The 142,377-nt window shown below is 34.9% G+C and overlaps 11 protein-coding genes, 1 long non-coding RNA gene and 14 pseudogenes across 29 annotated transcripts in view; 19 read left to right on the top strand and 7 right to left on the bottom strand.

Annotated features, from left to right (window-relative positions):
• Positions 1 to 13,536: 13,536 nt before the first annotated feature.
• Positions 13,537 to 17,200, top strand: LOC107635436 (uncharacterized). Its single transcript, XR_015881169.1, has 8 exons — positions 13,537 to 13,865; positions 13,983 to 14,306; positions 15,434 to 15,494; positions 15,585 to 15,676; positions 15,946 to 16,024; positions 16,328 to 16,497; positions 16,667 to 16,771; positions 16,893 to 17,200. It is a non-coding gene; the product is annotated as an uncharacterized LOC107635436 (long non-coding RNA).
• An 8,808-nt stretch (positions 17,201 to 26,008) lies between these two features.
• On the top strand, positions 26,009 to 28,777 carry LOC107635434 (receptor-like protein kinase FERONIA pseudogene; annotated as a pseudogene).
• Positions 28,778 to 33,590: 4,813 nt separating this feature from the next.
• LOC107635439 (receptor-like protein kinase FERONIA) lies at positions 33,591 to 35,748 on the top strand. Its single transcript, XM_088483328.1, has 2 exons — positions 33,591 to 34,049; positions 34,146 to 35,748. The coding sequence occupies exons 1-2, from the start codon at positions 33,710 to 33,712 to the stop codon at positions 35,591 to 35,593; spliced, it is 1,788 nt and encodes a 595-aa protein (XP_088339454.1). The 5' UTR covers positions 33,591 to 33,709; the 3' UTR covers positions 35,594 to 35,748.
• Positions 35,749 to 35,760: 12 nt separating this feature from the next.
• Positions 35,761 to 38,541, bottom strand: LOC107635440 (PLC-like phosphodiesterases superfamily protein). The gene is made up of 8 exons (XM_016338913.3): positions 38,311 to 38,541; positions 38,080 to 38,202; positions 37,172 to 37,309; positions 36,982 to 37,080; positions 36,552 to 36,855; positions 36,243 to 36,466; positions 36,064 to 36,150; positions 35,761 to 35,978 (listed from the first exon to the last, which is right to left on the bottom strand). Exons 1-8 carry the CDS (start codon positions 38,395 to 38,397, stop codon positions 35,943 to 35,945), a joined length of 1,098 nt encoding a protein of 365 aa, XP_016194399.1. The 5' UTR covers positions 38,398 to 38,541; the 3' UTR covers positions 35,761 to 35,942.
• Positions 38,542 to 38,841: 300 nt separating this feature from the next.
• Positions 38,842 to 42,103, bottom strand: LOC107635441 (receptor-like protein kinase ANXUR2). Of its 2 annotated transcripts, none has more exons than XM_016338916.3 (4): positions 41,371 to 42,103; positions 40,895 to 40,955; positions 39,829 to 40,577; positions 38,842 to 39,744 (listed from the first exon to the last, which is right to left on the bottom strand). In XM_016338916.3, the coding sequence occupies exons 3-4, from the start codon at positions 40,469 to 40,471 to the stop codon at positions 39,320 to 39,322; spliced, it is 1,068 nt and encodes a 355-aa protein (XP_016194402.1). In that variant the 5' UTR covers positions 40,472 to 40,577; positions 40,895 to 40,955; positions 41,371 to 42,103; the 3' UTR covers positions 38,842 to 39,319. The 2 variants fall into 2 exon arrangements, with proteins under 2 accessions (XP_016194402.1, XP_016194400.1); XM_016338914.3 differs by having other exon boundaries at positions 41,327 to 41,526.
• Positions 42,104 to 42,711: 608 nt separating this feature from the next.
• Positions 42,712 to 44,280, top strand: LOC107635444 (receptor-like protein kinase ANXUR2 pseudogene; annotated as a pseudogene). The gene has a single exon (XR_015880704.1). The product of XR_015880704.1 is annotated as a receptor-like protein kinase ANXUR2 pseudogene (transcript).
• Positions 44,281 to 44,695: 415 nt separating this feature from the next.
• LOC107637341 (receptor-like protein kinase FERONIA pseudogene) lies at positions 44,696 to 45,724 on the top strand (annotated as a pseudogene).
• Positions 45,725 to 45,910: 186 nt separating this feature from the next.
• LOC107635443 (receptor-like protein kinase FERONIA pseudogene) lies at positions 45,911 to 47,113 on the top strand (annotated as a pseudogene). Its single transcript, XR_015880703.1, has one exon. The product of XR_015880703.1 is annotated as a receptor-like protein kinase FERONIA pseudogene (transcript).
• A 72-nt stretch (positions 47,114 to 47,185) lies between these two features.
• Positions 47,186 to 51,415, bottom strand: LOC107635438 (putative disease resistance protein At1g50180). Of its 4 annotated transcripts, none has more exons than XM_088483325.1 (4): positions 51,246 to 51,415; positions 49,803 to 50,862; positions 47,550 to 49,363; positions 47,186 to 47,410 (listed from the first exon to the last, which is right to left on the bottom strand). In XM_088483325.1, the coding sequence occupies exons 2-3, from the start codon at positions 50,800 to 50,802 to the stop codon at positions 47,586 to 47,588; spliced, it is 2,778 nt and encodes a 925-aa protein (XP_088339451.1). In that variant the 5' UTR covers positions 50,803 to 50,862; positions 51,246 to 51,415; the 3' UTR covers positions 47,186 to 47,410; positions 47,550 to 47,585. The 4 variants fall into 4 exon arrangements, with proteins under 4 accessions (XP_088339451.1, XP_088339452.1, XP_088339450.1 ...); XM_088483326.1 differs by having other exon boundaries at positions 49,803 to 50,812; positions 51,246 to 51,403; XM_088483324.1 differs by having other exon boundaries at positions 49,803 to 50,819; positions 51,246 to 51,400.
• A 6,061-nt stretch (positions 51,416 to 57,476) lies between these two features.
• Positions 57,477 to 60,341, top strand: LOC107635445 (uncharacterized). 7 transcript variants are annotated; one of them, XM_016338921.3, is made up of 4 exons: positions 57,477 to 57,674; positions 57,917 to 58,574; positions 58,715 to 59,809; positions 59,874 to 60,341. In XM_016338921.3, exons 2-4 carry the CDS (start codon positions 57,938 to 57,940, stop codon positions 60,233 to 60,235), a joined length of 2,094 nt encoding a protein of 697 aa, XP_016194407.1. In that variant the 5' UTR covers positions 57,477 to 57,674; positions 57,917 to 57,937; the 3' UTR covers positions 60,236 to 60,341. The 7 variants fall into 7 exon arrangements, with proteins under 7 accessions (XP_016194407.1, XP_016194405.1, XP_088341786.1 ...); XM_016338919.3 differs by having other exon boundaries at positions 57,485 to 57,709; XM_088485660.1 differs by having other exon boundaries at positions 57,491 to 57,709; positions 58,703 to 59,809.
• Positions 60,342 to 61,906: 1,565 nt separating this feature from the next.
• On the top strand, positions 61,907 to 63,653 carry LOC107635447 (receptor-like protein kinase ANXUR2 pseudogene; annotated as a pseudogene). Its single transcript, XR_015881268.1, has 2 exons — positions 61,907 to 62,041; positions 62,390 to 63,653. The product of XR_015881268.1 is annotated as a receptor-like protein kinase ANXUR2 pseudogene (transcript).
• A 507-nt stretch (positions 63,654 to 64,160) lies between these two features.
• Positions 64,161 to 65,388, top strand: LOC107637342 (putative receptor-like protein kinase At5g39000; annotated as a pseudogene).
• Positions 65,389 to 65,471: 83 nt separating this feature from the next.
• LOC107635446 (F-box/kelch-repeat protein At3g23880-like) lies at positions 65,472 to 67,312 on the bottom strand. Its single transcript, XM_016338922.3, has 2 exons — positions 66,004 to 67,312; positions 65,472 to 65,747 (listed from the first exon to the last, which is right to left on the bottom strand). The coding sequence occupies exons 1-2, from the start codon at positions 67,211 to 67,213 to the stop codon at positions 65,692 to 65,694; spliced, it is 1,266 nt and encodes a 421-aa protein (XP_016194408.1). The 5' UTR covers positions 67,214 to 67,312; the 3' UTR covers positions 65,472 to 65,691.
• A 2,375-nt stretch (positions 67,313 to 69,687) lies between these two features.
• Positions 69,688 to 70,791, top strand: LOC107637343 (receptor-like protein kinase ANXUR2 pseudogene; annotated as a pseudogene).
• Positions 70,792 to 71,334: 543 nt separating this feature from the next.
• Positions 71,335 to 72,830, top strand: LOC107637344 (putative receptor-like protein kinase At5g39000; annotated as a pseudogene). The gene is made up of 2 exons (XR_015880936.1): positions 71,335 to 72,301; positions 72,383 to 72,830. The product of XR_015880936.1 is annotated as a putative receptor-like protein kinase At5g39000 (transcript).
• LOC107635448 (F-box/kelch-repeat protein At3g23880-like) lies at positions 72,809 to 74,590 on the bottom strand (annotated as a pseudogene). The gene is made up of 2 exons (XR_015880935.1): positions 73,336 to 74,590; positions 72,809 to 73,079 (listed from the first exon to the last, which is right to left on the bottom strand). The product of XR_015880935.1 is annotated as an F-box/kelch-repeat protein At3g23880-like (transcript).
• A 5,857-nt stretch (positions 74,591 to 80,447) lies between these two features.
• Positions 80,448 to 81,452, top strand: LOC107637346 (receptor-like protein kinase ANXUR2 pseudogene; annotated as a pseudogene).
• A 486-nt stretch (positions 81,453 to 81,938) lies between these two features.
• LOC107635450 (receptor like protein kinase S.2-like) lies at positions 81,939 to 84,651 on the top strand. 3 transcript variants are annotated; one of them, XM_016338926.3, is made up of 4 exons: positions 81,939 to 82,142; positions 82,301 to 82,966; positions 83,032 to 84,060; positions 84,158 to 84,651. In XM_016338926.3, the coding sequence occupies exons 2-4, from the start codon at positions 82,327 to 82,329 to the stop codon at positions 84,514 to 84,516; spliced, it is 2,028 nt and encodes a 675-aa protein (XP_016194412.1). In that variant the 5' UTR covers positions 81,939 to 82,142; positions 82,301 to 82,326; the 3' UTR covers positions 84,517 to 84,651. The 3 variants fall into 3 exon arrangements, with proteins under 3 accessions (XP_016194412.1, XP_088340285.1, XP_020977731.1); XM_088484159.1 differs by lacking the exon at positions 81,939 to 82,142 and having other exon boundaries at positions 82,161 to 82,966; positions 83,083 to 84,060; XM_021122072.2 differs by lacking the exon at positions 81,939 to 82,142 and having other exon boundaries at positions 82,162 to 82,966.
• Positions 84,652 to 85,763: 1,112 nt separating this feature from the next.
• On the top strand, positions 85,764 to 87,053 carry LOC107635451 (putative receptor-like protein kinase At5g38990; annotated as a pseudogene).
• A 233-nt stretch (positions 87,054 to 87,286) lies between these two features.
• On the bottom strand, positions 87,287 to 89,228 carry LOC107637348 (F-box/kelch-repeat protein At3g23880-like). The gene has a single exon (XM_016340773.2). It carries the CDS (start codon positions 89,126 to 89,128, stop codon positions 87,701 to 87,703), a length of 1,428 nt encoding a protein of 475 aa, XP_016196259.1. The 5' UTR covers positions 89,129 to 89,228; the 3' UTR covers positions 87,287 to 87,700.
• Positions 89,229 to 107,460: 18,232 nt separating this feature from the next.
• Positions 107,461 to 108,705, top strand: LOC107638149 (receptor-like protein kinase ANXUR2 pseudogene; annotated as a pseudogene).
• A 1,078-nt stretch (positions 108,706 to 109,783) lies between these two features.
• LOC107638150 (F-box/kelch-repeat protein At3g23880-like) lies at positions 109,784 to 111,520 on the bottom strand. The gene is made up of 2 exons (XM_016341319.3): positions 110,279 to 111,520; positions 109,784 to 110,022 (listed from the first exon to the last, which is right to left on the bottom strand). The coding sequence occupies exons 1-2, from the start codon at positions 111,471 to 111,473 to the stop codon at positions 109,967 to 109,969; spliced, it is 1,251 nt and encodes a 416-aa protein (XP_016196805.1). The 5' UTR covers positions 111,474 to 111,520; the 3' UTR covers positions 109,784 to 109,966.
• A 16,577-nt stretch (positions 111,521 to 128,097) lies between these two features.
• Positions 128,098 to 129,132, top strand: LOC107637349 (receptor-like protein kinase ANXUR2 pseudogene; annotated as a pseudogene).
• An 832-nt stretch (positions 129,133 to 129,964) lies between these two features.
• LOC107637350 (putative serine/threonine-protein kinase PBL19) lies at positions 129,965 to 132,157 on the top strand (annotated as a pseudogene).
• A 7,487-nt stretch (positions 132,158 to 139,644) lies between these two features.
• On the top strand, positions 139,645 to 141,226 carry LOC107637351 (receptor-like protein kinase THESEUS 1). The gene is made up of 3 exons (XM_021122074.2): positions 139,645 to 139,673; positions 139,979 to 140,659; positions 140,746 to 141,226. The coding sequence occupies exons 2-3, from the start codon at positions 140,026 to 140,028 to the stop codon at positions 141,159 to 141,161; spliced, it is 1,050 nt and encodes a 349-aa protein (XP_020977733.1). The 5' UTR covers positions 139,645 to 139,673; positions 139,979 to 140,025; the 3' UTR covers positions 141,162 to 141,226.
• Positions 141,227 to 142,156: 930 nt separating this feature from the next.
• LOC107637352 (receptor-like protein kinase FERONIA) overlaps positions 142,157 to 142,377 on the top strand; it is a 999-nt gene continuing 778 nt past the window's right edge. Inside the window, exon 1 of the mRNA XM_021122645.1 lies at positions 142,157 to 142,377. This exon is cut by the window's right edge and continues 778 nt beyond it. Coding sequence (XP_020978304.1) covers positions 142,157 to 142,377 — 221 coding nt within the window.

Raw genomic sequence — 142,377 nt, forward strand, 5'->3', positions numbered from 1 at the left:
ATTAAAGTCGGCATATAAAAACAAATCAACAGTTATAAGTCAGAATCAATCCAACAAATTGGCAACCATAAGTTGCAATCAATGCAACAAACCAGCAACTATAAGTCAGAATCAATCCAAACAAACTGACACTTATAAGTTAGAATCACTTCAAACATTGGTAATTATAAGTTTGAATCAGTCAAAGTAAACCGACACCTATAAGTCGGCATCAGTCTAACAAACAATCACATATAAACTCATTCAAAAATATATTGAAATAAGCAACACATTTTCCAATGACAAGCTTGTCCAATTTTATTTTCAGGATTATCAAGTTGATCTTGGGGGGCTAATCCTCGTATCTTCAAATTATAACACAACCACATCTTTTTTATATCCTGCCAAGTTATAACTCAATTTTCATAAAAGCTCAAACCGTTTCTCTTAAAAATAAACAAGTCAAGCTTGGAGACTGTGATCTGGTCATTATAACTCGGTGGCTACAAGTTATAATTCGGATATTAGGTCAAGATGTTAGGATTTTCATGACTCATAAATTACCAACACATAACTCGATCGTTATACCTCAAACTCAGCCGTTGCAGTCTAGTCCATTCCGTATTACTCGATAACTACTACCTATTACTCAGAGAACAAGTCTTAATCTATTACCTATAACTCGACCAATGAAACCTATACCTCGGCCCAAATTTACCCATTGATTTATTAGCTATAACTCAACCTAAGTTTACCTCTTAATCCGTTAGCTATAGCTCGATCTAATTATACCTATAAATCAAAATTCTCATTGAAATAATAAAGGTGACTTATCTTCAGTTAGAGAGAATCTCGACTATAATAGAATCATCTGAGTATGTTCAGGAACAATTACCATAAAATCAGGCTGACATCCTTAACAACTCTATAATACTAGGCCTGTTGAGTAACCGCCTATAACACAACATCTCTATAAATACAAAACCCTAATTATATGAAAGGTACAATATTGATCACTCTGAATAACATATACCTCGTCTTATACTTTTTCTTACTTGAGTATTGGAGTCTCTTTGCAGGTCCCAACCTCCTCCAATAATGTTCCTCGACGACTGAAGTATAGCTCAGCATCTGTGCTCTTAGGACAGGAATCTCCATATAAATGGAAGAAGGAGTTATACCTCGACACTAGAAGGAGTTATACCTCGGCTCGATCAGATTATTGTGCAGGAACAACTATAAACATATTGGTTAATATTGATAAAAAATATTAGCTTCTAATATGTTTCTACTCCGAAATCATATACCTTAGGTAATGTGAAAACATACGTGATTCTACTTTAAATCTCTCTACTGCATCATCTTCTACTTCAGAACCTCATACTATATCTCCAAGAGCAACTGGTTCTACTTTTGATTCTTCAATTCACATTGATTCTACATCAGTTACAATTCCAATTGGTGATATCACAGTTCCATTAACACCAACAACTTCAACTCTTAATACTCATACCATGGTGACTAGATCACAGGCAGAAGTTTCAAAGCCAAAGCTATGTCATTTAGCCACTATACCTAAGGACTTGACTTAAGAAATCCCGAATACAGTAAAGGAAGCTCTCTCCTGGCCTCGCTAGTTGGCTGCAGTAATGAAAGAAGAATTTAAAGCCTTAATGAAGAATCATACATGGACATTGGTAGAACCTCCGTCCAATGTCATTGTCATTGTCATTGATTGTAAACGGGTCTATGTCATCAAGAAAGACCCAAATAACTCAATTATTAAGTACAACGCACCACTGACTGGCAAAGATTTCTGACAAACTGAAGAAATCGATTATGATCAAATCTTTAATCCTATAATTTGACTATTTACAATTCGATTAGTTCTCACAATTGCTTTATCCAAAGGCTGGTATTTTTGATAATTCGACTTCAATGATATATTTTTTTTAATGGCAAACTGAATGGGAAAGTGTACATGCTTCAAGCTCCAGGATTTAGTAGCTCCAATCCTCAAGCAGTGTGACAATTACACAAGATTATCTATGACCTCAAATAGACACCAAGGAATTTGTTTCTTACACTTAGTTCCACTCTTTATTGCTTTGGTTTTAATAACATAAAATCTGACACATACCTCTTTGTTCGTTTCTCTTCTTTATCTTGTGTTTATATCTTAGTTTACATTGATGATATATTCAATATTGTTGGTGGGTCCCCAATCTCAGGTGGGGCCCACACAACTAATAAAAAAAGAAATAAATAAAGAAAGAAAGTGGCAAAAGCCACGTGAGAGAAAGAGGCTTCATTCAGTTTTTGAATGAAAAAGAAAATGAAGCACGACGTCAAGGGAAGAAGAAAAATTGGGGGAAAAGGGCAAGTCAAATTTTGATCCGATTGAATCGGTAAACTTGCTCCATTTCTTATGAAATTTTAGTATGTTATTCCTGGTGAAGAGATGAACATTAGGATATAACTTGCTAGTTGTATTGCCTTCTCTTTTGTCTGATTTGAGATACCCACTTTGTGGAGGGTTTATGTTGATTCCATCAATTTTGATGATGTATTTTGTTGATTGTTGAGATGACCTAGTGCTACTAGGAAGACTGATTGTATACCCATTATTTTTATCTTGGAAGTTTTTACTTGACTAGGTCCTGTGGATTTTTTTCCCTCTTTTGGGGGTTTTCTCACATTAAAATTCTGGTGTCTGATTATTTAATTTCTGCCATTATATTTGCTGCTTGAAGTATCTTTGGTATTGCCTATTTAATCGCATAGGTTGTGAGAATTATTTTTGGTGCTTCTGATGTTAGACAAGTTCTTATTTGAACCTTTGTTGAGTTTTCCCAATACAGTGGTATCTAGAGCTTTGGTTGTTTATCTCTGTGCTGATTAAATGGAGGAAAATACTCATGGGCCAAATCTGGTCAAATTGAATTTCCAAAATTACTCGATTTGGAAGACCCTCATGGAAGATATATTGTATAGCAAGGACTTGTATGATCCTGTAGAGGGGGGATAAATCTAAAGGTACTAAATCCGATGCTGAATGGAAGAAGCTGAATCGGAAGGCAGTTGCTTTGATTAAGCAATGGCTTGATCTTAGCGTGTATCCACATGTTGACATTGAAACGAATGCCGAGAAGATGTGGAACAAATTGAAGGAGTTATATGAGAGGAAGAATGTGCAAAATAAAGTATTCTTGATTAAGAAGCTTGTCAATATGAAGTATATTGAAGGTAAATCAATGCTGGAGTACTTGAGCTTTTTTCAGGAGACGGTGAATCAACTGACAAATTATGAAATCACATTGATTGATGAGTTTTAAGTCTTGTTGTTGAGCTCTTTGCCTGATAGTTGGGAAGTTCTGGTTGTGACACTGACTAACTCAGCTCCAAAGGAAAAGTTAATGTTAGCAATGGTTAAAGAGAGCATGTTGAATGAAGAAGCCAGAAGAAGAGAGCGAGGTTTGATTAATGTCTCCTCCCAGTCAGAAGCACTTGTTTTAGAGTCACGGGGGAGAAGTCAAAGTAGAAAATCTCACAGTTTTGACAAATTAGAAAGTCAAAGCAAGTCAAGAGGAAAGTACAAGCCAAGAAAGGAGTTCATTTGTCACCATTGTGGCAAGCCGGGACATATCAAGAGGTATTGTAGGTTTTTGAAAAAAGAACAATCAAGGGGAAGAAACAAAGACAAATGTAAAGATAGTGATAAAGAAACTGCTGCTATTGTTTATGAAGATGTTCTTATCACATATGATGAAAATTATGTGGATCTTGTCTGTGATGATTCCACTTGGATTATGGACTCTGGTGCCTCATGTCATGTCACTCCGAGGTGTGAATTTTTCACTTCCTATACTGCTAAAAATTTTGGCAAGATCAAATTATGAGATAAAAGAGTGTGTGATATCATTGGTATGGGTGATATGTGGCTTGAAACCAACATGGGATGCAAGTTACAGTTGAAGAACATTAGGCATGCGCCAGATATGCGGTTCAATCTTATTTCAATGAAGGCATTGGATCAAGAGGGGTATTGCACTTCCTTTGGTAGTGGAAAATGCAAGATTACCAAAGGGGCTCTCATTGTTTCTAAAGAAGACAATAGTCTCACTACTCTCTACCAGTTGCAAGCAAAGTTGTGCAAAGAAGAGGTGAATGTAGTTGATGATTCCTCTTCTGATTTGTGGCATATACGTCTTGGTCACTTGATCGAGAAAGGACTAAGCGTCTTAGCCAAGAAGCACTCACTTCCTGTGAAAGGTACAACTTTAAATACTTGTACTCATTGTTTTGTTGGAGAGCATGTTAGAGTATCATTTCATAGTTTGGGACCTCATAGGAGATCACATGTTCTAGATTTATTTCACACTAATGTTTGCACTATGGATGCTAAGACACTAGGCGATGTATCATACTTTGTTACTTTTATTGATGATTATTCTCAAAAAGTGTGGGCTTTTGTTTTGAAATCTAAAGACCAGGTGCTCGGTATCTTCAAACACTTTCATGCAAGTGTTGAATGAGAAACAGGAAAGAAATTGAAATGTGTTCAAGTAAATAATGGTGGTGAATACAGGGATCCGTTTGAAGAGTATTGTAAAGGACATGGGATCAAGCTTGAAAAGACGGTTCCTAAGAATCCTAAACATAATGGAGTTGCTGAGAGAATGAATCGTACTTCCAATGATAGAGTCAAGTGTATGCTCTCTCATGCAAAGTTGCCTAAATCCTTTTGGGGTGAAGCGATGAGGACTATAGTAGATCTGATCAACCTTTTTCCTTTAGTTCCACTAAATAGTGATGTTCCAGAGAAAGTTTGGAGAGGGAAAGATGTCTCCTATAGTCACTTGCGAGTGTTTGGTTGCAGGGCTTTTGTTCACATTCCAAGGGATGAAAGGTCTAAACTTGATGGAAAGTCAAAGCAATGTATCTTCATGGGTTATGGTCATGAAGACTTTGGTTACAAATTATGGGATCCGGTGAGAAAGAAAATAATTAGAAGTTGAGATGTGATTTTTCTTGAAGACCCAACTATTGAAGACTTAGAGAAGACAGAGAAGCCAACAATAACTGTTAGATGTTTTGTTAATGATGAACCTGGTCCTTCCACTAGGCCTCCTGTTGATGGGGGAGATGTACAAGTTGATAATGATGGTGATGATTTGCATGATGAACCTACACCTCAACCTGAGGTGCCAGATGCAGAAATTCCACCAGATCTTGAAGTTCCACCTTAACTACCAGTTGAGCCTGAATTGAGAAGATCTACTAGAGAGCGTCATCCTTCTCAGAAATACTCTTCTCATGAGTATGTGTTGAACACTGAGACTGGGGAGCCAGAGAGCTACCAGGAAGCTATGTCTATCCAGCATAAGGAAGATTGGTTGAAGGTCATGCAAGAAGAAATGAAATCCTTGTATGAGAATCATACATATGAATTGGTGATGCTACCCAAGGGTAAGAGAGCATTCAAGAATAAATGGGTGTTCAAATTAAAAGCAGATAAAAATGTCTCACGGCCAAGGTACAAAGCTCGATTGGTTATGAAAGGCTTTGAGCAAAAGAAAGGTATTAATTTTGACTTTTGAGGAGATTTTTTCTCCAGTTGTGAAGATGTCCTCTATTCGAGTTGTGCTTTGATTGGCGGCTAGCTTGAATTCAAAGCTTGAGCAGCTTGATGTGAAGATTGCATTCCTTCATGGTGACATAGATAAAGGAAATTATATGGAGAAAGCAGAGGGTTTCAAGGTTAAAGGAAAGGAGCATCTTGTATGCAAGTTGAAGAAGAGCTTATATGGGTTGAAGCAAGCGTCAAGGCAGTGGTACACAAAATTTGATTCCTTCATGGAAGGTCATGGGTATAGTAAGACTTCTTCTGATCATTGTGTGTATGTTAAGAAATTCTCTGATGGTGACTTTATAATTCTCTTGCTTTATGTTGATGACATGTTGATTGTTGGTCATGACACTAAGAAGATTGAAAGTCTCAAGAAAGACTTGAACAAATCCTTTGCTATGAAGGATTTGGGTCCTACAAAAAAAATTCTTGGCATAAGTATCACTGATGCGTGAGCATCTACTCTGTCTTTTCCTAGTGAATTTGCACTTTAATTGCTAGGTTTAATCAAGATTTAATATATTTTAGCCACTTTGAATGCTACTTTGAGTCGTGTGCAATTCTGTTTATTTCAGGTAGCATTTTGGACAAATTTCGCAGAGTTTAAGCCATGGCTAGAGAATGGAGAAAACGAAGAATTGATGTTGTCCACTCCACGCTGAACTTGGAATTTTCCAAGTTCAACGTGGAGCACTAACCCTCCATCCAGTCAATTCGGCCTTGTCCACGCTAAACTTGGGATTTTCCAAGTTCAGCGTGGATTCAAAGAAAAAGCGTGGAATTGTCACTGCCTCCTCCACGCTGAACTTGGAAATTTCCAAGTTCAGCGTGGACTCAATGGAACTCAATAAGGACGCCTCTGCTTATCCCATGCTAAACTTGAGATTTTTCAAGTTCAGCGTGGATCCTAACAACCAAGTGGTCCCCAGGCATTCAAGAAAAGCTGCGAATGAAGCCAGATTTATTTTGATTGAAATTTTATTTTATTTATAAATAGGAAAAGATATTATTTTAGTTTTAGAAAATATAATTTTCATTAATTAGGATTAGATATAAAAGGGAAAAGAATCAGCCCTTCGGGCTCTTCTCTTCTCTTCTACCTCATTCCACAATTTACAGTTTTTCAGAATCCTTATTTTCTCTCTGAACCATGAGTAACTAAACCTCCACTGTTAAGGTTAGGAGCTCTGTCTATTGTATGGATTGATACTATTATTTTTTTATTTTAATTCATGTACTGATTTATATTTCAAGAATTGTTTTCATTCTTTATTTTATGAATTTGGGTGGAACGGAAGTATGACCTTTGTTCTAATTGAGTTCTTGTATAACTTGGAAAAGTTCTTTACTTGAACAATAACTTAAAAACATATTCTCCTAAATTCTAATTATCTGGACTTAACGGAATACGTGACATATAATCCTCTTATATTTGGGTAATTAGGATTTCTGTGGCATATAAACTAGAATTGAACTTCACCCTCTAATTGGAATTAAGTGACCAAGGAATTGGCGGTTGATGAATTTTAGAGGAGACTAAAAAGGTCTAAGGAATTAGGGTTTAGTCACATATAGTTTGCCATGAATTAAATCTTGCATGATTAAAATAGTTAGTAAGAAAAGTCAATCCGGAAAATAGATAACTCTGATGCCTTAACTATTTCTCCATATATTATTCACAACTTGTTTACTGTTTGCTATTATGATTCTCTGATTTACTGTTTAATGCATTTGAACACTCAACACTATTTTCTGTTTGTCTGACTAAGCCAATCACTCAATCATTGTTGCTTAATCCATCAATCCTCGTGGGATCGACCCTCACTCACCTGAGGTATTACTTGGTACGACCCGGTGCACTTGCCAGTTAGTTTGTGGATTTAAATTCCGCACCAATCACTCGTGATAGGAAGAATGGAAAACTGTGGTTGTTACAGCAGAAGTACATAGAGAAAGTTTTAGAGAGGTTTAGCATGAGTAATTCCAAACCTGTTAGTACTCTATTTGCTAGTCATTTCAAGCTGAGTTCGCAGCAATGTCCTACAAGTGAGAAAGAGATAGCAGAAATGAAGAAGATTTCATATGTATCTACAGTTGGCAGTTTGATGTATGCTACGGTTTACACCAGGCTGGATATTATTCATGCCGTTGGAGTTGTTAGTCAGTTTCTCTCTAATCTTGGCAAGGAACACTGGCATGCAGTGAAGTGGATTCTCAGATACCTTAATGGTACTTCCAGAGTTTGTTTATGCTTTGGGAGTGGCCAACCTATGTTGGATGGTTACACAGATGCAAATATGGCTGGAGATCTTGATACAAGAAAGTTTACTTATGGTTATATGATGACTTTTGCAGGGGGAGCTATGTCGTGGCAATCCTGACTTCAGAAATGTGTTGCTTTGTCTACTACAGAGGCTGAATACATTGCTGTTGTTGAAGCTTCTAAAGAACTCTTGTGGATGAAAAAATTCCTACAAGAGTTAAGCATCAATCAAGAGAAGTTTGTGTTATTTTGTGATAGTCAGAGTGCTATCCATCTCAGTAAGAATCTGACGTTTCATTCCAGATCGAAGCACATAGAGGTGAGGTATCATTGGATACGTCAAGCGCTTGAGATGAAGTCATATGCACTTGAGAAGATCCATACTGATGATAATGGTTCAGATATGATGACTAAGAGTTTACCTGCAGTGAAGTTTGATTCCTGCAAAGAGAAAGTGGACTTGGTAGAGCAACTTATCCCCACTTGAGTTAGTGACAGGAAGATTTGTTGGTGGGTCTCCAATCTCATGTGGGGCCCACACAACTTAAAAAAAAGAAATAAATAAATAAAAAAGTGGCAAAAGCCACGTGAGAGAAAGAGGCTTCATTCATTTTTTGAATGAGAAAGAAAACGAAGCACGGTGTCGAGGGAGAAGAAGAAAATTTGGGGGAAAAGGGCAAGCCAATTTTGATCCAATTGAACTGGTAAATTTGCTCCATTTCTTATCAAATTTTAGTATGTTATTCCTGGTGTAGAGATGAACATTAAAATATAACTTGCTAGTTGTATTGCCTTCTCTTTTGCCTGATTTGAGATACCCACTTTGTGGAGGGTTTATGTTGATTCCATCAGTTTTGATGATGTATTTTGTTGATTGTTGAGATGCCCTAGTGCTACTAGAAAGAATGATTGTATACCTATTATTTTGATAGTGGAAGTTTTTACTGGACTAGGTCCCGTGAGTTTTTTGTCCCTCTTTTGGGTGTTTTTTCACGTTAAAATTCTGGTGTCTGATTATTTATTTTCTACCATTATATTTGATGTTTGGAGTATCTTCGGTATTGCCTATTTAATTGCATAGGTTGTGAAAAAATTATTTTTGGTGCTTTTATTGTTAGACAGGTTCTTGTTTGAACCTTTGTTGAATTTTTCCAACAAATATATGAAGCAGTGATGCCGAAATTTCGAAATTGATTCTACAATTGAAGTCAAACTTTTTCTCTCAAGGACATAGGACATTTACATTATTTCCTAGGCCTCGAAATTTCGTATCCAACTAAAGATGAACTACATATTTCACAAAACAAGTATATAAAAGACTTGCTGCACAAGACTATTATGGAATATTCCAAGGGTGTTCCTATTCCATTTTTATCATCCTTAAATATGACTACAACAAGGATCTTTCTGATAAACCAAAATGTATAGGTCAGTTGTTGGGAGTCTTCAGTATGCATGCAACACTTACACATTCTAAGATTGCATACTCAGTGTCACTGAATTTGTAAGCCAGTTCATATAGAGACCATTCCAACAACACTGGACAACAGTGAAACGCATAGTGCATTACCTATCCAGTTGTGCCTCTTAAGTTGTGTTTGTTTTTGAGAACAGAATAAGACAAGACACTGAGAACAAAATATAAAAGACAGAAATACAGAATTTAGTGTTTTTGTATTCTATTTGGTGATAAAGTAGAACAAATTATAAGAATCTAATTTATTTTTTTATTAAAAAATTTTGAGAAGAAAAATATAATAATAAAAAATATATATGGGTAAAGTACATTTTTTGTCCCTGAAGTTTGGCAAAAGTTTCAAAAATACCCTTAAGTTTTATTTTGTTTCAATTTTGTCCCAGAAGTTTTCGATTTGCATCAAATATACCCCCCGACAGCTAAATTTTCAAAAAATTTAAGACCAATCTAACAATAATGCATGAAAATAATGCTAATTTGTTTGTGTTGAGGGTTGTTCTTATGAAATTGTTGTTGAATTGGTCTTAAATTTTTTGAAAAATTAGCCGCCAAGGGTATATTTGATACAAATCGAAAACTTTTGGGACAAAATTGAAACAAAATAAAACTTAGGGGTATTTTTGAAACTTTTGTCAAACTTCAGGGACAAAAAGTATACTTTACCCAATATATAATTATAATAAATTAACAAGAATAATGAAAGAGAAAATGAAAAATAAGTTGTGTTCCTTGTTAGTGTCTCTGTGTTCTTCCTGTCAGGATAGACACAAAATACACTAATTCAGTATCTCTTGACACAATATCTCTATTCATGTCTTATCTATCAAATACGATTTTGTGTCTCTGTGTTTCTGTCTCAATGTCATGTCCTTGTAAACAAATACATCCTTATAGATTTCTCTTTTCACGTAGTATTATTTTTTGTATTCTTGCTTTTTCAGATAGTGACTTAGCGAATGATTTGGACTATCGAAAATCAACAAGCGACTTCTACATATATGTAGGATCCAACCTCATCTCGTGGTTGAGCCGCAAGCAACACACAATAAGTAAATCATCATCTGAGGTGGAATATCGTTGTTTGGTCGACACAAACTCTAAATTATGTGAATTGAGAAGCTCTTGAGGGAATTGCACATTATATACTACTTATGTTCCACCAATCATTTTTTATGACAACCTAAGTGTTGCCTTTCTTTGTTGTTCATAGTAAGTCTGAACACTTTGAGGTTGACCTACATGATGTTAGAGATCAAGTGACTAGCAAGAACTTGTACATTGTCCACATTTCATTCTTTTCTCAGGTTTCTGTCATGACCCAAATCAAGTCGTGATTGGCGCTTAAGGAATAAGTTCTTTAGCAAGCCAATCAATTAAATTTACAGAAAAATAGACAGAATCTCTTCTATTCCTAGAACCTTGCTAATATGAGTATTATCTTTCTGTATTAATAATATGTATCCATCTCTAACAACAACAACTACTCCCAATTATATTCACAAACCAAACAATATCAAAAGTCACATTATATAAGTTAATAACTAAAGCATATAGTTGAATCCATAGTTTTACATAACCAACTCATAATTATTATTCAGAGAGTTTGAAATCCAAAATAACATAACTCACACGAGAATCTTGCCTGTGACATATAAAGTATTGACATAATCTAAATTTCAGCACAAAAGTTCCACCACATACAAACATAGCCCTTGGCTAGAAGAATGACTCATCAAAATGGCTAAGATCTACTGTGGGGCAGGTGGAATGGAACCTGAATTGACACTTGTCTCTGAAAAATATGAGAACATGATAGATCAGAGTGCGTTTTGCAACTCAGTGAGCAAATATTATATCTATAACTCACACAAGACAATACCAAATTTACATTGAAAGTTATATTTCTTTTTAGAGATGAGAAATTCATATTATGTAAATATGCAAATAAATAGATAAGTAATTAAACAAATGAACTGACATGGGAGTTTTCATTCCAGAAGTCAAATAAAATCAAATATTACACATTTGGACAACTCCATTTCTAAGGGTAGTCCTTTTCTCTAGTGTGTCCGTATGGTAATACATACAGACCCAATGTGTGGCCTACACGTTAAGCTAATAACGTCCCTGCTAACTAAGATTTTAGCCAGATGCATCTAGATTAACATCATAATCGCCGTTAACTATATTCTTTTAGTCAGAATCTTCCAAACTAATTCAAAATAAATTATGTATAACAAATCTATGATACCCGTAACATATTACCAAATTCCATGATAACTCAAATATATATATAAAAGTATGCATACTAAAAATCAAATTAAAGCAAAATAAAGTCAATTACAAAAAACATGTATGCTTTCCAAAATATACAAATATTGTCTCATGTGTATTTCTATAAAATTATGAGCTTTTTAAAAATTAATGTTCATTTCAATAATTCAAAAATTACAACAATCAAAATATTTTTCAAATGCTAAAAATAATGATTCATTTTAAATATTGATAGTAATATACGTAAAAATAATTATGAACATAATATCCACTCACAACTTAGTTTCAAGAAATCGAAAGCAACCACTACAAGAGAGGCGGAGGATACCGGCCAAAAATTGCCGGCCATTAATCTAACTGCCGCAAATAATAGAGATATCAGCCATTGTAATTCCACTGCCGCAACATTTGATTGATTAGCAGCTACTACATGAAGAACCGCCGGTAATCAAGACCTTTATATCAATTTTCATTTATTCAATCTATTTTTTATCTTATAACCAACACTCCCCCCATCTGCCGAAATCCCTAATTTCTGCTCCACCCTACACTTCTGCGTGGTTGTGGAGTCGCACAGCTGCCATCGATCCTTCTCTCCCCGGCAGCAACCTTTCACCTCTCCTCCATAATACGTGAAATCTCTGCTTCCTCCTCCACGGTGCGCAAAATCCGTAATCTCTGCTCCACCGTGCGATTTTGTGTCGTCGTGGAGTCGACCCGTGGCTGCCCATACATCCTCCCCTCATCGTTGTCGAAGTTTCCTAAATCCTCAACCGTGCATGAAACCCTTACACCCTCCTCCACCGTGCGCGAATCTCAGCTATCGCGGCCTCTTTCCTGTCACTTGTTTTCATTCTTGATTTTGATGTTGATGTTGTTTTGATTGGACTCATGGTGTTTAGTTTTTGGATTATGTTATTGCTTACTATTTGTTATTTTTAATGGATCTGGATGGAGAGAGAGAGAGAGAGAGAGAGAGAGAGAGAGAGAGAGAGAGGTGTTCTGAGTTGCTTTTTTCAGCTTTCAAAATTCAGAACGTTTAAGCTCTGGTTAAATAAAAAGCTTCTGCATTAGCAAGCATAGTTTCTGAAGATTGGAGCCATTCAAGCAGTGGTAGAAGTGTTAATTCCTCTAAGATTGATGCGTTAGTACTAGACATTTAACTACAGCTACAAAAGCACCTATGCTTCCTCCTTATGTATTTTTTTTTTTGATAGAATTTAGTTTAGAAATAAAACTTATTCTCAAATTTTGCATGTAAGACCTGTGTTAATTTTGCACTATGGTGGAAAACATAATTAGCCGTTTGTTTGTCAGTAAATACCTGAGCTAATTTGTGTATGTGTTATTACTTTTGATCACTTTAAATGTAGGTTCATGAGTTGAGGCAACAATTTTTTCATTCCATAAATCCTGGTGGGCTTATCGGGGATCGGCGTGGAGTTGTTCCTGCTTCGGGCTTTTCTTTTAGTGCTCAGCAAATCTAAAAAGTCATCAAGGAGAACAAAGATCTTGACCTTCCCCCACACAAGGTAATATCTTGATACCTGATGTGATTGCTTTTGATTGTTTTAATGGAAATACTACTTGTGTTTTTATTGTATATTGATTTCATTAATTATTTGTAGTTAAGCCACTTGTAGGTCATGGTTGCTATTGTAAGATGCAATGTTCTGAAAACCGGTTCGAATTGGCCGGTTGAACTGGTCAAACTGTGAACCAGACCAAAAAAACAGATCGGTCAATCATCAAAACCGTAAAAGTAAAAAATCGGAATTGAATCGACGAACCGGTCGATAACCGATCGGTCGAACCAAACCGTGACCCGGACAATTTTTAAGTTAGCAACAAAACGCTGCCGTTTTTGAGTTTTTTCCCCTCTGAAGTCTGAATCCCTAAATCACGAAAACTCCCAAGGCTGAGACTGAGATCCCTAATTGGCTTCGCTGCTCTCTCTGCTTCAGTGGTTCCCATTGTTGATGATTCTTCTTCGAGCTTCACTGAAGTCACTGGCGTCACTGCGTCACACGGGTCGAGGGCTCGCCGTCAAGACACCGCCGTCGTGCCATCTAGAGCCGTCGAGAACTTAGAAGTGAGAACGCCTCACTCTCACACGGGTCGAGCCACCGCCGTCGAGCCACCGCCGTCGAGCCACCGCAGCAGCCGTGGAGAACTGAGAAGGTGCCTTCGCTGTCTCTCACCGCCTCACTCTCACTCTCCCTGTTGCATGTTCTGCCTTGAAGGTGACTTCGCTGTCTCAGTGTCTCCCACTCTCTCTGTTTTATTTTTCTTTGAACTGTGTAGTGTGATTAGTTGATTATCAAACTGATTGGAGGTATTTTTCTTTGAATTGAATTGAGTAATCCCACTCTCCCTTCCCCCTGATGCTTGGAGGATGTTAGGTTGGTTTTTCTCCTGGTCTTCAAAGGTCAGGTAGAAAATTCAGGTGCCATCACCGCCTCTCGGTGCCTTCGATAAGATCTCTGCTGAAGATATTGTTGTCGCTGCTGGGCTGCCCCATCCATGCTTACCGTCGTTGCTCCGTCCAGTCTTTCTTCATCCTTCATCGTGTTTTCTAGGATCATCATGTGGCTGCGTCATGCTCTCTCTAGCCGTTGATTTCAGCACCTTTGTGGTTGCCCCGTGATACCTCTATGATGGTGCCCGCAACGGTGATGTTGTCGGTGATGATTTTTCCTAATTCCTTTCTCCTTCATCACAAACCCTAATTTCTGAACATAGATTGTTGTTGATTTTTTTTTATTTTGGTGAGAAATTGGAAGAAGAACAAGATGTTTGTTGTTCTTGTTAATGTTTTTTTTGACAATGATGTGATTATTTTCTTGTTCTTGTTAATGATGATGGTTTTGGTGATGAATTACTGTTTTGATTTTAATTTATTTGAGGTTGTTGTCGAAGGTTAGATTTTTTTGTTGGATTCATGAATAGATGGTGATGGGATAGTAGTGGGTGGCATCGTGGTGGTGGTGAGAAGAGAAAGAGGGGTATTCTTGTCATTTAAAAAGTTAACCTGTCCAAAATGACAAAGAGAAAGTATAGAGAGCCAATGACCTAAGCGTACAATGTGTACAATGAAGGTTTAGAAAGTATTAGAGATATGATTATTAGTGTTACATTATCCTGTCAGGTTATGCTTTTGGGATGAGTGATTTCAGGACATGGTATTAGAGTTCTAGATCCGGAAGGTTAAGAGTTCGAACCTTAGTGAACTCAAAATTAGTTTTTTATAACATGAGATGTTTATTATCCCTGGTATCCGGATAGTTATTCTGGATAGTATAGGTGTATAGGTGATGTTCATTTTATTCATAAACCAAAGATTTAGCCCATTGTACACATTGTACGCTTAGGCCATTGGCTCCCTAGCACTACTCATTTTAAAATTGTATTAAACCTTAGGGACGATTTTATATGCAAAAAAAGATGGGAGACGAAAAAAATTTTCGGCCTAAATTACAGGGACTAAAATCATACTTAACAAAAAAAAAACTAATTAGATTATCTCTAATTGTAAAGTAGAGTAGTACATATTTGAAACTAATTAATAAGTTGATAAATAAAAAGTGTTCTTAAAGTAGTTTTAGTGCTAGTTTGGGTACCATTAAGTTGATAGAAAAATGTCTTATTTCAATAAAAATTTTTTTTTTTATCTTTCTCATGTTTGGTAAATTTCTAGTAGTAAAATTTTTATTATAAAACGGTTTTTCGGTTCAACTACGGTCGAACCGGTTGAATTTATAAACCAGTAAACCAGTAATTAGAGCGGTTCGATAACCGGTTTGGTTTTCAGAACCTTGGTAAGACGTGAAGAAATTGCCAATGAGAAATATGCCCTTTTTGCTGCCAATGAGGTATTTGTTTTTCTTTAGCTATGATTATCCAATACATTTTGATAGTCTTATATACTATAATTACTGAAATTAGTTGAAATTACCACTCAGGACTAGCGTCAGCTAGATGAGGCTGTGCAATCACGTCCAGTTGCTGAATTTGGGAAAAAGCTCAATTCGCTTCTTGATACTTGTCTTTCAGAGTTAGTATAGTTAATTTTATCTGACATTTTATCCATATAGTATATTTTATTTTATATGAGATATGGTAAATATTGTTAATAAGCTTTGAGTTCACTCTCTAAGCTTTTCATATCATTTTATGGAAGTACTAAAATTAGCATGTTGATTAGTAGGTCATAACATATTTTCATATTTATAAACATCTGTATTTTTGTTTACCTATTTGTTAAAATAAGAAATTTATGAAGGTATATTTGAGTCTTTTTTGTCTTTTCTTCTTTCAACATAGGTATGATGTTGAAGCCACTTATTTTGATGAAGGTGTGAGAACTGCTAAACAAAAGCACCTTCAAGAAAAACTATTGCAAGTAACTATATCAACTTAGCTCTTGTGCAAACATGCTTCTTAGACCTTCCCCTTTTCCATTACATAAAGGAATTAGTCGTTATTGAAAGAGATAAATAAGTTGGCATTACAAATGAATATTTATCATTTATGATACTGGATTAGTCATGTCTATCTGTTCTATTCTACCTTCAAATGCTTTTCTATGTTTGTGATATTAATTATGTTACTTCATTTTCCCTATTGTCTTTTCAATAATGCTTTTCCATGTTTGTGATATTAATGATGCTACTTTATTTCTCCTATTGTCTTTTCAATGGGATAGCTTGTCCAACTAGCATTCCACTCTGCCCTTGGACATATAAGGATTGGAACTTTCGATAAGTTCAAGGAAGCATTTGATAAGGCTTTGAATAAAGGGGAAGGGTTTTCTGAAGCTGTTATTAATTGCACAGTAAACAAAACTTATTCTCAAATTTTTACAACTTAGCTCAGGTATTTACTGACAACACATACACCTTTTTTTGTTATGTAGTTTGCATTTTAATATCTATTTTTGCATTTGTAACTCTATTTAACTGTTGATTGTTGCTATTCCATAATAACATTAAGCACATTCAATTGGAATGCTCTACTATGACTAAGAGGTTATGTTTTATGACAGCGGCAAGACACAACGTGACATCTTGGAGGCCCTTCTCCGAGAATGGATATCTGAAGATCTGATGGAGGCACTCATGAATAGAGGAGTTCATCTTTCTCCTACAATGTGAGTGTAAGACATTCTTTCTAGCTAATTTTCTTTTTATTGGGTATTGGTATTTAACTATTTATTTTCTACCATGTGACTTCTATGCACTAAAAAGTTGTTTGTCATTGACTGTATTTAGATTTGAAGTGGGAGCATGGGTGACATTTAAAAAAATTGTCACAGCTCCTACCTATGGATAGCAAAGTGCTAGACCAAAGAGTGTTGGAGTTGTGCAAAGTATTCAAGATCGTGATAACCTCTGGAGAAGTTTATGTTTTGGCAAATGAAATTGTAAAACTCATTCCATTAGACCGAGGGCAACATGTACAGTTGAAAGAAGACGAGAAAGAGCCCAAATATGATTTTGTATGAGTGCTACACAGTAATCTTTTGTATAAATTTATGATTTCATTGTTATGTCTATATTTTGGGATTTTTGTTGGATCTGTATTAAATACCTACATATTTTGCAGTGCTCTGTTGTCTATATTTTAGGATGAAAACTGCTAAACTTTTTTTAAAAGCATCCATTAGAATTGTGGCAGTTCTAAACTGCTGCATTTTTTTTTTAAACTAGTAAAGGGATAGCGGTGGCTTTAAAACCGCCAGTAAACATGCTGAAAATCATGGCACTCGTATTTTGCGGTGGTTTTCTATGTGATTGCCGCGAATTACTGATTTAGCGGTGGTTATACCAGCGGTTGCTGGAAACTGCCGCCAAACCTAATCCCGGTGCTCATAACCAGGGCGGTCTGAGGAGCCGCCGGCCTTTGATTTTGCGTCATGAAAAAAACCGCCGCTATTCTCCATTTTTATTGTAGTGAATTCTGAGCGCACCACCGAACTACCAAATGATGTCCAATAACTCTACAATTCTATAATAATAATAATAATAATAATAATAATAATAATAATAATAATAATAATAATAATATTGTTAATTAACATAATTTTATTCAATTTGACAAAAATTCCAAATTTTTTAAATCTAATAACCTTAATTCGGACTTAAGCATATTCATAAGCATAAAGATGACAAAAATTAGAAATATAAGTAATTATTAAGCAAAAAAATTATTTTGAAATCTCAATAATGATCGGAATTTAAAATTTGAAGTTTTTTTTCACCTACTAAACTTCGCTGATTTTTTTGGTTATGGAAGATGTGAATGTATTATATCGGGTTATGGATTATAGAGGTACTATACCAATATGTGGGACAGCCTTTTTTCAGAGATGATGCTAAGAAGTCGGACCATCCGATTTCGTTGTTTTTATAATTTTGTTAGCAAATCGGAGGGTCCGTTTTTGTATGGAGGGATATCTAAAATTCAAATAAAGCTTATCGGACCATGCGATTTGTGCCTGTATAATTTTTTAAAAATTTATGTAAATGAAATCGAAGGGTCCGTTTTGGTTATTAGTTATTTTTTAAATTAAGTTCAACAACTCGTTGGGTCCGAGTTGTGCAAGGAAAAAATTGTTTTTAATTTTCGCAGAATGAAATCGGATGGTCCGTTTTCATTATTATATGTTTATTTTAAAATAACATCTTTCTGTCCTTTTTTTATTTTTAATATTAGATTAATAATAATTTTTTTAAATTGTAATCTACTGTGTTATTTTTCTAAAATGTGGGATGATTTAATGTACGAAGTACAAATCGGACCGTCCGATTTGTGTACTCCAAATTTTTTTAATACAAATCGAACCGTTCGATTTGTGTACCTTCCATAATTTTAAAAAACACCAAATTCCATTGTAAAACAAATTTCCATTATAAACAAATGGAAGAAGCAGCTGCAAGCTTTCATGGAGGAAGAAGATTGAGGTATTCAAGCTGGGTGGGGAAGGAAGCAAAGAAGGGAAAGTAAGGGTACGCATGCAAGGAGTCCGAGTTGTGGGGTTAAAGGGGCACCGTCGCTGGGAGCCACTAGCATGCAACACGTGGCTTGTGCTACTACAACTCGGAGGGTCCGTGTTCCTCCAGTAACTCGTATGGTCCAATTTGGTGAAGGCCAAGTCGCACGGTCTGATTTGTACGTTGCTGACACTACACTCAGGTAAAGCTTTCCTCTTCTCCATAACGCCGTCCTACTCCAAATCACTTTCCATAATAAAATTAATTTGCGTAAACTATTAAATAAAATTATGAAAAAATAATTTTTTTTAATATAAGTGATATATTAAAATAAAATAATAAAATAAAATTTAGTGTGTTGTAATTAGGGTTTGAGAAAGTTTCATGACAAATTCAGGGTTTGAGTTAATGGTAGTTAAATTCAGTTAGTTAGATAGTTTTAGTCTTAGCACTCTTCATAGCAAATTGTTGTATTTTGTTTTACCATATCTAACATTTTATTTATAAGCATTAACTTCATATATCAACTAATCAACATGCTCATAAAAAAAATAATTTTTTAAAAAATATAACTTTTTAATAAATCATAATCTTTTAATAAGTCATAATTATTCATACAATTTTATAAAAAAAATATATAACTTGTAATCAGGATTTTTTTATATTTTAAAAATATATCCCACATTACATCATCAATAAATGGCTCCTCATGTGGGATATATTTTTAAAATATAAAAAAATCCAAACTGGCCTGGTTTCGCCTCTATAAATGCATATGGGTTTAGTTAGCGTATACTTTTAAAATATATGATAAGATTATTATTAATAATTTTTTTAAAATATTTTTGTTTAATAAATAAAAAATAAACATATTAAAAATTTAAACTTTAATTTTGTATTTAAAAAAATAATATAACTTACTCCTTTTTTGTGGGTGCCAGTTTTATTTGCATCAAAATTATGCCTTTAACAATGACGAAGAAGAAAAAATCAAATTTTGCAGAAATTTGAAATGAACAATAAAACTTAAATGACTTGAATAAAAGGGAAATCAAATTACAGAAAAAAAAAGTGTTTGGAAAAATAAATAGCAAATTAAAAGGTAAAGACGGGAAAGGATAAAAGTTGCTGAATTTAAAGAAAAGGAAAGGACATTGCAAGGAAGATAAATTGCATGAAAAGAAAGTTGTAGGGAATTTAAATGAAAAGTAAAGACATGGAAGGAACCCTTCGAAGAAAAAGACTCTTGACTGATTCAGAAAGTCGTTGGGATGTGAGTGAGTGTGAGTGTTTTCTCCGAAAAGATTCACACCTTTGTTCCTTCGAGCTTTCACTCATTTATAGAAGTCATCGACCAATCAAATTCAAATATAACTTCCACGTGCATTGATCCTTGAATAACCGTTTCCGCTATTTGAGTCTGTAACTTCCGCCAACTATCTTCACTTAGTAACTTCCTTCGATTGCTTCACACTCTCTCGATGAGTCCTAATCGATCTGAATTCTCAATTCTCTTCTTCATCGATTGACCATCTTCAAGGAATCCAATACAGTTATTCTCCACCTCGAAGTTCACAACTTGTTTATCTTTTCCGACTAACAAATTGTACTGCTGACCTCTTTTTTGACAGACTATGTCGAGTCTGCCTCTTCGATTTTCACACTTAAGTCAATCGACTAATTGAGAGTACATAACGGAGTACCTAATTGGCTCCAATCCAAAGTTAATTGTAACATGTATTTGGAGGTTGATCGAAATATTATTTTGACACTTGGCAATGATCGAAGTCTAAACTTGTCGAACGTTGGCTTGTCAAAGAATTCGATAACATCTTGATCGATATTATTCTTGTCGAAAATATTATTTTTCGATACAACATATAGTAGCTAAAATATAGATTTAACTCTTAAAATCTTTCGATATTACAATTTTAAATAAGTCTAACGATTTTATAAAATTTTTACTAAGTCTAACGATTTTACGATTTAAATCTTATTAAAATTTTACGTTTTACATACTTAATTTATTTTTTTAATTTTCTATAAAATCTCAATTTTTTCTAGTTTGGTTGTTATGATCTTAACAGTTGACATCCATACCAAAATGAAGTATGACAATTCTAACCTTACAAGATAACGGTGGCAAACTCCAAAAATATGTGGTAATTATGGATTTATCTTCATGGAGTGAATTTATTGTAAGTAAATAGATAGAGAGATTCATGAAAACTCAAGTGACAAAGGTTATGAAAACGGTTATGAAAATTCTGGAAATGTTTACTCAAGCATCAAGGCTAAAGGTGAATATCCATAAATATAAGGTTCAATGTTCTAAAAATGTTTCAGTGAGAAGAAAAGAAATATTGTTAGAGGTCTCTAGTATCCGATTTTACCAAGACCCGAAAAGATATTTGGGAGTTAATATTAGTTATGAGAGGGCTTCTAGGCGAGAAGAAAAGAGGTGTTATTAGGAGTCTCGAATATTCGATTTTGCCAAGACCTAGAAAGATATTTGGGAGTTAATATTGGTCATAACAGGACTTCTAGAAAGATGGCGCAGGAAGTCATTGACAAGATTCGTTCAGAGAAAGCTTGCTAGTTGAAAATGGTGCTTGCTGAATAAGGCGAGTAGACTTTGTCTCGTGAATGCGGTTATGGCTTCTATTCCAGTAGTTTACAATATGCAAGTTTTCCTTCTTTCGAATTATGCGTGTGACAAGATTGATTCTTTGATGCGTCAGCTCTTATGGAAGAGTCAAGTGAATAGGAGAGAGTTGCCTTTGGTCAAGTGAATGTTGCTATAACTTCTAAAAAGGTAGGTGGCTTGGGTGTTAGACATACTTTCTATGCGAACATGACATTGCTTGGTAAGTTGGTTTGGGATTGTTTGAATAATAGGGACAAGTTGTGGGTGCAGGTTCTAACTCACAAATACCTCCGGAACTCCAAGGACATGGGCATCATTCGATGTCACAACGCCTCAACTACTTGGAGGAATATTCTAAAGGCTTACGATATCTTAAAAGAAGGATTTTGATGGAGTGTGGAAAATATGCAACAATCGATTTGGTATGATGAGTGGAGTCCTCTTAGCAAACTTTGTGAGCTTACGTCTTATGTCTACAAATCTAAATAAAATAAATTTTTCTCTTACTGGTTTGTGGAGCAATGGTACTTGGGAGGGAGATAAGCTTGCAAGCCAATTTCTTATGAAGTCAAACAGTTTTTGCACAACCTTGGGCCTCCGCTAATGTCAGAATCGGAGCCTGGATGGATCTGGTGGCCTGTATCGCTAAAAGCCTATAGTATCATTGACTCCTGAAGAAGAAAGTGAATTCGATTGAAAATAGAAAATGTGGGTGAATTTAGCGCTCTAATTTGTCAGAGAAGATAAAGATGATGATGTGGCTGAGTTTACAAAATTCCTTTTCAACAAATGTCTTCTGGTTCAAGTGTCATTTAACTTATTCGAGCAGATGTTCGAGATTCAATGCTGATTTGAAAACAATGGAGCATTGTCTTAGGGACTGTGTGAAATCAAGAGACATTTGACAAATGTTAGATCATTTGCTTATTGATTCATTTGAAGGTATCCCTTTGGAGTTTTGGATTCGGAATGAAGGTCATGTCGGGCAATGAGGCAATTGTAGGGGCAGGTCTTTGATGGGTATGGAGGCATCGTTGTAATGAAATTTTCAACAATAGCGATCAGTGATCAAACTACAAGGTTGTTGCTATGACTTGAATAACTGGTAATGATTTAAGAAAGTCTATCAGTGCCAGTTGTATAACTTTCAAGGATCAAATGAGGTGGGAATCTCCAACAGATAACACTTTTAAAGTTAATTGTGATGTGAGTCTGTTTTCTGATTGGAACCTTGCAGGAATTGGTTGTGTCATTAGAGATTCTAATAGACGTTGGATTTTGGGTTGTTTTAGTAACTGTCTTCCAGGGCTTATCGCCAGATGTGAATTTTTTGTTGTTTAGAGGGATTTAGTTTTAGTTTGGAATTGTGTTTTGAGAGATATTGTGTGCGAAACTGATTGTCTTGACATTTTGCACCTTTTAAACAATCTGGCAAATAGGCTTAATTGTGATGTTGATATTCTTCAAAAGATCCAGGAGCTTCTGTCAAGATTTTGGGTTGTAGATTTTGAATAGATGACCCGTAAAGCTAACGTTGTGGTGGATTGGCTGGCGAGATATGCAGTCAAGACCAATCCAATTTATGTTATTTGGTCGGACTCTTGTGATGAGCTTTAGCATCTTATGCTTGTGGATGTAGAATAAATGACTATTTTTTTTTTGTTTAGTCACCAAAAATAAATAAAAAGATAGATAATGTTTTCATTATATATATTAAGGGTTTAATTGTGGTAATGTATAGACAATATAAATTTTTAAACTACTAAAATATTATTTAAAAGTTCATGACAGGTATATACTAACAAAAATAATTTAAAAGATATAAAAAATAAATAAATTTTTAAAAGATTTGAAATTTGACAAAAGCAGCAAAAACAAGTATTTTTGTAAAAGGAAAATGATTTTTGTATTTTTGCGTATTTTATTCAAATTTTTTTAGAAATATTCAAATAACTATTTAAAAAGTATATGTAAAAGTTAGAGCAAAATTTCATTTTTATAAACTTTTTTATTTTTAAAAATAATTTTTTATCACTCACAAAAAAATACAAAAAATATACTTAATGTAAAGTCACAAAATTTTAAGAATGAAAATATTAGATTTTTTAATTATATTTAAAAAAATCATATCAAAATTTGAACTTTGAAACTATCTTAAAAATATATATTTAATATCTGATTATTTTTACTATGTCCATTAATTTTTTGAATAACATCTTTGTTATTTATTTTTTAAAGTTATTTTTATTTGTAATATAAAAATTTTGAATAATTTTTAATAATTTATCTTTTTTCATATATATTATCATCAAATCATGTTTTTTCATTTAATTTGCATGACTGTTTTAATAATAATTATTAAAGTCGATATTAAAATTAAAGACAAAGACAATAATAATAATAGCTAATATATAGGATAATTTATATAAATAAATTGAATAAGAATAAAATTACGCAAATATCTTAAATTGAATTTGGTTATATGCATATTTCGTTTGATTCTATGTAAATAGAATTAAATAAATTTTATTTATATTTTTTTTAATGTATATGTTGTACCAGTAGTTAATCGAATCAATTTGATTCAATTTACATAGAGAATCAATAAGACATGTATGTAACTGTTCCGAGAATTAACTGAAATTGGGTTGCTTTTGAGCCTAGACGTGAAGTCCAGACTCATTTTGAGGCAGCGTCTGACTTGTATTGATGTCGAGATGTCGCCGTCCGAATTCCTCGTGAGGAGGTGGGAGTTGTACCTGCAAGAGACTCCAATACTTAAGTTAGTAAGGGATTTAAGTAGGTTTTTAGTAGTTTGAGTTCTTCGTATACCTGAAGTTTGTCAGTATATTTATAGTAAAAAAGATAATCACCTTTTTAAAGTAGTTCTATTTTTGATGGTGGATGGCCTTTCTTTTTAGGAGAGATAATAAGAGTTAGTTACTTATTCAAATAAATATAGCTGAACTGTCGTTGTCCTGTTTACGTGCCAGACCTCTATAAGAACAGGTAGGTGTAGTAGTGGACCTCTATTCATCATTTGGATCTGGCTATATGTTTTGGGTGAGGATATGAATAGTAACCAAATTCAATTTAGAACATCTGTCTTAATTTTTCTCATTCAATTTATCTATGTAAATTACCTCTCTCTCTCTATATATATATATATATATATATATATATATATAAAAGGTTGACCTGTTTCGATAAATTCATAAGTAATTTTTTTTAACTTATGAAAATGTATATTCAAATACAATTTTTAAAATCAAATTGTAACTTTCTAAAAAATTATTTAAGTGCTTATAGAAAAATTAAAAAAAAAAAAATTTTTATAATAAAAAGTTTTTTTTATCACAACCCGTTTGAAAAGTTTCAAAAGTAATTTTTTTGAACTTTTAACTTATAAAAAGTAGTAATATTAATGACTGTTGCAATTTCCAAAACCAAATTGTAGCTTTCTTAGAAGCTATTTAGGAATTTATAGAGAAGTTAAAAAAATGACTTCTCTCATAATACTACTACTTTTTATCACATTTCTATAAAATAAACACTTTTAGAACTAAAAATTCAAATACAAAATAATTTATTTATAAGTTACTTTTAATTTAATTATTTATTGTTTAAACTATTTTTCATTTAATTAAGTTATTTATCCAAACTGGGTCATAAATATTTATTATTTAATTTATTTTTCAAAATGAGCTTAATTAAACTGTTTACCCAAATTAGACTTAAGTCTTGGATTAGATATAAATTTAAAAAAGTATTTTCAAAAGTAATTATTCTTAAACTCAGTAACAAAAGATAATCTAAATATATAAATTTGATTAGATGTTGTGTAATGTTAAATCTATTAAAATGAAATTATTAAATGGGTATATAATTTTTAAAAATATTATTTATACACTAAAATTAGTTACTAAAATTAGTCATTAATATATTTGTATATAAATATGTGTGTGGTTGAATTTTTTTTAATGTATATTTATATTTTAATATGTATTTTAGTGACTGATTTTAGTGTATAAATAGTATAATCATATAATATTTTTAGAATACAAAATAAATAAATCTCTATGAACTATGTTAGGGGCCAACAACTTTTGTGATTTGTAGCTATCAAATAACTATCAATAATGATTTTAATGGTGTGAGATTGGTGTAAGATTTCATCTAATAGCTCACTTTTTTTTACTGGTTATATCCTGGCCAGAATTTAATAAAGTTGATGGCGCTAGACTTTTCTAATCTCTATTCTGTGTCAAGTAATTCTTTAACTAAAATTAAATACTCATAGAATTTTCATTTTTGTCATTTTTCTTAATAGTTCAAAAGACTAAGAGCTAGTTTTGCTAAACTTCTTAAATAAGTTCTTTTGAAAAAGGAGCTTAAAATATAAGGACTTTTATTAATATTAACTTTTAAATAAGTTATTTTGTGTTTGGAAAGTTATTATGAAAGTCATTGTTTTAAAGTTGTGCATTAAATAAGAATGATAAAATAGCTTTTGAAAATAGGAGAAGTCACATTTTTTAACTTCTTCAAAAATTCTTAAATAACTTTTTGAAAAGTTTAAAATTTATCTAAAAATTTGTACCAAACACATTAATGTAACTTTCTATAAGTCAAAAATTGAAAAAAAAATAAGTTTTTGGTGTTTCCAAACGGGCCTTGCGAGGACACGGGGTTGTTTTCCCTGCCTTGCGAATTTCCTAGTACTTAAACCTGTAACAGAGGAGCAAGAATTACGCACAACACGTCACTTCCTTCAACATAACAGCGTTTCTGAACCTCTCGGGGAGGTATGGGGTACCCAAGAAACAAAGTAGTAATCAGTGATAAACCACCAATTATTAGCTTTTCCCTCCTACTACTCCTACTGTTTCTGCTTCATTCACTAGTGGTTCCTGCGCAGGGTGCATCATCATACCATCCTGACGATGATTTTGCTGTCAACTGTGGCTCATCAAAAGAAACCACAGTCTACGCTGGTCGGAAATGGGTAGGAGACGTTGACTCCAAACTATTTTCTACCATTGAGCAACCACAAACTAAGCAACCATCTCTCATAACTCATACTCCATATCCTCTTTCAGCTAACTCATTTGCGTTTAGCTCTGCACGCATTTTCCTTTCCAATTTCACATACTCCTTCCCTCTCAAAACTAATGGCCCCAAGTTTCTTCGGCTTCACTTTTATCCAACAAATTATCCCAACTCTGAACCCTACAACACCCTTTTTTCCGTTACAGCGGGCAATTTCACCCTTCTCAAGGATTTCAATGCTTCACGTTGGCTCGCCAATGACGAAATGACCTTTTTCATAGAATACTGTGTCAACGTAGAAACAGGAAAGAGGCTTGACCTCACCTTCATTCCCAGAAAATCTTATTATGCTTTCATCAACGGGATTGAGGTGGTCTCCATGCCTCCCTACCTCTATTACACGGACCCCAGCAAGTCCTCCGGGTTTGAGTTTGTAGGCCATGGCATCAGCATGAAAGTGAAAAAGCTCTGCAAACACTTTACAGAATCAACGTTGGTGAAACACAGATTGCACCAGAGCAAGATACTGGTATGTACAGGTCTTGGGAACCGGATGCCGATTACATAGAGAAGCAGTATCCGTCGAGTATTTCATTCGGCTATCCACCACTGAAATTCAACAGTAATATTACTCGAGATTACACTGCACCTAGCCTTGTTTACTTGAGTGCGCGAAGCTACGGGATGCGCGAGACCAAGAATTATAACGTGACTTGGCGGTTTGAAGTGGATTCACAGTTTACTTACATGGTCAGTTTACATTTTTGTGAGTATGCGCCACAAATCAAACGCTATACCGACAGATCTTTTCAGATATTTATATCAGAGCTTTTGGCTGAGGATTGCGCCGATGTGATTGGCTGGAGTGGTGGTAATCACGTTCCTGTTCGAAGGGATTATGTTTTTCAGCTTCTCTCTGATGACCCAGGGCAAAGTTCTAAGAAAGTCAACATTTCCATCAAGCTTCAACGACTGCCAAATGCCGAGTTAACCAACTACCATGATGTCATATTGAATGGCATCGAGATCTTCAAAATCAGTGATGCTACCAACAATCTCGCAGGACCCAATCCAGAACATGTTCGAACTTCCACACAAGAATCACAGAAGTTGCCACAATCATCCAAACACTCAAAGAAAAAGATAATCACTGTTATCGTTGCTGTTATTGCAGTTTCATGCCTCGTGCTGACATCTGTTATTGGAATCATCATTTTCAGTTGGAGGAGGAGGAGTTTTGATTATAGGGAGGGAACCACAAAAAAGGAAGGTTCATCATCGCTGCCATCACACTTATGCCGCTACTTTACAATCGCAGAGATCAGAGCTGCCACAAACAACTTCGACGATGTGTTCATCATCGGGGTTGGAGGGTTCGGTAACGTTTACAAGGGCTACATCGATGAGGGTGCAACCCCCGTGGCCATCAAGCGTCTCAAACCCGGTTCTCAACAAGGCATCAACGAGTTCCTTAACGAGATTGATATGCTTTCCCAGCTCCGGCACCTTCATTTGGTGTCCCTCATTGGTTACTGCAACGATGGCGTAGAGATGATCCTCGTCTATGACTTCATGCAACGTGGCACTCTCCTTGAGTATCTCTACGGTTCAGATAACAAACCTCTTCTTTGGAAGCAGAGGCTCGAAATCCTATTAGGCACAGCAAGAGGGCTGCATTATCTTCATGCAGGTGCGAAGCACAATATCATCCACCGTGACGTCAAGAGCACAAATATCTTATTGGACGAGAAATGGGTGGCCAAGGTTTCCGACTTTGGATTATCCAAAGTAGGACCCACCGGGACTTCCCAAACCCACGTCAGCACCATGGTTAAGGGTAGCCTTGGGTATTTAGACCCTGAGTACTACAAGCGTCAACGCTTGACTTTAAAATCTGACGTGTACTCTTTCGGTGTAGTCCTTCTTGAGGTATTGTGTGCGAGGCCGCCTTTGATCCGTCACGTGGACAAGCACAAGGCCAGCTTGGTTGACTGGGTAAGAAAACTGAATGATCAGGGTAAGCTCGATCAGACGGTGGATATTTTCTTGAAAGGCTCAATCACGCCAGAGTGTTTGAAATGGTACGGTCAATTGGCGATGAGTTGTTTGCATGATGATGGAAATCAACGGCCATCGATGAATGATGTGGTCGGGGCACTCGAGTTTGCAATGCAGTTGGCCGAAGGCGACAAAGATAATAGTTTTGGTGGGGCCCAACAAAAGGAAAAGGGTGAGGAGAGACCGTTGATACCGCAGTTTACGAGTGATGAAGGGAGTGACGTGCTTTTTACTAGTGATGAATAAGGGACCAAGGATAGTAGGGTCGCTAAGATTTCGGGTAGTAGTGAGGAACGTGCTATGATTTCTGGTTTCGTGTTCTCTGTAATTGGAGATCCAAGAGCAAGATAAAATCTACTACAACTTGTTTCAATAATAATGTGGATTTTTTTTAAATAAATAAAATAAATTTTTTATTTATGAAATTTATAGTATTTTTATCAAAATCAATCGCGCTACGTTACCAACAACATTTCTGCCAACTTCTGCCAACTCTTATTTATAACTGTGTTTAATGAAAGTATTTTTGTGGATGTGTCTAATAAAAATGTATTTTTTATGACTGTGTTTAATAAAAGTGTCTTTATAAATATATTTTCTGGATGTGTCTCTTTATATATGTGTTTAAAATATAATAATTAATTATTATTGACAATAAGTTGACAGATAATATGTTGGTACCCTATACTTTTCCTATTAAAATAGACTGTATCTCTTATTTCATTTACAGTGTAAATAAAATAACATTATGTATATATGGTTTACACTGTAAATAAAATAAGACACAATAGATAAAACGTGTATATCTCGTTTAGATATATACAATGTTATTTTATGAAAATAGATAAGAGCAGCAACTTTTGTATTTTATAACCATCAATTGGTCATCAATAATGTTTTTAATGGTGTGAGATTACATCTAATGGTGGGAGATCACTCACTTTTCTTTTGATGATTAAGTGCGGGCCACAAAACACAAAAGTTGCTACCCCTAGACTTTTTCAATAGATAATTTATAGTGTTTTTATCAAAATGGATTGTATCTCTTATTTCATTTACAGTGTAAATGAAATAACATTATGTATATATTGTTTAAACTGTAAATGAAATAAGACACAATAGATGAAATGTGTATATCTCGTTTAGATATATACAATATTATTTTATTTACACTGTAAATGAGATATAATACGACAAAATTTCAGCAGCTATAAAAGGATGTACAACCATTTGTATTCTCTACAAACATTTCACATCATTTTTTCTTCTGTTTTTCTTCGAAAAATTAAGAAAAATGTCTAATGGTAGTGGATATGCAGTTGTTAGTGTGTATCCTCAATTGTCATATGAGAAACGGTGACATTGGAGTGACATTTGAGTATGATAATTCCATTCTATTGCACACTCGACGTATAAGCTCTTTGTCCAAGCTAAAGAGTCTGATATTGACGAACGTTGGTGTTAGAGGGAGAAAAGAGATTGAAAGAGTTGGGTATAGGTTGCTAGCGCCGATGAAAAATGGAGTTTTTTCGGTTCTGTCTGTTTTGCCTCCATGGCGACGAGCATGTGAGGCTCATGTTTGACATCCATGGTAGAATCATGGCGTAACAAGTGATGGAGCCTTCTGCAGAAGTTGGTGATGTCGGTAGCGGTGGATCTGGCAACTCGAATTTTGTGCAGGATGACCCACCTCTTGCACCACTACCGCTACACGTTACTAATCCAGTGGGAGACATGGACGTAGACGGTGAGTAGTTCGATGAAGAGTATGTTGCCGATAGCAATGATAGTGGTTCTTCTGAAAATGATGATGAGAAGGAGTTTGTACTAGAGACGTCGGTCCACGCAGCCTGCCCCGCACCCAATTCCGGCCTTATCAGCTGTACCCAGGCACTATCATATGTTGTATCTGGACGCGATGAATGAAAAGACTTTATTTTTAACGCGGGAGCAGACGATTACAACTTAGACGGTGGTGTGAAATTTTGGGTTGGTCACAGAATCAAAAGCAGAGATGTGATAGTGCAAGGTTTGAAGAATTACAGCATTCATAGAAGTGCTGAGTACCGAGTTGTAGAGTTGGACCAGTTAGAGTACCAAATCTACTATCGGCAATCTGCAGCAGGATACTGATGATGAGGTCAAGTTTAATTATGGTGTATTTTCTTATTTATCGTTATTATATTTGTTAAAAATGTCAACCATGTATATTTTATTTCGTTAGGGAGGTGTGTAGAGTTGGAGGTACGCACACGTGTTTAGCACCCACCATGTCTTAGGACTATTGACAGTTGGACAACAATCTCATTTGTAATGTCATCCTGCCCCTGATATAGTCCAGTCCATCTATCAGTATCCTTGTTCTCCAATATGCAGTTAGGCAAAACTATCACTTTAAACCCTTGTATAGAAAGGTTTGGATGGCAAAGTAAAAGGCAACTGCTCAGATATATGGTGATTGGGAGGAGTCATACAATAAGGTGTCGAGATTGCTGCAAGCATTACAGAGTTGTTATCTCGGAACAATATGTGATTTTAGCGCCGTCCCGTATTATGATGGGCATCTTATGGTCCGCGATTGCAACCAATTTGATAAGGTATTCTGAGCGTTTTTGCTTGTGTGGAGGCTTTCAAGCATTGTAAGCACTTCATCTCTGTCGATAGCACACATCTGTATGTCAAATATGGTGGTGTGTTGCTTATGGGAGTGGCACATGACGGTAACAGTAATATCCTTCCGGTTGCTTTTGCAATTGTTGAGTCTGAGACTATGGAGTTCTGATTGTTTTTCCTTACTAAGCTGAGACGATATGTGACCCCACAAGATGGCCTGTTGATTATATCTGATAAATCACAGGCGATCAAAATTGCATTGAGAGCCGACGATAATGGTTGACACCCTCCTAGAGCGTTCCATGCTTATTGTGTCAGGCACATGGTTGCGAACTTTGTGTCTCATTTCAAATCTGCAGAAGGCAAGCGATATCTCATAAATGCTGCTTATAGTCCCAGCAAGGCTGGGTACGAGTTGTTCATGGATGCCTTGAGAGGTCTGTCGCGTGAAATGGCGGATTGGACAGGTAAATTCAACAAAAAAATATGGTTACAGCTCTACAGCAGCGATTGCCAGTTTGGGCACATGATAACGAACCTCTCCGAGTGCAGGAATGCAGTACTTAAGGGTATGCGTTATTTGCCGATTTCAGCTATCGTGCAATACATTTACGACAGGTTGAGGCAGTTGTTGGTAAGAAAGGGCAGAGAGGCACAGACACATCTGGCAGCAGGAAATCAATTTTTCTAATGGCTGGTAACTGCTATTGAGAAGAACATGGAGGGAATATCGAGGATGCGTGTTACTCACTGCGACAGAAGGACTTCAGCGTTTGTGGTCGAGGAGTTAGAGCCTTTCGAGGGTCACAAAATTCATTTTGTGTTCGATTGTCGATGGACACGTGTGATTGTGGACTTTTCCAATCACTTCATTTTCCATGTCGTCATGCACTTACCATTCGTGCCGCCGCAAGCATCGAATGGGATCAATATGTTCATCCAGTATACAGACAAGAGACTGTATTCAAAGTATATGAGACGAAGTTTCTGCCGATATTAGATGAAAAGCTATAGCCAGAATGGTACGAAACACGCTTGCATCCTAATCCAAGCATGTGCAGGAAAGTTGCTGACAGATCAATTTCCACTCAATTTTATAATGACATAGATGAGGAAGAACGACAAAAAAAAAACAATGTAGTCTATACAGACAAACCGAACATACTTGAAAAGACAGTCTCAATCAACCCACAAACAAAACTCAGCAATGTCGCTAATTTGTTGGGTGTGTATTTGCGGTTATACTTCTTTTTAGCCTTTCTGCTCTTATGCGTTATTTGAAGATCTGGAATATATATATATATATATATATATTAACTTTTTAATATATTAAGAATTTGTGTACAATTATTTTTATGTGAATGTTAGTTAAAAATTGTTAAATAATTTAATATATTAATAATTTAATAATTTTTAACTATCAATTTCATATAAATATCAATTTTATATAAAAATAACTGTACGTGAATTTTTATTTTTCAGTATTTATTCACAATTTTTTTAAAAATTAAAAAATATGAAATAGTGAAACAAATTAGATCAAACTATATTGATTAAATTATATTATTTTTGTCAAAATTAGATCAAACAAATTAATTTGGCCGAAAAATCGGTAAATCAAATCTTAAACTGATTTAAATTAATATTTTTTTTATAGAAAATGACTACAATAATCTTATTATATAAAATGACTAAAATATTCTTATTATATATATTTTTTAATTTTAAAAATTCTAAATTCTAATCCTATAATGATGAGAGAAGAAAAGAGTTAAAATTTAGGATTGTCAATTATATATATAATAAGAATATTTTAGTCTTTTTTATAATAGGGATATTGTAATTATTTTTTATAAAAAATATTAATTTAGATCCGTTCAAGATATAATTTATTGATTTTGTGGTCAAATCAATTTATCTGATCTAATTTTGATAAAATAACATAGTTTAATAAATTATACTTATTGAATTTTAATTACTTAAAAACATCTTTAAAAAAAATATTTTAAGTGTCTTTATCTAAGTGGCATGTTTAGTGAAAGTGATGTTTTGGAGCTTTACGCTTGTTTTTCTAATTTCTACGTTGAATCCTCCTGTGCTCTTATTACCCCCTCAGGTTATTCTAAGTTTTTGTCTCCCTGTAACGAAGTTGTCGTTGTTGTTTGTTAAGATAAACGACGAAACTCCTTCCTGAAACGTTAATTATTGGGCAAAATAATTTTTTTTCTCTAATTCTCATAAATTTAATTTGAAAAGAAAATTTCTAGTTTAACAAGGGAAACAACGATCACGTACTTTCATACATGACTTCATTTTAATAAGTAGGGCCTGTGATTAATAAGCATAACAGTTCATGATCTTCCACGCAGAACTCTGAAATTTATATAAATTTGGTGATATAATATTACTCAACTTCTGTCATGCATCACCTTGGGAGACATATGGTTGGTTATATGTTACACACACTTACACTGACATTTCTTAGAAGAAAAGGTCTGGTGTGAAGTGTGAACGGTGGAAAATGTTCCAAGCTTTGGAATATTGTACATTGAAATAGTCGCATTAAACATACACGGCAATAATAGTAGTACAAACCAGTAACCGTTGATCGTTGGTTGATGATGTCACCTTTACCTTTCTTACGTGTTGTGCTTGTTGTCGTCTTGCCATAAATACAATACGATGATTAAACTTTTCTGCATTTTTGTTGGTGTACTACTCAATAATCATGAACTATTTTTTCAGCCATTTCCATGTTTATAGATCATCAAACATGATATTATTGTTATTCTTATTAGTTCTTCACCAACAACACTATTTCATCAAACCTATATACGCCTATTCTCGTGTAGAAGATTTAGCAATCAACTGTGGCACTGAATCAAACTCTATTGTTCTAGCTAACAAGCGAATTTGGATTGGAGACGCTACCAATTCGAAACACTTTTCTGTCTTAGAATCATCACCACAGAAGAATCAATCTTCAATATCTGTTGCTACTCCTCATCGTGATGATCCTTATGGCACTTCAAGAATCTCTCACTATGAATTCACATATTCAATTCATGGTGTCACTCCTGGTCACAAGTTCATTAAGCTTCACTTCAACCCTGCTTCATACCCCAATTTCCATCCTTCTAAGTCCGTGTTTTCTGTGAAAGCAGGACCTTATACTCTTCTCAGGGACTTCAACGCTTCAGGTGCTGCTCAAGAACACCGAGATCATCATCATCATAGTGATCCAAACAAGATTCTACTTATTGAGTATCAGCACTGCATAAAAGTTGAACCAGGTCAGAATCTAACCTTGACCTTCATCCCAAACACCACTCATAAAGATTCTTATGCCTTTGTTAATGGGATTGAGGTCATGTCTTTGTTCAAGTACCATGATCAATGCAACAAGCAAAAGAAATCGAGGTTCAGATTTTCTGAGGTAGTTCATCATGAAGAGTCATGCATGAATTGTTCACCATCAGCACAACCACCACCATCGCAGACAAAGCCTGCATCAATATCTGGTGGTGTTCTTTACTGTGTCATTGCAGTTTCTGTTTTCATTTCGATGTCTTCTATTTTCCTCTTATGTATCTGGGTTTGGAGAAACTCTAGAATGAAGCACAAGGCCAAGATGGAATTGATCTATGAAGAGACAACAAATTCAAGAAAATCATCAATAACACTGGCCTCAGGGAACTCATGTCGTTGCTTCTCAATCATTGAGATAAGTGCAGCCACCATCAACTTCGATGACATCTTTGTTGTTGGTGTTGGAGGTTTTGGCAAAGTTTACAAAGGCTATATCGATGATGGCACGAAGCCTATCGCCATCAAGCGCTTCATCCCTGAAAATGGTGTGCAAGGTGTTCAAGAGTTCAAGAACGAGGTCGAGATGTTGTCTCAACTTAGCCACCCTCATTTGGTGCCTTTGATTGGTTATTGCAACGACGAAGACGACATGATAATCGTCTATGATTTCATGGCGAATGGGACCCTCCGGGATCATCTGTATGGGACTTGTAATACACCTCTTTCATGGAAGCAAAGACTTAAGATATGCATAGGGGCAGGGCTAGGATTGGAATATCTCCACAGTGGAGCAAAATTCAAGATCATTCATCGTGATGTGAAGACATCAAATATCTTGTTGGATGAGGAATGGGTGGCTAAGGTTTCTGATTTTGGGTTGTCCAAAATTGGACCAAATGGGGAGTCAAAGTTCCATGTTAGCACAGAGGTTAAGGGTAGTCTTGGATATTTAGACCCTGAATACTCAAAGACTAAGAGGTTGACTCATAAATCTGATGTGTATTCTTTTGGTGTGGTGTTGCTTGAGGTGTTGTGTGGTAGGGCACCTTTGCTTAGAAAAGTTGAGGGACCAAAGAGGTGCCTTGTGGAATGGGCAAGGTCCTGCCAAAGTGAGGGACCCCATGCCATTGACCAAATGGTTGATCCGTTTATTAGGGGCAAGATTGTCCAAGAATGTTTGAGCAAGTTTGTTGAGATGGCACTGAATTGTGTTGTTCATGAAGGAAATCAGAGGCCATCAATGGGACAAGTGGTGGAGGGACTTGAACTTGCCTTGCAGCTTCAACTAAAATCAGAAGACTGATGCTTGTGTCATCTTTTGACCACATGTTAATATTTTTTATATATATCAGCAAGAATGTCCCACGGTGACATGCATTTTTGTACCTTATGGTTAATTTATTTATGTGCTTGTAAATAATTATGTTGATGATACTGTTGACTGTTGAGGTTTTTTCACCGAGATCATAGTAGCTAGATGAAAAATTTTCAGATAACTCAGCATAGCAAAACAAGTATTGGTATATGTAACTTTTCTCCAAAGTTGTAGTGTGTGATCCAAATATCCAATTACAGTTGCAAGCAATAATGATTTAAAATGAATTAAATGTAAATTGACAACACTATGCACTAGCCAACAACCATTCTGCTTTCTATGTTGATGAACAAGCTTGTGAAGTTGATCCAGCCTGCAAACAAAGAATCAGAATTAGTTTTACTAGCTCCATATTAATATTTTTCTGTTTCTCATAATAAGTCAAAGAAAAGCTTTACCTGACATGCATGAACATCATCACATCCACACAATAGCTTCCCATTGAGAGTGTCCACTGCTTGAAAAGAACCTCCTCCCTCACTTCTCTGCATAATAACAATATGAGATTATGAGTATTATTCTCATGATGATGATTTGATGATTTAGCTGCCAATACATTTGAAAAACAAAAACCAACCTTGTAGAAATCAACAGCAACAAAATTAGCCCAACGGTTACCAGAATCACCATAACAAGTTCTTAGCATACCAATTAGTGCTCCAGAGTTCTCTTTACATGTGATTAGCTTAATTGGAGTAGTTTGGAAATAGTTTACCAACACCAATGATTTGCTTTTGTCATTAAGAGGAGATGACTCTGCCCTGTTTGGACAGCTTCCATTTTTCATTCCACCATCTCCATCTGCACAATTTAAATCAACATTTGTATATAATTTATACCAAGATACATTGAGTTTTGAATATAATATATTGTTGTTTTCCCTTACATTGATTTTCAACCATGTAATTCCACTGGTATGCAATGCCTTCACTTTGTTCCTTAGACTTGATAGAAGTGAAGACTAGTAATCTTTGGTTTTTGGAAACCATGTCACTAACAAGAGGCCAATCTCCACCATTCTTGGGCATTCTACTTAGGGGGAACCAATACTTCATTAGTCCAGCATCAGTGAAAACCTTTGTCAAACCATTTGGGGTATGAACATAATCTTCCAAGATAATTGTGACAATTTCTGATGGATTTGCTGAAAGAAAAGCTTCAATTTCCTTCAGTGTGTCTATAGCAGGTTCCTGCTAGTTAATTACATATTAGAATCTTGCTGCAGATGTAGTGATTAAGAATGTTAAAAAGTTCTTCGACAAAGTAGGTAGGAAAGCTTAGACCAAATGAAAAAAAAAATGGAATTATTTACATACAAAAGCTGTGAAGTCATAGCAATTGCCTCCAAATGAATGGCATAACCAAACATCCCCTTTAAAATCATATGTATCCAGCATTAGTGCTCTAACTCCATTCTGCAAATTAATCATTATATTGATGAAACAAAATGGAGGGTTATAAACATTGCTTATAACACATATATGGTTGTGAACAATAATATCTCACATTAAGTTGTTGTGTAACATTGTCTTCTTGGTTGGTGACTGTGACACGTGGCACGCCTGTGTGAGATGGCTCCCCTTCGATTGCATATGAATTGTGTGTTGTCAAAAATGCATATTTGTTGAACGGTAGAGAATTGTTCTATGTATCCATACACAAGGAAAAAAAAAAATTAAGTATGGAATAATTACAATTTTCTTGTCTATTTGACTAAAAGCAAATAAAATAAATTGTTTATTAATCTTTCACTAGATTTACTTTCTTTTTTCCTGGTCAGAATATTCAAGAATTTACTGTTTTGTTTCTGTGTTGCTTAGCCGGCCATGAACATAGCTACATAAGACTTTTTCTTAGGCCCAAAAATATTACAAATTAAAAAAATAAAACAAAAACATATGACTTTTTCATAATAACCTTCCAACAAATTGGACTGATCTGATAACGATACACTAACAGATTCAGATGTTTATCATAACTCTTCATTTCTTAATACAAAATTAAAATTGATTAAAAACTCAGCAAAACAAAAATATAAGAGAATGTAGGATAATGTAACATGAGAGAAATGGATGGTATGGTTTGTGTTTTTCTTTTTTCTTTTTATTTTGTCTGTTTTTAATATTTGTAATAGATAAAAATATAATTTCATTATTTTGACTATTTTTTTTGTCACAATTTTAAAAACAAAAAAATTATGAAAATAAAAACACAAATCAAAATAGGGTCTGGATTTCTGGGCACAAGAATAATACCCTAGTGACACAACCACCATGGTTGGCATTGATGCATGCCAACCACCTTGTATATGTTTATCATAAATAAAAGTGTGCCGGTGCTAATTTTTTAATAAAAAAACAATTAAAATGAATCCAGAACAGTGAAGATATAATATAGAATAATAGATAACTTACTATGAGCTTGAATTGATTAGTGATTGATGATCTGACACACCTTGAGCCTGTGAACCCAAATGGACATGAGAAACAATACAGTCCACTTCCACAATCTTTATCAGATGAACACTCATCAAGTAGCTAATAAAATCAATACAAAGCAATAATAATTGAATAAATAACTTAAAGATAGATTTCATAAATTAAAATTAAAGCAGCATATATAGTGAGAGGGATACAAATACAAACCCTGCAAGTTCCATTAGAACAAGCAGCTGAAACATTGTAAAACAATGATGGGAGAATAACCATAAGCAAGCAGAGAAGAGAACCCATATTGTGAAAAATAACAATGATAATATCAATGATGGGGTTTTATTGAGTTGGCTGAGAAAACGAAATTCATGGGATTGTCATGTTTATAAAAATCTTATATAGGAAATTTTATTTGGACATTGGGATATTCTTCCATATACGCCTAATGTTCATTAAAGCCTTGCCACATAGGCCTATTGACATGGCAAAACTTTAAATTATTATTCTTCATCATGGGAATGGTCTTTGAACCTTTGATATTTGGAATGATTCGGATACTAATAAGAGATTATGCGAGGAAGAAATTGTTTTATCAAAATAAATATTATTTTGTAGAAATCTACCGTGTAACATAGGCAGAATTTTGCGTGTTTGTTTGGAATATTATCTGCAGAATAAAACGTAAGGGTGTTGTTTAATGGTGGCAAAATTTGAATGACAAATCACAAAATCTCACGGTTCATCTTCATGGTTAAATAATACATAAATATCTGAAAACGGTTTCCTTGACTCTTATCAATGTATGGTTTAAAAAGTAGGTTATTAGTTATAGTCACTCTTGACTCTTGAGTCTCCACAGGGAAAGAACTGGACTAAAAGGTTTCCTACACTCAATTTTGAAGCTTGCACACCTCAATTGGAATTTGGAACCTAAAGGTATCTATGTGTTAGAAATATAAACATACGTATCTCCTTCTATCAGCTTAAGCTTTTGGAAAAACACAGCACAAATAATGGGTTTGTTTTCCTTGTGGTGTAATCCAAGGCCAAGGGGAACAAAACAACCTTCAAACACCATACAAGAACTTTGTCACCAATTTTCATTTGCTGAGAAACAATCAGCAAAATTGCAACTTCAATGAGTCTTTGATAATTGGACCAGGTGTGTTTGGCAGTACTGTTTACAAAGGTTTTCTGCAGAAAAATGGACAGAAAATTATATTCACCAGCCACCACCATGATTCCGGTCATCGGCCTCCTCTTGCAGTGCTAGTGCTAGCTCCAGTTCAACCTCTACTTCACCTATATTTGGTCTTTCATTTGCTTCTCTGCTCAAGCATCTTTTTGTGACATCTATGAATACTGCCAAACATTCTGGTGCTATCTTTCTCATCAGAATTGGATCAATAATCTCATCAACTGAGAATCTCTCCAACATTTCAGATATATCCACGAATGGATTCATTAAATCAAATGGATCGAGAGAGAAATCTGATGAGCTCTCCAACATGATGATTTTGTCAAAGATGGTGTGCTTGTAAGTAGTGGATACAACTTCTATTAGGACCATACCAAATGAATAAACATCACATTTATCTGTGAAGATTCTGGTTAGGACATGCTCAGGTGCTATGTAACCAGCTGAACCTACAGCAATCAATGGAAGCATTAAGTTATTCATTTGATGAAGTTATTAACAAACAACTTTGATCATAAAGTAAATATAGTTACCCATAACCATGTCAACTTTTACTGGTTTTGGTTTTGAATTCAAAGGTGGCCCCTGCAAGGAAAATCCAAGATGTGAGAGTTTAGGTACCATGTTTTTGTCCAAAAGAATGTTATGAGGTTTCATGTCACAGTGAAAGATGGGGCACTTGGTTCCTGTGTGAAGATAGTGTAGTCCTTTTGCTGCTCCAATGCATATTTCTAACAATTTCTTCCATGACAAATCTTCTATATTCTTGGAACATAGGTAATCATAGAGAGAGCCATTGGACATGTGTTCGTACACAAGAATCTTCTCATCTTTGTGGTTGCAGAATCCTATAAGGGAGACTAAATTTGGATGGTGAAGTTGGAAGTGGAATTCGATTTCCTTCTTGAACTTCCATAGGTCGGTTTCGCGATTCAACCTCTTCAATGCCACTGTGAAATCACTTGCACCATTATGTTTGATACAACATTTGTATACTCTATTATATGCTGATATTTCAGTTAAATGGTTTGCATCAAAGTTGTTGGTTGATTTCCTAAGATCTTCAAGAGAGAACTGTGGGCATAGCTCTTCAATTATTGATGGATACAGCTTCTTAGATGAACTTACATGCTCTGAATGGCAGAAACTCAAATACTTATCAAGCATTATCCCCATTTCTGACTTGCATTTCCATGCATACAAGGGAAATATTTTGTAATAATATGAATGAGGAAAGTCTTCAACCTAGCAAACCTGTTAGTTGTGCAGGTAAAATCTTTCTCTGTGGCAAAAGAAAGCTCGAGTTAGTTGTGCAAGACTTTACATGAGGTAATGCAATGATTAAAGACTTGCACAGAGAAGGAAGGAAATCAGTACATAGATGTGAATATAACAGAAATTAGTTCTTGATACCGAGGATTTCAACATTACATGTAGTTGACAAGGGAGAAAAGTCCAACATGACCAACAACTCAGCTTATGTTCAAAATCATTTTGGTTGGATTCAAGTCCTCAAAATAAACATTATGGAATTTTTTAGTCATATTTATGCAGCAATTCATGTTGAATCAGCTTGATCCCATGTTATACATGATTTACCTTTTACAATCCAAGAGGTGACACACTTATTTGCATCTGCATCTTATCATATCATAAATATCTGAAAAAAAATAAATAAAAGCTTCAATTTTCTCAGCAAAGTTGGGACCAAAAATGCAGAAACAGATGAACTTCCTGTTGACATTATCATGAAGTAAATAAAATAGGATAGAATTTAGCTTCATGGAGAATCTATAAACACCTTGCTATTTTTTCCAGACTCATCTTTCAAGTAACTTATTGAATCATTGTTCATTAAAGTGGCATATAGAATATTATTTTTATGTTGGCTGAATCATCTTGTTTTCTTCATTAATAAAGCATAAGGGAAGGGGATGAAGGAACTAATTCATAAACTCCAAATTGATTATTGGATCAACAATTCAACATAAATGAACTTATGAAATGTATAGCTTCTGAATAGAAAAGAACCTGAAGGTTATTCAGAGACAAAGCTTCATGTAGCTCCTACTTACCTTCATGCTGCAGTCCAAGAATGCAGTGGCTCATCCAAGGTCCCTTACTAGCTTAATTCAGTTGTAAATTTATCATGGTCGGCATTGTCTTTCATATCTTGGCGTTTTCTGTGTACCTAACTTTGACTATTACTCTTTACATTTATTTTTGGTCTTGGAGTTAAAACTTGTTGAAGTTAATAATATATTATGACAAATGTTGTTAGGTTCATAAGAATATGGCCCAAATTATAAAAGGTGTTTGGTGTGTGTGTTTTAATGATGTAATTATGCAGACAGATTGGGAAACAGTTGAGCCAAGAAAGTTGAGGCCCATAACAAAATTGAAAAACCTGCTAGCTTGATATTTCTTTGGAGTAGAAAAGTCCAATAAAAAAACAATCATCATGACCAAAAACAAGTTCTACAATCATTCGAGATAAAGATAACGGACAACACCCAATTCTCAAGAATCCATAGTACCTATGGTAGTGTGTGTGAGTGTGTTGTGTGAGTATGTGAAACATGGGTATAATACTTAGGATTGGAGCTGTCCAATCCGTTTGACCAAAAAAAAAAAAAACACCCAATTCTCCAAAGTTTCAATCTAATATAAGGATTATTGAGCAAGTGAATTGAGGTGGTTTTCTGATAAGTCATTCATACAGACTACAGAGGACAAAGAACAGGAATAGAAAGTTTTTTATACTCAATTTTGAAACATGAACACCTTAGTGGGTGTGTCTACCCAAGATACAGATGGTATATGTCTGCTGTTTGGTTAGTAAAAAACACAATTTTAAAAGACACTAGAAGTAAAAAAAGGTACAAAATCTGTATATGGAACTGAAGTGTAGAACACAAATTTTGAGATACAAACAATATTTTTAACATTTATTTTCCAAATATACCTTCATTTATCTTCTTCCTCCTCCCTTTCCTTTCCTCCCTTCCACTCCCAAAAAACAGAGACCTCTCATCTTCTCTTCCTGTCACTCAGCCCACCGCCGCCTCTCCTCCTCCTTTCCTTCCACCCAAATCACTGCTGTCTCTCCTCCCTTCGTGTCACCAGACCACCACCGCCTTTCTTCCACTCAGGCCACCGCCTCTCCTCCATTTCTTCCATCCAGACCACCGGTACCACTCCCCATCCCTTCCTTCCTCCCTTTCGTCGACGTGTTTCCAGATCCGCGCACCGTTCTCCCTTTCTATCTCTCAATCTGCCTTCGCCTACTCTTCTATTTGCAGATCCGTATTTCCCTGCCTCTCATCTCTGTCACCATCTTCCTTCACTTCTGCTCCTCTTCCCCGCCTTCTGGTTGTCTTTTGTTTTTGTATAATTTAATTTTTTTTTATTTGTTTGAATTTTGGTTAAGTTTTGTTAAAATAATTTTGTATTGATTTTGTTAGATTGAATTTTTTTAATGATATTTGTTAGATTAAATTTGTTATTTAGTTTTAGATTGTTAACGGTGATTGTTTGGTTGAGATGGTGGCTGATTGTTAATGGTGGTGGTTTGGTTGAGATGATGGTTGTGTAGTGGTGGCACTGATAATAGTTTGCAATAAGGACAATATTGAAATTTTAACAAGACTAGGATTTGTGGGTTCCGTCTTGTACTTAGATACCAAAATTAAAAAAATTGTGTTTTGTTGTGTCTATGTCTTTATTGTTTATGTCTCTGTCTATGTTTCAAAGTATACACAAAACAAACGCATCTAAAGGCTTGGTCTCTTATTAGGTAGTTTGTGGTCTCTTCACTCTTAACTCGAGTCTTCACCAAAACACAGCACAAATAATGGGTTTGTTTTGTTTGTGGTGTAATACAAGGCCAAGGGAAACAAAACAACCTTCAACCACCATACAAGAACTTTGTCATCAATTTTCTTTTGCTGAGATACAATCAGCAACATGTAACTTCAATGAGTCTTTGGTAATTGGACAAGATGGAATTGGCACTTTTTACAAAGGTTTTATAGAGACAAGTTCTACCCATGTTGCCATCAAACACTGCAACAAGGATTCTCTTGATCTCGGGTTTAAGCATGAGGCTGTTTTGCTTTGTCAGCTTCACCATCCCAATCTGATTCCTCTAGTTGGATTTTGCATCGAAAGGAACGAGCTCATTCTTGTGTATGAGTACATGTCCAATGGCTCCCTTTATGATCACATTCATGGTAGAAACTTTAATCCACTTTCATGGAAGAGGAGGCTTCAAATTTGCATTGGGGTGGCGCGTTCACTGCACTATCTTCATACAGGAGCCAAATATGTTATCATTCATCGTGATGTTAAGACAAGTAACATTCTTTTGGATAGTAGTATGGAGCCTAAAGTTTCTGGTTTAACATTTTCCAAAAGGGGACCTCTTAGTATCTCAAAGACATTGACAAGGGTGGAGTCCAGGGTGCTGGGAACATGGGGATATGCTGATCCAGAATATGTGGCAACTGGTTTTTTGACCGAAAAATCAGATACATATTCATTTGGAATAGTTTTGTTAGAAGTTTTGAGTGCAAAGCTGGCACTAGACATTCACAAGGAACACTTGGAAAACTGCAATCAATCACTCAAGTCATATGCAGAGGAAATCGTTGATCCTTTTCTTAAGTCAAAGATTGCTCCAGATTGTTTGAAAACATTTTTTGACATCACTGAGAGATGTTTGCTCAAAGAGGGAAGGGAGAGGCCAGACATGGGGGAAGTGGAACTCCAACTTGAACATGCACTAAAATCTCAAGAGGAAGCTGATGCCAAGATTTGATAACTAAAGTTTTCTGATGATAGAATATGATCTAATAATAACTAGGATTTATTTCATGTTGGGTTTCAAATGTACTGAATATGTAATACTAGTTTGTAATTTGATTGCAATTTGTAATTCAATTCATACTAAGTTTATAAATCCATAAAATTCTAAGGTTCAAAAAGTGATTTCATTCCACAAGCAAGCCAAATACATAGAAGACACTCGATTAGTCAAATCACTAATGACTCGTGAGTTGCAAAAGTCAAAAAGGGAAGGAAGAAATTTCTCTTCTCTTTCTGTGGAGCTCTAAGGAAATTAAAGTTGATAGTTGTAGGAGGTTGAATAAATATGTTGGATGAAGTTGCATTTAATGCAACACGATAACTATTTAGGGGATATTGGTATGAACACAATGAATATTTACTTATAGGTTGTTATAGCTGAAGCAGAATCACAAAGTCAACTAATGTGGCTTTTGTTTGACTTTGTAGTCATACAAAGACAAAGACTTGCGTTTTAAGCTAGCAAGCATATCATGCATTCATATATTAGTTCAAGACCAATATTCAATCTTGTTCCAAAACACAGCACAAAAAATGGGTGTTCTTTCAGTTTTGTCTTGTTTCATTAAACCATCTTCTGATTCTTATCCAACACTCATGTCAGCAAAACCACCTTCATCCATTGTAAATGAACTTTGCCATCAGTTTTCTCTTGCAGAGATACAATCAGCAATAGCAAGAAATCCCAACGAGTTTTCGAAACTAGGACAACCCCGTGGATTCAAGAATGTTTTCAAAGGTTATCTGCAGAATAGTAATATCCCAATTGCCATCAAGAGGTGCAGCATTGGATCATTTTCACAGCAGCTGTTCTCAGAGTTCAAGAATGAGATTGTCTTGCTTTGTCAGCTGCACCATCCTAATCTCATGCCTCTAACCGGATTCTGTATCGAAAGAAACGAGTTGATTATCGTGTACGAATACATGTCTAATGGCTCCCTTTTTGATCATCTTCATCATATATACCATGATCCACTTTCATGGAAGAGGAGGCTTCAAATTTGCATAGGTGTGGCTCGTGGACTTCACTATCTTCACACTGGAGCCAAGCATGTTATCATCCACCGCCACATTAAGACAAGTAACATTCTTTTGGATGATAACTGGGAGCCTAAAGTTTCAGGTTTGTCACTGTCCAAAAGGGTTCCTCTTAGTATCTCAAAGTCATTGATTAGAGTGGAGTCAGATGTAAAAGGAACATTTGGATATCTTGATCCAGAATATGTAAGAACCGGAGTGCTTACCGAAAAATCAGATGTATTTTCATTCGGTGTAGTTTTGTTAGAGGTTGTGAGTACAAGAACAATGCAAAAGGAACGTTTGTATAACCAGATTCATTCAATGAAATCATATGCAGAGGAAATTGTTGATCCATTTCTCAAGTCAAAGATTGATTCAGATTGTTGGAGAACTTTTGTTGACATCACTGAGAGATGTTTGGCTGAAGATGGAAGGGAGAGGCCAGACATGGGGGAAGTGGAGTTGGAGCTTGAACATGCACTGCAATTGCAAGAGGAAGCTGATGCCAAGATTATTGGTTCAGAAAATTTTGATAGAATATGATTTTCTTTTTCTGAGTTGCATCCTGCTTTGGCTCTTTCTCCACTTCTTTGGAGTTCTATAAACAGAATAGAAAAAAAGCTAATATTATTTCAATAACTTGGTTGAAAATTAAGTTGATCCCTTCAAAGTCAAATAAGGAGGCTTCTGATTATGATTTGACAAAGACGTATGAACTACCTCATTAGTACAAGAAGATCAAGACTTGGTGTTTCTATGCCATAAATCCTCAATCTCCATCAAAACACAACACAGATGGGTTTTCCCTTCTTTTCAAGCTTGTCTTGTTTCGGTGACTCAAGTCAAAGGGCGACAAATCCATCTTCTTCTGATCCCACACTCATCTCAACAGAACCACCTTCATCTATCATAACTGAACTCTGCCATCAGTTTACACTTGCAGAGATACAATCAGTGACAAGAAACTTCGAAAAGTCTTTGGGAGAAAGCAGGTTTGGTATTGTTCACAGAGGCTATGTAGGAAATACTTCTAAACCGGTTGCAGTCAAGCAGTATAAGAAGGACTCAGGTTTTGGTTTCTTGGAGTTCAAGAATGAGATTGTCTTGCTTTCGCAGCTGCACCACCCCAACCTCATCTCTTTGGTTGGGTTTTGCGTCGAAAGAAATGAGTTAATTCTTGTAAATGAGTTGCTTCCTAAGGGTACTCTTTATCGTCATCTTCACGGTCGAAACATTCATCCACTTCCATGGAAGAGGAGGCTACAGATTTGCATAGGCGTGGCACGTGGACTTCACTATCTTCACACTGGAGCCAAGTATACTATCATTCACCGCGACATTAAGACAAGTAACATTCTTTTGGATGATAACTGGGAGCCTAAAGTTTCAGGTTTAACACTGTCCAAAAGAGTATCTCTTAGGAGCTCAAAGTCATTGAAAAGGACTGAGTCAGATATAAAAGGAACATATGGATATAAAGATCCAGAATATGAAAGAACTGGAGTGCTGACTGAAAAATCAGATGTATATTCTTTTGGGGTAGTTCTGTTAGAAGTTGTAAGTGCAAAGCCGCCGCGGGAGATTTACAGGGAATACTTGGAAGACTGCAATCAGTCTCTCGAGTCATATGCAGAGAAAAATGTTGATCGATTTCTTAAGTCAAAGATTGAACCAGATTGTTGGAAAATATTTGTTGACATCACTGAGAGATGCTTGCTTGCAGAGGGGAGGGAGAGGCCAGACATGGGGGAAGTGGAGGTGGAGCTTCAACATGCACTGCAATTTCAGGAGGAAGCTGATAGAATATGATTTGCTTAGTTGGGTTTATTTCATGTATGCATACTTGTAGTTTTGGATGTAGTGAGACTGTTTTTATCTGAATTTTGATTGTCATTTAATCAATTCATGGTGGGTGTTGAACCTTTCTCAGTTCTTCTATTTCCAGAACCTGTTTCTCTTTGATCCATGTTGAAAGGAAATATAAACAAGGATGCACACAAAGCAGAAGCAAATTTGCATGAAACATACATATCAGTGCAGTCTTTCTGCCACAAGTTTTGTAATACATTCCAGAAGCAAGCCACAACACATGGAACCAATAGTAAAAAAATTATTAATCTATACAACAGTTCATCAATCATAGGATACAGATAGAATACAACAAATTCTGGTTTAAAACTTCAATTTCGGAAGCAAAGGAGCAAAGGATGATCCTCTTTCATCACTTGACTGCAAATAGAATACAAAAAATTGTTAGCAGAAATGATCATGAAGATAATGTAATAGCAAATAACTCCAACTTTTCTTTTAAATTAATTTAGTTAAGGAAAAGCTAAAAGAAAAGATATTTTGAGAGTGACAATCTTACATTGTATTTATTCGTTTAGAGTTCAGGCTTATAAGCTCAGTTCAAAAATACAATGGATGGCACATGCTGAACCTTATGGTAGTCCTCTCCATCAGTGGCAAGCCTAGTCTTGAATGATTTAGGCATCCACCTGATCTCTATCTCCCGGAGACCAGAAACAAATTTCAGTCCATCAGGAACAGTCTTTAACTTGTTACAGTCAGATATGCCTAATCGATAAAGATTTGGCATGGCTTGATTCTCCACTGTCCACTCTTCCAAATTAGGCAAGCCGCGAAGTACTAAAGATTTCAGTTGAGGAAAACCATTTTGTGAGCATGCCATTTTCTTTCCAATGAACATTTCCCATCCATTCAGGAACTTGAGGTTAGGAAGCTTCTCCAGTGTTACCATTGGATCTTCCATAAGTCTAGAACCCCACAGAGTTAACTTTGCAAGGTGTGGAGGAAATAGGCTTGCTTCCGGCAGCCTCTCAACACGTCCTTCTATCTTCAGTTTCCTGAGGGAAGGACATCCTAGCACCAACTTTTCAAGATTAACTGCCTTATCTGGGAACGACAGCATATCAGTCCTCAAGGACAATGATTCAAGGCATTCCAATCTTTCATTAGGGGGATTGAAAATCTCACAGAACTGCTCAAAGTACCTTGGATCATTTAGTACCAATTTTCTAAGTTTTTTCAACTTTAACAGATCTTTTACATTGCATTTGCTAGCAGGAAAATTGACTAATGTCTGTAAGTTGGTCAGATGTTCCAGCTGCAGTTGGTTATCATCATTGCCACACCAGCTGGGAAGATATAAATGTCTCAACCTCTTCAACTTCGATATAACATTTGGAATTTCTACAGTTGAATCCCAGCTCACTTTGCTGACAGTTTGCAAATTCAGGGTCTGCAAATTCTCCAAATTTCCCAACGAAGACGGCAGTATCTGTATGCGAGTTCTTTTTAGGCTCAGAAACTTCAGCCATATCAAGTTTCCCACTTCTTTAGGCAAGGACTGTCCCTTTTGCCCTTTAATACCTTCAAGGTCTAAAACTCTGAGAAATTTGAACTTAGCAAACAGAACTTTGATTATAGGCCAATCATTCAATCTACATTTCTTTTCATGAAAGTAGAGAAGAGATCTGAGGCGATAATTCACTAGCTCATCATGTGGAATCAACTGATCAACTTGCTGATCCAAGAACACTGCAAGTCTTCGAACTCCACCAGTTTTTCTTGCATCAGAAAGACTAGATGAAGAAGCAGAATTAGTGGTACTATTTTGTTGCACTCCACCAATGATGTAGAGAAATTGTTCCTTGGTGGCCTTTGACAAACACAAATCACGCATTAAATCATGTAGCCGACAGGTTTTAATTGTCCCTGTAGACCCCATCTGACCAACTTGAACCATGCAACGACTGATTAAGTTACCAAGGTAGCGTTCGGCGACATCCTCCATAGTCTCACCCCTTTCAGTCTCATACTGAGATGAGACAACACCTTCTGCTACCCACAACTGAATTAGCTTGTTTGTTGGTATCTCAGAGTCTTCAGGGAATTGGCTTAAGTAGAGAAAACATGGTTTCAGGTGATAAGGTAAGTCATTGTAACTTAAATCCAACACCTCAGCTAATCTTGATTGCCTTTCAAGTTCCTCTCCTTTTATTAGGTAGGAAACTATATATTTATGTATTGTTTCCCACTCACTGACTGTGTCTTTCGTCGCCAAGAGCCCTCCAAGCACGATGATTGCCAAAGGCAGACCAGCACATTTCACAACCATTTCCTTGCCTAATCTCTTGAAGTCATTGTAAACTGGGAACTCTGCAAAAGTCATACTCTTACACTCAATAAACATGAGGATGCTACTTAAAACATGCATACTTGATACTTCTACTTAAAAAGGAACATGTAAAGTTCCTACACATGCCATCTACGTAAAAGGTATGCAGAACCTACATTTTTTAAGCATAAAATCGTTCATTGTTAAGACATATTCTCAAAAGAAAACGGGCCATACCCTTTGATGCATCTAATTATGATTAAAAAAAAAAAAAAACAATGGTCTAATGTCAACAATTGAACAAAATAAATTCAGAAACTATGCATAAGTTTAGTGTCAAGTGCAGATTAAGTCCTAAGTCCTGACAAAGCATGTAAGGAGTACTAATTAATTTATGCACCAAGCTAAATGAACATGATGAAATAATGAAACAAGCAAAACAGACAAGAGCAAGAGGATAAATATTATCCTATTAGGTACCTGAATCGTTGTTTTGTGGAAAAGCTTTCTTTTGAAACAATGCCCAACTTGCTTCTTCATTCAGGCACTTTGGCTCATGAAGCAAGCCTTTACTATCTACATGCAGAGCAATGCCTTTATTGCGCGATGTGAAAACTATCTTACTCCTTGTGTTTTCCAAAGGAAAGGCATGCTTCATTTTGTCCCAATCCCCATTGCTCCATATGTCATCAAGGATGATCAAACATTTCTTATCTTGCTGAACTTTGTACAGCTTCTTTGCTAATTCCTCGTCCCTCAATTTCATGATCTCATCCCTCTCCTCTTTGGTAGGAGAAGTAAGCTTAATCAAAATTCCTTCCCAAACTTCTCTTTTCTTGCATTGCTGAGATATATAAATCCATGCAAAACCATCAAAGTGGCGCCTAATGGCATTATGATAGTAAACTTTTTTGGCAAGTGTTGTTTTACCAAGACCACCCATCCCACAAATGAAAACTGTTCTAGAATGCTGATCTTGATTCAACAACCATTCAACCACCTGTGCTATGTCCTCCTCCAAGCCTACAATGAACTCTTCAACTATATGAGAATAAGACCATCTTAGTTCCTTTTGATTCTCAAACTCGATGCGCAATTTTTCTCTGTCTCTTTCCTCTAAACCATAAGTTTGCAGGCTTCTTGTGAGATCAGATATTTTAGAGTTAATGGACATAATCTCAGACCCAACCTTGTGAAGATAGGTGCCTTTGTAGAGAGGATTCTTTGTTCCAACATTGATTGCATAATTCTCAATCACATCCTCGGCATCATAAGCTAGTCTTCTGATCTCTAATATCCGATCCTGGATTCTCTCATCTTGATCTTGCCTTCTCTCAGCATCTTTTAGGAAGCATTGCATCCTCCTCAGTTCAGTCTGCAATTTTTCGACATTGCTTTTAACACCACGCAACAAGTTGGCCTCTTCAACAAGTAGGTCGTTAAGCCTTTCAATTGCGAAGGACACAACCGCCTCAACCATTATAACAACTCTGTTTCCTTCAGTTACACACAAATACTTCTCATTAGCCACAAATCAGATCTGAATTGGAGGCATAAAACATAATTAGGCCTTAACTTTCTGTCAATTAGATTTTGAAGAACAAATAGTTGTGATTCAAATACACAAATTTCTGGCTACCTAGAAAACATATCCTACTTATTTACCTAACTAACATTATCGAATAAATAAATAAATAACTATGCAGATGAAAATTTTCAAACTAAGAGAGCAAAGCGAAGGCTAAAAATGAAAGGGGTTTGTGAACTAGGTATTACCAGATTTACAAAGACTTATGTAGTTATATGTCTCATATGTTCATCCTATCCTATGCTTGTTCCAGGAACAACAAAAATAGTGAAATAATACATAGAGAAGCCAATTCAGAAAGCATGATATACAATACAAGTAGATTTAGAGATGACCTTGGTTTTGTTGAGAATAAGGAGCTGTGATTGTGAAGGCAGTGGTTCAGCAGTGATGGGGGTTGAGCATGTAAGTTTCCTCTTCCAAACTCTCTGTGAGCTGCGTGTAAGACTTGTTAGTTGACTTTGGTGCATGCTCATTGATTATCTGCTTCATTAGACTCAGTTATAAATTATTATTATTATTATATTACATACTTTTTGTTTGTATAGATTCTTATCTAGATATAAGTTTTAACAATTTATGTTTAGGAACTTCAAAGTTGCTAATGAACTTGTACAATTGTTTCTCATATTGATTTATATATAGGAAAAGTATAGAGGGCCAGCAACTTTATCAAATTCTGGCCAACATGTAACCAGCAAAGAAGAATGAGTCATTGGATGAAATTTTACACTAATCTCACATCATTAAAAGTTTCATTGATGGCTATTTGAGGACTATAAATCTTAAAAGTTGCTACTCCCTAGCATTCCTCTTATATATAATCGTATTTTACTTTTCATCCATATTTATTTATTTATTACTATTACTATCTTGGTGATTTTGTATGTATATTTATAACTATTTTTTAACTAGCAATGCTAGGAGGCCAGCAACTTTTATAATTAGTAGCCATCAAATAGCCATTAATAATAATTTAATGGTGTGAGATTGGTGTGAGATTTTATCCAATAGCTCATATTTTTCTGCTGGTTATATGCTGGCCAAAATTCAATAAAATTGCTCACCCCTAAACTTTTCCTTTTTTAATTAAGTAACATAAATTTATCCACGTCAAATTACTTATTTTTAACCAATTATATTTTGAAAACAAGTTACATATTTCTTTCTCAAATTCCGTCAGCTATTCTCTTTCTTACAGCAAAGTTACAGACGCTCTTGAACAAGAGAGTTCAGCACAATAAGTGGAACAAGAATAACAATAAATAAATAAAAAGTTAAAAAAAATTATAAAAAAATTCATCAATTATTTTTTGTGCTCTTCTTTTTTATAGTGTACTCCTGATTTTGTATTACTAATTTTGTACTTGTAAAAACATCTTTTTTTTTCTTCTCTCCACCTGCACAATCTCGTTGAAGTCTCCTATAAAAACTGACATAACTCTGCAATACAACTTAATTTTCCCTACACAGCAAATTTCTCTTCTCTTGTATGAACTCCATACACCACAGAAAGCATAATTGAAATAATTTTTAGTAAGACTCCTTCAATACACAACCAAAACTTTCCTAGCTCAGGATTCGGTGGTCCAAGTAGAAAATATGTTTTTGGAGTTTTTTTATCAATTGCTACGTAGTCTTTGAACTAATTTTAATTACAAATTAACTCCATATATTTTATTTAATTATAAAAATAGTTTTTTATTTTATAAATTATTATTTTATCAATTATCTATTATATTTATTAACAATCAAATACAAAAATAACAACCAATTATATCCTCCATTCATCCTAATAATTCCAATTGATTAAAAAATTAATTTTGATCTCGTTACGTTCGTCCATGGCTTCAAAATCGTGTTTCCTTGAAATTCAATCGATTGGTTTACACTATATCACAAAACAATCGATTGAAAGTTGTAAGGTAGAATGGTAAAAAACTTAAACCAATCGATTGTTTATACTTTCCAATCGAATGAATGCCTCAAAACAATCGATTGTTGTTGTTACTCAATTGATTGAATTCACGAAAACAACAAGGATTTGCCAAATACAATCGATTGGAAAGTGATGACATTGAAGTTTTAGCCAAATTCAATCGATTGGTAATGTAATCCAATCGATTGGAAGGTGATGAAGTTGAATGTTTTGCCAATTTCAATCGATTGGTAATGGAATATCCATCTACTCAATCAATTGGTAATGTTCTCATTTTTTAGAATTCTGTAGGATTTTGCACAATTTATTCTATTCTACTTTCATAAATCACAAATAGGTTGTACAAATCCTCATTAATCCATTTTTTTTCAATCACCATGATCAGGATCTTATTATCTTCTTGCACCAATATCAATGTATTAACATAAGAACAATTTTTATCACTTAACTTAAATCATTGATCCTGTAGTTTGGTCTAGTTTGGACGAAGGAAATGTATTTCTACTAGTATTAATTAAATCCGTGATACTACATGACGAAATTAAAGCCATGGACGAACATAACGAGATCAAAGTTAATTTTTAATCAATTGAAATTATTAGGATGAATGGAGGATATAATTGGTTGTTATTTTTGTATTTGATTGTTAATAAATATAATAGATAATTGATAAAATAATAATTTATAAAATAAAAAATTATTTTTATAATTAAATAAAATATATAGAGTTAATTTGTAATTAAAATTAGTTCAAAGACTACGTAATAATTGATAAAAAAAACTCCAAAAACATGTTTTCTACTTGGACCACTAAGTGGTCCAAAAGTTCTTGGACCACCGAATCCTGTGCCAACTTTCCTTTATGACAACGACTCATTTTAAACATTATTTCATCCCAATATAACAGTAAACCACTTGAGGCACCCTCCGACTCAACATATTCTCATCCCGCAGATCACTCTCTCGAATTCTTATTACATCAAATTTCGTCACTACTCGCCACTTAATCTCAAACAAGCCCAACCTATTCAACTTAATTTTTTTCTTGAGGTTTTTGACCATGTTTAATTTTCCATCGCCCATTAACCTCCTACCATTCAAAGAACAAATTATTTTAATAAATTATTACACACCTTTTTTTTTGGTCTGCAGTGTCTTGCTTTCTCTTTCTGTTTTGCCAAATTTTCTTTTCTGAGCAATTTTTTCATTCTGTGCTTGGAGAATAGCTATAATATCATCTTCTTCATTGTATAAAATTGCACTTGATTCCAACGCTAGGTCCCAAGTTTTTCTATTTTAAAGCATCTGCTCCTCCAAAATATTATTTCTGTTTCCCTTACTTCCTTCATTCTTGTCCGAACCACCATCATCAACCACCCTCTTTCCAGCTACTTCTTCATCGTGTTCTGATAGCTCTCCCCTGTCTCTTTGTAAATGTTGTTCCCTTTGTGCCGAAACCCATGCCACTATTATTCACAATGTCATCCCTATCACGCGTTTCTTCATCAACGTCTTCTGCACCATCATCATCAACATACACACCCAACCCACCAGTCCCTCCATTCAAACCGCCGGGAGAGTAGCGGCTTGGTTTTCCGCCACCAACTCTTCCTCGATCTCACGACCCAACATAGGTGGCATCAAGGTTGTGCATTTTCCTTGCCATGTTGAACCTCCTTTGTCGTGGTCAGTCTTTAGCTTTTCTCCTTCAACATCGATTCGGTCTCCCTTGATCTTCTCTGCGCCGGTTTTCAGTGCAAGTTTTGCAGCTGCACACTTGTTGTAGACCCTTCTCTAGTGTGCCCATCCCTATCATAAAAATCGTGCTCTATTTCCATGAAGTCTGACTCAGATTCTAAATCCAACCCAACATCACCGAACCGGTTGATTGAGGAAGCCGAGTCTAAAGATCATTTTCTGTCTTTTTTGGACATCTTTGAATTGTTGGACCTAACACCAAACTTACAAAGAACCTTCTTTTTCTTATTCCTTTTGCCCCTCCTTTCTAATCCATTAAAGTTACCTTCATAAATCCATGTTACTGTATCTTCAAAATCAACTTCATAATTAATATGATCACATCCCACACAATCCGCTCTCCCTTCAATTCCTTCATAAGTTGGTTGATATGTTACTGTTTTTATCTTTTGTTTTGAATGATCATTAATCCACTCATTCAAAATAATTTCAGGAATTACCAACATGCCCTTATCTTCTCCATCTTTCCTCAACTCTCCCATCACCACATCGGCTGCTTGGTCGTTGAAAACCGCCGATTTTATAGCCCGTGCACTCCTTAAGCTCGTACCCACACACTCTCTTTCCGCAACTTCTTCGTTGTTCACAATTATAGTCACTTTTTTCACTAGCTTCTTCATAACAATTCAATCCAAAAGCCTCCCGTCTCACTTCTTTCACTAGCACATCGAATCTACTGATACCTATTGTGATATGGACCCATTCATTAATCATATCCATGATACAAGTATCAATTTACATTCGTCCAACACTAAGACTGCGTTTGTTTTTAGAGATAGGACAGAACATGACATTGAAACGGAGACAATAGGACGGAGACACTAAAAATTATCTTTTGTGTATTGTGTTTGGATACGATGGACAATACACTAATGTAATGTCTAGTATTATGTTTGGATACATATGGATAAGACTAAAATATTATATGAAATGACTAAAATAACCCTGTGATTCCAAATTTTCTACATCAATACAAATTAATTTAATAAAAAATAAGAGTACGTAGGAGTACAGACGAAACTTGAAAAAAATATTTGAAGAGGCAAAAAATTTTAATAAAAAAATATATTAGTATTTATATTAAAATAAAATTTATAAATATAATTATTTTATTTTAAAATTTATTATTAATATGTAGGAATACATATGGTTAAGATTAACAAAAAAAATAAATTTGAGTTTGATTAATAAAAAATTTTGTTTAAGTTAATAAGCCAAATTAATTTTAAATAAAAAATTAATTTAAAAAAATCCATTTTTACATGAAAAAACAATTAGTTTTTGCATATAAAAATCTATTTTTATTTAAAAAAAAACTAATTTTTTTATCTAAAAACTTATTTTTCTTTATAAAAAACTGATTTTTCTTTAAATTATATAAAATCAATTACAATTTATAAATTATTTTTTAACATTTTAAAAGATCAATTTTACTTTTGCTAATATTTATCTTTCAAAAGTTTTAAGATTAATTATTTTTGTTATTATTTTTATTACAAATCAAATAATATAATATAAGGTTAAAATGGTATTGAAGTAAAACGATAAAAAGAAAAAGAATTATCGATCCCCAATAAAAAATTCTACAGAAAGGAGAGAGTACTTAGAAAAGAAAGAGATAGGGGAAGAACAGGAAGAAAAAGTATCTCTAAACAACGCAATAGAAAAAATAAAAAGGGGTAATAGTGGAAAAAAAGGAAAACAAAATTTATAAAATTGTCCGTATCCACTCTTCCAAATCCCGTGTCTATCATTGTCCTTCGTGAAAGAGTGGACACAAAAGTATAAAAAACTGTCTCGGAGACAATATATCCACTGTCCATGTCTCTGCTTCCAAACACTTTTTAAACAAGTGTTGTCCATGTCTCCGTGTCCTGCCCCCGAAAACAAACGCTACCTAAAAGACATGCACGATTCTGTCACTTTGTCACAACCGACTACTTTCCCCATTGGCCTCCTAATATACTAAAGGTTTCTGCTGACCACGCATGTAACGGAAGAATTGCAAGAGACTATGCATTTTAAATGTATATGCTTCTTCCGCATTCAATATAGAATCAAAAGTCAAAAGAACTTTATATGCTCCCAGTTCCCATACTTTGACAACTTGAGGCAGGTTTTTTCCAATCATCTTTTTCAAGGAACTTAAATCAATTGCCTTCGTCGTACTGCCGACCAGACTTCTCTGTAGCCACTCCAGATTCTTTTTCACCACCGATACTTCCACTTTCTTTGTCCACCCATTTCCATGCGAGTCTGGCTCTTTTTGGTGCGTTGTTAGTTTCTCTACTTACTTTTGGTTATCTCCTTTCTAAGGTTGAGAATTTGTCTTGTTCTGACTATCACCTCGTTCCTGAACTGTCTTTCGGACCTTTGTCTCAGTTCGTCTATACTTCATTTCTCCCACGTACACAATCTTCCCTCTCAACCTCATACGATTCATTTTTGTTATAGCCTTCAGAGCTCCACCTTTCATTGTGTATCGGATGAACGCAAAAACATACATATTACCACCTTTTTGTTTTCGTGATACATAAATATCGTTAATGCGTCCAGTCCAATTAAACAGATGAAATAATTCATTCTTCGAAATATTTTCAGAGAGATTATCAACAAAGATGAAAAAAGACTTATTTTCCAACCGTTGATACTTTTCTCGATTCCAAATCTCGTAATATTTTACATATTCTCTAATTCTAACCTACTATATGTTTCCATCCTCTTTCTCATTCCTTCTCTCATCTCTCACTCCTCACTCCTCACTCCTCACTCCCAATACCCTCCTTTTCTAATTTTACTTTTTACTCATTCTAAAGAAAAAGCTACTTCGAGAAGAAATATATATATATATCAAATCTCTTTAATGTCTAATTTTCCACCGATACAGAGGCAACAAACAAGTCAAACTCATTGAACCCATACTTGCAGACGCTGTTGCAATGAAAATATGTGAACTCTTTTTACTCAATTATTGAACTTGAGAACCCTATCGGATAAAAAAGTTAGTTTAAGCATTATTAGAAGGGCTTCTCTGAGCTGGATCGGAGTAAGAGACTACAGCATCAAGGTATGTGAAGATTTGTTTCTGCATTTAATCCTCAGGTATTTCACTCTCCTTCCCTATATATTCGTTATAGAATTTGGCAACCACCTACTATTGCATTTATCAGATTATTTGATGAGCATTTATATATAAGTTAAATTTCCTAAATTAGTATCATTTTATTTAGACTAGTTTCACATATTCCTGGAGCCTAGCCTTTGCAGTTTGCAACCGACTCATGGTCATGAATCATGATGCTTTGACAGGTGTATGAAATTAGAATAACGATGATATTGAAATGTTTGGGGTTTTGTGGTTGGAAGAAGAAGGAAAGTTCATCATCAAAGAGAAAGTATAAAACAGTAATAGAAGAGCTATGCCATCAATTTTGCATGGAAGATATTAGAAAAGCAACCAACAACTTTGACAAAAAACTTCTCATTCTACAAGACGACTCTTATTGTAGCGTGTACAAAGGCTGTCTCGAGTATAACGGTACAACTGAATATACAATTGCAGTAAAACCCGGGCGCGATACCATCCGTTCATATATGGTGAAGGAAATTGAGGTGCTATGTCAGCTTCGTCACCCAAATATAATCTCACTTATAGGCTTCTGCGACAATGAAAATGAAATGATTGTTGTGTACGAGTACATGGCCAATGGATCACTTGGTGATTACTTGAGTAAAAGGAAGAAGGAACCGCTATCATGGAACAAGAGACTAGAGATCTGCATCGGAGCAGCACGTGCTCTACACTACCTTCACGCTGGAGCCAAGCGTACTATCTTTCATCGCTTCATACAACCCGCTAACATTCTATTGGATGAGAATATGGTACCCAAACTCACAAATTTTGAAACTTCCTTGCAAGGACCACTCTCTACCTCCAAGCCAAAACCAATTATAGATATTATTCGGGGTAATTTAATTTATTTTTTTTCTATTAAGTTATCAACACTTCCTTATTAAGAGTAAAGGATTGGATTGGATCATTTTTAAACATGTGTAACATATTAACATATTACTCTCTAAATAATTAAACACTAGTTTCACTTATAGGTACAATTGGATACATTCCCGATGAAGTGCTTACACTTGGCATCTATACTGATAAATGTGATGTTTACTCCTTTGGTAAAGTTCTACTAGATGTGATATGCGGCACAAAGGACGAGGATTTGATGAACAAGATCAATATGTTAGCAAGCCTACACTTTGGGGAGAAGACGAATGAATATTTGGAACATTTCCCCCCAAGCAAGCTCTTATGTTCGTGGATTCCTATGGAGGAGATGGTTGATCCAGATCTTAACGGAAAGATTGCTCCCGAGTGTTGGGATGCAGTAATGAGTATTGCTCAAAGATGCATAGACTATGAAGCAGATGAGCGACCAACAATGGGTGAAGTAGAGTTGTTGCTTGAGAGTGCTCTCTCATTGCAGCAACAATCTGATATAACACACTCTTCTGCTGTTCATTACACCTTATCCTCCACCACCTATATTCATATGCAACCATCAATTTGTATTCATGCCAATAACATAGAGGACATGCTAAACCATCAATTTCCCCTGCCTGATATTAGAGAAATGACCAATAATTTCGATGACGATTATGGAATAATGGGAAAAGGTAGTTTTGGGGAAATGTACCGAGGTCGTGTCAGACTTAATGGTGTAACAGATAATTACTACTATTGGATCGCAATAAAGAAGATGGATTGGCCATCAATTTGTGATTCTGGGATGCAGTTCAACTTCAGGAAAGAAATTGAGAAAATCTGTGTGCTTCGCCATCCAAATTTGGTGTCTCTTTTAGGATTCTGTGATGATGATGATGATGATAATGATGATGATGATGATCTTGATGATTCTGTTGACAATGATAATGATGATGATGCCAAGATACTTGTATCCGAGTTCATACAGAATGGAAGTCTACTTTATAACCTGCATGATAGTCATCGGAATAAGAAAGCTCTGACATGGAAGAAACGACTGCAAATATGCATTGGAGTAGCACAAGGACTACACTACCTTCACACAGCATCCATTTTTCACCGTAACATTAAACTTACTAACATCCTTTTGGATCGCGCTATGGTGCCTAAACTCTCAGATTTTGGGTTTCCCTGGTCAAACCCAATACATGCAGGTAATTATTTAGCTTGTACTTGTAAGAGAAACCAAATAATTCTTACCAATTCAAGGACTTGCAGGTTATTATGCTGCTCCTGAATGGTCTGAAGGTCATGAATTCACAGATAAGTGTGATGTTTACTCTTTTGGTATAGTTCTACTACAAGTAGTATTCACGAGCAAGCTACCGCTTATTGAGGGGGAGAGTGATCCGATTCTCAAGGGTAAGATTGCACCACAGTGCTGGGAAGTTTTCTTAGACATCACACAACGGTGTTTGAAATTTGAAGCAAATGAGAGACCAACCATGAATGAAGTTATAAGTCAACTTGAGCATGCTCTGGCACTACAAGAGGAAGCAGATGCCAACACTAGTGATGAATACAACTTATTATCAATGACCTTTGATGATGATGTTTTATTAGGAAGAGCCTTATGTTAGCATTATTTTCGGAAATTGTATTTTGTTGGTTCATTTATTTAATATGTTTATTCAAGATTTATGTGTAAACTTGTTGACCAATGAAAAAAGCATGAATACTAGCTCATAATATTATCTGTTATCTGAGTTTTAAAAATAAGTACCTGGTATGATCGTTGAAAATAGAAAAAGATGTAAAACATTGAACAAACATGATACTGAGATATGACCACAAAGCATATCAGTGTTATGAGTTTTCTATATAACTAGAGTGAGATTTCCACAATATACGGATAGATAAATTAATTATACTATATGGTGTATTTTAATAAATGTTATATTATTTAAACATTGATTAGATAATATGTAAATTAAGTTAAATTTGGAGTGTTTTATATTAAAAATATTTTGTAGAATATTTATTTGATAATTTGTATATAATTTTATATAATTATTCAAATAAAATGTAATACAAATTGAAATATAATTTATTGTTTTGAGAATTTAAATTTTTTATTTTTTAAAAAAACATAAATTTTTTTATTTTAGAGTTGTACAAAATTATATTTTTATTTGTTGTTTTTATTTTTATTTGTTTTAGTTGTCATAATTTATCTTTTTCTATCGTATTTTTTGGTTTGCAAATAATTAAAGAAAAAGTTGAAAAAAAATGAATGAAAATGAAAAACACAAAAAATGTAATATAAAATTAAAAATTAATTTTATAATCATGATATATTGGTATGAGAGATTAAAAAATGAAGGATAGTAAGAGTCTTAATATATATAAATTGTAGAATTTGAATATTTATAAATAAATTTTTTTATAATTATTATTATGACATTTTTAATGTACATGTTTATTGCATTTAATTAGTATTTTATGTTTTAATTGAATAATAATAGATAATTTATTTTTTAATCTTTACTAAAGGATGATTAGTTAATTCTCATCTTTTACCAAATTATTAGAATTGCTGAGGCGACATTATTAATAAGGAAAAGATGAAAATTGGTTTATATGTTATAAATAAATAGATATTGAAACCCGTTGGATTTTTTTTTTTATCTATCATCTTGAATTTTTACATATTATGAATATAGTTTTGGTTTATATGTAATAAATATAGGTTTGGATTTAAACAAAACTCAAACCTATATGAAACTGAATTTGCAAATTTTAGTGTGAGAGAGATGTTTAATATATTAACTGATTTTTACCAGAATATCTATATTTGCAGTACTGAAAAACAAATGCGTAAATATTTGTTTGCTAAAAGAGGCTATTTTTTTTTTATATTGGATTGTTATTGATGTTTTTGTTAATATTATAATGTTTTAGTGTAATACAATTAATATGAGATAAAAAAAAACTGTCAGTAACTATTTTAAATAAGACAAAAAATTAAAAAAAGTAAACAGAAATGTGAATCACGATTTCAAATAGGATAAAAAGAAATAAAAATCGTGAGTCACGATTTTAATTTTTTAATTTAAAAAAATTGTGATTTATAAAATCTTGAATAACGATTTCTTTTGTTATACAAATAATAAGTACACACCCGTTTCAAGTTATATCAACGTATTCCACAACTTCATTCATAGTATAAAAATAATTAGCGGCTAAAAGAGATTGAAAGATTAAACTTAACAAAATGGAGGTGGCAAACCTGCAATTGCCACTACAAACAACTTTTTGACTCAATTATTAGCACAAAGCTGAACTTTAATTTTTTTAGCTCAATTATTCTGCAATCTGCCAGGGAAGGAAGTATAGCTAACCTTAGAAGGGCTCTGAGCATAACATTACAGCATCAAAGTAGAAAGGTCTGAATAGTTGCTTCTGCATTCATCTTCACATATAGAAAACCTACATCTTCACATATAGTTGCTTCTACTCCTTTATATTATTATTATTATTTAGACTTGTCTCACATCAGTTGAAACATATGAACAACCTACATGTATGTGCATGTGAACCATGAAAAGGAGGAGATCAGAAAAATTCCTGTTATATTTTGAGATCATAGCTATATTCTATTGACATCATCATCAAAATTTTCTGTATATATAATTCTATCAACTCCATTCTAATTAATTACTTAATATTGTTTCAATAAACTTTGTTACTTTCTATCTGTTATTGCAAACTAAGTTACTGCCTATACAGTACAGAAGGCATTTCAATATCACTCAAAACACAGCACAAATGGGTTTTCTATCTGGTTTTTCTTGCTGCTTCCAATCTTCTTCTGGTGATAGAGGAACACGTATCTTAGAAGAACAACCATCATCCATTATAAGTGAACTCTGCCGTCAGTTTTCACTTTCAGAGATGCAATCAGCGACAAATAACTTCCATAATTCTTTGAAAGTTGGAAAAGGCTCCTTTGGCAATGTCTACAAAGGTTATCTGGAAAACAGTTCTACACCAGTTGCCATCAAACGGTGCTGGGAGGATTCAGTTGTTGGTCTTTCCTGATTGAAGAATGAGGTTGTCCTGCTTTCTCAGCTGCAACACCCCAATCTCATCTCCTTAGTTGGATTCTGCATTGAAGGAACCGAGTTGGTTCTTGTATATGATTACATGTCTAATGGTTCCATTCGTGATCATCTTCATCGTGGGAACATCGATCCACTTACATGGAAGAGGAGGCTTCAAATTTGCATAGGAGTGGCGCGTGCACTGCACTATCTTCACACAGGAGCCAAGTACACTATTATCCACCGGAACATTAAAACACGTCTCATTCTTTTGGATAGTAACTGGGAACCAAAAGTTTCAAGCCTATTAATATCCAAAAGGAGAGCACTTAGTACTTCAAAGTCATTGACAAGGGTGGAGTCAGATGTGAAGGGAACATTGGGGTATCTTGATCCGGAATATTACAACACAAGTATGTTGACTGAAAAATCAGATGTATTTTCATTTTGCATAGTTCTATTAGAAGTTGTGAGTGCAAAGCCGGCGCACGAGATTAACAGAGAATACTTTCAAGGTTTTAATAAGTCACTGAGGTCATCTGCAAATGAAATTGTTGATCCAATTCTTAAGTCTAAGATTGATCCAGATTGTTGGAAAACATTTGTTGACATCACTAAGAGATGTTTGCTTATGGAGGGAAGGGAGAGGCCAGACATGGGAGAAGTGGAGGTGGAACTTGAACGTGCACGAAAATTGCAAGAGGAAGCTGATGCCAAGAATTAACTGCTATAATTCTGGTAAAAAATATGACTTCCTTAGTTGAGTGGTTTGTCTGAATTTTCAGAAGATATGTTTGGCAGATGTAGTTCTAAAGTCAATCACTTCTTTCAATCCCATTGTCACTGAAGTAGCTGTTCATGTTGCAGATTAAGAAACAGAAAACAGGAGTTGAAGTTTGTACTTATGTTAGTTTCATGTAACTATATGTGCTCTTATCTTATCCCATAATTTCATTTTTCCAAGTAAATCCTTGCAAATATAGACCAATGAAGATTTAAGGTGAAAGTTACTTGGGTATTTATGTCTAAGGAAAACAGCAACAGTTTAAGTGGATTTTGAAAAAGTAAATAAATAAATAAATAAAAATGTAATTACAAGAAAACTTGTCGGAATGTCCTGTTCCATTCTCATTTTTTACTAGGAGAGTTCACACCCAACCCATAATAAGTGAAGAAAATGACAGTAGCACAATTGCAGTCAATCAAGGGAATCATAATGGAATTGGAAACCAAACAAAAGAACTCAACTTTTTAGATCTCTTATTATATAAGAATCTAACGAGATAAGGAACTACCTTAGAAGAACCATTGAGATGGAGTAGTAGATTACTGATTACAACAACTGAGAATGTTCTCAAATTTTGTCTCTGCTTTCATCTTCAGCAGATGAGTACTCAGGTACTTGACTTTTCCTATTTAAAAAAAATCGAAACTTTTGATATCGGTTCACAACTTTTGGTTCATGCTTCTCAAGTGTATAAGCTTTCCTGTTTCAAAGAAGACAAGCTCAACCAAGAAGCACTCTCCAACGGTTATAGAATTGTTATGCCATCAATTTTCCCTGGAAGATCTTAAAAGATCAACCAACAACTTCAACCAGAAATTAATAGTTGGAAAAGGAGGTTTTAGCACTGCATACAAAGGATGTCTCAAACACAATGGTGGATCAGAGCATACAATTTCTAGTATAAAATATATGTTGAAATACAAAATACATATTAAAAATAAATTAAATAACACATATCAAACATACATAATAGCTAATTTAGTGACTAATTTTTTATATATATATAATATTTTTGTTATTCTTAATACAACACACATTTATGACAAAATTGAATAAACACCCAATCCGATCATTGTCCATTCCAAAATAGGATAAAACAATTCCTGTCGAAAAAATATGAAGGAAATTGAGTTCATGAAGGAAATTGAGTTGCTATGCCAGCTTCATCATCCTAATTTGATCTCTCTTGTAGGATTTTGCAACCATGAAAAGTAAAAGATTATTGTGCAATGGCTCTCTTCATGATCACCTATACAATAAGGACAAGACACCACTATCATGGCAGAAAAGGCTAGAGATATGTATAGGAATCGCGCGTGGACTACACTACCTTCATGCTGGAGCCAAGCGTTCTATCTTTCATTGTGACATAAAACCTAGTAACATTCTTTTGGATAGCAATATGGTGCCTAAGCTCTCAGACTTTGGGCTTTCATTGCAGGGACCACTATCTACTTCCAAGCCAAAACCAATTGCAGTAGACTATGTTACAGGTAATTGATTTATTTATTCAATTTTATAAGCTTACTTCAAAGAATGTAATTAAATAATTCAAATAATAGTCTCACTTGTAGGTACATTTGGATACTTAGCCCCTGAGTGTTTCCAACGCCTGACTGTTACAGATAAATGTGACGTTTACTCCTTTGGTATGGTTCTACTTGTAATGGTATGCATGAAGGAGAAGGATTTGTTTCTTAACAAGGCCAACATGTTAGGTAACCAACATTTGGAGGGGAAGAGTGAAATCAAATACTTAGAGAAGTTCATTGATGATCAAGTTCAACCATGGAATGTAATAGCCTTTATGCAGCAATTCCCAATCGAAGAGATCATTGATCCAACCCTCGGGAAAGATTGCACCAGAGTTTACATGTTAAATCATAATGTGTTTTCATCTTGACAAATTAACAATTAGTTTACATGTTAGATCTTATAATGATGTGTGATATTCTGTGTAGACATGATAACTCAACTAAGGCAATATTGAATGAAGATAAAGCAGATAATATAAGTGATTCAATTTAACTACAGGAAACTCTATCTGCACTTTCAAATGTTCCAGTTTTTCACATTCATAGTTGGAAGGGAAATCATACTTTAAAGCAAAAGCAAAATAAAACAAAATTCTGTAGAAGCTTCTTCCAGCTGAACTTGCCAATCCTACACTTTATTTACAACATAATTAAGTGTCTCTGATGTTCAGTCATTCGCTCCTAGTTCTCTTTCCTTGTTTGACATCCCCCTTCTGATTCTGATGGCCTACAGAAAAGATAACCACTGCATTAGACGGGAAAAAAGAAATAACTTAAAAACCCTTGCCACAAGACTAGGCTATAGGAAGCAAGACAGGGAACAATGATTCCCTAAGCATTGATAAATTCAAACAATAGCCAAACCCCGCATCTGATTGCAACTTGATGCATAATGCATCTTGCTATGTACTTTTAATTAATCACAAAGCAACTAAAACTATGAGGAATAACATGGTGCAATGCATAGGAGAATAGTTACATACCATTTTTCTTCTTCTTATCCATATCCTTATCCTTAATCTCAGTAGGGAGTGGTGCGAGACTCTCTGTGTATACAGTGTAGCTTCTGCTGGACAACCTGTGAGGATAATCAACATATTTGTGTTGGAGGAGCTCTCCTTTGGCATTATATTTTGCAAACCTTAGGCGGGTACCCAAAACTAAATCTAGTGCAACAATGTCACTACCATTGGATAAGTATAGAGGCACAGTCTTACGAGAAATCTGATAGAAAGTCCAAGAGGACTGCACTTTGTATTGTTTCATCACCCATATGTTAGTTTTATCGCATTCATAAGAATACAAGGCCAGGCACCCTCCGAGTAGGACGAGATGAGTGGGAATGAGATAACCCATCACTTGTTCAGGCATAGATATGGTTGAGAAATTCCTTTCATTCAAATCAAATATAAGAATACTAGAATCTCTAACTCTAAGAGTGCAAGACGACCAATGAATAGCGCCATTCAAGAAGAACCCACGAGATTCCCAGTTGCTCCTACCCAAGGGTTTGGAGAGTGCAAAATCAAGATTAGTCGATGAATTGGTTCTCAAAGACAAGCAATCAAAGTGGTCTTGGCCATTCTTATCCTGAGAAGCTACAAAAACTAAGTAGTCATCCTGTGAAGCATCGTAACCAAATCCATACAAAGACGGACTAACGGGATTACTACGAGAAGCAATGTGAGAGTAGGATACTCTTTTGCTGGATCCAGTCACTGGATTCCATACGACAAAAAAATGCGGGGCTCGGTGTGAGAGAACAAGCCCTCTGCAGGAGCACATAACTTCAAAAGCATAATGTGTTTTCATCTTGAAAGGGAGAGATACCTCTTTTGCTGCAGTAGCACAATTGTAGTCGTGAAATGCTGCGTCAATGTCAACGGAGCAAGCCTTGGTGTAGTTACTTATGAAGAGGCATACATGGGTGGGTGCGGCAGGGAGGTGAAGATGCGATTCCGCAAAGTGTGGATCGGAAATTAGAGTGTTCCAAAGCTTCGAAACGCACTTGAGGCGACCGAGTTGTTTGAGCGGAACCCTAAGTAAGATTCTGTGAATCAGATCAAGAGGGAGAATATCGTGAATGCTCTTGCTCTTGTGATTCTCATTCTGCTGCTGTTGCTTCTTCTTCTCCATGGTCGATTGCTGTTTTGGTTTGTTCCCTGTTGTGTGCTTCTGCTTCTTCTTATCCATGCTTGGAATGGAAGGCAGTGCTTTCCGCAATTCACTCAGCCCCGGGATTTGAAATTGCGTTCAAAACAGAAAACCGAGGTCCAAGGGAAGGGAAGAGTCACTTTTGAATTGGATATTGAAAAAAATACTTATTTTTTAATTATTTTTTTAAATTATTACAAAACCTTTTTCTTGGGAGAGTATATATTTGAGAATTTGAATATAATTTATTGTTTTGAGAATTTGAATATAATTTATTGTTTTGAGAATTTGAATTTTTTTTAAAAAAAAAGACCTAAATTTTTTATATTAGATTTGTACAAAATTATATTTTTATTTTTTATTTTTATTTTTATATTTGTTTTAGTTGTCATATTTTATCTTTTTTTATGGTATTTTTGGTTTGCAAATAATTTAAGAAAAAGTTAAAAAATAAATAAAAATAAAAAACATGAAAAATATAATATAAAATTATGAATTAATTTTATAATCATGATATATTGGTATGAGAGATTAAAAAATGAAGGATAGTAAAAATCATAACATGTATAAGTTATAGAATTTGAATATTTATAAATGAAATTTTTTATAATTATTATTATGACACTTTTAATGTACATGTTTATTGCATTTAATTAGTATTTTATGTTTTAATTATATAATATAGGATAGAGCTTTTTTTATTTTTTTAAAATTTTTTACTAAAAAATGATCGGTTAATTCTTATCTTTTGTCAAATTATTAAAATTACTAATATGACATTATTAGTAAAAAAAAGATAACTTATATGTAGAGAAAATTGATTTATATGTTATAAACAAATAGATATTGAATACTCGTTGGATTTTTATTTTTTTCCTATTATCTTGAATTTTTACATGTTATGAATATAGTTTTGGTTTATATGTTATAAATAGATATGTATTGGTTTTTATGTTATAATTTATAAATATAGTTTTGGAGTTAAACAAAACTCAAACCTATATGAAACTGAATTTGCAAATTTTAATGGGAAGGGGATGTTAAATATATTAACTGACTTTTACCAGGTTATCTATATTTGTTTAAAACGAATGCATAAATATTTGTTTGCTAAAAGAGGTTAATTTTTTTTATATTGAATTGTTATTGGTGTTTTTGTTAATATTATAATATTTTAGTATAATACAATGATATAAGATAAAAAGAAATTATTAGTAACGATTTTAAATAAGACAAAAAAATAAAAGAAAGTAAACAGAAATTGTGAATCATGATTTTTTATAGGATAAAAAAAGTTACAAAATCGCAAGTCACGATTTTAATTTTTTTATTTTTAAAATTGTAATCTATTTATCTATTTATAATATATAAAAGCTGATACCAACTTTTTTCACAATGAGTTTAAGCCATCTTTTCTCTGCTAATGATGCCACATCAGCAATTTTGATGATTTGGCAAAAGATGAAAATCAACCGATCACCATTTAGTAAAATGTTTTAGAAAAATTAAAACAAAAAACTCTTATCTATTATTATTCAATTAAAATGTCAAGTGCTAATTAAATGCAATAAACATACATTAAAAGTGTCATAATAATAATAATTATAAAAAATTTCAGTTACAAATATTTAAATTCTACAACATATTCAAATTCTACAATTTATACATATTAAGACTCCTACTACTCTTTATTTCTTAATCTCTCATACCAATTGTCAAAAATTTTTTAAATTTAAAATATTTTTATATATTTTTCATTCTCATTCATTCATTTTTTTTTAATTATTTACAAATAAAAAATTAATGAAAAGACAAAGTGTAGCAATTAATGCAAATCGAAAAATAAAAAAAAATGAAGATACAATTTTGTATAACTTTAATATAAATAACTTATGTATTTTTTTAAAATAAATAAATTCAAAATCTTAAAATATACTATATAGGTTAAATAATTTACCCCTCCGTGCATTGCGCGGGTCTCACCCTAATTTAAAATACACCTATTTCAACTCATCTCAACGCATTATATCAACGTATTATACAACTTCATCCTTCGCATAAAAACATAACTAGCGGCTAAAAGAGATTGAAAGACTAAAGTTAACAAAATGGAGGTTGCAAACATGCAATTGTCACAACAATTGAAACAACTTTTTGACTCAATTATTAGCACAAAGCTGAACTTTAATTTTTTTAGCTCAATTATTCTGCACTCAGCCAAAGTAAAAAGGTCTGAATAGTTGCTTCTGCATTCATCTTCATATATAGAAAACCTACATCTTCACATATAGTTGCTTCTACTCCTTTATATTATTTTTATTATTATTATTTAGACTTGTTTCACATCAGTTGAAACATATGAACAACCTACATGTATGTGCATGTGAACCATGAAAAGGAGGAGATCAGAAAAATTCCTGTTATATTTTGAGATCATAGCTATATTCTATTGACATCATCATCAAAATTTTCTGCATATATAATTCTATCAACTCCATTCTAATTAATTACTTAATATTGTTTCAATAAACTTTGTTACTTTCTATCTGTTAGTGCAAACTAAGTTACTGCCTATACAATACAGAAGGCATTTCAATATCACTCAAAACACAGCACAAAAGGGTTTTCTATCTGGTTTATCTTGCTGCTTCCAATCTTCTTCTGGTGATAGAGGAACACGTATCTTAGAAGAGCAACAATCATCCATTCTAAGTGAACTCTGCCGTCAGTTTTCACTTTCAGAGATGCAATCAGCAACAAATAACTTCCATAATTCTTTTAAAGTTGGAGAAGGCTCCTTTGGCAATGTCTACAAAGGTTATCTGGAAAACAGTTCTACACCAGTTGCCATCAAACGGTGCAAGAAGGATTCACTTTTTGGTCTTTCCAGCTTGAAGAATGAGGTTGTCCTGCTTTCTCAGCTGCAACATCCCAATCTCATCTCCTTAGTTGGATTCTGCATTGAAGGAACTGAGTTGGTTCTTGTATATGATTACATGTCTAATGGTTCCATTCGTGATCATCTTCAACGGGGGAACATCGATCTACTTCCATGGAAGAGGAGGCTTCAAATTTGCATAGGAGTGGCGCGTGCACTGCACTATCTTCACACAGGAGCCAAGTACACTATTATCCACCGGAACATTAAAACACGTCACATTCTTTTGGATAGTAATTGGGAACCAAAAGTTTCAAGCCTATTAATATCCAAAAGGGGAGCACTTAGTACTTCAAAGTCATTGACAAGGGTGGAGTCAGATGTGAAGGGAACATTGGGGTATCTTGATCCGGAATATTTCAGAACAAATATGTTAACTGAAAAATCAGATGTATTTTCATTTGGCATAGTTCTATTAGAAGTTGTGAGTGCAAAGCCGGCACTCGAGATTTACAGAGAATACTTTGAAGGCTTTAATCAGTCACTGAGGTCATCTGCAAATGAAATTGTTGATCCAATTCTTAAGTCTAAGATTGATCCAGATTGTTGGAAAACATTTGTTGACATCACTAAGAGATGTTTGCTTTTGGAGGGAAGGGAAAGGCCAGATATGGGAGAAGTGGAGGTGGAACTTGAACATGCACTAAAATTGCAAGAGGAAGCTGATGCCAAGAATTAACTGCAATAATTCTGGTAAAAAAATATGATTTCCTTAGTTGAGTGGTTTGTCTGAATTTGCAGAAGATATGTTTGGCAGATGTAGTTCTAAAATCAATCACTTGTTTCAATCCCATTGTCATTGAAGTAGCTGTTCATGTAGCAGATTAAGAAACAGAAAACAAGAGTTAAAGTTTGTACTTATGTTAGTTTCATGTAACTCTATGTGCTCTTATTTTATCCCATAATTTCATTTTTTCTAAGTAAATCCTTGCAAATGTAAGCCAATGAAGATTTAAGGTGAGAGTTACTTGGGTATATATGTCTAAGGAAAACAGCAACAGTTTAAGTGGATTTTGAAAAAGTAAATAAATAAATAAAAATGTAAATACAAGAAAATTTGTAATTCGGAATGTCCTGTTCCATTCTCATTTTTCACTAGGAGAGTTCATCATGACAAGGTCAACATCCAACCCATAATAAGTGAAGAAAATGACAGTAGCACAATTGCACTCAATCAAGGGAATCATAATGGAATTGAAAACCAAACAAAAGAACTCAACTTTTTAGCTCTCTTATTGAATGAGAATCTAACGAGATAAGGAACTACCTTAGAAGAACCATTGAGATGGAGTAGTAGATTACTGATTACAACAATTGAGAAAGTTCTGAAATTTTGTCTCTGCTTTCATCTTCAGCAGATCAGTACTCAGGTACTTGACTTTTCTATTTAAAAACAAAAAAATTGGTAACTTTTGATATTGGTTCAAAAATTTTGGTCTTTTCTTCATAATTCATTCCATACGAGGTGATTAGCTGTGAAAATGGGGATAAAATGACAGAAGAATCTTGTTTGTGTTTGATGGCCAAACAGGTATCTGAAATTGGAATCATGCTTCTCAAGTGTATAAGCTTTCCTGTTTCAAAGAAGACAAGCTCATCCAAGAAGCACTCTCCAACGGTTATAGAATTGTTATGCCATCAATTTTCCCTGGAAGATCTTAAAAGATCAACCAACAACTTCAACCAGAAATTAATAGTTGGAAAAGGAGGTTTTAGCACTGTATACAAAGGATGTCTCAAACACAATGGTGGATCAGACCATACAATTGCATTAAAGCTCAAGTGTTGCAACTCCAACCAGCATTTCCTCGAGTTCATGAAGGAAATTGAGTTGCTATGCCAGCTTCATCATCCTAATTTGATCTCTCTTGTAGGATTTTGCAACCATGAAAAGAAAAAGATTATTGTGTATGAGTTCATGTGCAATGGCTCTCTTCATGATCACCTATACAATAGGGACAAGACACCACTATCATGGCAGAAAAGGCTAGAGATATGTATAGGAATCGCACGTGGACTACACTACCTTCATGCTGGAGCCAAGCGTTCTATCTTTCATTGTGACATAAGACCTAGTAACATTCTTTTGGATTGCAATATGGTGCCTAAGCTCTCAGACTTTGGGCTTTCATTGCAGGGACCACTATCTACTTCCAAGCGAAAACCAATTGCAGTAGACTATGTTATAGGTAATTGATTTATTTATTCAATTTTATAAGCTTACTTCAAAGAATGTAATTAAATAATTCAAATAATAGTCTCACTTGTAGGTACATTTGGATACTTAGCCCCTGAGTGTTTCCAACGCCTGACTGTTACAGATAAATCATAAATGTGACGTTTACTCCTTTGGTATGGTTCTACTTGTAATGGTATGCATGAAGGAGAAGGATTTGTTTCTTAACAAGGCCAACATGTTGGGTAACCAACATTTGGAGGGGAAGAGTGAAATCAAATACTTACAGAAGTTCGTTGATGATCAAGTTCAACCATGGAATGTAATAGCCTTTATGCAGCGATTCCCAATCGAAGAGATCATTGATCCAACCCTCAGGGGAAAGATTGCACCAGAGTTTACATGTTAAATCATAATGTGTTTTCATCTTGACAAATTAACAATTAGTTTACATGTTAGATCTTATAATGATGTGTGATATTCTGTGTAGACATGATAACTCAACTAAGGCAATATTGAATGAAGATAAAGCAGATAATATAAGTGATTCGATTTAACTAGAGGAAACTCTATCTGCACTTTCAAATGTTCCAGTTTTTCACATGCATAGTTGGAAGGGAAATCATACTTTAAAGCAAAAGCAAAATAAAACAAAATTCTGTAGAAGCTTCTTCCAGCTGAACTTGCCAATCCTACACTTTATTTACAACATAATTAAGTGTCTCTGATGTCCAGTCATTTGCTCCTAGTTCTCTTTCCTTGTTTGACATCCCCCTTCTGATTCTGATGGCCTACAGAAAAGATAACCACTGCATTAGCCGTGAAAAAAGAAATAACTTAAAAACCCTTGCCACAAGACTAGGCTATAGGAAGCAAGACAGGGAACAATGATTCCCTAAGCATTGATAAATTCAAACAATAGCCAAACCCCGCATCTGATTGCAACTTGATGCATAATGCATCTTGCTAGGTACTTTTAATTAATCACAAAGCAATTAAAACTATGAGGAATAACATGGTGCAATGCATAGGAGAATAGTTACATACCACTTTTCTTCTTCTTATCCATATCCTTATCCTTAATCTCAGTAGGGAGTGGCGCGAGACACTCTGTGTATACAGTGTAGCTTCTGCCGTACTTGGACAACCAGTGAGGATAATCAACATGTTTGCGTTGGAGGAGCTCTCCTTTGGCATTATATTTTGCAAACCTTATGCGGGTACCTAAAACAAAATCTAGTGCAACAATGTCACTACCATTGGATAAGTATAGAGGCACGGTCTTACGAGAAATCTCATAGAAAGTCCAAGAGGACTGCACTTTGTATTGTTTCATCACCCATATGTTAGTTTTATCGCATTCATAAGAATACAAGGCCAGGCACCCTCCGAGTAGGACGAGATGAATGGGATCGAGATAACCCATCACTTGTTCAGGCATAGATATGGTTGAGAAACTCCTTTCCTTCAAATCAAATATAAGAATACTATAATCTCTAACACTAAGAGTGCAAGACGACCAATGAATAGCGCCATTCAAGAAGAACCCACGAGATTCCCAGTTGCTCCTACCCAAGGGTTTGGAGACTGCAAAACCAAGATTAGTCCATGAATTAGTTCTCAAAGACAAGCAATCAAAGTGGTCATGGCCATTCTTATCCTGAGAAGCTACAACAACTAAGTAGTCATCCTAAACGGGATTACTACGAGAAACAATGTGAGAGTAGGATACTCTTTTGCTGGATCCAGTCAATGGATTCCATACGATAAAAAAATGCCGGGCTCGGTGTAAGAGAACAAAGCCTCTGCAGGAGCACATAACTTCAAAACCATAATGTGTTTTCATCTTGAAAGGGAGAGATACCTCTTTTGCTGCAGTAGCACAATTGTAGTCGTGAAATGCTGCGTCAATGTCAACGGAGCAAGTCTTGGAGTAGTTACTTATGAAGAGGCATACATGGGTGGGTGCGGCAGGGAGGTGAAGATGCGATTCCGCAAAGTGTGGATCGGAAATGAGAGTGTTCCAAAGCTTTGAAACGCACTTGAGGCGACCGAGTTGTTTGAGCGGAACCCTAAGTAAGATTATGTGAATCAGCTCAAGAGGGAGAATATCGTGAATGCTCTTGCTCTTGTGATTCTCATTCAGTTGTTGCTCTTTCTTCTCCATGGTCGATTGCTGTTTTGGTTTGTTCCCTGTTATGTGCTTCTACTTCTTCTTATCCATGCTTGGAATGGAACGCAGTGCTTTCCTCGCAATTCACTCAGCCCCGGGATTTGAAATTTCGTTCAAAACAGAAGACCAAGGTCCAAGGGAAGGGAAGAATCACTTTTGAATTGGATATTGGAAAAAAATACTTATTTTTTAATTATTTTTTTTAAATTAGAGTTAAGTATGGTTTTGGTCCTAAAAGTTTTCATTAAAATCGAAATCGTGTCTCATCTAATTTTCGATTTAGAATCATCCTTAACAGTTTTTTTCGTATTAAAATCGTCTTTTTTTTTTTTTTTGACAAAAATATCTTCACCACTACCAACACAATTACCTCTACCACCACCACCACCACCACCGCCAAAACCTCCACCAACAGCACCACCAACACCACCACCACCACCAACACCACCACCAACGCCGCCGCCATCTCCCTCCCCCCTTTCCCCTTCCCCTTCCCCTCTCCCTCCCCCCCACCCCCACCCCCACCCCCACCCCGCGTCTCCTCCCTCTCCCCGTCTCCCCTTCCCCCCACCCCACCTCCACCTCCAAGAAACAGAGAAAATCAACACAAATTTAACACAAAAAAACAGAAAATCAACAAATCAACACAAATTTAATACAAGCAGAACCGGCGATGGTGGCGACGGCTATGGCGTTTCCTCCCCCCCATCTCCAACGCGTTTCCTTTGCCCCCCTCCTCCAAAACGCAATTTTTTTTAAATTTTATTTTTTTTATTAAAATAAGGGTATTTTAGGAATTAAATTAAAAATTTTATTTAAAATGACGATTTTAATACGAGAAAAACGTTAAGGATAATTTTAAATCGAAAATTAGACGAGGAATGGTTTCGATCTTGGCGAAAAACCTTTAGGACCAAAACCATACTTAACCCTTTAAATTATTACAAAACTTTTTTCTTGCGAGAGTATATATTTGAGAATTTGAATATAATTTATTGTTTTGAGAATTTGAATTTTTTTTTTAAAAAAAGACATAAATTTTTCATATTAGAGTTGTATAAAATTATATTTTTATTTTTATATTTGTTTTAGTTGTCATACTTTATTTTTTTTTAATGGTATTTTTGGTTTGCAAATAATTTAAGAAAAAGTTAAAAAAAAATAAATAAGAATGAAAAACATAAAAAATGTAATATAAAATTATGAATTAATTTTATAATTATGATATATTGGTACGAGAGATTAAGAAATCAAGGATAGTAAGAATTATAACATGTATAAGTTATAGAATTTGAATATTTATAAATGAAATTTTTTATGATTATTATTTATGACACTTTTAATGTACATGTTTATTGCATTTAATTAGTACTTTATGTTTTAATTGAATAATATAGGTAAGAGTTTTTTTTATTTTTTAAAAATTTTCGGGCGCGCTACACATCCATGTAACCATGTAACCAAGTTGGCCCAAGTCCAAATAGAGTCACGCACATTAATAACAAGTGAAAACACGCGACTGAAAACCCTTTGTTACTTCGCGCTCATTTTGAAAAAAGTTACTTCTTCCTCTACACGAAACCGCTCCTTCTCTTCGAATCTCTCTCAAAATCACTCAAACTTCAATCACGATTTCTGCAAAAATCACTACTTGAGAAGAATCGTGAGAAGATTTGGCAAGGAACAACAAAAAACGAACGAAAACAACAACAGAGATTCGCCTTCCTCCTCCTCATTCTCCTTTTTTTTTCGCGTTCCTTCTTCTTCACGTGTTTTCTCCTTATCTTCATTCTTTTGTTGTTATTACTGCAGTATTTTTTTTCTCTTTTAATCTTTCTCTCCCTGGTGAAGAAGCAGTAGAAGGTGAGGAGAAAGAGTTTTGAATTGTGCAAAACAGAAATGAAACCGAAATGGCCAACTCCACTGAACCGAACATCATTTATGTGCTGAATAAAACATCATAAATATTTAATCATCAAAAAAAATATTTCTACATGCACAATGACTCAATTGAACACACTAACAATCAAGTAAATTAAAATGAGCAACTCCACTGACCCGAGCAACATTCATGTGCTGAATAAAACGTCATAAACATTCAATCATCAAGAATAGCATTTTTTCATGTAAAAGAAGTCAACTGAACACATAATAATCAGGTGAACCGAAATGGTCAACACCACTGAACCGAACACCAATCATGTGCTGAATAAAACGTGATAAGCATTCAATCAGTAAGAAAAATATTTCTGCATGCACAAGGACTCAACTGAACACATTAACAATCAAGTGAATCAAAATGAGCAACTTCACTTAACCGAGCAAAATGTTGGTGTTGTTGGTGATGATTATAACGAAAGAAGAAGAAGAATATGCGTGCGTGAAGAAGAAGAAGCAGAAGAAGAACCTATGTGCGCGAATGTGAAAGAAGAAGGAGGAGGAGAAAGAGGAGGAGAAATACTATTTTTGTTGATTGAAAGTTGATCACCATTTATTCACCACATGAATATTGTTCAGTTCAGTGGCCTTTGTGATTTTGATTCACCGAATGAATGTTGTTCGGTTCGATGGCCTCCTTTTACTTTGTTCAGAGTTTAAGATTATTGTGATAGCATGCAGCAATCATTTCCTAGCTGTCTCAATGTAATAACCTCATTCAACTGATTTGAAGTTGAATTATTCATTGTTTCCATTCAGAAGTGTAGATCGAAGAAGAAAACAAAAAAGAAGAAGAACGACGGAGCTTATTACGTTGAATTTAATGCAGATCAATAATGAAGAATGCGAACAGAGAAGAAAAACGCGAACAGATGAGAACGATGAATTTTATTAGGTTGAAGAAGAAGAAGAAGAAGAAGAAGAAGAGAAAAATGCGAGAAGAGAACAAGGTTTACAGTGAGAAAGGTTTACGTTGAAAGAGGTTTATCACGCAGCAGAAGGTTTACGTTATATACGTTATATAAGACGCGTGTATAACAAACGTGTAAGGGGGTTGGGGGGCGCGTCTGATTGAAGTTACTTGGATAACTTGGATAAAAAAATTACATGAATGTAGAGCTTTTTCGAAAAAATTTTTACTAAAAAATGATTGGTTAATTCTTATTTTTTGTCAAATTATTAAAACTATGACATTATTAATAAGGAAAAGATAACTTATATGTAGAGAAAATTGGTTTATATGGTATAAATAAATAGATATTGGATAGTCGTTGGATTTTTTTTTTTTTTCTATTATCTTGAATTTTTACATGTTATGAATATAGTTTTGGTTTATATGTTATAAATAGATATGTATTGGTTTTTATGTTATAATTTATAAAAATAGTTTTGGAGTTAAACAAAACTCAAACCTGTATGAAACTGAATTTGCAAATTTTAGTGTGAGGGAGATGTTAAATATATTAACTGACTTTTACCAGAATATCTATATTTACTGAAAACGAATGCGTAAATATTTGTTTGCTAAAGAGGTTAATTTTTTTTATATTGGATTCTTAATGGTGTTTTTGTTAATATTATGATATTTTGGTATAATACAATGATATGAGATAAAAAGAAATTAAGAGATGCTCCTATAAAGACGCTTAAAACGTCTTTTTGTAAAGACACTTATATTTCGTATTATTATTGGACGTATTAATGAGTTGGTTATTTTAAATTTCTTAACAAATTAGAATAAAACCGATTTTTTAAAAACAATAATAATAAATCTATTTTTTTTAGAGATTTAATTGTATTTTTAAATCCCACAAAACAAAATATCAGGAATATATTTGTCTTTTTATCAAAACGTTTAAAGATATTCGGTTTAGATTGTGTAATTTAATCGGATCAAATCGGGTCTAATAATTATAATGCAAACAATTGGGTTTATTATTATTGCTATAATAAACTGATTTTGTTCTGGTTTATTAAAAAATAAATTATTAACCAGTTTAATAAAAATGTCCAATAATAACATAACACATGTAAATGTCTTTAAAAAAATACATTTTTAGTGTCTTTAGTAAATTATTAGTAACAATTTTAAATAAGACAAAAAATAAAAGAAAGTAAACAGAAATCGTGAATCACGATTTTATATAGGATAAAAAAAAATATAAAATCGTAAGTCACGATTTTAATTTTTAATTTTTAAAATTGTATTTTAGAATCCAACTGTGCCTTTGTCCACCCAAGAATTACCCGTGCGGGGGGCCGTGGAGGGATATTTGTCAGTTACAGTTCACGACTCAAGAACTGAGGCAGAAGATGATTGATGGGTTGTCTATGGAGGTCGGAGACGGAAGAGATACTCGCTTCTGGGAGGACGTCTGGCTACTTGGAGGGTTGTTGAAAGATCGTTTTCCTAGACTTTACTCTGTTTCAAACCAAGTAGGATCAGTGATAGGGGATTGTGGGTTTTGGGATGGATTAGAATGGATATGGAACTTCCAATAGCGACGACAATTGTTCCAATGAGAGTTGAATCTTGTGAACCAGCTACTTGATGAGTTAAGGCTGGTTAGACTTGCATATGACAGACAGGACAAAGTTGTGTGAAAATATGATAAACAAGGTGTTTTTACAACTAACTCATTTGTGCAGGTAATGCAGGCGAACATGGTCCCAGAGGAGATCACAAGCTATAGCTTTACGAGTACTATCTGGAAAGGACTTGTGCCACCAAGAGTGGAGGTGTTTGTTTGGTTTGCATTGACTGGCAGAATCGATACGAAGGAGAGACTGAGTCGACTTGGGATCATTAACCAACAAGATACTTTATGTGTATTATGCAATAATTGTGTTGAGTCTGGTCACCACTTACTTCTAGGATGTAGCTTTTCTTGGCAGATTTGGTGTGCATGGCTATCATATGCTGGTAGATTATGGTCTTGTCCGGATTCGTTGAAGGAGCATTTCCTAAGTTGGACTGAGGTATCAATTAGAATGGCAGATCGTAAGGCATGGATGGTGAGCTTTTGCGCGATTATCTGGAACTTGTGGTTGGAAAGAAATAGAAGACTATTTCAGAACAAGGGAAAAGGAGTGGAGGAGATTGTTACCATGTACTCTCTGAACTACAAGGAGTGGCTTGGTGCAAATCCCTTTGATTGTTGATGACAATACCGGAGATAACATGGGAATATAAGTTACTGTTGTTCTGATGTTTGTCTTTTATTTTCCGTTTTGTCTTGCTCCACTTCACGTGTTAAGCTTCACTTTCAAAAAAAAAAAGAATACACTATTTCAACTCATATCAACTTATTATACAACTTCTTCCATCGCATAAAAACATAACTAGCGGCTAAAAGAGATTGAAAGACTAAAGTTAACAAAATGAAGGTTGCAAACCTGCAATTGTCACTACAATTAAAACAACTTTTTGAATCAATTATTAGCACAAAGCTGAATTTTAATTTTTTTAGCTCAATTATTCTGCACTCAGCCAAAGTAAAAAGGTCTGAATAGTTGCTTCTGCATTCATCTTCATATAGAGAATACCAACATCTTCACATATAGTTGCTTCTACTCCTTTATATTATTATTATTATTAATTTATTATTAGATTGTTAAATTCTGGCCAGCATGTAACCAGCAAAGAAAAGTGAGTCATTGGATGAAATCTTACACCAATCTCACACCATTAAAATCATCTTGATGGCTATTTGATGGCTACAAATCACAAAAATTGCTGCCCCCTAGCATTCCTCTTTATTATTTAGACTTGTTTCACATCAGAAACATATGAAAAACCTACATGTATGTGCATGTGAACCATGAAAAGGAGGAGATCAGAAAAATTCCTGTTATATTTTGTGATCATAGCTATATTCTATTGACATCATCATCAAAATTTTCTGTATATGTAATTCTATCAACTCCATTCTAATTAATTACTTAATATTGTTTCAATAAACTTTGTTACTTTCTATCTGTTATTGCAAACTAAGTTACTGCCTATACAGTACAGAAGGCATTTCAATATCACCCAAAACACAGCACAATGGGTTTTCTATCTGGTTTTTCTTGCTGCTTCCAATCTTCTTCTGTTGATAGAGGAACACGTATCTTAGAAGAACAACCATCATCCATTATAAGTGAACTCTGCCGTCAGTTTTCACTTTTAGAGATGCAATCAGCAACAAATAACTTCCATAATTCTTTTAAAGTTGGAGAAGGCTCATTTGGCAATGTCTACAAAGATTATCTGGAAAACAGTTCTACACCAGTTGCCATCAAACGGTGCAAGAAGGATTCAGTTTTTGGTCTTTCCAGCTTGAAGAATGAGGTTGTCCTGCTTTCTCAGCTGCAACACCCCAATCTCATCTCCTTAGTTGGATTCTGCATTGAAGGAACCGAGTTGGTTCTTGTATATGATTACATGTCTAATGGTTCCATTCGTGATCATCTTCATCGTGGGAACATAGATCCACTTACATGGAAGAGGAGGCTTCAAATTTGCATAGGAGTGGCGCGTGCACTGCACTATCTTCACACAGGAGCCAAGTACACTATTATCCACCGGAATATTAAAACACGTCTCATTCTTTTGGATAGTAATCGGGAACCAAAAGTTTCAAGCCTATTAATATCCAAAAGGGGAGCACTTAGTACTTCAAAGTCATTGACAAGGGTGGAGTCAGATGTGAAGGGAACAATTGGGTATCTTGATCCAGAATATTTAGCAACAACTATGTTGACTGAAAAATCAGATGTATTTTCATTCGGCATAGTTCTATTAGAAGTTGTGAGTGCAAAGCTGCCGCCCGAGATTAACAGAGAATACTTTCACTTTCAACGCTTTAGTCAGTCATTGAGGTCATCTGCAAATGAAATTGTTGATTCAATTCTTAAGTCTAAGATTGATCCAGATTGTTGGAAAACATTTGTTGACATCACTAAGAGATGTTTGCTTACGGAGGGAAGGGAGAGGCCAGACATGGGAGAAGTGGAGGTGGAACTTGAACATGCACTAAAATTTCAAGTGGAAGCTGATGCCAAGAGTTAACTGCTATAATTCTGGTAAAAAATATGATTTCCTTAGTTGAGTGGTTTGTCTGAATTTTCAGAAGATATGTTTGGCAGATGTAGTTCTAAAATCAATAACTTGTTTCAATCCCATTGTCACTGAAGTAGCTGTTCATGTAGCAGATTAAGAAACAGAAAACAAGAGTTAAAGTTTGTGCTTATGTTAGTTTCATGTAACTGTATGTGCTCTTATCTTATCCCATAATTTCATTTTTTCCAAGTAAATACTTGCAAATGTAAACCAATGAAGATTTAAGGTGAAAGTTACTTGGGTATATATGTCTAAAGAAAACAGCAACAGTTTAAGTGGATTTTGGAAAAGTAAATAGATAAATAAAAATGTAAATACAAGAAAGCTTGTAATTCGGAAGGTCCTGTTCCATTCTCATTTTTTATTAGGAGAGTTCATCATGACAAGGTCAACACCCAACCCATAATAAGTGAAGAAAATGACAGTAGCACAATTGCAGTCAATCAAGGGAATCATAATGGAATTGGAAAACAAACAAAAGAACTCAACTTTTTAGCTCTCTTATTGAATGAGAATCTAACGAGATAAGGAACTACCTTGGAAGAACCATTGAGATGGAGTAGTAGATTACTGATTACAACAATTGAGAAAGTACTGAAATTTTGTCTCTGCTTTCATCTTCAGCAGATCCGTACTCAGGTATTTGACTTTTGCTATTTCAAAAAAAAAAAAAAAATTGGTAACTTATGATATTGGTTCACAAATTTTGGTCTTTGCTTCATAATTCATTGCATACGAGGTGATTAGCTGTGAAAATCGGGATAACATGTCAGTAGAATCTTGTTTGTGTTTGATAGCCAAACAGGTATCTCAACTTGGAATCATGCTTCTCAAGTGTATAAGCTTTCCTCTTCCAAAGAAGAAAAACTCATCCAAGAAGCACTCTTCAACGGTTATAGAATCGTTATGCCATCAATTTTCCCTGGAAGATCTTAAAAGATCAACCAACAACTTCAACCAGAAATTAATAGTTGGAAAAGGAGGTTTTAGCACTGTATACAAAGGATGTCTCAAACACAATGGTGGATCAGACCATACAATTGCATTAAAGCTCAAGTGTTGCAACTCCAACCAGCATTTCCTTGAGTTCATGAAGGAAATTGAGTTGCTATGCCAGCTTCATCATCCTAATTTGATCTCTCTTGTAGGATTTTGCAACCATGAAAAGAAAAAGATTATTGTGTATGAGTTCATGTGCAATGGCTCTCTTCATGATCACCTATACAATAGGGACAAGAAACCACTATCATGGCAGACAAGGCTAGAGATATGTATAGGAGTGGCGCGTGGACTACACTACCTTCACGCTGGAGCCAAGCGCTCTATCTTTCATTGTGACATAAAACCTAGTAACATTCTTTTGGATAGCAATATGGTGTCTAAGCTCTCAGACTTTGGGCTTTCATTGCAGGGACCACTATCTACTTCCAAGCCAAAACCAATTGAAGTAGATTATGTTGCAGGTAATTCATTTATAGCTTACTGCAAACATGTAATTAAATAATTCAACTAATACTCTTACTTATAGGTACATTTGGATACTTAGCTCCTGAGTGTTTCCAACGCCTGACCGTTACAGATAAATGTGACGTTTACTCCTTTGGTATGGTTCTACTTGTGATGGTATGCATGAAGGAGAAGGATTTGTTTCTTAACAAGGCCAACATGTTAGGTAACCAACATTTGGAGGGGAAGAGTGAAATCAAATACTTTGAAAAGTTCATTGATGATCAAGTTCAACCATGGAATGTAATAGCCTTTATGCAGCGATTCCCAATCGAAGAGATCATTGATCCAACACTCGGGGGAAAGATTGCACCAGAGTGCTGGGAAGTATTCATGGATGTTACAAAAAGATGTTTGATGCATGAACCTGATGAACGACCAACAATGGGTGAAGTAGAGGTGTTGCTTGAGTATGCTTTGTTATTGCAGGCACAAGCAGATATCAAAAAGAACAATGGTTGTTATTCTTTATCATCCACCACCCTTATAAACTTAGGTGAAGTCATTTGTATGCATGATATTCATTTAGAAGAGCTGATATTCCATCAGTTTTTGCTTGCCGATCTTAGGCGAACAACCTTCGACTTTGAACGCAGAGTCATCGGTAGAGGAAGCTTTGGTACAGTATACAGAGGTCGTATCTTAATAAATGGAGCTACTTATCATTCAATTGCAATTAAGAAGTTGGATTGGTTATCTATATGTGATAGTGATATACAGTGGAATTTAAAAGATATTGAGAATATTTCCCAACTTCGCCATCCTAATTTGGTCTCTCTTTTTGGATTCTGTGATGAACTTGATGAGAAGATTCTTGTATACATGTATATTCCCAATGGATCTCTCCATTATCACTTAAATTGGAATGAAGAAGCTCTAACATGGAAGAAAAGACTAGAAATATGCATTGGAGTAGCAGAAGGATTGAACTACCTTCACACAGCATCTATTTTTCACCATAACATAAAACTCAGCAACATCCTTTTGGATTATGATTTGGTGCCCAAACTCTCAGATTTTGGGCTCCCCTGGTCCAAGAAAATTCATGCAGGTGACTTTTTATTTTCATTTTTATCTTGGCAAAGCAAAAATACTTATTTAATCATTTGTTGTTGTTAACCAGTCACCAATTCTGTGGCTTATTACAGAAGATTATGCTGCTCCGGAGTTGTTACAAGGACATGATTTCACAGATAAATGTGATGTTTATTCCTTTGGTATAATTCTCTTAAAAATGGTACTAACAAACAAGCTACCAATTGTTGAAGGGGTTATTTATCTCAATCTAAAGGGAAAGATTGCACCACAGTGTTGGGAAGTATTCTTGAATGTCATAAAATGCTGTTTGAAGTATGAAGCAAATGAGAGACCAACAATGAATGAAGTGATAGCTCAACTTCAACATGCCCTGGCACTGCAAGAGGAGGCAGATTCCAACGCAAGTGGTGATTACAACTTGTTATCTGTGACCTTTGATCCTCCGGTTGGAGGAAGCATATATTATTAAGAACATTGCAAGTGTGAGAAGGGACTGAGAATTGAAAAAGTAAATTTTAAAAGCTAAATAGTATATGATAATATGAATAATGTGAACCGCTTATATGTTATTGTTAGAATATAATTAGAATCAATTATGATCAATTAGTATTATTTATAGGGACTAAAAGAATCGTAATAATAAAGACGTAATCTCCTACAATAAATATTCAGATATACTAAATAATACTAATTGATCATCATTGATCCTAATTATATTCTAACAATTATATACTTCTTGGTAATTTCACCTCTCACAGAAGAACACTCTTCTTTTTTTTTTTTTTGGTAGTTGAAGAACACTCTTCTTTGATATGTCAAGATTTAAGAAAAACCTTTTTGATGTTTCAATTTTTTTTTGTCCGAGTAAGTAAATGTTATGGATAGGCCAGAAAGAACAATAAACACGAAATTTTTTTTGTCCGAATAAGTAAATACGAAATTTTTTTTGTCTGAGTAAGTAAATGTTATGGATAGGCCAGAAAGAACAATAAACACGAAATGTAAATATATATATATAGAGGTAAAAGAAAAATTGTGGAAAGTATTAAACTATGAGTAAAATTTTAAATATATAATTATTTTTGAAAATACCAAATTGAAAAAGAATAATCAAAATTTTCTTTATTTAGAAAGAAATTAAGAATAGAGTCAAAGAGGTGAGGATTTTAAGCCAAAAAAAAAAGTCAAATAATTTAAATACTTTTATTCTTTTGGTCAAAGTCATAGACTTAGTAAACGCCTAGATCTGAAAGATAACACAACCATGATAAATTTATCTGCAGCAATCAAGGTAGGAGCTGTATGAAGCTTTATTTCTGCCACCACCTTCAGGTTATTTTCCATTTTCACAAGTGATTTATTCATCAAATTAAGTTCATTTATGTTGAATCTTTTTAACCATTAATGAATTCTGAGGTTAAAAAGAATCTCCTTTCTCTTATGCTTCATTAATGAAGGTAAAAGATAATAGTAATGTTCTAGGTACCACTTTAATGATCAATGATTTGATAATATTCTATTTGAAAGATGAATAATAGAATACAAAGCAAGGTGTTTGTGGAATCTCAATGAAACTAAAGCTTTATTCCCTTATTATTTCTATAACTGATTTCACAAAGCAGAATCTATATTAGATTTTAGAAAATTGACATGTGTGAGTCCCAATAGAACAGAAATAACCATTTGTCTAATCAATCTGTACATGATTGACAGTCCCTCAAATTGTCATAATGGTTCTGAAATGTTTATGCTTTGGTGATTGGAAGAAGGGGAATGCAAGTTGTTCATCTAAGAAACAATATCCAACAGTAATAGAAGAGCTATGCCATCCCTTTTCCTTTCATGATCTTAGAAAGTCAACCAACAACTTTGACCAGAAACTAATAATTGGAGAAACAGCCCTTAGGAAGGTTTATAAAGGTTGTCTCAACCATAATAATAATAATAATGGTGCTGCTGCAACTGATTATACGGTGGCATTGAAGGTGATGACTGTTCCCCTTGAATTCAAGAAGGAAGTCGAGATGCTATGTCAGCTTCATCACCCAAATATAATATCTCTTATAGGCTTCTGCCACCATGGAAAGGAAAAGATTGCTGTGTACGAGTATACAGACAATGGATCACTCCATGATTACTTGAGTAACAAGGACAAAGAACCACTGTCGTGGAAGAAAAGACTAGACATCTGCATCGGAGTAGCACGTGCTCTACACTACCTTCACTCTGGAGTCAAGCGTGCTATCTTTCATCGTGACATAAATCCAGTTAATATTCTTTTGGATAGGAATATGATGCCCAAACTTGCCAATTTTGTGATATCATTGCAGGGAGGGCCCTCTACATCGAAGCCAAAGCAAATTAAAGTAGATAAGATTGAAGTTACATCTGCATTGATGGCTCCGGAGAATGCTATACACGGTATTGTTACTAATAAATGTGATGTTTACTAATAGTGAAGTTCTACTATACAAGGTAGGCCATAATGTATTGAACTACATAATTCAATACAAAGAGCACACTCTTGAGAAGACAATGGATCCAATTCTGAAAGGGAACATTGCGCCAGAATGTTGGCAAGTATTCACTATTCACTAGTGTCATACAAAGTTGCTTGGAGTACGAAGCAGATGAGCGACCAACAATGGGGGAAGTAGAGGTATTGCTTCAGCATGCTCTCTCATTGCAGCAACAAGCTGATATTATCACGAATGCTGCTCGCTATACCTTATCATCCACTACCCCTTGTTATTGTCAACAGCGATATAATGATCATGTATCACTACCCAGATAGTGCTGGATGTTTTTCTACTCCAATCATTAGTCTTCAACTGCTATACTCGGCTAATCAATAGGTTTTATGGCTACTCTGTTTTCTTTTCTTTCTTCTGGTTCTAAAAACACAATTCTTATAGATCTAACATAGGGTTGCACAAAATGTGATCTTATCGATCAATATGTAACATATCAAATAGATTAAGCAAAGAAAGAATACGAAGAACTTATTGCTAGTACAGGTTATTAACTTTTGCTTTGCAACGTTAACCTGCATTTTGTTTCAACGATCAATGTCCCAGAAATCAAAGCAAACTAAAGCTGTGCTTAGAATAAGTTTAATCAGGTTTTAGTTCAATGAATTATCCACTTTCGTTTGTGAATTTATAATTTATAATTGCAATTGCACAGTGATTTACATTAAAAGTACTGCAATATTAAATAAAACTCGAGAGCATCAGAAATTAAATAAATTAGGAAGTACCTTAATAAAATAAAGTTGAAAGCCATACATATAAATGTAAAATTTACACCACTATAGCAATTATATGATATATCAACAAGCTACAAGGTTTCATTACCAGATAGAACAAAAGATAAGGTGAAAATAGAAAATTTAACGTGGTTCAATTAACCTACCATGAAAAAAAGACCTAGGAGCACATGCTCTATGAACAATGAAGAATTCAGGTGGCAAACACAAATATTCCGTAGTAATTTAGAAAGCAAATTCAATGTAACTTAGAAAGCAAATTCAGTGTAACAGTAATAGAGTTGGCTTTAGAGAGAAAATTAGACTAGAGAGAGGGAAGAATTTGAGAAGAAGAAAGGAGAGCAGAGGAGAAATTTCAGAAGGGAGTGAGGTTACCACTGCATAGTTACCACGCAAAGTCGTCCAGGGTTCTATTAATGACCCTCCCTCTCGTGCTTCTCCTGATTTCTTGAATTGAAGGATCGTTTGACAGCTGTCCATTCCCAATAACAACCTTTTCCCTCTCACTTGTTGGTGCTGATTCTGCATGACCTTCATTCACGTACCGTTTTTCATCTTTATTCCTTACATTCTCACTGGGGACTGGCACGAGACTCTGTGTGTATACAATGTAGTTTGTGCCATACTGAGACAACCGACGAGAACGATCTTTAAAATGTTCCAGATCACTATAATCAAAACATTTGAGTTGGAGGAGCTCTCCTCTGACATTATATTTGGCAAACCTTAAGTAGAGATCTATAGATTTCAGAATAGAATCTAGTGCAATAATGTCACTACCATTGGATAAGCATAGAGGCGCAGACCGTTCCCGAGAAATCTGATAGAAAGTCCAAGATGAATGCACTTTGTATTGTTTCATCACCCATATGTTAGTTTTATCGCGATCATAAGAATACAAGGCCAGGCACCCTCCTAGTAGGACAAGATGAGTGGGATTGAGATAACCCATCACTTGTTCAGGCATAGATATAGTTGAGAAACTCCTTTCCTTCAAATCAAATATAAGAATACTATAATCTCCAACACTAAGAGTGCACGACGACCAATGAATAGCGCCATTCAAGAAGAACCCACGAGATTTCCAGTTGCTCCAACCCAAGGGTTTGGAGAGTGCAACATCAAGATTAATCCATGAATTGGTGCTCAAAGACAGGCAATCAAAGTGCTCATGGCCATTCTTATCCTTAGAAGCTACAACAACTAAGTAGTCATCCTGTGAGGCATCGTAACCAAATCCATACAAAATCGCACTATACGGAAACACAAACCACTTGCGATGACTACGAGAAACAATGTGAGAGTAGGATACTCTTTTGCTGGATCCAGTCACTGGATTCCATACCACAAAAAAATGCGGGGCTCGGTGTAAGAGAACAAGCCCTCTGCAGGAGCACATAACTTCAAAATCATAACGTGTTTTCATCTTGAAAGGGAGAGATACCTCTTTTACTGCAGTAGCGCAATTGTAGTCGTGAAATACTGCGTCAATGTCAACGGAGCAAGCCTTGGTGTAGTCATCTATGAAGAGGCATACATGGGTGGGTGCGGCAGAGAGGTGAACATGTGATTTCGCAAAGTCGGGATCGGAAATGAGAGTGTTCCAAAACTTCGAAACGCACTTCAGGCGAGCAAGATATTTGAGCGGAACCCTCAGTAGGATTCTGTGAATCAGCTCAAGAGTAAGAATGTCGTGAATGCTCTTGCTCTTGTGATTCTCATCCTGCTGTTGCTTCTTCTTCTTCTCCATGGTCGATTGCTGTTTTAGTTTGTTCCCCGTGTGCTTCTGCTGCTTCTTCTTCTTCTTATCCATGCTTGATTGCTTGGAATGGAATGCAGTGCTTTGAAATTGAGGAGTGCTAGGGCCAGAGGTTTTGTCACTTTTGTGATTTTCTCAACTGCGTTGGAAACAGAGGACCGAAGGGAAGGGAAGCGAAGAGTCAGTTTTGAATGGGCTATTGAAAAAAAAAAAAAAAAAACCCTTAATTTTTTATTTTTTAAAAAAGTAATATTTTTTTCTAAATATTAAAAATATTTTTAATTTTATTTAGATAAAAAAATATTTGTTAGTTACATAAAAGACATGTCCAAAAATAAAATCCGTATGATTTTTATTCCTAAAAAGCTTTCAAACTATATTCATAATTTTACAAAAATACAATATTTTTATTGCAATTATACATAACTAAAAGAAACTTATTACAATTGTGATTGAAATAAGGAAAGAAAAAAAAATCTACAATTAAAACAAAACTCATAATCGACCATAAAAAAAATAATGCTCTAAAACTAATCTAAAAAGAAAAAAAATGTACTTGGAAAATATGCTACTAGTAGAAATGTAGAATTGAGCTTTGAAAAGTATGTTTGGTCTAAATTAAAATGATGCTAAACGTAAAAAAATTTGAAAGAATATATAAATATGAATTTGGATTTTATAAAATAAAAAAATTAGTAAAATAATAAAATAAAAAAATTATTATTAAATTTATAATTTTTATTATATATAACTATGTGAGTCCTATTATTTTCATTTAAATATAATTAAATATTTATTTTCTCACTCTGTCAATTAAAAAAAAACTCATAATTGACCACCAAAATAAGAAAATGAAGCTCTAAAATTAAATGACTGGAGAAAAAAATATACTTAGAAGATGTGCTAACTACTACTAGTAGAATTTAGTTTTCGAGTGTTTTTAACCTAAATGAGAGTAAATGTGGAGAGAAATTAGAATTAAAAAAATAGAATTTAAAGTGTTTTTTGTTGGAATAAATTAATTTCAATATCCCAGATCATCCATATTGAATCATCAAAAAATATATCATATCATAATGCGGAAGCGTACCTGAATTCATAAACATGAATCATACGATCGGAAGAGTTTGGATCTTGTGGTTCTTTCGATCTTCCTCAACCAAAGCCTTCTGTATTCCTAGGAGGCTGAACTACAACTCTTTTGATGGAAAAAGAGTAACAAAGGCGGCTTTGGCATATTGGGGACCGAAACCCTAAAGGTCTATTTATATTTGAGCATGGCACCCATTAAACCCTTAAGCCCAAATAAAATAGTATCTAAAACCCAAAAGATAATATATCTAAAATCCAAAAAGGAATGACCGATTTTTCTCAATCTTTATGACTTGCTCCTACGGAACCGAGGACGAAAAGACGAGCTAGGAGTTTTAAGACAAGAAGGAGAGTAGACCAGAGAAAGATGAATGGAAAGATCTAAGAAACTGGATGATACCTCGATCTCAACTCTATATTAAAAGGCACGCCTCTGAATTCGATCCATTTAGAGTCTATCCTCATCGTTCTAATTGCTTGAAGAAGGTAATTAATCAATAATTATCTAAGGAACAAAAGATAATATTCGGTTTTATTCTCATTTAATTTCAAATCAAAAGTAATAATGACTTATTCAATTTAGCATTTATAACAATAAATGAGATCACCATTATATAAGTCATTTAATTTGAAATAGCATAATTTGTGATTATAATTAATATATGTATTGCCCACAAATAAGTTAGGAAATCAAATAATTTCCTAACAATCTCCCACTTGGGCTATACATATATCATTTCTTGACATAATCACATCTTTATAAACTTTATGCGCGCATCTGAATGCTATTTCTCTCATTACTTTAACAATCTAGTCCGTCTCATACATTAGATATGGAACTACCGCAGCTTTTATCACATTAAATGCCGTGACTAAACCACGCCAATCACCATCCTAATATACTTAACGACATAGATCAAATTTGGATGAGTAATATGGAAATTACATGCCAAGTGATCTCATGCATGTCTATTTCCAGCTGGTCCAACTTTATTGAGATCAAACACAATACAAATATTGCAAAATGAACATTTCACATAACATGAAATAAACCATCAACTTAATTCTGCAGAAAAATAACTCAATATCTGTCATAGGACATATAGCATAAACTCCCACTAAACCAAGGCATCACAAATATTGACACCCATCCGAGCAGTGTGCTCATGAAAAATTTTAGGGGTCAATCCCTTGGTAATGGGTCTACTAGCATATACTCTGTTCCTATATGTCCTATGAAAATCTGTTTTTCTTAAACTTTCTCCTTGACAACTAAGAACTTGATGTCTGTATGCTTCGATTTTGTCAAGCTCTTATTGTTATTGAAGTATAGTACTACTGACTTATTGTCACAAAATATCTTTAATGGCCTTTCAATGTCATCTACTATATGAAGCTTAGTGACAAAGTTTCGCAACCATATGCCATGAAATCGGAATCAGAGTACCTAATAATCTCCAAATTTTCTGATCTCCGATAAATAAGCATGTAATCCTTTGTTCTTTTTAAACAACAAATTACGTGTTTAACAGCTATCCAATGATCCATATCTGGATTGTTCAAGTATCTACCCAATACTCCCACTATAAATGATATATCGGGATGTATGTAGACTTGAACATACATTAAATTCCCTAGTGCTGATGCATAAGGTTTATCATGCATTGTTGTCTTCTTAGGATCATTTTGGGACATTGCTTGAGACTAAACTTGTCTCCTTTAGTTACGGGTGTGTCCATTGGTCTACAAATTTTCATGCCATATCTACTTAAAATCTTTTCGATATAGTTCTTTTGTGACAATCCAAGAATACCTTGAGAGTAATCTCTTAGTATCTCGATTCCTAATACAAAAGAGGTATCACCAAGATCTTTCATTTCGAATTTGTTCGATAGAAATTTCTTAGTTTCATGCAACAAGCCTATATCGTTGCTAGCAAGTAGAATGTCATCAACATATAAGACCAAAAAAAAAGTATTTACTCCCACTGAACTTGCAGTATACACATTCATCTATAATATTTACCTCAAAACCATGAGGTAATGACTTGATGAACTTGTGATACCATTGACGGAAAGCTTGTTTGAGACTATAGATAGATTTTCTCCTTTTTTTTTATTGGATCTCCTTAATGACACTTCTTGAGGTTGTTGAGCTTGCTGTATGGGTTGGGGTTGAGGAGGATTCTCATTATTTTCCTATACTGTAGCAGTATCTTGAGCAACAACAATATTCTCATTGTTCTCTTGTACTGTAGCTAGATTTACAGTAGGATTCTCATTGTGCTCTTGTACTATAATTGTATCTTGAACAACAATAGCCACAAGGACCTGATCATTGTCAGTTACAGAATCCTCATCAAAAGCAACATTCCTAATATTTTCTTCCCCCCAAACTCAACATCCTCAAGAAATCTCGCATTTTTCCGTCTCAAAAATAGACCTTGATGCAGGATTGTAAAACTTGTACCCCCGTGAACGCTCAGCGTAACCAACAAAGTAGCAACTGATTGTCCTTGAGTCCAATTTTCTTTCATGCGGCCTATAAGGTCGCGCCTCAGCTGGACATCCCCAAATATGCAAATGCTTTATACTGGGCCTTTTCCCAGTCCAAATTTCATATGGGATTTTGTTAACTGCTTTGCTTGACACCCTATTAAGGATGTACACTGCGGTCTTTAAGGTTTCTCCCCAGAGTGATTCAGGCAAGGAAGAATGACTAATCATACTTCTCACCATGTCTTTAAGAGTTCGGTTCCTTCGCTCTGCAACACCATTCGTGTTAGGTTTGCCTGGCATGGTGTATTGCGGAACAATACCACACTTCTCTAGGAAAAGAACAAAAGGCCCGAGACGTTGCTCACCTGAACCGTCATATCTTTCGTAGTATTCACCACCACGATAAGATTTGACAGCTTTAATTTTCTTTCCAAGTTGAAGTTCAACTTCAGCTTTGAAAGACTTGAAAACATCCAAGACTTGACACTTTTCATGAATTAAATATAGATACCCGTAACGAGAGTAATCATCTATGAACGTAATAAAGTACCGTTGTCCATTCCAAGAGACAATAGGGAATGGGCCACATATATCGGTATGTATCAGTTCTAAGACATCTTTAGCTCTCTCGGTACCTAATTTCCTTTCGTTTGTCCTTTTTCCCTTTATGCACTCAATGCAGACTTCAAAGTCCGCCAAATTTAGGGGTCCAAGAATTCCATCCGACACGAGCCTCTGAATTCTCTGTTTAGAGATGTGATCTAGGCGTTTGTGCCATAATGATGCCGAATTCTCATTTAGTTTTTGTTTTGTACCCGTTTGCAGTATTTCATTATTATAGGAATTTAAGTCAAGCCTATATAGATTATCCACCAAATGACCAGAGCAAATTTTATTCGAATTATAGAAGAGACTGACTTTATTGTCTCCGAACGAACAAAAATAACCTGATTTGTCCAAACGAGAAACAGAAACTAAATTCCGTCTAAATGACGGTACATAAAATGTCTCTAATAAATCCAAGTAAAATCCACTCATGGAACATAATCTAAAGGTTCCTATAGCTTCAACTGCAACTATATTGCCGTCTGCCACATAGATGTATCTTTCAGCATCACTTGGCGGTCGGCTCCACAGGCAACCCTGCATAGTAACACTTACATGAGTAGTAGCAGCAGAATCTACCCACCAAGTATCAACAGGTGCATAACTTAAACTAGCTTCAGAACAAACGAAAGTAAGAATTATACCCTTCTTTACATGCCATGTGGCATATTTGGTACAATTCTTCTTCATGTGTCCCACATTCTCACAGAAGAAACAAGTCGAAACTTGATCTTGTTTCTTAGCCTTTTTCTGCTGAGAAGGCACATCCGCAGTAGTATCACGCTTTCTTTTATACTGAGAAGATGAAGCCATGTGAGCACTTTCAGTCTTATCTTGCTGTAGCCTCTCTTCTTCTTGCACACAGTGAGATATAAGCTCATTTAAGGACCAAGTGTCCTTCAGAGTGTTATAACTCACTTTGAATTGCCCAAAGTGTGCAGGAAGGGAAATCAAAATGAAATGCACGAGTAAATATTCAGACAACTCTAACTTTAGTGCTTTCAATTTTGAAGCAAGATGAGACATTTCCATAATGTATCCATAATGTACTCCCTTATGTTCCCTTTACCTTTATACCTCATGGAGACAAGTTTGCTCAAAAGGCTACTTGCCTCCGCCTTTTCATTCTTAGTAAAGAATTTTTCAACGTCCTTTAGGAACTGTTTGGCATCTTTATCCTCAGTAATTGAGCCCCGAAACGCCTCAGGAATTGAGCGCTTCATGGTCATAATGCTCATTCGATTGGATCTCTCTCCCACTTCTTTATTTTAACCTCATTGAGGTTTTCCGAAGTGGAAGTGGGTTTCTCCTCTCGAAGAGCTATATCTAGATCCATACAACCGAGGACAATCTCCACGGTATCCTTCCAAACTTTAAAGTTTGAACCATTCAGCATAGGAATACTGCTAATTTGCGCAGAAATACTGGTAGCTAAAGTCATAGTTTCTGGATTAGAACAAAAGAACATGCAGTAAATATTAGTTAATTAATGGGTAAAAATCCATATTGAGATATTCAGCACAACATTAATTTTCAATCTTTGGATAGAAAAATTAACTGTAAATATTGTCAAAATTTCTGTCGCACATTAAGCCTTTCTTTGGACCGACTTAATGCGCACATGGAAACTTAAACTTCGCAACCTATTTATTACCGCATATATTTTCTATTAATTGGCCAAACAATAATCTTCCTTTGGGCCGATTATTGACCGCATAATTAATAGAAAATAAACAAAAGTGTACAATGCTTATTATTTGGCCAAACAATAAACTTCCTTTGGGCCGATTATTGTTCGCATAAATAATAAGCATTACTTTATTCTTAATTAGTTACCCAAATATGTATTTACCATCAATATGTATGTAATTCGGCCAAATATAGACCTTCCTTTGGGCCGATCAATATTCGCATGAATTACATAACACCATATTCCTTATGTTTTGAATAAATCAATTTTCACAAAAGAGGCTACTTTGGCAGCATAATGTTCAATCAATTTATTCCAAAACCAAATCTTTATAAAATAGATGGTATACTAATCCAAATTGTTACCAATTTCCTTATGTAACAACAAAAAAAATACTTAAATCTCAAAAGGAATTAAATCTTAATGATGTCTTTTGAGATCTTAAAGAAAAAATATGATTATAATTTATGTGCCAAAAATTCTTGATCTATTAAGATTAAAATTAATCTTTATAAAATTAGTGGGTATAATAATCTTTATATCCAAAAAAAAATAATCCATTAATTTTATATCAAATTAATGACACACAAAATAAAAAAAATCGAGACAATTATAATAATTCTTTGTGCTAATGTTTCAGAATAAATCAATTACTATATCAAATAAAAATATCAATACGGTAAAATATATATATATATATATATAAGCAGCCGAAAGTATATATATATAAAGCAATCCAAGTGGCAGTAATAACATGTAATCTGAAACAATACTAAAATCATATATATATAGAAACACACGGGGCATATCGATAGATATATATCTACGTATCAATTTATATATATACATTGAGGCACACACAAACTCAAACAAGTTTATATATATGCGTGCAACAATTTATAACGTAAACAACATGCATATATATATTGATTCGACAATAGAAAAAAAAACAAAAAACTGAATATTTTTGATGACTAAATAATGGATGGCTCTGATACCACTTATTGGAATAAATTAATTTTAATATCCTAGATCATCCATATTGAATCATCAAAAAATATATCATATCATAATGCGGAAGCGTACCTGAATTCATAAACATGAATCATACGATCGGAAGAGTTTGGATTTGTGGTTCTTTCGATCTTCCTCAACCAAAGCCTTCTGTATTCCTAGGAGGCTGAACTGCAACTCTTCTGATGGGGAAAGAGTAACAAAGGCGGCTTTGGCATATTGGGGATCGAAACCCTAAAGATCTATTTATATTTGAACATGGCACCCATTAAACCCTTAAACCCAAATAAAATAGTATCTAAAGCCCAAAAGATAATATATCTAAAATCCAAAAAGATAATTATCTAAGGAACAAAAGATAATATCCGGTTTTATTCTCATTTAATTCCAAATTAAAAGTAATAATGACTTATTCAATTTAGCATTTATAACAATAAATGAGATCACCATTATATAAGTCATTTAATTTGAAATAGCATAATTTGTGATTATAATTAATATATGTATTGCCCACAAATAAGTTAGGAAATCAAATAATTTCCTAACATTTTTATAACTATTAAAAATGTTTATTTATTCAATCTTTCTTTTTAAAATTGAATAAATTTTTTTATGATGACAAAGTTAATAAAATAATAAAATAAAAAGTTAACTATTCCTAAATTAAAATAATGAATAGAATATATATTTTATTAAAATTATAAAATTAATAGTCGTTAATTTTTATTTTATTATTTTATTAATTTTTTTACTTTAAAAGATTTAAATTTTTTTAAGTCATTTGAAAATTTTTTATGATAATAATAATAATGATGATTATAACAACAATATACAACACAATTATCGTTACAAAACATGGTGGGCACATTGTTATGGTGGGCACATTGTTATAGATATTGTTATCCCAACTGCAAAATAAATGCTAATTTTATTGCAATCTAAAGGACTAATGTCCAGTAAACAACTTAATTAAGCTTTTTTTTAAAAAATAGTTTAAATAATAAATAATTATATTAAAAATAATTTATAAATAAATTATTTTGTGTTTGAATTTTTAGTTCTAAAAATATTTATTTTATAAAAATGTGGTAAAAAGTAGTAGTATTATGAGAGAAGTCATTTTTTTAACTTCTTTATAAGTTCCTAAATAACTTCTTAGAAAGTCGCAATTTAATTTTGAAAATTGCATCAAACATCAATACTACTACTTTTCATAAGTCAAAAACTCAAAAAAATTACTTTTAAAACTTTCCAAACAGACCCTAATTAAGGAATTATATTTTGAGCCGCATGCCATGCGCGAAGAATTTGAATTATAATTTTTATATATTATTTTTTATTAGAATTTATAAAATTTTATAAATAAAATATTATATATTCATATGAAGAATTTAATCAAGTAATTGCAATAAATAATGTAGTATTGAATTTTTTATTTAATCATGTATAAATATATTTGAAATTGTCAAAGGTTGTAATATATTAAGTAGTAAATTTAAAAAAATTATTGAATATAGCTTTTTACTTTTTTTTTGTTTTTTATGTCTTTTTTATTTTTTTTGTTGAGTTGCTACTTGTTGGTGATGTTTATTTTGTTTTCCTCTTAATGATTAGAGTAAAATATGCTTGTCATTTAATTTGAACTGTTGATTGTGTTAGTTCTTCTTTTTCTTTGTTGCTGCAATTTGTTGATCCATTTGTTTTTATTGTTGGTTGTTGGATGTGTTTTGATTTTTTCCTTCCTAATGTATTTATTGATAATAGATCTTTATCAGATGATGTGAGTCTGATTTTTTTTAAAGGATATAATTTTGTTACTAAGTGTCAAAAAATATATAAATATTAAATAAGAGTATTTATTTGTAACATAGAGTTTAATGTTATGATTTAATATTAATACTTGTTTGATTTATTTTAAGGATATTTCTGATTGGACATCACTTTGTAAAACGAATGTTTTTCTCATAGTATTTGAGAGCCTTTCTTTAGATTATAATCATTTAATAAATCTTTTACACTATCATATTTGTATAAGATTAATTTATAGTTAAATAATCCATTTAAAAATAAATTCATAGAAACAACTAAGTAGAAAGTTGCAATAATAATAATAATAATAATAATAATAATAATAATAAAATTTACAATAGGGACAAGAAACCACTATTATGGCAGAAAAGTCTAGAGATAGAATAAATGTTCAAAATGGTTTCTGAAATTTAAATCGCTACTCAATTTAGTCATTGACTTTTAAAAATAACCAATTAAATCTCTAAAATTTAAAAAAGTGCATCTCTGTTAGTTCTTCGGAGAACTGACGTCTAAATATTAATGATGTGGAGTGTGAACTACCATGTGGGCATTCCATTAAACGACGTCGTTGAGGGAGAAGGATGTCCTAAGTGTGTGAAATGACGTCGTTCAACATCTTCTCCCCTTTGAATAAACAATTCCAACTGGTCCCCTTCATTTTCAACGTTTCCCACCAAAACCTCAAAAAAGCATTCTCTTCATCTCTGTCTGTTTGTTCTCCCATACTTTCCACTCACATTTTTCGCCGGCGATCATCCTTGAAATCTATTTTCTCCGGTCTGTGGAGGACTTATCGACGAAGTATCAACTTCGCACACTGTCGACGATGAGAGGTAAGGGTTCATGTTGATCCTTCTCTTCTATTTTTTGTATTCTGTTGAGGGTTTTTGGTACTTATGTGTGAATGAGTCACTGTATACGTAAATGAGTGGTTTAGAATGCTGTGGTTGTTAGTGGCGCAAATGTTAGGGTTTAGGGTTTTTAATATGAACCTTGTAATCATAGTGTGGTTTAAGTTATAATCATTAGGAAGTAAATGTATGCGTTCTTATTACAAATATAGTGTTGATTTCTTGTTCTATGCAACATGGTTGTTTTGCTACAAAATGACTAATGCTCTCTGTTTTTATATTGTGCTGTAAACTTCATATGCCTGATCAATTGAAACTTGTTTTCTACTATGGTGGAAAGTTTGAGACAGATCCTGGTGGAAGTGTTATCTACACATCTGACTTGTATGATGAATGGGTTGGAGTTGATGAAGACTATGTTGACATGTTTGCGGTAACAAGTTATTATAGGAAATTGGGATATGACAAGGCTGAAGCATATTGGTTTTTGGACCCTAAAGATGGGTTAGAATTTGTTCTTAGGAGATTGCAAGTGGACCAGGGCCATGTTAATATGATCAGGCACTACCATGAGAATAACAATGTCATCCACATATATTTTAAGCACGGACATTCGGTTCCTGATATAATTGATATAATGGAGTTGTCTGAGACTGAAGATGATGATGATCATGCTCTAAGCCAGAAGGTTGGAATGGAAGGAATGGAAGAAGTTAGAGTAGTAGGTGTTGAAACTGCGAAAGAAATCAGCATAATATTAAGCCAACTTGAAGAACCAATTACCTTTATCATAGTTGAACTGAAATTCACTGCCCTAAGCCCACTATCCACTGCCCACTACCCCATGCTCACTACCCCAAGCCTATTGCCTCTCAGCCCACTGCCCTAAAGCCCACTGCCTCCCAGCACATTGCCTCCAAGTCCACTCCACCAAAATCCACTGCCCTCAAGATAAATGTCTCCAAACCTTGCTCACAGGCCAAGTCTCATAAATCTCTATCCCAACCAAATTCCATTACTTCCAAAGTCATATCTCACAAAATTCTCTCTCAACCCAACCCCCAACCAACAATGCACAAATTAAAAAATCTAGTACATCAAAGAAATAATCCAAGCCTATTAACTTTAAATTTAACACATCTACAAAAATTTCTAGAAGGTATATCACATGATCACAAGGCTGGAGAAAACAAATAAACAAGGAGTCAGTTCACTTGAATGTTGATAGCTCATTTGATTCTTATGAGTCTGCAGAGGACAGTTTATACAAACCACACATGCCACTTGGGTGTGTGGACTCAAGCAATGACAACAATGATGATGTTGGTCCTTCCAGCAATAGGAGAAAAAAGAAGGCTGACAATGACAATGATAAAGGCAAGAAAAAGGCTTTTGGTGATGAAGATGTTCTCCGTCCCTCTTCAATGGATGCATCTGATTATGAGAAGGAGGTAGATGATGATGAAGAAGAAGAAAACTTGTAATGTATGTAAATTATATTTTTTATTATAATTAATTCCATTTAAATATAATTACTAATTTTATTCTTTTTTTTCGATGATGTAATGCATGAATCTGTATGGCAGTATCTTTTTTTATGATAGTTGAAAATCTGATGAACTGAAGGACTCCATCAGACTCTAAAGACGATGTAGACCCAGTTGTGAATCCCATCTTCAATGATGCTGCCAAATTTGGACATGTAAGGTTAGAGATAGGTATGGAGTTTACCACTATGGATGCTTTTAAGAAAGGGGTTAGAAATTATACGTTGCAAGAGGGTGGGGGTGTTAGGTACAAGAAAAATGATACTACTGGATGTAGGATGATATGCAAGAATGAAGATTGTCCCTGAATGATGTTTTGTTCTTATAACAAAAAGAATGAATGTTGGAAAATTAAGACTTTTAATGATGATCATACATATGGAGAACTTTTAAGAATATATGTGCAACTAGGTCTTAGATAACTGATATACTCGTTAAGAATGTTAAGAAGCTCCCCACATTTAGACACTGTGAGGTTTTTAATTACTTAAAGGCAAAAACTGTAATACAATTGTCTAGGACTACAATTACAAGAGCTTTGGGTGATGCAAAGAAGATAGTGAGGGGTGATAAAGCTGCAGAATATGCTAAACTCAGAGATTATATAGAGGAGTAGTTGAGATCTAATCCGGGTTCAACTATCAAGTTAGGTATTAGTACGATGCTTAATAGAGACGGTGTATTTGAAAGGTTTTATGTCTATTTGGATGGATACAAGAAAGGTTTTGTGGGTGGCTGTAGACTCTTGGTAGGACTAGATGGTGCTTTTTTAAAGACCTATTCTATTATGGAGGTTGGCTGTTGTGCGTCATGGGTCAAGACGTGAATCATATATACCTAATTGCATGAGCTATTGTTCATGTTGATAACAAAGACAACTAGAAGTGGTTTTTGGAGCTCTTGCATGAAGATATTGGAGACTAGACAAAGCATGGTTGGTGCTTCATCTTTGACATGTAGAAGGTAATCTATATGGTTCAATTAGAAGCACGATATATGAATTTAAGGACCATTTTGAATTAATGAACACAATTCGAAGGACTATTTTGTAATAATAACCAAAAATTGAAGGACTGTTCTAAATTAAGTTGTCTGTGTTATCGGTGAATGTAACATATATTAAATGACTATTTTGTTACCTTGTAGAGTCTGATCCCGGCATTGCATAAGGTTATGCCAGGCGCGCATCACCGCTTTTGTGTGTGGCACCTGTGGCAAAACTTCTAGAAACAATGGAAGAACACACACTTGAAGAGCTTTCTATGGAAGTGTGTTAGAGCAATGACTGTCCAGGCATTCAATGGACATATGCAGTCAATAAAGAGGGTGAATGAGAAGGCGTGGGTGTATTTAGACAAATTTTCTAAGCAAGCATGGACCAAGGCTCACTACAAGGACTTTCCAAAGGTTGACAATGTGTGTAACAACGTGTGTGAGGTGTTCAATGCTGCCACCAAACCATACAGATGCAAGTCTGTCTTGACTTTACTGGAGGAGGTTAGAAGGTATGCCATGACTAGTATGGCAAGGAACAAACTGAAACTCTCGAGCCATGTGGGACACTTACCTCCGATTCAACAAAGTAGACTTGCGAAGGAGATGTATCATAGCAGGTATCATACACCAATGTGGTCTGAAGATGCAGCTGAGGTCATGTTTGAAGTGCATGGTGAACCACATAACGTGGTGGTTGATTTGGGAAATCAAATATGTAGCTGCAGGTCTTGGCAGTTATCGGGGTAAGTAATATTTTATTTTCTTGTGTGTAATTGCATGGTAGCATACCTATCCTAAACACTTAATTACTCAATTTTGTTGTTTGCTATGGTTACCTTGTCATCATGTAATGGCTACAATTTCAGTCATGAATGGTAGGCCCGAGAATTATGTCCATGCATGGCTAACAATGAGATCATACAACAAGACTTATGAGTACTATATCAACGGTAAGAGGCCAAGAGTTGTGGGAGACTTTACAATACCTCCATTACTTACCACCCATAAGGAGCAAACCCCATGGAAGGCCATCACATTATGCAAGAAAAAAATATGCACGTGAGGCACCTATTCGGGGAAGTCAAGAGCGCACTGCAACTAAATTGAAGAGAAAATATGACAAATTCACTTGTAGAACATGTGGAGATGTTGGTCACACAACAAGGGGTTGTAAAATAGCAAAAAATAAAAGGCTGATGAGTTAGCAGCTATTGCAAAATCTGTCGAAGATGCTGCAAATGAGAGTGATGCTAATGCTAAAGGTAAGGAAGGTGAGTGAAAGAGCATTTTCGTATAGTTAGGAATTTCATTCAAAATAATTCTGTTGATAGTATAGTTCCCAACCAACTAGTAATGCTCAAATCAAATTTTAATTTATTTTTTGTTGTTACAAGTACAAACCCCAATAAAAATTTAACCGAAGTATTTAAATCTCGAGTCGTCTCACAAGGAATTGCAATGAAGTGATCAATTATTGGCTATGAAGAACAAAGGGGTTTGATTTTCAATTGGCAAGAAAATATAATAACAAGAAAGTAAATAACAAGAACTAATAAAATAAAGGAAAGAATTCTTGACTAGATATAGGTAATTGAGATCACCATCCTTATCTACAAACCATACATTGATAATTATGAGGGACCAACCCATTTAATCTACTCCTATGCTTGAAGTAAGTATAATGTCTACCTCAATACATTAAGTACGTCAAATAGGCTTGATCAACATCAATCCATAAGTCCTAACCTAGCTACTAATTAACTTAGTAGTAGGCTAGAGTCAATGGTTATCAAATTGACCACATAGGGTTCTCAAATCACCAATTCAATGAGACCCAATGACTCAAGGTCACTTAATTCCCTTAGCCTAGGCCAAGAGTCAAGAAAACTACCCAAAAACTAGTGAAAATATTCTATCAAACACCTAGTATGCAATAAAAGTAAACATCACAAAATGCAAGAATTAATGAAACTTATAACTAACACAAGCAAGAAATCAACAATAGCAATTAAGATAAACATAAAAAGGACATGGAAACATGAAATTGCATTAAAAGAAAATTAACATCCAACAAGGGTTCATGAAAGTAAAAGAGAGCAAAATAAGAAATCAACAAGTAAAACTAGAAGAGTAAAGTTATAACAATAAGAAATTAAAAGGGAAACTAAATCAAAACCAGAATTAAAAGTTTGATCTAAGAGAATTAAACCTAAACTACCCTAAATTCTAGAGAGAAGGGAGAGCTTCTCTCTCTAGAATTCTACCTACAACATGATGAAAAATTATCCTATGAGTCTCCCCCACCTCCCACAATCCCTTGCCATCCTTGGGTTCAAAAGCATCAGAAATGAGTTAGATTTGGGCCTCCTTCAACTCAGAAATTGCCCCAGCGTTTTGCCTTTAAGTTGGTCACGTGCTGCTTGTCACGCGTACGCATGGGTCACGCGTACGCGTCACTGGCACTTTTCCTGGTCACGCGTGCGCGTGGGGTGACCTGTGCGCGTCGCTTGCGAATTTCCATCTCACGCGTACGCGTGGTTGACACATGCGCGTGGCCTTCAGTTCAGCAAATCCTCATTTCTTCATGAATTTTCTATTTTTGCATGCTTTTTCTTTATTCCTTCAACCCAATCTTTGCCTTCTAATCCTGAGATCACTTAACAAACATATCAAGGCATCAAATAGAATTAAAGTGAATTAAAATTAGCAATTTTAAGGCCTAAAAAGCATGTTTTCACTCTTAAGCACAAATTAGGAGCAATTCACAAAACCATGCTATTTCATTGAATAAATGTGGGAAAAGTTGATAAAATTTCCTAAATTCAACACAACATAAACCACAAAATTGGGGTTTATCAGTGAGGTTGTTGGTGCAGAAGGTGAGAATGGTATTGAAGGAGGACAAACTGAAATTCAAACAGAAGTTGTTGCTGAAGGGGTTAAAGAGTTGAACAATAACCTGGAACTCAGGTAATAATAATAATAAAAACACTAATCAAAATTAGAGTTTGATTTAATCAATTTAGATTGACTTGTGTCCCCCTAAATAATTGTTGGGAGTTTGAATTTTTTTTTATATATGTAATAATTTATTGACTAATAACAAAATCGTAAACAAAATTTAAGTCTATGACGGATTAATCTTTATTCTACTAGACTAAAAAAATATCATAAAAGAAAAAATATTGAGTTGTTATGGAGTAGATTAATCTTTAAAAACAAATCCATTTTCTTGTTCCTTGAGATTATATGTTTTTGGTTTCATGTTATGATTCTGGACAGTGTCCTCATCCATATAATGACACTTTATATTGTCACAAGTCCTTTATCATTATTATTATTATTATTATTATTATTATTATTAGTATTATGGATGTTATTGTTGTTATTACTATCACAGGCTACAAATAATACAAAGAATGCCAAGAAAGGACTTCTGAGGACTAAAAGTGAGAGGCGCAATAAACTCCCTATCAAGAGGACAACTGCATCTATTGCTGTTACTGCTGCAACTGTTCCACATCCAACTGAGATTTTAAGAGAGACTATTCAGGGAGCTAGTGCAACAACCTCTAGAAATTGGCCTCCTTATTGAAGTTTGTTCCAACTATAGGATTCAACCCACCGAGAAAAAATGTCTAGCTAGCACAATGTGTAGTCACCTTTTGAGTTCATGCCGTTGTGGTTGAATGCTATGGTTAAACAATGTTATATTTTTTGTAATGTAACTTTTGAAACCTGCATGCATGGCTTTTGATGTTGTTATGGCCTATCATGTTTTGGGTTGTGATAGTATGTTATACACAATGTGCTTTAGCACAAACAACACTTGTTTCATACTCTGAAAAATGTTATGTTATGTTAAATTAAATTCATATTTAGCTTCATTACATGTTTTGATTTATCTCTTTTTTGGTTTAATTGATCACAATTTTAGTAGAACAAGTGCAACATCAAGAATTGAACTCATGCAAAATTAGTATTTCATTTCATGGCATCTTCATCAAGACATTACATACTACTTAAGAAATTTAAAACTTCATAACATAATCATCATTTATTGACTATAAAACTTAACAAGCTAAAACCTATACACACACCAAAAGTAACTACAAAAACCAACAGCACCAATTGTCATCATTTTCAAGGTCTTAACATCACTCTCCAAGCTTGTCATCCTCCAATTGAACTCATGCAAGAATTCTTGTGGAATGGGTGTTGCACAAACTGGTTCTTCACATCAATCAGCCCAACAAAAAAAATTACAATGAATTTCATACTGCAAAGTAAAAAATACAGGTGAATCCAAACTCAAAGTGAAATCATCTTAACATTTTCTTCAGAGTCATAACTTTAACTTATAGTTTGGACAACTATAAAATGGTCTACCAGGATTCTCTGTCGTCGTTGAATACTTCATCACCATCCAAAGCCTGCAGTTGCATAAAACGGCTTTATTACCTCTCCTGTTGCACATTCTTTTGCTGCCATAAGGTCCCCCTGTAAAGTTGTTCCTACTTGAGGTACTTTGGCTTTTCTTCCCACCATCCATCATCATTCACGTAGACGAGAAAACAAGATGAACTGAAAGATAGCGGAGAGCTCAAAGAAGAGAAGACAACAGCAAAGAGGTCGAAGAAGAGAAAACAAGAATTTGGGGATTAGGGTTTTATAATGGAAGATGGACTAATTTTGGTATTATTAAGCAATTCCAGGTACCAATTTGAATCAAATTCAAGTTTGGTACACATCAGCATACAGTTGGAATGCTCACATGGCAGTTCACGCTCCACATCGAGATGTACTTTTTTGAATTTCTAGAATTTTATTGGTCATTTTTAAAAGTTAAGGACTAAATTGAGTAGTAATTTAAATTTCAGGAACCATTTTAGGCATTTACTCGTTAGAAATATGTATAGAAGTGGCGCGTGGACTACACTACCTTCATGCTGGAGCCAAGCGCTTTATCTTTCGTTGTGACATAAAACCTAGTAACATCCTTTTGGATAGCAATATGATGCCTAAGCTCTCAGACTTTGGGCTTTCATTGCAGGGACCACTATTTACTTCCAAGCCGAAACCAATTGCAGTAGATTATGTTGCAGGTAATTAATTGATTGATTTATTCAATTTTATAAGCTTACTTGAAAGAATGTAATTAAATAATTCAAATAATAGTCTCACTTGTAGGTACACTTGGATACTTAGCCTCTGAATGTTCCCAACGCCTGACTGTTACAGATAAATGTGACGTTTACTCCTTTGGTATGGTTCTACTTGTAATGGTATGCATGAAGGAGAAGGATTTGTTTCTTAACAAGGCCAACATGTTAGGTAACCAATATTTGGAGGGGAAGAGTGAAATCAAATACTTAGAGAAGTTCATTGATGATCAAGTTCAACCATGGAATGTAATAGCCTTTATGCAGCGATTTTCATTTAATTTAATTTAATTATACAAAACATTGTCATTTTTAATATTTAGTATATATTATCATTAATTTATCGTTCGCGCGCATTGCGCGAGTCTCATTCTAATTTTTTACTAAAGGATGATTGGTTAATTTTCATCTTTTACTAAATCATTAAAATTGCTGATGTGATATTATTAGTAAAGAAAAGATAATTTATATGTAGAGAAAATTGGTTTATATGTTATAAATAGATAGATATTGGATACTCGTTAGATTTTTATTTATTTATTTATTTTTATCTATTATCTTACATTTTTACATGTTATAAATATCGTTTTGGTTTATATGTTATAAATAGATATGTATTGGTTTTTATGTTATAAATATAGTTTTGGAGTTAAACAAAACTCAAACTTATACGAAGTTGAATTTGCAAATTTTAGTGTGAGGGAGATGTTTAATATATTAACTGACTTTTACCAGAATATCTATATTTGCAGTACTGAAAAACGAATACGTAAATATTTGTTTGCTAAAAGCGGCTAATTTTTTTTAATATTAGATTGTTATTAGAATTTTTGTTAAAATTACGATATTTTAGTGTAATACAATTATATGAGATAAAAAGAAATTGTCAATAACGATTTTAAATAAGACAAAAAAAAAAACAGTAAATCAAGATTTCATATAGGATAACAAAAATACAAAATCGTTCACGATTTTAATTTTTTAATTTAAAAAAAATTGTAATTTATAAATTCTTGAATAATGATTTTTTTTGTTATGCAAATCTGATTTGTGTTATATATCACACTTGTAAAATATACCCAAGGTATTACACAACTTCATCCATGGTATAAAAAAAATGAGTGGCTAAAAGAGATTGAAAGACTAAAGTTAACAAAATGGGTTTTCTATCTGGTTTTTCTTGCTGCTTCCAATCTTCTTCTGGTGATAGAGGAACACGTATCTTAGAAGAGCAACCATCATCCATTATAAGTGAACTCTGCCGTCAGTTTTCACTTTCAGAGATGTAATCAGCAACAAATAACTTCCATAATTCTTTTAAAGTTGGAGAAGGCTCCTTTGGCAATGTCTACAAAGGTTATCTGGAAAACAGTTCTACACCAGTTGCCATCAAACGGTGCAAGAAGGATTCAGTTTTTGGTCTTTCCAGCTTGAAGAATGAGGTTGTCCTGCTTTCTCAGCTGCAACACCCCAATCTCATCTCTTTAGTTGGATTCTGCATTGAAGGAACCGAGTTGGTTCTTGTATATGATTACATGTCTAATGGTTCCATTCGTGATCATCTTCATCGTGGGAACATCGATCCACTTACATGGAAGAGGAGGCTTCAAATTTGCATAGGAGTGGCGCGTGCACTGCACTATCTTCACACAGGAGCCAAGTACACTATTATCCACCGGAACATTAAAACACGTCTCATTCTTTTGGATAGTAATTGGGAACCAAAAGTTTCAAGCCTATTATTATCCAAAAGGGGAGCACTTAGTACTTCAAAGTCATTGACAAGGGTGGAGTCAGATGTGAAGGGAACATTGGGGTATCTTGATCCGGAATATTACAACACAAGTATGTTGACTGAAAAATCAGATGTATTTTCATTCGGCATAGTTCTATTAGAAGTTGTGAGTGCAAAGCCGGCAAAAGAGATTAGCGGAGAATACTTTCAAGGCTTTAATCAGTCACTGAGGTCATTTGGAAATGAAATTGTTGATCCAATTCTTAAGTCTAAGATTGATCCAGATTGTTGGAAAACATTTGTTGACATCACTAAGAGATGTTTGCTTTTGGAGGGAAGGGAGAGGCCAGACATTGGAGAAGTGGAGGTGGAACTTGAACTTGCACTAAAATTGCAAGAGGAAGCTGATGCCAAGAATTAACTGCTATAATCCTGGTAAAAAATATGATTTCCTTAGTTGAGTGGTTTGTCTGAATTTTCAGAAGATATGTTTGGCAGATTTAGTTCTAAAATCAATCACTTGTTTCAATCCCATTAGTGGCTGTTCATGTAGCAGATTAAGAAACAGAAAACAAGAGTTGAAGTTTGGCTCTTATCTTATCCCATAATTTCATTTTTTCGAAGTAAATCCTTGCAAATATAGACCAATGAAGATTTAAGGTAAAAGTTACTTGGGTATTCATGTCTAAGGAAAACAACAACAGTTTAAGTGGATTTTGAAAAAGTAAATAAATAAATAAAAATGTAATACAAGAAACTTGTAATTCAGAAGGTCCTGTTCCATTCTCATTTTTGACTAGGAGAGTTCATCATGACAAGGTCACACCCAACCCATAATAAGTGAAGAAAATGACAGTAGCACAATTGCAGTCAATCAAGGGAATCATAATGGAATTGGAAACCAAACAAAAGAACTCAACTCAACCATTTATGGCTGCTCTGTTTTCTTTTCTTTCTTCTGGCTCTAAAAACACAATACTTATAGATCTAACATAGGTTTGCACTAAATGAGGCATATCATGCTGCACTTGATTAGTGGTGATCTATGGATCAATATGTAACACATCAAGTAAATTAAGAAAAGAAAGAATACGAGGAACTTATTGCTAGTACAGCTTAACTTTAGCTTTACAACGTTACCCTATATTTTCTTCCTGCGATCAATGTCCCAGGAATCAAAGGAAATTAAGCTGTGTTTAGAATAAGTTTAATCAGGTCTTTATTCAATGACTTGTCCACTTTCATTCGTGAACTTATAATTGCAATTATATAGTGATTTTCACTAAAAGTACCGCACTATTAAATAAAACTCGAGAGAACATTGGAAATTAAATAAACTCGGAAGTACCTGAAAAAAATAAAGCTGAAAGCCATACATAAAAATGTAAAATTTACACCACTATAGTGATTATATCAACATGTAATGTTTAATTAGATTCAATAAACCTACCATGAGTCCATGAAAGAAAGACCTACGAGCACATGCTCTATGAACATTGAAAAATTCAAGTAGCAAACACAAGCATCCCAACTGTAGTCCCAGCAAACAAAATACTGAAATACTACAAAAGACCACACTGAATTGACAAATTAACAATTAGTTTACATGTTAAATCTTATAATGATGTGTGATATTCTGTGTAGACATGATAACTCAACCAAGGCAATAGTGAATGAAGATAAAGCAGATAATATAAGTGATTCGATTTAACGAGAGGAAACTCTATCTGCACTTTCAAATGTTCCAGTTTTTCACATTCATAGTTGGAAGGGAAATCATACTTTAAAGCAAAAGCAAAATAAAACAAAATTCTGTAGAAGCTTCTTCCAGCTGAACTTGCGAATCCTACACTTTATTTACAACATAATTAAGTGTCTCTGATGTTCAGTCATTGGCTCCTAGTTCTCTTTCCTTGTTTGACATCCCCCTTCTGATTCTGATGGCCTACAGAAAAGATAACCACTGCATTAGACGTGAAAAAAGAAATAACTTAAAAACCCTTGCCACAAGACTAGGCTATAGGAAGCAAGACAGGGAACAATGATTCCCTAAGCATTGATAAATTCAAACAATAGCCAAACCCCGCATCTGATTGCAACTTGATGCATAATGCATCTTGCTATGTACTTTTAATTAATCACAAAGCAATTAAAACTATGAGGAATAACATGGTGCAATGCATAGGAGAATAGTTACATACCATTTTTCTTCTTCTTATCCATATCCTTATCCTTAATCTCAGTAGGGAGTGGCGCGAGACTCTCTGTGTATACAGTGTAGCTTCTGCTGGACAAACAGTGAGGATAATCAACATATTTGCGTTGGAGGAGCTCTCCTTTGGCATTATATTTTGCAAACCTTAGGCGGGTACCCAAAACTAAATCTAATGCAACAATGTCACTACCATTGGATAAGTATAAAGGCACAGTCTTACGAGAAATCTGATAGAAAGTCCAAGAGGACTGCACTTTGTATTGTTTCATCACCCATATGTTAGTTTTATCGCATTCATAAGAATACAAGGCCAGGCAGCCTCCTAGTAGGACGAGATGAGTGGGATTGAGATAACCCATCACTTGTTCAGGCATAGATATGGTTGAGAAACTCCTTTCCTTCAAATCAAATATAAGAATACTATAATCTCTAACACTAAGAGTGCAAGACGACCAATGAATAGCGCCATTCAAGAAGAACCCACGAGATTCCCAGTTGCTCCTACCCAAGGGTTTGGAGAGTGCAAAATCAAGATTAGTCGATGAATTGGTTCTCAAAGACAAGCAATCAAAGTGGTCTTGGCCATTCTTATCCTGAGAAGCTACAAAAACTAAGTAGTCATCCTGTGAAGCATCGTAACCAAATCCATACAAACACTGATAAACGGGATTACAACGAGAAACAATGTGAGAGTAGGATACTCTTTTGCTGGATCCAGTCACTGGATTCCATACGACAAAAAAATGCGGGGCTCCGTGTAAGAGAACAAAGCCTCTGCAGGAGCACATAACTTCAAAATTATAACGTCTTTTCATCTTGAAAGGGAGAGATACATCTTTTGCTGCATTAGCAAAATTGTAGTCGTGAAATGCTGCGTCAATGTCAACGGAGCAAGCCTTGGAGTAGTTACTTATGAAGAGGCATACATGGGTGGGTGCGGCAGAGAGGTGAAGATGCGATTCCGCAAAGTGTGGATCGGAAATGAGAGTGTTCCAGAGCTTCGAAACGCACTTGAGGCGACCGAGTTGTTTGAGCGGAACCCTAAGTAAGATTCTGTGAATCAGATCAGGAGGGAAAATATCGTGAATGCTCTTGCTCTTGTGATTCTCATTCTTCTTCTCCATGGTCGATTGCTGTTTTGGTTTGTTCCCTGTTGTGTGCTTCTGCTTCTTCTTATCCATGCTTGGAATGGAAGGCAGTGCTTTCCGCAATTCACTCAGCCCCGGGATTTGAAATTGTTTGGGTGAGCACCGTGGCTTTCGTTCGAATTTAAGTTAAAATTAGAATCCAACTAATCAAAATATAATTGGTATTTTGATTGGTTCGGTTTGATTTGGATTTGTATTTTTTTTATGTATTTGAATCAAATCAAACCGATTAAGAACATATTGGTTCGGTTCGGATAATTGTCCGATGACTTTGAAATTTATAAAAAAAAACTTGATGGTTTCAGTGGCTAAGAAAAGGGGGGTTGAATCTTAGCCCCTTTTTCGCTTGCTAAAACTTGCTGGACTTCAGATGAGACTTTTCTGTTTTATCTCGTCCCTAGTCACGAGACATTTTCATTTTATCTCGTCACTTGGCATGAGACATTTCTGAAGTTGCATCTTAAAAACAACAGAAGTGAAGTGGGAGAGAGAGAAAATAACACCCAGATATATCCTGGTTCAGCTGCTAAGTGCAGTGCAGCCTACATCCAGTCTCCATCACAACAATGATGGAATTTCACTATAATCCTCCAGATTACAACTTGTAAAGTGCTAACCCAACTTACAAGGGGATTCCCACAGAATCATGAAACACAACACAGATGTACAAAGGAACTCTAAGACATCTATGGCTTTTTCTTTTAATTTTGCACTCTCTGCCTTTTTCCGCTCTATGGCTTTTTCATACAAACTCACTGTTTGCCTTTTTCCATGAGACTCAAGACATGACAAAATTAAACAGAAAAATATTAAACAGAAGACATTGAAGGAGAAGAGAACTGCTAGCTTAGGTAGCTCTGAGAACTCTGTGCCTTGCACTCTCAAATCTTACTTCTTCTCCTTGAATCAAACCATGACTGTTCACCCTTTTTATAGAGGAGTGAAGCCTTCACAGTTGAAACATAAAACCCGAGCTCAGTTTCTTCCCTTCAACAAAGACCGGTTCGGCCACACAGAGAGAAGAGGTAACTCATGCAAAAACCAACATGCAAATACCTCTAGTCCTTCCTTGTTCATCACTCTTCATCAATCCGAGCGCTCCATCCTTGGCTTCCTCTCCAAGATGGATTTCTGGCCCTTGATGCTTCATGATGATGATGACTTCTTCTGCTTTGATCTCTGCCTTCAACCATCACTTCGCCACTCTAGCTACTCCCTGTGGTGGTTGATCAGAATCAAAGACAAGCCATGCCTCCAAGGATCTTCCCTACTGGCCGAATCTTCTTCCTTCTTTTTGTGTATGAAGGATCCGAGATTACCTCACCAAATCTTACCAGATTAGGTGATAATCTCAGCCACAGCATACTTTTCTTTTTCTTTTTCGTGCCATCAACTCGATGGTCTTTAGCTTTGCTTTTCTTTCCTTTTGGTAGCTCCAAGTAGCTTCCATGGCTTCCTGTGTAATAACCGAAGAAAGAAGCAAATGTGAGAGAGAGAGAGAGGAGAGAGAAATTTGAACTCAAACTAATGGGTAATGGTAAAATGAAATTAAAGTCCCACTTCCCTAGCTTAGAGTAGCGTGTATCATCATAACAGCCATCAAATCAATCTTCTCTCTCTTTCTTATGTTTCCAATGCATTAATTACATTTGAAATCCTTCAAAATAATGAAGTGGAATCCGTTGGAAGCATTTAGTTATTTCCTTTGCTTCATGGATTCGAATAGGGCATGGAAACATTCATTAACATTGGGCTTGGTAGCTATAGGTTTCAATTTGGCCCAGAATCATTTTCCTTTTGGATCATAGCATGTATAGAACACATTGGGTTATTGAAATTTTGGCCCACTAAAAGCATTTGCTTTCCTGGTAAGTTTGGATCAAGCATTGAGCACATAAGAAAGCATTCTCTTGGGCCTGCATCAATAACATTCATTCTGGCCCAAATAAAACCTGCATTACAAAATTAATTTAATCAATATTAAATCCAAAATTAATTTTGCAATTATATTAATAATGTTTAGTCATCACAAATATTAATTTAGAGTTTTCCAAACTCATCAATCTCCCCCTTGATGACAAACATTATTAAAATTGAAATGGAAGAAATTAAAGAATAGAGTACAAGTACTCCCTTTGAGAATAGAATTTCTTCCTTTTCAAAGTGTCACATGGCTCCCCCTTAATATGTGCTACCATACCAAAGGAAACATAAACCTGTAACATTTTAATCAAGCTTCAAAATAACAATGTTATTCAACATATTTATTTGAAAATGTTGAATGCTTGATTTATGAGCAGAGTTTGGTGATAATCAAAACTCATTTGTTATCATAATTGATTTTCTGCTCAAACATTAAAAATTACAAAATTCAACAAAAATCCAAACATTTTCCTGTTCAACATATCAGAGCAAAATAACATGAAGAAAAATATTTGTAGAGCAAAATAAGGCAGTTTTTGATATTTTAAACAATTTTACAGGAACTGCCAAAAATACATTTTCAAATCAATAAGCCTATTAATAATTAATCAACAGCCAGTCATCAAGCATAATTATAAACCAGATGCCAAATCAGAATTAACTAAACATGATAAACCAAATGCAGTTGGAACAATGCAAATATTATCAGCAACTAATAGGCATCTTTCGAACAAGAGAGATCACGAATTTTCAATTTTGAAAATTTCATCTCTGTTCCTATTCTTCTTATCCCCTGTTTTTCTTTGTTTCCAATTTCAATTTTGGAAACTTATTTTCCTCATTTTCCTCCCCCTTTTGTCATCATGGGGGGCACCTGCACAAGATAACACATGAAGAATACCACAGGATAAACATAATAACAAGTCAACAAAATAACATGAGTGTTTCAAAGTATCACAGAGCAGGGAGTTTGTAGTTACACTCATACAAAAAAAGGATTGAGCCTACTTGAGCCAATATCAAGTAAAATAAAAATTAATCATCAGACAAATTATAATCAGAATCTGCGGCATCTTCATCACTGCCAGCGCCCAGATCTTTTTCCAAATTTTCCAGCATCATACCCACTCGCTCTTTGCATCTGCCCCAGGCACGTTCATTTTCATATGCTAGCTTTCGAGCAGCTCTATGGAATTGAATCATGAGAGTGGACATATTGGAGAATTCGGTGAGGATTTCCCTTGTGGACTCAGTGGCTTTAGAGGATTCAAACTGGCTTTCAATATCACTGTCCATTGGCATTGGTTTCTTGCTCTTTGTTCCTTTTACCGCACCACCACCTTTGATCATGGAAGTTTTGTTTTCCACAGATTCATTTGTTAAATCTACCTTATAGTACTCAAAAATACACGTGAGAAACATTCCATAAGGCAGATTTGCCTTTTTGGTACTTCTCACACAGTCCCACATATGTCTGATCATAAGATAAGCAAATGAAATAGGAGTAGAAGTAACAAGGGCAAAAATGATTAAAGAATCAGATACAGTTACCCTATTGTGAGAACCACTCTGTGGAGTTAAAATGTGGGTAATGATGCGATGCAGCAATGAATTTGTTGGTCCAAGAGCTTTATGAGTAGGGACCGTGCCATCTAATCCAGACATGTTTGCACAAATATGGCTGAGAACCTGCTTATAAGTTATCCCAACATGATCATCCCATTTGTCATTCATGTATACCTTTGGTCCCTCGTCCGTGTACCCGAGGGCAGCACCCAGGGTTTCAGAGTTCAGAACCATATGCACACGTTTCACATAAGAATGGAGAGCACCATCAATCATTCTGAGGTTCGCATAAAATTGCCGAACCAGTTTTGGGTATACCATTTTGTGAATGTGTAGCAGATGGGACCACTTGAGGTTATCAAACATAGGTTGCAAGATAATTCCCTTTGTTGACAGATAATCAAGGTTCACAAGGTAGGAAAGACAGATATGCCTCTTTTCCAGAATTTCTTGATGAAATTCATAAAATGCACATGTCAGGAATCTGGATGGATCAAAATGAGAATGAGGCTTGTGAAACCTGTTCTTGAACTCCAGTGACTCAAGGTTCGCTGGTTCCCTGGTTTCATGCAACACGAAACCTTTGGGCTTCTGAGAGTTTTTTCCTGATGTGTGTGGTGTGGCCTTCTTTGGTGATCGCGGCGGTGGAGAAGGAACGGGTGAGGTCTGAGACGACTCTTCATCAACACTGGGCTCCTTGTTTTTGCCACGGCCAGAACTCTTGTGAGCAATCTTCTTTCTCATGGTGGGAGTTTGCTTGACGGATTGAGGGGGAGAGAGAAGGATTTGATTTGATGTTAACTACTTCCAATGAGATATGAAATGACACTCAAAAGATTTGATCATCATAAAGTGAGGAATCATTAAAAAATTCAATGAGGGGTCAAACTTGATTATGTGGGCCCATTAGAAGCTAAGTCTGCGCAGCCTCCCCCTGAATCAAAGCTCCTCCATCACGCCTTGTTTTTATCTCGTCCATTCCTACGAGATAAAACTGGACAGTATCAAAAATTCACAAATTCTCAACATTATTTAAATCAATCATTCCCAAACTTTTTCTTAACAAACAGAATCTATCTTCACAGAGGGGTTTTGTAAAAATATCAGCAAGTTGTTCTTCAGATTTTACAAATTGAATATCAATAGTACCCTTTTGCACATGTTCTCTAATGAAATGATATTTAATTTCAATGTGCTTTGTTCTTGAGTGCAAAACAGGATTTTTTGAAATATTTATTGCACTCATGTTATCACAAAATAAGGGTATGCTATTGATCTTTAATTTGTAATCCTCCAATTGAGTTTTTAACCAAATTAATTGCGAACAACAAGCAGATGCGGATATATATTCAGCTTCAGCTGTGGATAGAGCCACTGTGGCTTGTTTCTTGCTTGACCACATGTTGAGCGAGCTTCCAAGGAAGCAACACATGCCCGAAGTACTCCTTCTATCCACTCGATCTCCCGCATAATCTGCATCACAAAACCCTACTGCACAAAAGTCATCAGATTTTGGATACCATAAACCATAATCACATGTTCCCTTAATGTACCTAATGATGCGTTTAACAGCCGTTAAATGGGATTCTTTTGGGTGAGATTGAAATCTTGAGCATACACCCACACTTTGAACAATATCCGGTCTAGAGGATGTAAGATACATTAGTGAACCAATCATTCCTCTATACCGTGTCTCATCCACATCTAGGCCATCATCATCTTTATCAAGTTTAGTATTAGGATGCATTGGTGTTCCCATTGATTTGGAATTTTCTAAGCCAAATTTCTTTATCAATTCTTTTGCATACTTGCCTTGGTGAATAAATGTACCACTAGGAGTTTGTTTAATTTGGAGGCCAAGAAAGAAAGTTAGCTCTCCCATTAAACTCATCTCAAACTCACTAGTCATGAGTTTTCCAAACTCTTCACACAAGGATTCATTGGCCGATCCAAACACAATATCATCCACATAAACTTGAACAAGAAGGATATCATCATTAGAAACTTTAATGAACAAAGTAATGTCGGTGGTTCCCCTTTGAAAATGATTTTCTAATAAGAAGGCACTAAGCCTTTCATACCAAGCTCTAGGGGCTTGTCTAAGGCCATAAAGAGCCTTTGAAAGTTTAAAAACATGATTAGGAAAATCTTTATGTTCAAAACCGGGGGGTTGAGCCACATACACTTCTCTATCAATAAAGCCATTAAGAAAAGCACATTTAACATCCATTTGAAACATTTTAAAACCCTTATGGGCAGCATAGGCAAGAAGCAATCTAATTGCTTCCATTCTAGCTACCGGAGCGAAAGACTCATCAAAATCAATTCCCTCTTCTTGATCGTAACCTTGGGCCACTAATCTAGCCTTGTTACGAACAACTTGTCCATCCTCACCAAGTTTATTTTTAAAGACCCACTTAGTACCCGTTACCTTCATACCATCCGAATAAGGTACTAATGTCCAAACCTCATTCTTGTCGAATTGAGCCAGCTCCTCTTGCATAGCCTTGACCCATGATGGATCTTCAAGAGCTTGTTTGACATTGTTGGGCTCCATTTGTGACAAGAGAGCAAAGTTGCTAGGTTCGGTTTGCCTTTTGGTGGAGGATCTTGTTGTTACACCATGAGAGGGATCACCAATGATGAAGTCATGAGGATAACCCCTCATAGACTTCCATTCTCTAGGTTTTCGGCCAGGTGTTAAACTTTGATGAACTTCTGATGGTCTCACTGTTTCAGTTTCTCGTGTCTGCTCAGGAGATAAATTGGAAGTTTCTCCTACAATCTGACGAGATAAAACCGGGCTGACAGATTCTTCATTTTGGACAGATTTGGGAATTTCTTTGCTTGTTCCATCTTCACAATCTGAATCAATATCCTTCACAATACTGGGAATTAAGTTAGAATCACAAAAAGTAACATGTATGGATTCCTCTATTGTCCTATGCTCCTTGAGATAAACTCTATAGGCCTTGCTTGTGGTGGAATATCCAACAAACATTCCTTCATATGATTTTGGATCAAATTTTCCAAGGTTTTCCTTATTGTTAAGTACAAAACATTTGCATCCAAAAACATGAAAATACTTGAGATTTGGAGAGGTTCCTTTCCATAGCTCATAAGGTGTTTTCTTTAACCCTTTTCTAATGATTGTTCTATTCAAAATATAACATGCTGTGTTCACAGCTTCAGCCCATAAGAATTTAGGAATTTCACTCTCACATAACATAGCCCTAGTCATTTCTTGAAGGCTTCTATTCCTTCTTTCAACCACCCCATTTTGTTGGGGGTTCTAGGACATGAAAAATTATGAGAAATCCCTAAGTCATCACAGAATTTTTCAAAATCTTGATTTTCAAATTCTCTTCCATGATCACTTCTTAAATGAGCAATTTTCAAATCCTTTTCATTTTGAATTTTCTTACAAAGGGTGGAAAAAGCATGAAAAGCATCATTCTTATGAGCAAGGAAAAGTACCCAACCAAATCTAGAGTAATCATCTACCACCACAAGACCATAATGTTTACCTCCTAAACTTTGAGTTCTCGTAGGACCAAAAAGATCAATATGTAACATTTCCAATGGCCTTTTGGTTGAGATTCCATCTTTTGATTTAAAGGAGGATTTTACTTGTTTGCCTAATTGACAAGCGTCACAAGTAAGATCCTTATCAAACTTGATGTTTGGGATTCCTCTAACCAAATTTCTTTTGACTAGCTTAGAAATTTGATACATGCTAGCATGTCCCAACTTTCTATGCCAAAGCCATTTTTCAGATTCAAAAGATGTGAAGCATGTTACATTTTGTTCCTTTAAATCCTCAAGAGTTAATCCATACACATTGTTGCATCTTTTAGCTTCAAGAAGAACATTCCCAGTTTTCTCACACACAACTAAACAAACAGATTTCTTAAAGATAACTTCAAAACCCAAATCACAAAGTTGACTAACACTAAGCAAATTATGTTTCAAGCCATGTACAAGAAGAACATCATTTATACAAGAAGAAAAGTTTTTACCAACTTTCCCAACAGCCACAATTTTTCCTTTTGCATCATCACCGAAAGTGACAAGTCCTCCATCATAGTCATCAAGCTTTATGAAGAAGGTTGCCTTTCCGGTCATATGCCTAGAGCATCCGCTGTCCATATACCACACATTTTCCTTCCTTTTGGATGCTAGGCACACCTACAAAATAATGCTTAAGTAACCTTAGGTATCCAAATCTTTTTGGATCCTTTTACGTTAAACCATCTTCTATGTCCTAATCCATTGTAATCAAAAACAATTTTATAAACCTTGTCACCAACCATTCTTTCACTGAAAAAGCATTGAATGGGAAAGTGTCCATTCCGATTGCATAGTCTACAAATCCTTGGAGTTGCCTTTTTGTTAAAGTAGGTGGGATCTTGAAATCTTGTGTCATTAGAAGATGAAGCAATATTTTCAAAATGTGAATTTTCAGATTTATGAAACCCCAACCCAGCCTTATCATAAAGAGGTTTTTGACTAGCCAAGATGTGATTTAAACTTTCAGAACTTTGTGTAAATTTGGCCAAGTCTTCCTCAAGTCTTTTAACCTTTTTAAGCAACTCTTCATTTTGTTTAAAACAGTCCACATATGCAAGAACACAATGGTTACTTTCACAGCTCCTAACTTGGGCTCTTAACTGCTTATTTTCTTCAACAAGATCACAAGCAGTTTCGGCCTCTCTCACTTTTTCTTTTAGAAAACTGTTTTCGGCTTTAAGAATGGTAATTTGCTGTTCAAGTTCTTGATTTTCCAGCAGAAAACATCTTATTTTTTCAGAAAGGTGGTCTATCATAAGATGGAGATCTTCAGTGTTAGGGTTATGAAAGATTACCTGATCTATGTGGTCTGCCATGAGACATGTTTGTGACTTGGTCTCGGTTTCTTCATCATCATTATCTGAGTCATTCTCCAAGTCTTCCCATGTGGCCATCAGTCCTTTCTTCTTTCCTCTTTTTGGCTTTTCCTCCTTCTTTAGCTTGGGACAATCAGATTTGAAATGCCCCATTTCCTTGCAATTGTAGCAGGCTACCTTGCTGAGGTCTTTCTTCACTTTCCTTGTGCTGCTGCCTTTGCCTCTGAGCTTAGCCATTTTCCTGAATTTTTTTGCAAATAAAACAAACTCATTTTCAGAAGAGTTATCACTGGATTCATCATCCAGGGGGTTAGTCACAGAAGAAAATGCAATTCCTTTCTTTTTTGTATCTTTTTTCAAATAGGTATTTTCAAAAGCAAGAAGATTTCCTCTCAAATCATCAAGTGTTATGGAGTCTAGGCTACTACTCTCAGAAATAATTAAAGCTTTAGTCTCCCACTCTTTTGTGAGACATCTCAACACTCTTCTCACTAGCACAGATTCTGAATGTGTGATTCCAAGAGCATCTAAGCCAATAGTGATGGCATTGAACCGTTCGAACAGTTCATCGATGGACTCTCCTTCCTTCATTGTAAACATTTCATATTCCCTGTTTAACATGTCTGTCCGAGTCTTTTTTACAATGGTAGTTCCTTCATGAGTGATTTGCAACTTGTCCCAGATTTCCTTTGCCGTTGTGCATCGTGATACTCGTCGGTACTCCTCAAAGCTGATAGCACAATTGAGCAGATTGGTTGCCTTGGCATTTAACTCCACCTTCTTCCTATCTTCCTCGGTCCAGTTTGCTTCCGGTTTACGGGAGGTTACTCCTTGAGCATTTGTGGTAGTCGGAAATTTAGGACCTTCCAAGATGATCTTCCAAAGTCTGTAATCTACAGCTTGTACAAATATCTTCATCCTCTCCTTCCAATAGGTATAATTTTTCCCATTGAAAAGAGGAGGTCTGTTGCTTGATTGTCCTTCTGTCAGATTATAAGACACCACATTTGTGCCACTGTTTTCCGCCATTAGGATCTTTACTCCAAGCTGCAAAGCTTGATCTCTTTGAGACCAAGCTCTGATACCAATTGATGGTTTCAGTGGCTAAGAGAAGGGGGGGTTGAATCTTAGCCCCTTTTTCGCTTGCTAAAACTTGCTGGACTTCAGATGAGACTTTTCTGTTTTATCTCGTCCCTAGTCACGAGACATTTTCATTTTATCTCGTCACTTGGCATGAGACATTTCTGAAGTTGCATCTTAAAAACAACAGAAGTGAAGTGGGAGAGAGAGAGAGAAAATAACACCCAGATATATCCTGGTTCAGCTGCTAAGTGCAGTGCAGCCTACATCCAGTCTCCATCACAACAATGATGGAATTTCACTATAATCCTCCAGATTACAACTTGTAAAGTGCTAACCCAACTTACAAGGGGATTCCCACAGAATCATGAAACACAACACAGATGTACAAAGGAACTCTAAGACATCTATGGCTTTTTCTTTTAATTTTGCACTCTCTGCCTTTTTCCGCTCTATGGCTTTTTCATACAAACTCACTGTTTGCCTTTTTCCATGAGACTCAAGACATGACAAAATTAAACAGAAAAATATTAAACAGAAGACATTGAAGGAGAAGAGAACTGCTAGCTTAGGTAGCTCTGAGAACTCTGTGCCTTGCACTCTCAAATCTTACTTCTTCTCCTTGAATCAAACCATGACTGTTCACCCTTTTTATAGAGGAGTGAAGCCTTCACAGTTGAAACATAAAACCCGAGCTCAGTTTCTTCCCTTCAACAAAGACCGGTTCGGCCACACAGAGAGAAGAGGTAACTCATGCAAAAACCAACATGCAAATACCTCTAGTCCTTCCTTGTTCATCACTCTTCATCAATCCGAGCGCTCCATCCTTGGCTTCCTCTCCAAGATGGATTTCTGGCCCTTGATGCTTCATGATGATGATGACTTCTTCTGCTTTGATCTCTGCCTTCAACCATCACTTCGCCACTCTAGCTACTCCCTGTGGTGGTTGATCAGAATCAAAGACAAGCCATGCCTCCAAGGATCTTCCCTACTGGCCGAATCTTCTTCCTTCTTTTTGTGTATGAAGGATCCGAGATTACCTCACCAAATCTTACCAGATTAGGTGATAATCTCAGCCACAGCATACTTTTCTTTTTCTTTTTCGTGCCATCAACTCGATGGTCTTTAGCTTTGCTTTTCTTTCCTTTTGGTAGCTCCAAGTAGCTTCCATGGCTTCCTGTGTAATAACCGAAGAAAGAAGCAAATGTGAGAGAGAGAGAGAGAGGAGAGAGAAATTTGAACTCAAACTAATGGGTAATGGCAAAATGAAATTAAAGTCCCACTTCCCTAGCTTAGAGTAGCGTGTATCATCATAACAGCCATCAAATCAATCTTCTCTCTCTTTCTTATGTTTCCAATGCATTAATTACATTTGAAATCCTTCAAAATAATGAAGTGGAATCCGTTGGAAGCATTTAGTTATTTCCTTTGCTTCATGGATTCGAATAGGGCATGGAAACATTCATTAACATTGGGTTTGGTAGCTATAGGTTTCAATTTGGCCCAGAATCATTTTCCTTTTGGATCATAGCATGTATAGAACACATTGGGTTATTGAAATTTTGGCCCACTAAAAGCATTTGCTTTCCTGGTAAGTTTGGATCAAGCATTGAGCACATAAGAAAGCATTCTCTTGGGCCTGCATCAATAACATTCATTCTGGCCCAAATAAAACCTGCATTACAAAATTAATTTAATCAATATTAAATCCAAAATTAATTTTGCAATTATATTAATAATGTTTAGTCATCACAAATATTAATTTAGAGTTTTCCAAACTCATCAAAACTAAATTTTTATCTTAAAAATTCAACAAGTACAATAAACATGTAACATTAATATAAATAATCTAAATATGTTAAACACCAAATACATTAAAAACTAAACTTATTAAAATTGAAACATATTAATAGTGAATAATCTTACTAAAAGCCACTAAAAGTCATACATTTTTTTTTATTTTTTTATTTAATTAATATATGATCGGGTTTACGGGTTGGATCGGATTTCGCATCCCAGAACCGATATCCGAACCAATCACTAACAAAGGCCATTGGTTTGGTTTGGGTTGGATCTGATTACCCGTTGATTCTAGAACCAATTTAATTGGTTCGGTTCAGGTTCGGACAAGTAATCGGATACCCGCTACCCGTGCTCACCCTATGAAATTGCGTTCAAAACAAAAGACCAAGGTTCAAGGGAAGGGAAGAGTTACTTTTGAATTGGATATGGAAAAAAATACTTATTTTTTAATTATTTTTTTAGATTATTACAAAACTTTTTTCTTGGGAGAATATATATTTGAGAAGGAAACTCGACTTCACGTGAAGTTGATAACTGAGAGTCGTTAGATGATTTGACTGATTTGACTAAATTTTCATCTAGCGGCTCTCAACTATCAACTTCACATGAAGTCGACTGCACCTGAGTTTTCATTATTTGAGAATTTGAATATAATTTATTATTTTGAGAATTTGATTTTTTTTTTAAAAAGACCTAAAATTTTTATATTAGAGTTGTACAAAATTATATTTTTATTTTTTGTTTTTATTTTTACATTTGTTTTAGTTGTCATACTTTATCTTCTTTTATGGTGTTTTTGGTTTGCAAATAATTTAAGAGAAAGTAAAAAAAAAAAAATGAGAATGAAAAAGATAGAAAATATAATATAAAATTATGAATTAATTTTATAATCATATGATATATTGGTATGAGAGATTAAGAAATAAAGAATAGTAAGAATCATAACATGTATAAATTATAGAATTTGAATATTTATAAATAAAATTTTTTATAATTATTATTATGATATTTTTAGTGTACATGTTTATTATATTTAATTAGTACTTTATGTTTTAATTGAATAATATAGATAAGAATTTTTTATTTTCTAAAATTTTTTTACTAAAAAATGATTGGTTAATTCTTATTTTTTGTCAAATTTTTAAAACTACTAAAGTGACATTATTAGTAAGAAAAAGATAACTTATATGTAGAGAAAATTGGTTTATATGTTATAAATAAATAGATATTGGATACTCGTTGAATTTTTTTTTTATTATTATCTTGAAATTTTACCTGTTATGAATATAGTTTTGGTTTATATGTTATAAATAGATATGTATTAGTTTTTATGTTATAATTTATAAATATAGTTTTGGAGTTAAACAAAACTCAAACCTATATGAAACTGAATTTGCAAATTTTAGTGTGAGGGAGATGTTAAATACATTAACTGACTTTTACTAGAGTATCTATATTTGTTGAAAAATAAATGCGTAAATATTTGTTTGTTAAAATTTAAAAGAGGTTAATTTTTTTTATATTGAATTGTTATCGGTGTTTTTGTTAATGTTATGATATGAGTTAATAGTCAATTTCATCCCTAAAAAATGATCCGATCTCCATTTTGGTCCTCAAAAGATAAAATTAATTAAATTAATCCTCGAAAAATAATTGGGTTGGTCAAGTTCGTCCTTCCGTCATTTCAGTGGCTGACGTGGCTAACGATCACTAGCGTGGAACGTTAACTAACAGCATGGCACACTCCAAAACGACATAGTTTTATTTGTTTTGACCCCAACCCGTAATATGAAGTCGTTTGATCTCCAGAATGAATATTCAAGCGTTTCTTTCCATCACCACCTCTCGTAGCAACCATGTCTCTGTTTCGCTCCAAAACCTCTTGTTTCCTCTCTTCTCTCTGAAGCTCTGCCCTAAGACACTTGCCAAAGAATTGAACCTGCCTGTTCAGTTCACCATTCTGCAAAACGACATTTGCGGAAGGGTTCGCACTAACAGAGTGCAAAGTTGGAGGACTCACGGAGACCGAACACCAGTGGAAGAAGGCATCGTAAAGGTGAAAGGTAAAGCTTTAATTTTTTTTGTTGTTATTTTTTGTGGCTTTGCATTGTTAGTGTGTATCATTGTATCTTGCTGAGTTTATATGGATTGTTAAGTTAGGTTAAGGTTTGGAATTTAATTTGAAATACATTTGTCTGTTGATGTTGCTAATCAAGTTATGATATTAGGTAGAACATTTTTCTTTTGAAGATGGAACGACGTTGATGTTGCTAATCAAGTTATAATATTAGGTAGAACATTTTTCTTTTGAAGATGGAACGACAAGTTTTAGGGTTATTTTGTTGTGGGTTTATGGGTTTGATGCATGTTCATTCTGGTGTTAGACTAATTTTTGTTATGATTATGACTAGGTTGTGTGATGTGGGTTTATGTTTTGGTGTTGTTCTGTTTTTGTAGATGGAAAGTCCTGCAATGATTTTTGTATTTTACTATGGTGGAAAGTTTAAAAAAGAACGGGATGGATATCTATATTATGAGCCGGATAATACAGAGGTTGTAATGTGCAAGGATTGTAGAAGGTTCCTGGTGTTCTCCTTGACAAAGGGTTGAAGAGGCTAACCACGGATGCCGACTGGATTGTAATGAATGCCTCACCCAAACCAGCTGCAGCTGCATGGCATTTGTGCTAACTCCAAGTTTCAAGCCTCTAAGAAAGAAAGATAAAGCCATTTGCTTAGTATCATGTGTTTTGCTCCATGGTTGTTGTCTATGTTTTTATACAGGGCTATATTTATCAGGTTCCGTCTTAGATAAGCGCATAATGAGTCTACCAGCATATCTAGGCCCTAATGAAAATATATCTTGCTCTTGCATGAGAGTACTTAGATTGTTACAACACCTTTGTATATGTTAAGTCCTCATTGTCAATAATCTTTGCACATACACATTAACATACACAAGTTTTGTATAGTGATTTAAATTAGTTATATTTGGTGTTACCAAAATGTAATGACCAATAAGGGTAAATCATAGCACTTATTCCTGAGCCTCATTTTGAGTTATAATTTCTAACACTCGGATAAGGCTGCTTACATGTTAGTGTTGTTTTAATATAATGCTACCTAGTGTTTAACTAGTTAATTACTTTGTCTTGCTTCTCTGTACTTAACAGCTTACAAGTGATTGTTGTAATAGCATCATTGGCAAAGCATGGATGAGTTAGGAGAATTAGATTTTTTTTTAACTGAATAAAATAAAATTACTTTTAGAGGTATAAGTTAGTTAATGTTAATATGAAGGTAATAATGACATTACAGTTCAAAAGTATTTTTGCTAAACTAAAAAGTAATTTCATATATACTTTCACCAAAATTCGAGGTTCATCAAAAAGTGATATTTACATTCAAAAGACCACAATCTTCAAGATCCAAATGTACACCAGAAATGCAAAGACTCTCTAAAATTATATATTACCTTTACAAAACATGTTGCAGGAGTATACTTTAAAATTGACTAATTTGATTAACATTATCATGAACAATAGAAGAATCATCCCATTCTTGCATCGATTTCAAAGTGTACTATTGTCTGTATGTGTTCAATGGATAAATTATATGTTGAATTAAACACAACTAAGTTGAAATAGCTCATTTCATCATTACATAATCAACTCTTTCAATCTCAAAAGTCTATCAATAGCCCAAACATAACATAACTTAACATCACTACTAGCTTTACTTGGATAAACATATGATCAAAAGGGATTCACCAATAACAGTTGATTTTCCATGCCCGGTTATCCCCGTTACAAGCCTTCTCCGTTTGTCTCACCATTTTGCATGGCACTTCCACTTCTCCATGCTAATTTAACCTTCCAATCTTCATAATCAATATCCAGTTCTACATCAGTTTTTGAGACTCTCTTTGGACCTTCTGCAACAACATGTTTATTTTCTTCAACCCATTTAAAAAAATTGCAGTAGCTCCCCTCCTAAAAATATTGAATAAAAAAGTTAATCTCACATAAATGGTGAAAGCCAAGATGATGCTATCATTCATACAAAATTAAACTCACCTAATATCTTGGATAAGTATGAAATAACTTATGATGTCCCAGATTTTTTAATCAAAGGTTTTAAACCGCAAAAACAGGTTTTCTCATCGTTTTCCCTTCTTCTTCACATGGACGAGCTCGAAGCATAACTATCATGTGAGTGCGACGGAAACCCACTATGGGACCTCCACTTCCACTCCCTCATGGCGCCGAAATCGATTTTCTCCTCCCTCAACAGCGGCTAAATCTGCAACAACACTCAAGCAATGCATTCATATTCATGGGAAGATGGGAATTAGGGTTTATTTAATTGAAATTTAGAGACTAAATTGATACATTTTGCTAAACATATCTCGTCAGCAACACACATGGTATGCCAGGTGTAATTCGTATTGCCACTTCACGTTCCAGGTCAGCAGATCGTTAACGGCAGCGTGAGGAAGTTAACGGAAGGACGAACGTGATTTAAAAAAAATTATTCAGGGACTAATTTGATTAAAAAAATCATTCACGGGTAAAATTGGAGATCGCGTGATCTTTTAGAGACGAATTTGAGTATTAACTCTTATGATATTTTGGTATAATACAATTATATGAGATAAAAAAAAGTTATTAATAACGATTTTAAAAAAAAAGAAAGTAAACAAAAATCACGATTTCGTATAAGATAAAAAAAAATACAAAATCGTAAGTCACGATTTTAATTTTTTAATTTTTAAAATTATAATTTAGAATACGCCTATTTCAACTCATATCAACTTATTATACAACTTCATCCATCGCATCAAAGCATAACTAGCGGCTAAAAAAGATTGAAAGACTAAAGTTAACAAAATGGAGGTTGCAAACCTGCAATTGTCACTACAATTAAAACAACTTTTTGACCCAATTATTAGCACAAAGCTGAACTTTAATTTTTTTAGCTCAATTATTCTGCACTCAGCCAAAGTAAAAAGGTCTGAATAGTTGCTTCTGCATTCATCTTCATATATAGAAAACCTACATCTTCACATATAGTTGCTTCTACTCCTTTATATTATTATTATTATTATTATTATTATTTAGACCTATTTCACATCAGTTGAAACATATGAACAACCTACATGTATGTGCATGTGAACCATGAAAAGGAGGAGATCAGAAAAATTCCTGTTATATTTTGAGATCATAGCTATATTCTATTGACATCATCATCGAAACTTTCTGCATATATAATTCTATCAACTTCATTCTAATTAATTACTTAACATTGTTTCAATAAACTTTGTTACTTTCTATCTGTTAGTGCAAACTAAGTTACTGCCTATACAGAAGGCATTTCAATATCACTCAAAACACAGCACAAATGGGTTTTCTATCTGGTTTTTCTTGCTGCTTCCGATCTTCTTCTGGTGATAGAGGAACACGTATCTTAGAAGAACAACCGTCATCCATTATAAGTGAACTCTGCCGTCAGTTTTCACTTTCAGAGATGCAATCAGCAACAAATAACTTCCATAATTCTTTGAAAGTTGGAGAAGGCTCCTTTGGCAATGTCTGCAAAGGTTATCTGGAAAACAGTTCTACACTAGTTGCCATCAAACGGTGCAAGAAGGATTCAGTTTTTGGTCTTTCCAGCTTGAAGAATGAGGTTGTCCTGCTTTCTCAGCTGCAACACCCCAATCTCATCTCCTTAGTTGGATTCTACATTGAAGGAACCGAGTTGGTTCTTGTATATGATTACATGTCTAATGGTTCCGTTCGTGATCATCTTCATCGTGGGAACATAGATCCACTTACATGGAAGAGGAGGCTTCAAATTTGCATAGGAGTGGCGCGTGCACTGCACTATCTTCACACAGGAGCCAAGTACACTATTATCCACCGGAACATTAAAACACGTCTCATTCTTTTGGATAGTAATTGGGAACTAAAAGTTTCAAGCCTATTATTATCCAAAAGGGGAGCACTTAGTACTTCAAAATCATTGACAAGGGTGGAGTCAGATGTGAAGGGAACAATGGGGTATGTTGATCGGGAATATGCAGCAACAAATATGTTGACTGAAAAATCAGATGTATTTTCATTCGGCATAGTTCTATTAGAAGTTGTGAGTGCAAAGCCGGCACACGAGATTATCAGAGAATACTTTCAAGGCTTTAATCAATCACTGAGGTCATCTGCAAATGAAATTGTTGATCTAATTCTTAAGTCTAAGATTGATCCAGATTGTTGGAAAACATTTGTTGACATCACTAAGAGATGTTTGCTTATGGAGGGAAGGGAAAGGCCAGACATGGGAGAAGTGGAGGTGGAACTTGAACATGCACTAAAATTGCAAGAGGAAGCTGTTGCCAAGAATTAACTGCAATAATTCTGGTAAAAAATATGATTTCCTTAGTTGAGTGGTTTGTCTGAATTTGCAGAAGATATGTTTGGCAGATGTAGTTCTAAAATCAATCACTTGTTTCAATCCCATTGTCACTGAAGTAGCTGTTCATGTAGCAGATTAAGAAACAGAAAACAAGAGTTAAAGTTTGTACTTATGTTAGTTTCATGTAACTCTATGTGCTCTTATCTTATCCCATAATTTCATTTTTTCTAAGTAAATCCTTGCAAATGTAGGCCAATGAAGATTTAAGGTGAGAGTTACTTGGGTATATATGTCCAAGGAAAACAGCAACAGTTTAAGTGGATTTTGAAAAAGTAAATAAATAAATAAAAATGTAAATACAAGAAAATTTGTAATTTGGAATGTTCTGTTCCATTCTCATTTTTTACTAGGAGAGTTCATCATGACAAGGTCAACATCCAACCCATAATAAGTGAAGAAAATGACAGTAGCACAATTGCAGTCAATCAAGGGAATCATAATGGAATTGAAAAGCAAACAAAAGAACTCAACTTTCTAGCTCTCTTATTGAATGAGAATCTAACGAGATAAGGAACTACCTGAGAAGAACCATTGAGATGGAGTAGTAGATTACTGATTACAACAATTGAGAAAGTTCTGAAATTTTGTCTCTGCTTTCATCTTCAGCAGATCAGTACTCAGATACTTGACTTTTCCTATTTTAAAAAAAAAATTGGTAACTTTTGATATTGGTTCACAAATTTTGGTCTTTGCTTCATAATTCATTCCATACGAGGTGATTAGCTGTGAAAATGGGGATAAAATGTCAGTAGAATCTTGTTTTTGTTTGATAGCCAAACAGGTATTTCAGATTGGAATCATGCTTCTCAAGTGTATAAGCTTTCCTGTTTCAAAGAAGACAAGCTCATCCAAGAAGCACTCTCCAACGGTTATAGAATTGTTATGCCATCAATTTTCCCTGGAAGATCTTACAAGATCAACCAAAAACTTCAACCAGAAATTAATAGTTGGAAAAGGAGGTTTTAGCACTGTATACAAAGGATGTCTCAAACACAATGGTGGATCAGACCATACAATTGCATTAAAGCTCAAGTGTTGCAACTCCAACCAGCATTTCCTTGAGTTCATGAAGGAAATTGAGTTGCTATGCCAGCTTCATCATCCTAATTTGATCTCTCTTGTAGGATTTTGCAACCATGAAAAGAAAAAGATTATTGTGTATGAGTTCATGTGCAATGACTCTCTTCATGATCACCTATACAATAGGGACACTATCATGGCAGAAAAGGCTAGAGATATGTATAGGAGTCGCGCGGGGACTACACTACCTTCATGCTGGAGCCAAGCGCTCTATCTTTCATTGTGACATAAAACCTAGTAACATTCTTTTGGATAGCAATATGGTGCCTAAGCTCCCAGACTTTGGGCTTTCATTGCAGGGACCACTATCTACTTCCAAACCAAAACCAATTGCAGTAGACTATGTTGCAGGTAATTGATTGATTTTTTCAATTTTATAAGCTTACTTCAAAGAATGTAATTAAATAATTCAAATAATAATCTCACTTGTAGGTACATTTGGATACTTAGCCCCTGAGTGTTTCCAATGCCTGACTGTTACAGATAAATGTGACGTTTACTCCTTTGGTATGGTTCTACTTGTAATGGTATGCATGAAGGAGAAGGATTTGTTTCTTAGCAAGGCCAACATGTTAAGTAACCAACATTTGGAGGGGAAGAGTGAAATCAAATACTTAGAAAAGTTCATTGATGATCAAGTTCAACCATGGAATGTAATAGCCTTTATGCAGCAATTCCCAATCGAAGAGATCATTGATCCAACCCTCAGGGGAAAGATTGTACCAGAGTGCTGGGAAGTATTCATGGATGTTACAAAAAGATGTTTGATGCATGAACCTGATGAACGACCAACAATGGGTGAAGTAGAAGTGTTGCTTGAGCATGCTTTGTTATTGCAGGCACAAGCAGATATCAAAAATAACAATGGTTGTTATTCTTTATCATCCACCACCATTATAAACTTAGGTGAAGTCATTTCTATGCATGATATTCATTTAGAAGAGTTGATATTTCATCAGTTTTCTCTAGCCGATCTTAGGCGAACAACCTTCGGCTTTGAACGCAGAGTCATTGGTAGAGGAAGCTTTGGTACAGCATACAGAGGTCGTATCTTACTAAATGGAGCTGCTTATCATTCAATTGCAATAAAGAAGTTGGATTGGTTATTTATTTCTGATAATGATATACAGTGGAATTTAAAAGATAGAATATTTCCCAACTTCGCCATCCGAATTTGGTCTCTTTTTTTGGATTATGTGATGAACTTGATGAGAAGATTCTTGTATACATGTATATTCCCAATGGATCTCTCCATTATCACTTAAATTGGAATGAATCAGCTCTAACATGGAAGAAAAGACTAGAAATATGCATTGGAGTAGCAGAAGGATTGAACTACCTTCACACAGCATCAATTTTTCACCATAACATAAAACTCAGCAACATCCTTTTGGATTATGATATGGTGCCCAAACTCTCAGATTTTGGGCTCCCCTGGTCCAAGAAAATTCATGCAGGTGACTTTTTATTTTCACTTTTATCTTCTCAAAGCAAAAATACTGATTTAATCATTTGTGTTGTTAACCAGTCACCAATTCTGTGGCTTATTACAGAAGATTATGCTGCTCCGGAGTTGTTACAAGGACATGATTTCACAGATAAATGTGATGTTTATTCCTTTGGTATAATTCTCTTAAAAATGGTATTAACAAACAAGCTACCAATTGTTGAAGGGTTATTTATCTCAATCTAAAGGGAAAAGGTTGCACCACAGTGTTGGGAAGTATTCTTGAATGTCACAAAATGCTGTTTGAAGTTTGAAGCAAATGAGAGACCAACAATGAATGAAGTGATAGCTCAACTTCAGCATGCCCTGGCACTGCAAGAGGAAGCAGATTCCAACACAAGTGGTGATTACAACTTGTTATCTGTGACCTTTGATCCTCCGGTTGGAGGAAGCATATATTATTAAGAACATTGCAAGTGTGAGAAGGGATTGAGAATTGAAAAAGTAAATTTTAAAAGCTAAATATTATATGTATAGCCTGTAATAATGTGAACTGCTTATATGGTTATATACTTTTTGGTAATTTTTTAATTAGATCTTTATTGTTAGTGTTGCAAGTGTGAGGAGTGTTGAAGTTAGTCCCACATAAAAGAAAGCATGGAAGAGTAAAGAGTTTATAAGATGAGAGACCCATTAACTTGACACCTTAAGGTTTTGAGTTGGATGTGGTGTCTTCTCATCTTATGTTCTCTCACTTGATTCCTTCCCGAATTCTCCCCGGTTGTCGAGAGCTCCCCACGGTTGGCCCAAAAAGTGCTCTTTGTTGGGAAAATCTCAACACAGGTTCAAAAACAATAACCTGTTTAACAGAAAAAACTTCCACCCTCCACAAAGTGGGTATCTCAAATCAGGCAAAAGAGAAGGCAATACAACAAATAAGTTATATCCTAATGTTCATCTCTACACCAGGAATAACATACTAAAATTTCATAAGAAATGGAGCAAGTTTACCAAGTCAATGTGATCAAAGTTGGCTTGCCCTTTTCCCCCAAATTTTTCCTTCTCCAACGCCGAAACCCTTGCTGTTCTTTTCCTTTCATTCAAATGAATGAAGCCTTCAAAAAAATCTCTCTCTCCCTTCCTCCATGGCTTAAAGCCACTTTTTTTTATTTATTTATTTATTTATTATTTTTTTTTGTTTTAATGTGTGGGTCCCACTTGAGGTTGGGAACCCACCAACAAATTTCCCCCTCACCAACTCAAGTGGGGATAGGCTGCTCCACCAAGCCCGCCTTCTCTTTGCAGGAATCAAACTTCACTGCAGATAAACTCTTAGTCATCATATCTGAACCATTATCATCAGTATGGATCTTCTCAAGTGCATATGACTTCATCTCAAGCGCTTGACGTATCCAATGATACCTCACCTCTATGTGCTTCGATCTGGAATGAAACGTCGGATTCTTGCTGAGATGGATAGCACTCTGACTGTCACAAAACAACACAAACTTCTCTTGATTGATGCCTAACTCTTGTAGAAATTTCTTCATCCACAAGAGTTCCTTAGAAGCTTCAACAACAGCAATGTATTCTGCCTCTGTAGTAGACAAAGCAACACATTTCTGAAGTCGAGATTGCCATGACACAGCTCCCCCTGCAAAAGTCATCATATAACCAGAAGTAGACTTTCTTGAATCAAGATCCCCAGCCATATCCGCATCTGTGTAACCATCCAACACAGGTTGGCCACTCCCAAAGCATAAACAAACTCTGGAAGTACCATTAAGGTATCTGAGAATCCACTTCACTGCTTGCCAGTGTTCCTTGCCAGGATTAGAGAGAAACCGACTAACAACTCCAACGGCATGAGCAATATCCGGCCTGGTGCAAACCATAGCATACATCAAACTGCCAACTGCAGATGCATATGAAATCTTCTTCATTTCTGCTTTCTCTTTCTCACTTGTAGGACATTGCTGTGAACTCAGCTTGAAATGACTAGCAAGTGGAGTACTAACAGGTTTGGAATTACTCATGCTAAACCTCTCTAAAACCTTCTCAATGTACTTCTGCTGTGACAACCACAGTTTTCCATTCTTCCTGTCACGAGTGATACTCATGCCAAGGATTTTCTTTGCAGGACCCAAATCCTTCATAGCAAAGGATCTATTCAAGTCTTTCTTAAGACTTTCAATCTTTTTAGTGTCATGACCAACAATCAACATGTCATCAACATAAAGCAAGAGAATTATAAAATCACCATCAGAGAATTTCTTAACATAGACACAATGATCAGAAGATGTCTTACTATACCCATGACCTTCCATGAAGGAATCAAACTTCGTGTACCACTGCCTTGGCGCTTGCTTCAACCCATATAAGCTCTTCTTCAACTTGCATACAAGGTGCTCCTTTCCTTTAACCTCGAAACCCTCTGGTTGCTCCATATAAATTTCTTTATCTATGTCACCGTGAAGGAATGCAGTCTTCACATCAAGCTGCTCAACCTCTAAATTCAAGCTAGCCGCCAATCCAAGCTAGCCGCCAATCCAAGCACAACTCGAATAGAGGACATCTTCACAACTGGAGAGAAAATCTCCTCAAAATCAATACCTTTCTTTTGCTCAAAGCCTTTCACAACCAATCGAGCTTTGTATCTTGGCCGTGAGACATTTTCATCCGCTTTCAACTTGAACACCCATTTATTCTTGAATGCTCTCTTACCCTTCGGCAACTTCACCAATTCAAAAGTATGATTCTCATGCAAGGATTTCATTTCTTCTTGCATGGCCTTCAACCAATCTTCCTTATGCTCATCAAACATAGCTTCCTGGTAGCTCTCTGGCTCCCCAGTCTCAGTGTTCATCACATACTCATGAGGAGAGTATTTCTGAGAAGGATGACGCTCTCTAGTAGATCTTCTCAATTCAGGCTCAACTGGTGGTTCAGGTGGAACTTCAACATCTGGCACCTCAGGTTGAGGTGTAGGTTCATCATGCAAATCATCACCATCATTATCAACTTGTACATCTTTCCCATCAACAGGAGGTCTAGTGGAAGGACCAGGTTCATCATCAACAGAACGTCTAACAGTTACTGTTGGCTTATCTGTCTTCTCAAGATCTTCAATAGTTTGGTCTTCAAGAAAAATCACATCTCGGCTTCTAATTATCTTCTTACTCACCGGATCCCATAATCTGTAACCAAAGTCTTCGTGACCATAACCCATGAAGATACACTGCTTTGACTTTCCATCAAGTTTAGACCTTTCATCTCTAGGAATGTGAACAAAAGCCCTGCAGCCGAACACTCTCAAGTGACTATACGAGACATCTTTCCCTCTCCAAACTTTCTCTGGAACATCACCATTAAGTGGAACTGAAGGAGAAAGGTTGATCAGATCTACTGCAGTCCTCATCGCTTCACCCCAAAAGGATTTAGGCAACTTTGCATGAGAGAGCATACACCTGACTCTATCATTGATAGTACGATTCATTCTCTCTGCAACTCCATTATGTTGAGGAGTCTTAGGAACCGTCTTCTCAAGCTTGATCCCATATCCTTTACAATACTCTTCAAACGGACCCCTGTATTTACCACCATTATCTGCTCGAACACATTTCAATTTCCTTCCTGTTTCTCTTTCAACACTTGCATGAAAGTGTTTGAAGATTCCGAGCACCTGGTCTTTAGATTTCAAAACAAAAGCCCACACTTTTCGAGAATAATCATCAATAAAAGTAACAAAATATGATGCACCACCTAGTGTCTTAGCATCCATAGTGCAAACATCAGTGTGAACTAAATCTAGAACATGTGATCTCCTATGAGGTCCAGAATTATGAAATGATATTCTAGCATGCTTTCCAACAAAATAATGAGTGCAAGTATTTAACGTTGTACCTTTCACTGGAAGTGAGTGCTTCTTGGCCAAGACGCTTAGTCCTTTCTCGCTCAAGTGACCAAGACGTATGTGCCACAAATCAGAAGAGGAATCATCAGCTACATTCACATCTTCTTTGCACAACTTTGCTTGCAACCGGTAGAGAGTAGTGAGACTATTGTCTTCTTTAGCAACAATGAGAGCCCCTTTGGTAATCTTGCATTTTTCACTACCAAAGGAAGTGCAATACCCTTCTTGATCCAATGCCTTCATTGAAATGAGATTGAACCGCATATCTAGTGCATGCCTAACATTCTTCAACTGCAACTTGCATCTCATGTTAGTTTCAAGCCACATATCACCCATACCAATGATATCACACACTCCTTTATCTCCCAATTTAATTTTGCCAAAATTTCCAGCAGTATAGGAAGTGAAAAATTCACGTTTCGGAGTGACATGACATGAGGCACCAGAGTCCATAATCCAAGTGGAATCATCACAGACAAGATTCACATAATTTTCATCATATGTGATAAGAACATCTTCATAAACAATAGCAGCAGTTTCTTTATCACTATCTTTACCTTTGTCTTCATTTCTTCCCCTTGATTGTTCTCTTTTCAAGAACCTACAATACCTCTTGATATGCCCCGGCTTGCCACAATGGTGACAAATGAACTCCTTTCTTGGCTTGTACTTTCCTCTTGACTTGCTTCGACTCTCTGACTTGTCAGAATTGTGAGGTTTTCTACTTTGACTTCTCCCCCGTGACTCTGAAACAAGTGCTTCTGACTGGGAGGAGGCATTAGTCAAACCTCGCTCTCTTCTTCTGGCTTCTTCATTCAACATGCTCTCTTTAACCATTGCTAACGTCAACTTTCCTTTTGGAGCTGAGTTAGTCAGTGTCACAACTAGAACTTCCCAACTATCAGGCAAAGAGTTCAACAACAACAAGGCTTGCAACTCATCATTCAAAGTGATTTCATTATTTGTCAGTTGGTTCACCGTCTCTTGAAAAATACTCAAGTGCTCCGGCATTGATTTACCTTCAACATACTTCATATTGACAAGCTTCCTAATCAAGAATGCTTTGTTTTGCACATTCTTCCTCTCATATAACTCCTTCAATTTCTTCCACATCTTCTCAGCATTCGTTTCGGTGTCAACATGTGGATACACACTAAGATCAAGCCATTGTCTAATCAAAGCAACTGCCTTCCGATTCAGCTTCTTCCATTCAGCATCGGATTTAGTACCTTTGGATTTATCTCCCTCCATAGGATCATACAAGTCCTTACTATACAGCATATCTTCCATGAGGGTCTTCCAAATTGAATAATTTTGGGAATTCAGTTTGACCATATTTGATCCATGAGTATTTTCCTCCATTTAATCAGCACAGAGATAAACAACCTAAGCTCTGGATATCACTTTGTTGGGAAAATCTCAACACAGGTTCAAAAACAATAACCTGTTTAACAGCGGAAGCACCAGAAATAATTTTCCCACAACCTGTGCAATTAAATAGGCAACACCAAAGATACTCCAAGCAGCAAATATAATGGCAGAAATTAAATAATCAAACACCTGAATTTTAACGTGGGAAAACCCCCAAAAGAGGGACAAAAAACCCACGGGACCTAGTCCAGAAAAAACTTCCACTATCAAAATAATGGGTACACAAACAGTCTTCTTAGTGACACTAGGGCATCTCAACAATCAACAAAATACATCACCAAAACTGGTGGAATCAACATAAACCCTCCACAAAGTGGGTATCTCAAATCAGGCAAAAGAGAAGGCAATACAACAAATAAGTTATATCCTAATGTTCATCTCTACACTAAGAATAACATACTAAAATTTCATAAGAAATAGAGCAAGTTTACCAAGTCAATATGATCAAAGTTGGCTTGCCCTTTTCTCCCAAATTTTTCCTTCTCCAACGCCGAAACCCTTGCTGTTCTTTTCCTTTCATTCAAATGAATGAAGCCTTCAAAAAAATCTCTCTCTCCCTTCCTCCGTGGCTTAAAGCCACTTTTATTTATTTATTTATTTATTTATTATTTTTTTTGTTTTAATGTGTGGGCCCCACTTGAGGTTGGGGACCCACCAACATTTATGTATAATTACATGGTAAAAAATTTCTTCTTTCACCTCTCACAGAAGAACACCCTTCTTTGATATTTCAGGATTTAAGAAAAACGTTTTCGACATCCATTTTGTTTTGTTTGAAAGAACAATAAACACGAAATGTAAATATACAGAGGTAAAAGAAAAATTATGGCAAGTATTAAACTATCTTTTTAATTATTTTCTAATTTTTAAGAGATTTAAATCTTAAATATATCTTTATTTTTGAAAATACCAAACTGAAAAAGAAAAATCAAAATTTTCTTTATTTAGAAAGAAATTAAGAATATAATAAGGGTTAATTGTCAAATTATTTCCTAGAAGATCTTCTTTAAATTTATCTCTAAAAGATTTTTTTAATCAAATTGGACCTTCAAAAATTACGAATTAATCATATTTGTCCTCCGATCACCCCATTAATAATTTTCTTCAAAGATTGATGTTGTAAAACGTTAATTGATCTACCACTGAAGCAATATACCTATTAAGAAGGATGATGGAGAGGTATCGTAGTAATAAAAGGGATCTACATATGGTGTTTATTGATTTGGAAAAAGCGTATGATAGGGTACCAAGGGAGGTCTTATGGAAGGTTTTAGAAAAAAAGAGAGTAAGGATCGCATATATTCGGGCAATTAAAGACATGTACGATGGGGTCACAACTAGTGTGAAGACTCAAGGTGGTGTGACAGAGGAATTCCCTATTGGTATAGGATTACACCAGGGATCATCCTTAAGTCCATACCTTTTCACATTAGTCTTAGAAGTACTCACAGAGCATATCCAAGAGCCTGTGCCATGGTGCATGCTTTTTGCCGATGATATCGTCCTTATGGGAGAGTCAAGGGAACACCTAAATAAGAAGTTGGAGTTATGGAGAGAAGCTCTAGAAGTGTATGGTCTGCACATAAGCCGTAGCAAGACGGAATATATGGAATGTAAGTTCAGTCTGAGAAGGGAAAACCCCAATATAGAGGTGAAGATTGGAGAAAACATCCTACGAAAAATTAAAAGTTTTAAGTATCTTGGGTGCATCATACAGGATAATGGAGAGATTGAACAGGATATAAATCATAGGATCCAAGCAGGTTGGTCAAAATGGCGGAGTGCATCTGGTTTTATATGCGACAAAAAAGTGCCTTTAAAACTTAAAGGTAAATTCTATCGCACCGCTATAAGACCGGCTATACTGTATGGTACGGAGTGTTGGGCGGCTAAAGGGGGCACGAACATAAGCTGAGTGTGGCAGAGATGAAGATGTTGAGATGGATGAGTGGTCATACGCGATTGGATAAAATAAGGAATGAAGATATAAGGGAGAGAGTTGGAGTAGCACCCATTGTGGAAAAGATGGTTGAATCGCGTCTCAGGTGGTTTGGACATGTGAGAAGAAGACCGATAGAACATCCAGGGTGGATGAGATGGAAGATGGACAAAGGGCGAAAGGCAGAGGAAGACCTAAGAAGACCATCCATGAGGTGGTCAAACGAGATCTACATGTAAACGGTCTATCTGTTGACATGATACATGACAGAGCACAATGGTGTCGTTTGATTCATGTAGCCGACCCCACTTAGTGGGACAAGACTTTGTTGTTGTTGTATAAAAATCTTATTCCCAATATGATCTAGGAATAAAATGGATAGATTTTCGTAAACATATTTAGTCAACATCCAATTGAATATGTTATATATCAAGTAAGCAATTACTTAACATTTCACATATAAAAAATGCCTTATCTTTCAGAGACTAATTTAATTATTAAGTATTAATCCAATACAGTAAAAGAGGTGAGGATTTTAAGCAAAAAAATCAATATCATTTAAATATTTTTATTCTTGTGGTCAAAGTTATAGACTTAGTAAACGCCTAGATCTGAAAGATAACACCGGCCATGGTAAATTTATCCGCAGCAATCAAGGTAGGAGCTGTATGAAGCTTTATTTCTGCCACCACCTTCAGGTTCTTTTCCATTTTCACAAGTTATTTGTTCATTGAATGAAGTTCATTTATGTTGAATCTTTTTAACCATTAATCAATTCTGAGCCTAAAAAGAAGTTCCTTCATCCCCTTTCTCTTATGCTTTATTAATGAAGGTAAAAGATAATAATAATGTTCTAGGTACCACTTTAAGGATCATTGATCAATGATTTGATAATACTTTATGTAAAAGATGAATAATAGAACACAGAGCAAGGTGTTTTTGGAATTTCAATGAAACTAAATTCAATTTTATTTCCTTTATGATAATGGCTAACTATATATAGGAAATTCATCTGCATATTCCAAGAGACAGAAAAATTATCTGGGGATAATGCTTGGCAAATATTTGAGCTTCTGCCATTCAGAGGATGCAAGTTCATCTAATAAATGTTATCTAACAGTGATTGAAGAGCTATGCCCTCAATTTTCTCTTGCTGATCTTAGGAAATCAACCAACAACTTCGATGAAAACCAAGTAACTAGAAGATCAGTATTTAACACAGTATACAAAGGTTGTCTCAAACATAATGGTGTGACTGATTATGCAGTGACATTGAAGAGGTTGAAAAGTAAATCTGACCAATGGAAGTTCAGGAAGGAAATTGAGTTCCACTGCCAGCTCTCTCATCCTAATTTGGACTCTCTTATAGGATTCTGTGACCACAAAGAAGAGAAGATTCTTGTGTATGAACACATGTCCAATGGCTCTCTCTATGATTGCTTGCGTTCCAAGGATATCGAGCCACTTTCATGGAAGAAAAGGCTAGAAATATGCATTGGAGCAGCTCGTGGGCTACACTACCTTCACACAGGAGCCAAGCGCCCTATCTTTCACTGCGATATCAAACCTCAAAATATTCTTTTGGATAACAACATGGTACCAAAACTCTCACATCTTGGATTTTCCTTACAAGGTCCACTATTAAGGTCAAAGGCAAAGCCTATAAAAGTGGACATGATGATTGGTAATTATCTTAAATCTTTTGTTCTCACAAAGATGTCTTCAAAATAGTTTAGCACTTGACTAAAACTATTGCTTATTATTTGCTAGGTACACCTGGTTTCATGGCACCTGAGTATGTCCTAACCAAAACCTTCACAGATAAATGTGATGTTTATTCCTTTGGGATAGTTTTAATGGTAGTTTTATCCACTAGCTACAAGCAGAGCTTCTTTGAGAAGATGTACATGATGGCCGACTCAGATTTGTTTTTAGAAGAGCCATTGTATTTAATGACTCCATATGTGGATATACCTAGCTTTTTGGAGAGGATTTCGGTTGATGAGATTATTGATCCAGTGTTATTGGGAAAGACTGCACCAGAATCTTTGGGAGTATTCATAGATATCACAAAAAGATGCTTAAGTAAAGATGCAAACGAAAGACCAGATATGGGTGAAGTACAAGTTGAACTTGAGCAAGCACTAGCACTACAAGAGGAGGCTGATGCATGCTCGGAACCATGATGCTGACTATAATTTATTATGATTGATGGATATTGTAATTTTTCTCTCTTTTTTTTTTTCATGGAGACTCCAGAATAATGTTGTTGCTGTTCTCATTGTCATACACATTCAGCTTTGGAAAGGCTCTAATTACATCCATTTACTGCTTTATTGTGGTAATTCATAACGAAAAATGGTATATTAATGATTACCTTAATCAACAAGGATATTATTTTAGTGATAGATTATATTAAATAGAAGAATTCAGATTCTATTATTCTTAAAAGAAAGTGAGTTTTTTTTCCCCTTAGTAATAGAGACTCTTAGAGAGGACTGGGGAAGATGGATCCTCTTGAAAAATCACACTAATTATTATTATATAAAATAATACTATGTAATTTAGTTTCTTCAGCTTATGGCGCAAAGTCTAGGTAATATAATGTTTCAGCCCCTTTAAAACATTCAGATTGCAAGCATCTAATTTTGCTTCCAATGGCAGCAGCTGCTTCAAAAAATACCTTTTGTCCCCCTAATTTTCTCCGCTTAACTTGCGCGTTGACACTTGTGTTAGGTTAAGCTGGCCTGTTTATGTTTCTTTTAGTTATTTATTTTTGGAATAAACTACTACATATGGTTATTGTCATTTTAATTCTATAACCATGAGGATGAGTGTTTGATAGCAACAGAAAAGACCCTAAAATGTAAATAAAAGAAAGTATGCATCTCCAGGTAAATTCAGAAGGCCGGCGGCCGGCAAATGGATTCCATTTCCATTCCCATGTTCTAAAGTCGTTTTCAGGTACTTCACTACCCTATCTCTAAAGTATTTTGGAAACCTTTCTATATACAAATTAAATTATTATTTGATAAGAATCTGCATATATCATGCTTTTACAAAGCAGAAATTGTTCTATACTAAATTTAGAAAATTTACATGTATGATGTGTCCCAATAGATCATAATAGAAATAATCTTTGAAGTCTCATCTATCTGACAGTGTCGTCTTATATTGGAAAATGTTTCTCAGATGTTTACGCTTTGGTGATTCAAAGAAGGAGAAAAAATACCCAACCGTAATAGAAGAACTATGCCATCATTTTTCATTTGAAGCTCTTAGAAAGTCAACCAACGACTTTGACGAGAAACTTAAAATCGGAGAAGGAGGCTTTGGAAAGGTGTACAAAGGTTGTCTCAAACATAATAATGGCGATGTAACTGATTATTCGATCGCATTGAA

Source organism: Arachis ipaensis, chromosome B4 (genome assembly GCF_059453495.1).
Source record: "Arachis ipaensis isolate K30076 ecotype BB chromosome B4, ASM5945349v1, whole genome shotgun sequence".
Classification (NCBI taxonomy): Eukaryota; Viridiplantae; Streptophyta; class Magnoliopsida; order Fabales; family Fabaceae; genus Arachis; species Arachis ipaensis.

What these genes read in the sequence shown, in the direction of transcription:
- LOC107637348 (XM_016340773.2), bottom strand. Translation starts at nt 89,128, where the DNA reads ATGGATAAGAAGAAGAAGAAGCAGCAGAAGCACACGGGGAACAAACTA.
- LOC107635441 (XM_016338916.3), bottom strand. Translation starts at nt 40,471, where the DNA reads ATGGGGATAATGCTTGATAAGTATTTGAGTTTCTGCCATTCAGAGCAT. An exon ending in AAAAGTTGACATGGTTATGG is followed by an intron (nt 39,745 to 39,828) that starts GTAACTATATTT and finishes TGATTGCTGTAG; the next exon opens with GTTCAGCTGGTTACATAGCA.
- LOC107635440 (XM_016338913.3), bottom strand. Translation starts at nt 38,397, where the DNA reads ATGGGTTCTCTTCTCTGCTTGCTTATGGTTATTCTCCCATCATTGTTT. An exon ending in TTGCTGTTGATTTCTACAAG is followed by an intron (nt 36,151 to 36,242) that starts GTTGGTTTTTGT and finishes GTTATTATGCAG; the next exon opens with AGAAGTGAGGGAGGAGGTTC. An exon ending in ATGATGTTCATGCATGTCAG is followed by an intron (nt 35,979 to 36,063) that starts GTAAAGCTTTTC and finishes CTTTGTTTGCAG; the next exon opens with GCTGGATCAACTTCACAAGC.
- LOC107635438 (XM_088483325.1), bottom strand. Translation starts at nt 50,802, where the DNA reads ATGGTTGAGGCGGTTGTGTCCTTCGCAATTGAAAGGCTTAACGACCTA. An exon ending in TCCACAAAACAACGATTCAG is followed by an intron (nt 49,364 to 49,802) that starts GTACCTAATAGG and finishes TGACTTTTGCAG; the next exon opens with AGTTCCCAGTTTACAATGAC.
- LOC107635446 (XM_016338922.3), bottom strand. Translation starts at nt 67,213, where the DNA reads ATGGATAAGAAGAAGCAGAAGCACACAACAGGGAACAAACCAAAACAG. An exon ending in GGATAAGAAGAAGAAAAATG is followed by an intron (nt 65,748 to 66,003) that starts GTATGTAACTAT and finishes TCTTTTCTGTAG; the next exon opens with GCCATCAGAATCAGAAGGGG.
- LOC107635439 (XM_088483328.1), top strand. Translation starts at nt 33,710, where the DNA reads ATGAACTATTTTTTCAGCCATTTCCATGTTTATAGATCATCAAACATG. An exon ending in ATTCACATATTCAATTCATG is followed by an intron (nt 34,050 to 34,145) that starts GTGTCACTCCTG and finishes CTGTGAAAGCAG; the next exon opens with GACCTTATACTCTTCTCAGG.
- LOC107637351 (XM_021122074.2), top strand. Translation starts at nt 140,026, where the DNA reads ATGCTTGGCAAATATTTGAGCTTCTGCCATTCAGAGGATGCAAGTTCA. An exon ending in AAAAGTGGACATGATGATTG is followed by an intron (nt 140,660 to 140,745) that starts GTAATTATCTTA and finishes ATTATTTGCTAG; the next exon opens with GTACACCTGGTTTCATGGCA.
- LOC107635450 (XM_021122072.2), top strand. Translation starts at nt 82,270, where the DNA reads ATGTCAGTAGAATCTTGTTTGTGTTTGATAGCCAAACAGGTATCTCAA. An exon ending in TGAAGTAGATTATGTTGCAG is followed by an intron (nt 82,967 to 83,031) that starts GTAATTCATTTA and finishes TCTTACTTATAG; the next exon opens with GTACATTTGGATACTTAGCT. An exon ending in GTCCAAGAAAATTCATGCAG is followed by an intron (nt 84,061 to 84,157) that starts GTGACTTTTTAT and finishes GGCTTATTACAG; the next exon opens with AAGATTATGCTGCTCCGGAG.
- LOC107638150 (XM_016341319.3), bottom strand. Translation starts at nt 111,473, where the DNA reads ATGGATAAGAAGAAGCAGAAGCACACAACAGGGAACAAACCAAAACAG. An exon ending in GGATAAGAAGAAGAAAAATG is followed by an intron (nt 110,023 to 110,278) that starts GTATGTAACTAT and finishes TCTTTTCTGTAG; the next exon opens with GCCATCAGAATCAGAAGGGG.
- LOC107635445 (XM_088485660.1), top strand. Translation starts at nt 57,938, where the DNA reads ATGATATTGAAATGTTTGGGGTTTTGTGGTTGGAAGAAGAAGGAAAGT. An exon ending in AATTATAGATATTATTCGGG is followed by an intron (nt 58,575 to 58,702) that starts GTAATTTAATTT and finishes ATTAAACACTAG; the next exon opens with TTTCACTTATAGGTACAATT. An exon ending in GTCAAACCCAATACATGCAG is followed by an intron (nt 59,810 to 59,873) that starts GTAATTATTTAG and finishes AAGGACTTGCAG; the next exon opens with GTTATTATGCTGCTCCTGAA.